Source organism: Scyliorhinus canicula, chromosome 17 (assembly GCF_902713615.1).
Source record: "Scyliorhinus canicula chromosome 17, sScyCan1.1, whole genome shotgun sequence".
NCBI lineage: Eukaryota > Metazoa > Chordata > Chondrichthyes > Carcharhiniformes > Scyliorhinidae > Scyliorhinus > Scyliorhinus canicula.
In genome coordinates, this window is record NC_052162.1 from 112,715,327 (window position 1) to 112,840,940 (window position 125,614).

General features: G+C 47.4%; 3 protein-coding genes and 1 long non-coding RNA gene across 7 annotated transcripts in view; 2 read left to right on the plus strand and 2 right to left on the minus strand.

Moving 5' to 3' along the window:
- Positions 1-8,514: 8,514 nt before the first annotated feature.
- LOC119952239 (zinc finger protein 208-like) lies at positions 8,515-88,705 on the minus strand. The gene is made up of 4 exons (XM_038775892.1): positions 88,628-88,705; positions 86,582-88,085; positions 72,124-72,795; positions 8,515-12,393 (listed from the first exon to the last, which is right to left on the minus strand). The coding sequence occupies exons 2-4, from the start codon at positions 87,763-87,765 to the stop codon at positions 11,139-11,141; spliced, it is 3,111 nt and encodes a 1,036-aa protein (XP_038631820.1). The 5' UTR covers positions 87,766-88,085; positions 88,628-88,705; the 3' UTR covers positions 8,515-11,138.
- On the plus strand, positions 17,257-25,202 carry LOC119952274. Its single transcript, XR_005457813.1, has 2 exons — positions 17,257-17,477; positions 25,038-25,202. It is a non-coding gene; the product is annotated as an uncharacterized LOC119952274 (long non-coding RNA).
- On the minus strand, positions 47,617-53,572 carry LOC119952172. Of its 4 annotated transcripts, none has more exons than XM_038775770.1 (5): positions 53,425-53,572; positions 51,652-51,812; positions 50,835-51,090; positions 48,969-49,119; positions 47,617-48,881 (listed from the first exon to the last, which is right to left on the minus strand). In XM_038775770.1, exons 3-5 carry the CDS (start codon positions 51,081-51,083, stop codon positions 48,112-48,114), a joined length of 1,170 nt encoding a protein of 389 aa, XP_038631698.1. In that variant the 5' UTR covers positions 51,084-51,090; positions 51,652-51,812; positions 53,425-53,572; the 3' UTR covers positions 47,617-48,111. The 4 variants fall into 4 exon arrangements, with proteins under 4 accessions (XP_038631698.1, XP_038631699.1, XP_038631696.1 ...); XM_038775771.1 differs by lacking the exon at positions 53,425-53,572 and adding an exon at positions 52,229-52,581; XM_038775768.1 differs by lacking the exon at positions 51,652-51,812 and having other exon boundaries at positions 53,425-53,570.
- A 12,663-nt stretch (positions 88,706-101,368) lies between the features above and the next one.
- Positions 101,369-125,614, plus strand: part of LOC119951527 (oocyte zinc finger protein XlCOF6-like) — a 94,426-nt gene continuing 70,180 nt past the window's right edge. The window contains exon 1 of the mRNA XM_038774727.1: positions 101,369-103,573. Coding sequence (XP_038630655.1) covers positions 102,479-103,573 — 1,095 coding nt within the window. The 5' untranslated portion in view covers positions 101,369-102,478. The remainder of the gene's footprint in view (positions 103,574-125,614) is intronic.

Below are 125,614 nucleotides of genomic sequence, written 5' to 3' on the forward strand. Positions count from 1 at the left end.
GGACAGATCATGTATCCTGAAGAGGATTGGGTTCCCGGTGATTCTTCCCTGCAGTTGGCGCCTCTGGAGTTGCTGGAGTCGGGGGAAATGTGTAATGACGCACGCCTGGGTGTGGTCGGTTAATCCTTGTTCAACTTGTCATCTTCAATATTCTCTTGGCTGCCTGGGCAGTGGCAGTGGTCACTTGATCGGGGAGGGCAGGGCAGGAGTAACTGTGTTTCTCTGGGTCGGGCGGAGGGTCTGTTGGGTGGTGGAGTGAGTCTCCCTTCCCCGAGTTGTCCCCTGTTGGGGGCTCCTGGTCTGCTCCCCCCTCTCGGGATAGGGTTCCTCTGGGGAGGGAGTAGCTGTGGGTTGGAGGGTTTGAGTGAGTTTGTGTTGTGGATCAATGATGGAGACCTTCTTCTGTCAGAGGGTGAGGCTGAGAGGGGGGGGAATAGACGTCCTCCTCCAACTGGTCTTGTATATAGTGACTTCCTGAATGCCGTCCTTGTTGAAGCCGGGCTCCCCTGGGGAGGTAGTGTTTAGTCTCCGATGGGGCTATGCTGCCCTGCCCCGAGTATCCTTTTTGTGATGGTGCACGGTGCTGGTCCTTATCTGGCATCATTTGGATAATCCTGGCTTTCCTCTCTTTTGGGGGTAGCGTGCTGATGTTTCCTTTACCGTATCTGGGGGGGGGGGGGGGGAAGGATCGTACCCCTCCCGAGATGCCGAGTTGTTGGGCGCCTTGACGAGTTTTCCTCTCCTTGTGGGTGGGGTCTCCTTGGTGGAGGACGGCGTGAATCTTGTGTTGACGGGGACGGTGCGCTGCCCTCGAATGTGGTGAGAGAGGAATAAGGTTGGGTGTGGAGTGAATCCTGGCACGGTGTGGCTATCCTTGCTTTCCTGACTCCTGTGTACGAGGGTGTACAGGGCCGGAGCAGGTCTTGTACTGTGGTCGCTTTCCTGTTGCCCCCTTTTGCTTGGGAGCTTCCCTCTGAGCCGGGGTGTCCTGAGAGGCTGAGTGAGATTTTCGAATGAGCAGCTTTTCCCTTGTTGCCTTGTGGTGAGGGGCGTGCGCCAGGGGACATGTGCTCAGGGCTGTATCTTGGTCCCCGTTATCCTGCGACCCTCTGCTTTAGATCGTACTTTTTAAATCCTCTTAGTCTGTTGGGAGGCGTCAATTAGAAACTGAACCAATTGTGTGAATATTTGCTGCTCTTCTCTGTGCAGTTGTGCTGAGTGATGATTGTTCTGTCCTGTGCCGGAGTTGGGGGATTTGTTGCACCTGGTGGTTTATTGAATAAATCCTTTTTAGGACGAGCGTCGTCGCTGATTTTTTTCTGAGATTTATGTGTCTCTGTTATTTTGCGGTTGAAGAATCGTTGACTGGTTCCTGCAAAAGTACAGACAGGCCTTGTACCCGAGATGGGGACATAAGGATGTTGTTCTCCAGTATATCCATTGGTACGTACGGACACACCAAGCTTAATGATTATACTGACCCATCTGTATTGTCGCCCTCCTGTCCTCTCCTGTGTTTCTGTATTGCTGAGACATTTCTGCTGTGCTGTACCAATCCTGAGCTTTTGTTGGCTATTTGTTAAAATGGAAAAACATCACTAAAAATATAAATTAAAAAAAACCTGCAAAGTGCTGAAACATTGGAACTTGTGCCTCCCAGACTGACTCACTCTCCGTGTCTTCCCCCATTGTGGAAGTCTCGCTGCTGGAAAGATGGATCTCCCGCAACAGTAAACCTCCCTCTGAAGGAACATTCCATTAGACTGGATTCTGGGCTCTGGACACATGGAAAACCATAACTTGTATTTTATTGTGCTCATTCTCGGTGTCATGTGAGAGTACCTTTAAGAAACCTGTGTTTATCGACTAGCTGTAGTAGGCGTACCTTTAAGAAATGGGTGTTTGTCAAATAGCTGCAGTGATGTCAGAGTGTGGGTGACGCTGGGCTGTCTGCTTCACTTCTGCTTTGGGCTATCAGCTACATGGCGTGCTTGGTTTTGGTTTGTAGATTGGGAGCTGCAGCCAGCAAAACCAGGTGTAGTTCTGATTTATTTCTGCATGAAAGGAATGTCTTCAAATCACTTGCTAGTTTAAAAGTGATAGCACAGTGGGCTACACAGCTGTCTTGTAATGCAGAACAAGGCCGGCAGCGCGGGTTCAATTCCCGTACCAGCCTCCCCGAACAGGCACCGGAATGTGGCGACTTGGGGCTTTTCACAGTAATTTCATTGAAGCCTACTTGTGACAATAAGCGATTATTAATATTATTATTATAATTGCGACCCTTGTAAAAGGTTCCTCAAATGCTGGAATGGGGATTAAGGGCGCTGGTTTTATCGCTGCTTGAGATTTCCTATCACTTGACATGTGTGACATGATCGACAAAATTGAACTACACCTTTTATATAGTCCAGGCCAATAAAAATGTTTTTGGACTTTAGGTTATTCAAAGAAGTTATAGATAGTTTCAGAATAATACAATTTAAATCAACTGCGTACCATCCAGAATCGCAGGGAGCATTAGAAAGGTGGCATCGGACATTAAAGACAATGTTGAGGGCTTATTGCCATGATTATCCAGAGGATTGGGATAAAGGAATTCCATTCGTACTGTTTGCAATGAGGGATGCACCTAATGAGTCAACCAAATTCAGTCTGTTGGAACTAATTTTTGGCCGAGGTAAGAGGACCACTTAAATTGATTAAGGAAAAATTGGAGAGTGAGAAATCGGAACTTACATTATTGGATTATGTGTCAAATTTTAGGGAACGATTAAATAGAGCAGGTGAATTGGCTAGACAGCATTTAAAAGGTGCACAACATGTGATGAAATGGGTAGCGGACAAGAAATCCAAAGTTTGTAGTTTTGCCAGTGAAGATAAAGTTTAATATTGTTACCAGTGGTAGGAGGACGTTTAAAAGCAAGGTTTTGTGGTCTTTATCAGATTGAAAAGAAATTAAGTGAGGTGAATTATGTGGTAAGAACGCCAGATAGAGGGAAAACTCACTGCGTGTGTCATGTGAATATATTTAAAAGGTACTTAGAAAGGGAAGGAGAGAAAAAGGAGGAGGTTTTAATAATTCTAACTGTGATGAACCGAATCCAGATGATTTTGAATTTGACATACCTCAAATTAAATTGGAAAACGAGGATGTTCTTAAAAATTGGGATAAATTGTTGAGTTACCTTCCAGAGGAAAAACATACTGACCTGAAAGAGTTATTGATATCACATGGGCAAGTTTGTGGAGAATTGGGAAGTACTAAAATGGTTATACATGATGTAGATGTGGGAAATGCTGTTCCAATTAAACATCGATATAGACTTAACCCTTTAAAATTGGCACAGGTTAGCAAAGAAATTGAGAGTATGCTTAAAAATGGCATAATTGAAGTGGGTTGCAGCCAATCGAGCTCACCCATAGTGATGGTACCTAAACCAGACGGTACTCAACGGTTGTGAGTGGACTATTGAAGGGTTAATACAGTTACAAGAACAGACTATTATCCTATCCCACGCTTGGAGGATTGCATTGAGAAAGTGGGACAATCAGCTTTTATTTCCAACCTGGATTTACTTGAAGGTTACTGGCAGTTACCTTTATCCGAAAGGGCAAAGGAGATTTCAGCTTTTGTGATTCTAGATGGTATATACCAATTCATAGTTATGCCATTTGACATGAAAAATGCCCCAGCCACATTTCAAAGGTTAACTAACAAAGTTCTTTCAGGATTACCCAATTGTGCGGTATACATCAGCGATTTGGTAATTTTCAGCCAGACGTGGAAAGAACATTTAAAACATCTGATGGAATTATTTGATCGACTTCAGGAGGCGGGTTTGGTGATAAACCTTGCCAAAAGTGAATTTGGAAAAGCCCAAGTCATTTTCCTTGGCCATACAATCGGACAGGGTCGAATGGTCCCACGGGATGTGAAAACAAAAGTTATTGGAGAGTTTCCACTACCATCGACACAAAGGGAAATAATGTTATTTCTTGGCATGATGGATTTCATTGAACATTTGTGCCACATTTTTGCAGCGTGGTTGCTCCACTGATGGACTTGCTGAAGAAACGTCAACAATTTCAGTGGACAGCGGAGTTTCAACAGGCATTTGACTGCCTGAAAGCTGTGATAACCAATGCTCCTGTGTTGGAGAATTACAAAGGACTCTGTGATCAGATTGAACTAAAGTATGTGAGTTTAAAGAGAAATGCCGAGACGCAGAGAAATGGATGGATCGTGCAGAGACCTTCTTGTCCAAAGAGACTGTCAACCAAGAAGGATTCCAGTTTCATGAAGAAGAACTAAAATGGACTTTGTTATTATTAAATGTTTGCGTGTTTTATTTTGTTAAAAAAACGTATATTCACTGTCCATATTTCTTAAAGGAATGTTAAAAGGTGAAAAATGAAACCATTTTGAAGTTGATGGGTTTTTTTTCTTGGGGGAGGGGGGAGTTTCAGTTGCGAGTACCTTTAAGAATGGGTGTTTATCGAATAGTTGTGGTGGGTCTACCTTTAAGAATGGGTGTTTGTCAGCTGCAGTGATGTCAGAGAGTGGGTGGAGCTGGACTGTCTGTCTTTCACTTTCGTTTTTGAGCAGGCAGCTACAGGGTGTGTTTTAGTTTCTTTTTGAGAGCTGGATAGCTGAAGGAAAAGCAAGCAGCTCCATATGGATCTCTCTGCAATCTAAAGACTGTCTCCAGATCAAAGTGATAACTTGTCTCAGTAGGGAATTTAAACCTGATCTCTGTGTTAAAAAGGGTCTTCTGGATGTTGTAAGGAAAGATTAAGGGTTACTTCTAGAGTACTGTATTCTTTTGGTGGGGGGGGTATTTTAGTAGATGGTTGCTAAGATGTTCACTGTGTGTTTAAAAATGTTAATGGGACTCGTAGAATAAACATTGTTCTTGTTTAAAAATACCCTTAGTTCTCTGTTGCACCACACCTGTAAAGTGGGCCCTTGTGCTCCCCATAACCACACTCTGTTAAAAGTTGTGGGTCAGGTGAACTCCATGATACACTTTGGGGTTCTCTAAACCTTGACCCATTACAGTTGGCTGAGGCCCGCCCCCTGATGCTCCACTCCCGACTGGCCGAGTTTCCGATGGCATGGGGCATGTCTGCTCTTTTTCATCGGGAACTCAGCGTGACGACTGCGGACTCGGCGGCGGGGGGGGGGGGGGGGGGGGGTCTACAGGGAGGACAGTATATGTTAGGCTGGACCCGTGAGCAGCCGCCGCCATGCGCATGCAAGGCCAAGGATCCGGCAGACTGAAGTCACATCGGCAGCATGAGCTGGGAGCTTTCCACTGCCTGGCTGCTAGCCACGCCCCCCCCCCCCCCCCCCCCCCCCCCCCCCCCTCCCCAGAACGGAGAATCGATGGTTGTTCACAATGATTTTCCTGTTTTGAAACGCCACCGTTTTCATGCCAGTGTGTGGACTTAGTCTCCAGCACGGAGAATCTAGCCCCCTGTCCCTGCAACACAACATAACTCTGGTGCGGCCGCACCTGGAGTACTGCGTGCAGTTCTGGTCACCACATTATAGGAAGGATGTGGAAGCTTTGGAAAGGGTTCAGAGGAGATTTACTAGGATGTTGCCTGGTATGGAGGGAAGGTCTTACGAGGAAAGGCTCAGGGAATTGAGGTTGTTTTCGTTAGAGAGGAGAAGGCTGAGAGGTGACTTAATAGAGACATATAAGATAGTCAGAGGGTTAGATAGGGTGGACAGTGAGAGTCTTTTTCCTCGGATGGTGATGACCAACACGAGGGGACATAGCTTTAAATTGAGGGGTGATAGATATAGGACAGATGTCAGAGGCAGTTTCTTTACGCAGAGAGTAGTAGGGGTGTGGAACGCCCTGCCTGCAACAGTAGTAGACTCGCCAACTTTAAGGGCATTTAAGTGGTCACTGGATAGACATATGGATGAAAATGGAATAGTGTAGGTCAGATAGGCTTCAGATGGTTTCACAGGTCGGCGCAACATCGAGGGCCGAAGGGCCCGTACTGCGCTGTAATGTTCTATATTCTATGTTCTATAAATCCTGTCCCTTTAATCAGAGAAAGAGCCTGTTCCTGAGGCCCTCCCCCCGATGCTCTGCCCCCGACGGCGTCGGCCGTGTGTGGTATTTATTTTTGGGAACTCTGATCTGTGGGCAGGGGGAGCTTTGGCGGGAGGGGGGGGGCACTGGTGGGGGGGGGGGGGGGGGGGTGGTTCAGGGGATGGTGAGCTTGACCAAAAGGGGTCACTATTTGGTAGGCCGGGTCTGCGCGCAGCGGACGCCATGTTGCAAGGCGCGGTCACTGCAGGCCGCCGCCATGCACGGCCAAGGACCCGGCAATTCACTGGCCGTATCCGCAGCTAGAACCGGATGCTCTACGCTGCGTGTCAGCTAGCCCCCCCCCCCCCCCACCAGACGGAGAATCGGTGGCCGTTTTTTCGGTCGTACAACGCCGCCTTTCCCACAAACACGTCAGCACTTAGTCTCAGAATCGGGGGATCTCTTTTGTGTGTCTAGCTCCGCGGTCGGAGTCTGCCATGGAGCATAGCGCGGCCGCTGGAGGCCACCGCCTTGCGCATGTGCGGCCTCTGACCCGGAAGTGCAGGGGCACGTATCTGCAGCAAAAGCTGCGAGATCTAGGCCAGGTCCCTGCTAGCCCCTGCAGGGCTGGGAATTCGTGTCCCTTTGATGCCAGATTTTCAGGCGTAAAACTCTACCGTTTTGAAGCCGGTGTGGGGACATAGTCCCAATAATGGAGAATCCAGCTCCCTGTTCCTATAATCAGAGAGACCCCGTCTCTGGAAGAGAGCTGAGATCCTGTCCCTTTAATCAGGGAGAAATCCTGCTCCTTTAATCAGACTTCGGTCCTGTCCATTTGATCGAAGAGAGAGATCCTGCCCCTGGAACAGAAAGAGATCGAGACCCTTTAATAGAGAGAGGCCATATCCCTTTAATCAGAGAGAGACACTGTCCCTGGAACAGAACAGAGACCCTGTCCCTTTAATAGAGAGAGGCCCTGTCCTTTTAATCAGACTCGGGTCCTGTCCCTGGAACAGAAGAGATCCTGTCCCTTTAATAGAGAGAGACCCTGTCCCTTTAATCAGAGAGACCCTGTCCCTGGAACAGAACAGAGATCCTGTCCCTTTAATAGAGAGAGGCCATGTCCCTTTAATCAGACTCGTGTCCTGTCCCTTTAATCAGAGAGACCCTGTCCCTTTAATCAGAGAGACCCTGTCCCTGGAACAGAAGAGATCCTGTCCCTTTAATAGAGAGAGGCCATGTCCCTTTAATCAGACTCGGGTCCTGTCCCTTTAATCAGAGAGACCCTGTCCCTTTAATCAGAGAGACCCTGTCCCTGGAACAGAAGAGATCCTGTCCCTTTAATAGAGAGAGATCCTGTCCCTTTAATAGAGAGAGGCCATGTCCCTTTAATCAGACTTGTGTCCTGTCCCTTTAATCAGAGAGACCCTGTCCCTTTAATCAGAGAGACCCTGTCCCTGGAACAGAAGAGATCCTGTCCCTTTAATAGAGAGAGGCCATGTCCCTTTAATCAGACTCGGGTCCTGTCCCTTTAATCAGAGAGACCCTGTCCCTTTAATCAGAGAGACCCTGTCCCTGGAACAGAAGAGATCCTGTCCCTTTAATAGAGAGAGATCCTGTCCCTTTAATAGAGAGAGGCCATGTCCCTTTAATCAGACTCGTGTCCTGTCCCTTTAATCAGAGAGACCCTGTCCATGGAACAAAACACAGATAGAACATAGAACAGTACAGCACAGAACAGGCCCTTCGGCCCTCGATGTTGTGCCGAGCAATGATCACCCTACTCAAACCCACGTATCCACCCTATACCCGTAACCCAACAACCCCCCCCCCCCCCCCCCCCCCCCCCTCCCCCTAACCTTACTTTTTAGGACACTACGGGCAATTTAGCATGGCCAATCCACCTAACCCGCACATCTTTGGACTGTGGGAGGAAACCGGAGCACCCAGAGGAAACCCACACACACACGGGAGGATGTGCAGACTCCACACAGACAGTGACCCAGCCGGGAATCGAACCTGGGACCCTGGAGCTGTGAAGCATTTATGCTAACCACCATGCTACCGTGCTGCCCTGTCCCTTTAATCAGAGAGACCCTGTACCTTTAATCAGAGAGATTCTGCGATCAGAGACTGAGAGACCATCTTTCCCTCCCAGAAAAGTCTCAGTGATGGTCAAAGTCATTCTGAAATTCCAACCCGTCTATAACTTCACAGCGAATCCTGTTCCTGCGCCCAGAAACTCCACCTCCGGCACTCAATTAGTCGAGGATTCACAAATCCCTCTGAAATTCCAGGCTTTCTGATCCTGCGAAGAGCTTTCACATTGTTACAATCCCAGCTGATGTAATTACTGGACAAGTCAGATCCTAGAATGGAACCTGGATTGAACGATCACTATTTTTATGTTGTTTAGAAACGTGGTGAGTATTTACGGAACAGATGCACAGGGGTCTGCAGGTAATATTTAAACAAAAGGATGAAACATTTATTGAACAAGGAACAATAACTACACTACACTAGATAACAAACACATTGGAAAGATTTTAAATTCAGACATAAGGAGAATAAATAATTCAGTCTCCCTCTTCCTGTTTGCTTCAACAGTAATCTTTTCAGATCCAATTCCACTGAAGCTGGGTCACTATTCCCACACCGAGGGAACAGCTGATTCAGTTGCAACAAGTTTCCCCAGCAGTCTGCTGCAAAATTGGTGTCAACCGGAGATCCAGAACCCTCACTCTGAATTCACTGTTACTGTAACTTCAGAGCAACACACATAAGATCCGTGATCTTATTCCCTCAGCAATTGGATAACATTTGGAAAAAAATAAATTTAGAGTACCCAATTATCTCTTTTTCCAATTAAGGGGCAATTTAGCGTGACCAATCCACCTAACTACATCTTTTGGGTTGTGGGGATGAAACCCACACCGACACAATGAGAATGTGCAAACTCCTAATGGACAGTGACCCGGATCGAACCCGGGTCTTCAGCCCTGTAGGCAGCATTGCTAACGACTGTGACACCATGCCACCCTGCAATTGGATAACATGTCCAGCTAGAGAGAGCGATTTAGACTGAGGTGTCTTCACCCTGTCTCTCGTACCAACTGAACTCAAACTGCCTTTCTATTTCTCCCGACATGGCTGTGGGCCTCTTGTTGATAGGCAACAGTAGTTTCTTTATCTATTTTGTTTTCACTTCTGTAAGCTACTCACCCCCTTGATAACCCAGCTCTTCAATTCAAGAGTCAGAAAACCTCATTCAGATTCTGTGAACAAAATCCCAGACACGCTGGACCCAACTATAAAGAGAAACCAAAATTCACCTTTCCGAACGCACACAATATAAGAAATAAATTCTTCTTAAAGCTTCAGCTTATTCCCAATAAACACACATTTAACTTACTGAAAACTATCTGCAATTCTGAATATCTCCACAAGAATCCCCTTTCTTAGGAACTTTTGGAGGTTCATTCACTTTCTTTTGGGACCAACCCAAGTGTATGCCACAGTCCTCTGGAATTCACATTGATTTCTCCCCAGGTTCGCAGTCTGGCACTTTGACTTCCAGAGGTTTTTTTTTTCTCCGTGAATGTTCCGCTGCCTTCTCCAGCTGACTTTGGACAGGCCCATTGCTTTTCCGCGGTCGGCTCCCACAGCTCCTTCCAAGCTCACTGTTCAAGCTGACTGTTTTCAGCCACAAGGCTAACTGCCTTCTACTGTGGGGACCCCAAGAAATTCATTCCTCTAGCTTCAAACTGGCCTCGGTGCTTTTCCAGTCACACTGATGCTTAAAAGCTTCTGAAGCAGACAAAACTGACAAATATTCTTCCTTGTAGCTTCAAAGACCGACGATATTTAGGTTCGAATGAATTGAGTGAGTCCACCAGAATAGACGTGATGTTTGATTACAGATTTCTTTTTCTGTCGCGAAACTGGAGTAAATTGTAGCCGACTGATAGAAACTTACTTTTCGGGAAGAAATGATTTAGTGATGTTATACTATTAAAAATCATATGTTAGCCATGACAGCAGAAAATGCTGAGAGCATGGGACTGGATCAGATAAGGAAGTCGGTATTCAAACTGACTATCTACATTGCAGAATAGACTCATTGTTATTATTACTGGGCAAACATCCCAGTTTTAGAAAATATGGGAGGAAATAGGTGGCCCAATCACACCATATTATGGAAATATAGAGAGGTTTTCCCGTGCCATATTATCTCTCAAAAGTTAATAGACAAACATTTCGATCAATTAGATAAATTATAATTATTTTAACCCAATCACAGTCAGAAAGGGGACAGAGCCTCAAGAGATTATGATTTCCTTAAGTGTCTGGGAGAAAACCTTTGCTCGCTCTCTCTGAATTCACCTTTAACCAAAGCTTTGAACCCTATTCCTACTTTGCTTTACAAACAACTATTTCCTTTTGTTTCATTTTTGTAATGTGCATTTTGATCTGAAGAAATTACCGCAAACTGAATTGTATTTTGAATTCAACTCGACCATCTGTATTTGCGTTGGACAAACAACTTTGTAGATTCTGTATTCGCTTAAAATTTGACTTGATCAGTAGACTTTAAAACTGACATAAATAAATCTATACTTGACTTCACCCAAGAAGCTCAGTCTCGAGTTCTGTAAGATTAATATATAGAGTGGCGACACATAAATATATTAACAAAGTCCAGATCCATCACTGACCAAAGACCAAATCTGTAACTCTGTTCTGTGAAAAACACGCAGATAAATTTAAGAAATGAACATTCTATCCCCCTGCAAACCATAACCATGGCAATGTGGCATGTCTTTGGAGGTTCTAAACAGAAATGTAAACAAAATGTAATTAACCTTAATACCATCTTTTGATGTTATGATCCATATCAAATATTAAACAATATGTTTTGCAACAAGATACAAAGAGCATCAGCCCACTGGAAGCAAAGTCATGAGACCGGCCAGTCCAGCAGAAAGAAACCCTCCGACCCTCCCACTTCACCAAGTGTCAGAATGAACACGGTCCACATCTGGATGTGATTAACAGCAGCAAAGCAGCAGAATCGAACCCTTGTAATCAATTGTGGACTCGTTGGTGTCTCCGCAAGTGGGATGAATGAGCGAATCCCTTCCCACACAGGGAACAGATGAATGGCCTATCCCCAGTGTGAATTCGCTGGTGTGTCAACAGATTGGAGAGAGCACTGAATCCCTTCCTACAGTCAGAGCAGGTGAATGGTCTCTCCCCGGTGTGAATTCGCTGGTGTGTCTGCAGGGTGGATAAATGAGTGAAGCTCTTCCCACAGTCAGAGCATGTGAACGGCTTCTCCCCAGTGTGAATTCGCTGGTGTGTCCGCAGGTTTGATGGATCTTTGAATCTCTTCCCACACTCGTTGCAGGTGAATGGCCTTTCCCCAGTGTGAGCTCGCTGGTGTTTCATCAGGGTGGATGAATCCTTAAAACTCTTCCCACACTGAGAGCAGGTAAATGGCCTCTCTGCACTGTGAACCCGCTGGTGAGCCAGCAGGCTTGATGAGGAACTAAATCGCTTTCCACATTTGGAGCAGCTGAACGGCCTCTCCCCGGTGTGAACTTGCTGGTGTGTTGTCAGATGGGATGAATTACTGAAATCTTTCCCACACTCCGAGCAGGTAAATGGTCGCTCCCCAGTATGAACTCTCTGGTGTATCTGGAGGTGGCTCAAACGGCTGAATGTTTTCCCACACTCGGAGCAGGTGTATGGCCTCTCCTTGGTGTGAACTTGCTTGTGTGTCCGCAGGTTGGACGAGTGAGTGAATCCCTTCCCACAGTCAGAGCAGGTGAACGGTCTCTCCCCTGTGTGAATTCGCTGGTGTGACTGCAGTCTGCAAAACTCAGTGAATCCCTTTCCACACTCAGAGCAGGTGAACGGTCTCTCCTCGGTGTGAACTCGTTGATGTGTCATCAGGCTGGACGAACGAGTGAATCCCTTCCCGCACTGAGAACAGGTAAATGGCCTCTCCCCAGTGTGAACTCGCTGGTGTGTCTGTAGGTTGGATAGATCATTGAATCCCTTCCCACACTGAGAGCAGGTAAATAGCCTCACCCTGGTGTGAACCTGCTGGTGTTTGAGCAGGTTACATGATTGAATGAATCCCTTCCCACACACGGAGCAGGTGAATGGCCTCTCCCCAGTGTGAACTCGCTGGTGATTCCGCAGGGTGGATGAATCAGTAAATCCCTTCCCACACACATAGCAGCTAAATGGCCTCTCACCGGTGTGAATACGCTGGTGGGTTAGCAGATTAGATGTATGTCTGAATCCCTTCCCACACACAGAACAGGGAAACGGCCTCGCCCCGGTGTGAACGCGCCAATGTGAATCCAGATGAGATGAATCATTGAATCCTTTCCCACAAATAGAGCAGCTGAACGGCTTCTCCGTGGCATGAACCCGCTGGTGTGCTTGCAGCTGGGATGAACCGCTGAATCCCTTCCCACACTCGGAGCAGGCGAACGGCCTCTCTCCAGTGTGACTGCGTCGATGAGCTTCCAGTTGTGATGGGGCTTTGAATCCCTTCCCACAGTCCCCACATTTCCACGGTTTCTCCATGCTGCTGGTGCCCTTGTGTCCCTCCAGGTTAGACAATTAATTGGAGCTTAGTCCACATAGAGATCACATGTACAGTATCTCTCTGCTGCGAATGGTGCGGTGTTTTTTCAGGCTGCGTAAGTGGTTAAAGTTCTTTTCACAGTCAATGCGCTGAACACTCTTACCCAGTTGTGTGTGTCTCGGTGCTTTTCCAGTCACACGGATGCTTAAAAGCTTCTGAGAAGCAGACAAAACTGACAAATATTCTTCATTGTAGCTTCAAAGACCGGTGATATTTAGGCTCGAATGAGTCGAGTGAGTCTGCCAGAATAGACGTGATGTTTGATTACAGCTTTCTATCTGTAAATAATCTTCTTACATCCTGTACAAACAAAAGTCATCCCTGTCAGTACAGGATAGAAATTCAGAACAGACAATTCTCACTCTGCTGTATCTAATATTCACCCTCCTAATTCTTAGAAGGTGCTGATTCACGGTGATCAATAAATGCCTCACTTTTCCTGACGGGTCATGGGTCTGAAAATCTCCATGCGGTTGTGAGCGATATGTGTGTCTGTATTACTGGACTAAAACTGTGTGCAATACACAGAACTGCATCCCTTTGATGAGAGATACAGGGGATTTGGGAAGGGCTTTTCTTGGGCAGCAACTGATCGTGACCTTGAACTTTCTGTCTGGGAAGCCAACCCAATCAGAGATGATCAGTAATTTCAGACTGAAATTGAATGCACACTTGGAGCTAGCCTTCTTGAACCTGGTTTATGCCATTTGGTCGATTAAACATTTTTGCAAAGTCCCCTCCTGCATTTGCTCAGCTGGTAGCCCAGAACGCAACTGCAGAAAGGATACTGAATACAATATTAAAAATAATAATGAATGCAATTTATCAGAGAATCATAAATATCTAATATGCACCACATAAAACAACACATCCCCAGACCTTCCTGCCTTGTCCACTTAAATGTCAGTCATCCCCTGGGAAACAACACAGCTTCGATGGTGAGAGAGATAACTGGGCTCCCCCTCCCCCACACCTCCTGGAGACAAGGTTTCCAGGCAACCGGCTGACGGCTCGCGCTCAGTGATCTCCCCTCCGCCCCCGGCCCGGGACTGCGCATGTCCCAGGGAGAGGGGCGGTTGCGCATGTGCGGGTGTTGCCCCGCCCCACCTCCATTGTCCAGCTGAGATGACTCGTCCTCCAGCCAATCAGAGCGCGGGCTTTGTGTGAATGAAGATTGAGCTTCACCCAGACTGAACCTTCCTCCTGTCTCCAACATCTGTGAGTAAAACACTTTCTTTTCTCCCCCTTTCCTTTTCTTTTCTCATTCTCACCTTCATTTGGTCACTTGCAGAAACTGAAGGGAAAGGAAGTGAATCCAGGGAGGGTGCAGACTCTGCAAAGCTAGGGGACAGTAAATTAGATCAGAGAATTTACAGTGCAGAAGGAGGCCAATCGGCCCATCAAGTCTGCACCGGCCCTTGGAAAGAGCACCCTACTTAAGCCAGTAACCCCACCTAACCTTTTTTGGACACTAAATGCAATTTAGCGTGGCCAATCCACCTAACCCGCACATCTTTGGACTGTGGGAGGAAACTGGAGCACCCGGAGGAAACCCACGCAGACACAGGGAGAATGTGCAGATTCTGCACAGACAGTGACCCAAGCCGGAATCGAACCTGGGACCCTGGAGCTATGAAGCAATTGTGCTATCCACAATGCTACCATGCTGCCCTTAAGAACAAATTAATCTACACTCCATTATTCTACCATAATCCATGTACCTATCCAATAGCCGCTTGAAGGTCCCTAACGTTTCCGACTCAACTACTTCCACAGGCAGTGCATTCCATGCCCCCACTATCTGGGCAAAGAACCTACCTCTGACATCCCCCCTATATCTTCCACCATTTACCTTAAATTTATGTCCCCTTGTAATGGTTTGTTCCACCCGGGGAAAAAGTCTCTGACTGTCTGCTCTATCTATTCCCCTGATCATCTTATCACCCTCTATCAAGTCGCCGCTCATCCTTCTCCGTTCTAATGAGAAAAGGCCTCCCACCCTCAACCTTTCCTCGTAAGATCTACTCTCCATTCCAGGCAACATCCTGGTAAATCTCCTTTGCACCTTTTCCAAAGCTTCCACATCCTTCCTAAAATGAGGTGACCAGAACTGCACACAGTACTCCAAATGTGGTCTTACCAAGGTTTTGTACAGCTGTATCATCACGTCACGGCTCTTAAATTCAATCCCTCTGCTAATGAACGCTAGCACACCATAGGCCTCCTTCACAGCTCTATCCACTTGAGTGGCAACTTTCAAAGATCTATGAACATAGACCCCAAGATCTCTCTGCTCCTCTACATTGCCAAGAACCCTACCGTTAACCCTGTATTCCACATTCATATTTGTCCTTCCAAAATGGACAACCTCACACTTGCCAGGGTTAAACTCCATCTGCCGCTTCTCAGCCCAGCTCTGCATCCTATCTATGTCTCTTTGCAGCCAACAACAGCCCTCCTCACTATCCACAACTCCACCAATCTTCGTATCATCTGGAAATTTACTGACGCACCCTTCAACTCCCTCATCCAAGTCATTAATGAAAATCACAAACAGCAGAGGACCCAGAACTGATCCCTGCGGTACGCCACTGGTAACTGGGCTCCAGGCTGAATATTTGCCATCCACCACCACTCTCTGACTTCTATCGGTTAGGCAGTTTGTTATCCAACTGGTCAAATTTCCCACTATCCCATGCCTCCTTGCTTTCTGCATAAGCCTACCGTGGGGAACCTCCTCAAAGAAGTCAATAAGACTTGTAAGGCAAGACCTACCCCTCACAAATCCGTGCTGACTATCCCTAATCAAGCAGTGTATTTCCAGATGCTCAGAAATCCTATCCCTCAGTACCCTTTCCATTACTTTGTCTACCACCGAAGTAAGACTAACTGGCCTGTAATTCCCAGGGTTATCCCTATTCCCTTTTTTGAACAGGGGCACGACATTCGCCACTCTCCAATCCCCTGGTACCACCCCTGTTGACAGTGAGGACGAAAAGATCATTGCCAACGGCTCTGCAATTTCATTTCTTGCTTCCCATATAATCCTTGGCTATATCCTGTCAGGCCCGGGGGACTTGTCTATCCTCAAGTTTTTCAAAACGCCCAACAGATCTTCCTTCCTAACAAGTATCTCCTCGAGCTTACCAGTCTGTTTCACACTGTCCTCTCCAACAATATGGCCACTCTCGTTTGTAAATACTGAAGAAAAATACTTGTTCAAGACCTCTCCTATCTCTTCAGACTCAATACTCAATCTCCCGCTACTGTCCTTGATCGGACCTAACCTCACTCTAGTCATTCTCAGATTTTTCACATATGTGTAAAAGGCCTTGGGGTTTTGCTTGATCCTACCTGCCAAAGATTTTTCATGCCCTCTCTTCGCTCTCCTAATCCCTTTCTTCAGTTCCCTACTGGCTATCTTGTATCTCTCCAGCACCCTGTCTGAACCTTGTTTCCTCAGCCTTACATAAGTCTCCTTCTTCCTCCTTCTTCCTCTTAACAAGACATTCAACCTCTCTTGTCAACCATGGTTCCCTCACTCGACCATCTCTTCCCTGCCTGACAGGGACATACATATCAAAGACACATAGTACCTGTTCCTTGAACAAATTCCACATTTCACTTGTGTCCTTCCCTGACAGCCTATGTTCCCAACTTATGCACTTCAATTCCTGTCTGACAGCATTGTATTTACCCTTCCCCCAATTGTAAACCTTGCCCTGTTGCACGCACCTATCCCTCTCCATTACTAAAGCGATCTTCATCTTTCTGTGAGGCCCCGGCCCCATTGACTGTGACAGGGTTCATACTGTCTCTGTGAGATTGTTGATGTAAAGTCACATCAGACCCACACTGCCCGATTTCCAATCCAATTTATTTCAAGGTTCCAGAAATCTGACTCCAAACCTTAAATGTTGTTCTGATCCAAGGGTGGCCCAGTGGTTCGCACTGCTGACTACGGCGCTGAGGACCTGGGTTCAATGCCGGTCCAGGGTCACTGTCTGTGTGGAGTTTGCACATTCTTCCCGTGTCTGTGTGGGTTTCACCTCCACAACCCAAAAGATGCCCCCAAAAGGGGCAGCACGGTAGCATGGTGGTTAGCATAAATGCTTAACAGCTCCAGGGTCCCAGGTTCGGTTCCCGGCTGGGTCACTGTCTGTGCGGAGTCTGCACGTCCTCCCCGTGTGTGCGTGGGTTACCTCCGGGTGCTCCGGTTTCCTCCCACAGTCCAAAGATGTGCGGGTTAGGTGGATTGGCCATGCTAAATTGCCCGTAGTGTCCTAATAGTAAGGTTGAAGGGGGGGGTTGTTGGGTTACGGGTATAGGGTGGATACGTGGGTTTGAGTAGAGTGCTCATTTGCTCGGCACAACATCGAGGGCCGAAGGGCCTGTTCAGTGCTGTACTGTTCTATGTTCTATGTTCTATGTACAGGTTAGGTGGATTGCCCCTTAACTGGGAAAAAATAATTGGGGACTCTAATTTAAAAAATGTGATCCTGTTCCTGTCAGTAACATTGTTTTGGAACTCACTAGGACCACCACATAGGCTGTCATCAACATGCATCATAAAGATGGCCGAGAGTTTCCTGCCATGGTACCAATAAAGCACGGCAGCTTCTGCCTTCAGGTGGAGACAGTCCGACTTTAACAAAACTGATCGAACTGAGAAGTGCCATACACTCTGAAACATCGTTCAAAACATCGACAAACGTATTCCAAAGTCTTCTTTCTACATCCGGCACCTTCTTAGGAGGTTGCAGGTGCAGTAATGCAGTTTTTTTAATCTATTGACTTACATTCGCAAGAAAACATCACAAAAAGGAATGATAAAAGAATCAAAATGACCTTTCCCGCTTGGGTGAGGCCACTCTGACCTCTTTACATCCTAAGGGGTCTTCAAATCCCCGAGCCACTAACCTCATTACATCATCCTCATCCCAATCAAATCCCATAATGGGCGACACGGTAGCACAGTGGTTAGCACCGTTGTTTCACAGCGCCAGGGTCCCAGGTTGGATTCCTGGCTGGGCTCACTGTGTGGAGTCTGCATATTCTCCCAGTGTCTGCGTGGATTTCCTCCGGGTGCTCCGGTTTCCCCCCCACAAGTCCCGAAAGACGTGCTTGTTAGGTAAATTGGGCATTCTGAATTCTCCCTCTGTGTACCCAAACAGGTGCCGGAATGTGGCGACTAGGGGCTTTTCATAGTAACTTCATTGTAGTGAAAAATGAAATGAAATGAAATGAAAATGAATGAAATGAAAAATGAAAATGGCTTATTGTCACGCGTAGGCTTCAATGAAGTTACTGTGAAAAGCCCCTAGTCGCCACATTCTGGCGCCTGTCCGGGGAGGCTGGAACCGTGCTGCTGGCCTGCTTGGTCTGCTTTAAAAGCCAGCGATTTAGCCTGGTGAGCTAAACCAATGTAAGCCTACTTGTGACACTAATAAATATGATTATTATTATCTTATTATTTAAGTTTAACACAATCAGACAGATTCTCCGTTCCTGAGACTAAGTGTTGACGCCTGGACAGTATTAGTGGAGATCTACTGTTAGCTGGGAAAGAATCCTGGAAAAATCACTCCACACTTGGGTTTGTTCCAAAAGTCAAAAAGGTTTATTGATTACTCCAGCGGAGAGTAAACCTTCGGTCAAAGCCAAGCTTCTCTCTGCAGAACAGAAAAAAATATCACTCTTTGTACATTTTCAAATACTTAACAGCCCATCTCGGCTGGACATGATCTAATCATTGTGATTATAGATTACATACATTGACTATTAGATCCAATGAAATTTGTTATTGGGCAACATGGGACTGCGTGATCAGCTCTTGGACAGTTGGGAACTTGTGGATGGTCTTCTGATGTTTTCCAGGCACCCTTTATCTTTGTCCTTGTTTCTTTGTACATACAATTATAATAATAATAATAATCGCTTATTGTCACAAGTGGGCTTCAATGAAGTTACTGTGAAAAGCTCCAAGTCGCAACATTCAGTCGCCTGTTCGTGGAGGCCCGGTACGGGAATTGAACCCGCGCTGCTGGCATTGTTCTGCATTACAAGCCAGTTGTTTAGCCCACTGTGCTAAACCAGCCCCTACAATCCCCCATCTTAACCTTGTTCCTGACTGGAACCATTGTCCGTATTCATAACTGCTGTCTGAAAACTACTGATAAAGAGTGTTTCGGTGTGAATCATTCTTCCCAAAGAATGTGGCCAAGTTAGCTGGCTACATCCCATTCCGCCTCACGATAATTTCACTGTTGACAAAGATTTGGACGCTATCTTACTGGTATGCTTTAAGAATACTGTTAGTACTTGCTGCCGCTACTATTATGCTTTAAAAATACATGCTGAATTGTTAGTACTTGCTGCAGGTGTTTCTGCCCAGGGAATACACTTCAACAATCCTCTCTTTCGTTAAACTGAACTGAGTACTCACTCAACCAACACCAACTGTAATTGATAGCTCGAGTTTTAATTGTTTTTCCCTGCCACCCGCTATTCCTTGCCTCAATCGTGCTGGCCAGTCACGTGATTTCAGGAATTTCGGTCATTTATATTAAATTGATATATTCCAATTTAACCCATCCCTCGAGTACGTAAACCTACTTACTGCTTCTCAACTGGCTTCTATTACCTTTCATCGCACATGCTGCCAACATGATCGGCAGGCCGTTATACCCCATGATAGTGCTAAGATCGGTTGTACCAGTAGATGTGATATCATCCGAATCCAAGGGTGGATTTTCACATTCATCCCCCAGTTCCAGACCCTCTCCCACCAATTCTGGTTTCATAGTTTCCTGTCGATGTGCGTGGCAGAGTAGAACAGACTGACCAACCCAAAGTCTTAATTCGCTTAAAACATCAGCTAAATGGGGGATGGGGGCCTGTTCTGGCTCCTCATAATCTGGTCGGTGGTCACGGAGCTGATCAGTGGCGTTTGCATGGATTGCCTCACGGGGCATTTCAATTCCTCGGACTGGGTGGAGGTCTTTCTGGGGCATGGTATCAAAGGGGGGAGGGAAGCAAATGTATAAAGATAATGCAGCCGCTCCTACGTTCTCATAATAACTGCGTATCCCCATCCTTTTTTTAAGTGGGACTGTTGTTTGGGGTCCAACAGATTATCCCAAAGGTAGATCTATCTAGTATTTTCGGGGCTGTTTAGCACTGTCTGGCTTTGAAAGAAGACCAAGCAGGCCAGCAGCACGGTTCGATTCCCGTAACAGCCTCCCTGAACTGGCGCCGGAATGTGGCAACTAGGGGCTTTTCACAGTAACTTCATTGAAGTCTACTCGTGACAATAAGCGATTTTCATTTCATTTCATTTATTTCTGATGGACACAGCTAATCCTTGCATCAGTCAAACACCCGACACACACCCACACTGTTTTTTCCCGAATGTACTTGTAGTCATGCATTAGAATAAGTCCTGTCTTTGTTCCAATTTTTGGTAGCTTGGATATAGATCTCGTCAGTAAAATGATATAAAGCCCCCATAGTTCATATCGTTCCATTCTTCCTGCGTTTGTTGCAAATCCAGTGGCAGATCTGCATTCTTGGGTATCAGTAGCTGTTCAGGGCTCCGATAGCCACTGTGCTCCCTTCATTGGGGTAGATTGTCATCTGAAAATCTTAAGAAAAGGGTCCCGGTTTTGTCCGTTTAACACTCCTCCTGTATGTGCCGAACACATCCTGTTATTCAGGTGTTAGTAGTTCTCATATTTTACAACCTTATCATTTCTATTTCCTCCGGGTTGTGGGCCTGACTCTGTCGTACATAAACCCAGACCAGATGTGCTTTTGCCTGTTTAATTATACACCTTAATATTTTTTTATATATAAATTTAGTGTGGCCAATCCACCTACCCTGCACATCTTTGGGTTGTGGGGGCGAAACCCACACAATCCCGGGGAGAATGTGCAAACTCCACACAGACAGTGACCCAGGGCCGGGATCGAACCTGGGACCTCGGCGCCATGAGGCAGCACGTGCCACTGTGCTGCATAGAACATAGAACATAGAACGATACAGCGCAGTACAGGCCCTTCGGCCCTCGATGTTGCACCGACATGGAAAAAATCTAAAGGCCATCTAACCTACACTATGCCCTTATCATCCATATGCTTATCCAATAAATTTTTAAATGCCCTCAATGTTGGCGTGTTCACTACTGTTGCAGGTAGGGCATTCCACGGCCTCACCACTCTTTGCGTAAAAAACCCACCTCTGATCTCTGTCCTATATCTATTACCCCTCAATTTAAGGCTATGTCCCCTCGTGCTAGCCACCTCCATCCGCGGGAGAAGGCTCTCGCTGTCCACCCTATCTAACCCTCTGATCATTTTGTATGCCTCTATTAAGTCACCTCTTAACCTTCTTCTCTCTAACGAAAACAACCTCAAGTCCATCAGCATTTCCTCATAATATTTTCCCTCCATACCAGGCAACATCCTGGTAAATCTCCTCTGCACCCGTTCCAAAGCTTCCACGTCCTTCCTATAATGAGGCGACCAGAACTGTACGCAATACTCCAAATGCGGCCTTACTAGAGTTTTGTACAACTGCAACATGACCTCATGGCTCCGGAACTCAATCCCTCTACCAATAAAGGCCAACACACCATAGGCCTTCTTCACAACCCTATCAACCTGGGTGGCAACTTTCAGGGATCTATGTACATGGACACCGAGATCCCTCTGCTCATCCACACTACCAAGAATTTTACCATTAGCCAAATATTCCGCATTTCTGTTATTCTTTCCAAAGTGAATCACCTCACACTTCTCCACATTAAACTCCATTTGCCACCTCTCAGCCCAGCTCTGCAGCTTATCTATGTCCCTCTTAACCTGCAACATCCTTCCGCACTGTCTACAACTCCACCGACTTTAGTGTCGTCTGCAAATTTACTCACCCATCCTTCTGCGCCCTCCTCTAGGTCATTTATAAAAATGACAAACAGCAACGGCCCCAGAACAGATCCTTGTGGTACGCCACTCATAACTGAACTCCATTCTGAACATTTCCCATCAACTACCACTCTCTGTCTTCTTTCAACTAGCCAATTTCTGATCCACATCTCTAAATCACCCTCAATCCCCAGCCTCCGTATTTTCTGCAATAGCCGACCGTGGGGAACCTTATCAAAACGCTTTACTGAAATCCATATACACCACATCAACTGCTCTACCCTCGTCTACCTGTTCAGTCACCTTCTCAAAGAACTCGATAAGGTTTGTGAGGCATGACCTACCCTTCACAAAACCATGCTGACTGTCCCTAATCATATTATTCCTATCTAGATGATTATAAATCGTATCTTTTATAATCCTCTCCAAGACTTTACCCACCACAGACGTTAGGCTCACCGGCCTATAGTTACCGGGGTTATCTCTACTCCCCTTCTTGAACAAAGGGACCACATTTGCTATCCTCCAGTCCTCTGGCACTATTCCTGTAGCCAATGATGACCTAAAAATCAAAGCCAAAGGCTCAGCAATCTCTTCCCTGGCTTCCCAGAGAATCCTAGGATAAATCCCATCCGGCCCCGGGGATTTATCTATTTTCACCTTGTCCAGAATTGCCAACACTTCTTCCCTACGCACCTCAATGCCATCTATTCTAATAGCCTGGGTCTCAGCATTCTCCTCCACAATATTATCTTTTTCTTGAGTGAATACTGACGAAAAGTATTCATTTAGTATCTCGCTTATCTCCTCAGCCTCCACACACAACTTCCCACCACTGTCCTTGACTGGCCCTACTCTTACCCTAGTCATTCTTTTATTCCTGACATACCTATAGAAAGCTTTTGGGTTTTCCTTGATCCTACCTGCCAAAGACTTCTCATGTCCCCTCCTTGCTCGTCTCAGCTCTCTCTTTAGATCCTTCCTCGCTTCCTTGTAACTATCAAGCGCCCCAACTGAAACTTCACGCCTCATCTTCACATAGGCCTCCTTCTTCCTCTTAACAAGAGATTCCACTTCTTTGGTAAACCATGGTTCCCTCGCTCGACCCCTTCCTCCCTGCCTGACTGGTACGTACTTATCAAGAACATGCAATAGCTGTTCCTTGAACAAGCTCCACATATCCAGTGTGCCCAACCCTTGCAGCCTACTTCTCCAACCAACACATCCTAGAATTTGACCAGATACTATGTTATTAATTTCTTGTCTCTTATCGTCTATCCTCAGTTACTTAATCATACCCCAAATGTGAGCCATGGAGAATTTTTGCAGTCCAATGGGATACCTTCATATCATCTTTTAAACATAAATCAAATATTTCTATTTGATTCCAGGCAGTAACATTTTGATTGCTTGTTGGAGTAAAAGACTATGGGCGAAATTCTCCCCTACCCGGCGGGGCGGGGGGTCCCAGCGTAGCGGAGTGGCGTAGCGCACCTTTAGGGGCTAGGCCCGCGCCCGCGCCCGCTCTCCGCTCCGGCGACTGGCACCAAAACTGGCGCTAACTGCCTTTGGCGCCACACCACCCAGCGTTGGGGCTGGCCGAAAGGCCTTCGCCGGTCGGCGTGAGTCCGCGCATGCGCCGGAGTGTCAGCGGCTGCTGACGTCATCACCGGCACATGCGCGGTAGGGGGTTCTCTTCCGCCTCCGCCATGGTGGAGGCCGTGGCGGCGGTGGAAGAAAAAGAGTGTCCCCATGGCACTGGCCCGCCGGCCGATCGGTGGGCCCCAGTCACGGGCCAGGCCACCGTGGGGGCACCCCCCCGGGGTCCGATCGCCCCGCACTCCCCCTCAGGACCTCGGGGGCCCGCTCGCGCCGCCAATCCCGCCAGCACAGAGGTGGTTTAAACCACGTTGGCAGGAGAGGCCTGACAGCGGTGGGACTTCGTCCCATCGCGGGCCAGAGAATCACCCCGGGGGGCCCGCTGATCGGCGGGGCGCGATTCCCGCTCCCGCTGATTCCCGGGTGGCAGAGAATTCCGGCCACGGTGGGGGCAGGATTTACGCCGGCCCCGGGCGATTCCCCGACCCTGCGGGGGGGTTGGAGAATTCCGCCAAATAAATCACTTATAATCTCTATATTGTTGGGTCAGTACAGCAGTGCAGTAATTCCCATTGTTATCACTGTATATGTGGCAAGTTAATCAGGCAATCCTAATGCCGGCGCTGTTGTGAGGATTTGTTTCAGACTGGTGGATGCAACCTCGCACTGCTCCATCTATTCTGTCTTTTGTAACTTCTCACTAGATGCCACCCACATCACTAAACTTTCAATCGGGCGGCTGACTTTAAAAAAAAAAAATTTAGAGTATCCAATTCATTTTTCCAATTAAGGGGCAATTTAGCGTGGCCAATTCACCTACTCTGCACATCTTTGGGTTGTGGAGGCGAAACCCATGCAAACGGGGGAGAATGTGCAAACTCCACACAGACAGTGGCCCAGAGCCGGGATCAAACCTGGGACCTCGGCGCCGTGAGGCAGCAGGGCTAACCCACTGCGCCACCTTGCTGCCCTAATCGGGCTGACTCTTGCTGTAAAATTGAAAGTCTACAAATAAATTCTTGAAGCGACTGCACATCTAGTTCCACTTGCAGTTACTTCCAAATCAAAACACAAAATATCCATTCTGCTTCAGGCAAAGTGGATTAATTAATCCGAACATACCTGATAATTCAAAACTTAAAAATTTGTAATCCCCAATTCCTTAATTTGGGGCAGCACAGTAGCATAGTGGTTAGCATAAATGCTTCACAGCTCCAGGGTCCCAGGTTCGGTTCCCGGCTGGGTCACTGTCTGTGCGGAGTCTGCACGTCCTCCCCGTGTGTGCGTGGGTTTCCTCCGGGTGCTCCGGTTTCCTCCCACAGTCCAAAGATGTGCGGGTTAGGTGGATTGGCCATGCTAAATTGCCCGTAGTGTCCTAAAAAGTAAGGTTAAGGGGGAAGTTGTTGGGCTACGGGTATAGGGTGGATACGTGGGTTTGAGTAGGGTGATCATGGCTCGGCACAACATCGAGGGCCGGAGGGCCTGTTAGTGCTGTACTGTTCTATGTTCTATGTCCTGTAAAAATATAAATACACCTTCAGCTGTTAACAGACAAGGGTTAATTCTGTGCTTGTTTGAAAAAGGGTGGGATAAGAATTCTCAACCAGGCATTATTACTTCGTCACCCTGTGATGTCCTTGGGTTTCTGAATGAGGATAGCTTCGAATTGTAGTGTCTCACAAAGAACATCAAGCTAAGTTTTGAACAAAGTTAATTTATTTACACTACAACGAGATAGATTTGACTTGCTTGCTAAGATATAAAAGATAACAGATTCACTAAAACTATGATTCTAATTACAGAGCTCTTGACTATTCCCTATCTCGCCTAACAACCTTCTCACCGAATCAGGAGTATCACATGATCCACGTGTATGTGCTTGATCGCCATCTAGTGGTTGGATGCAGTTACAGTGAATTGTTAACACTTCATTATTCTTACAATATACGTATTGTCACATCCCCCTTTCTTTGAAGTTGTTTGGATATGCATTCAAACATATTTACAGTACATGATGCTTGTTTCACCGTTATTGTCTGTCAGTTAACAATTTTTCATTTTCACAAATTACATGTTTTTTTTGTGATGTTGTAGGACGATGTCGTTGTGTTCGCTGCTGGAACGACATCTTCCTACATACTGTTGGAGTTGCTTTGAGTAACTCTGTATCTATTGTGATGCTTGGAAATGTGGTTTGAGTCATTGTCACCTTAAGAAGTCCTCCGCGGTTCCTCCTTAAGATTGAACCCTCTTCCATTACTACTACATAATGTGGAGCTGCCTGGCCTATTACTTGTGCCATGTTCGACCATCCATTCGGAAGTTGTACTCTGACAGTATCACCTTGTTCTAGCGGTGAAAGTTTTTTTGCTGTTCTATCATAATACTGTACTGTCCGTGTGGGGTTTGCACATTCTCCCCGTGTTTGCATAGGTTTCACCCCCACAACCCAAAGAAAGATGTGCAGAGTAGGTGGATTGGCCATGCTAATCCCCTGGGCAGCATGGTAGCATAGTGGTTAGCACAATTGCTTCACAGCTCCAGGGTCCCAGGTTCGATTCCCGGCTTGGGTCACTGTCTGTGCGGAGTCTGCACGTTCTCCCCGTGTGTGCGTGGGTTTCCTCCGGGTCCTCCCACAGTGCAAAGATGTGCAGGTTAGGTGGATTGGTCATGCTAAATTGCCCTTAGTGTCCAAAATTGCCCTTAGTGTTGGGTGGAGTTACTGGGTTATAGGGATAGGGTTGGGGTATGGGCTTGGGTAGGGTGCTCTTTCCAAGAACCGGTGCAGACTCGATGGGCTGAATGGCCCCCTTCTGCACTGTAAATTCTATATGCTAAATAATTGGAAAAAATGAATTGGGTACTCTAAATTTTTTTTTAAAGCAGTGTGAATGGATTCCTGCTCAGGCAAATTGTATCGTAATACCGACTTCTTTATGACAAATGATCCTCAGGAAAGTGTATGAAGGCCATCTGGGGATGGAAAAATGTAAAAGAAGAGCTTGTGAGTCCGTGTATTGGCCAGGAATCAACAATGGCATTAGCAACCTAGTCGCACAATGTGAAACGTATCAGAAGAACCAGTTCCATCAACAGAAGGAAGCACTTACTATGCACAAAATCGTCCCAACTCCATGGCCGAAAGTAGGCATTGATTTTGTTTTATTTGATCATTCTTTTTGACACGTCGCTTTTATCTCAACGCTGATTAAAGATCTAAACATTGTGCAAATTCGGGGTGTCCCCCTTGCAGGAAACCTCACCACTCAGTAACGTTCAAATCGGACTTCACCATCTTATCGATGAGCTTTGGTTCTGGTTGCCAACTGGCACATTTGGAACCACTCCTGTCGCCATTTGAGCCCTGCTTTTTTTTTCACTGGCCAGGCTTGGGTAGGGTCGAAACCGTGAGAAATCTACTCTCAGAGGTCCGCTTTTATTCCAGCGGTACTTGTAGCAGACACGTCTCTTGGCCAACTGTCGGGTCACAAGTCGGTCATTAGTACTTACAACAAAACTTATGATAGAATCTCTTAAGTACTTTAAAATCCCCAAATACTTTAAACAATGCCCGACAGTGCCTGTGTTTCTTAACAAACTAGCTACCAGTGTTTCACTATTGGTCATACCCCGTTCACAGGTTTTTATAATTCGCCAGTCGCTGAGCACTACCTGGTCCCGAGATAAGTTTCATCGAACTTATTTATAAGTGAAGATACTTACCCAGTACTCCTGATGGCATCAAAAGACCGCCGAATCCTGCCAACTACGCCAAACAGTTAGTGGGGAAAGAATCTTGGAAGAATCACTCCACACTCGAGTATGTTCCAAAAGTCAAAAGGTTTATTGATTACGCCAGCAGAACAAAAGAAAGTATCATCCGTTATACATTTTCAAACAGTTAACAGCCCATTTCGGCCGGACGTGATCCAATCATTGTGATTATAGATTACATACATTGACTATTCAATGATCCAATGAAAGTTGTTACTAGGCAGCATGGGACTGCGTGATCATAGAATCATAGAATTTACAGTGCAGAAGGAGACCATTTGGCCCATCGAGTCTGCGCCCTACTTCAGCTGGGAACTCTTGTATGGTCTTCTGTCACAACCTCCTTATCTGCTATCCCTGTTTCTTTGTATACAATCACCCCATCGTACCCTTGTTCCTGGAACCATTGTCCATATTCATAACGGCTGTCTGGGGAATGCTAATAAGGAGTGTTACTGTGTGAATCTGCTTTCCTGAAGAATGTGGCCAAGTTAGTTGGCTACGTCCCATTGTGCCTCATGAACATTTCACTGTTAACAATGATTTGTATGCAACATTACTGTTATGCTTACAGAATTCTGTAAGCACTTGCTGCAGGTCCCTCTGCCCAGGGAATATTTAACAGATTGGAATGTTCCCCTAAAAGATATCCCTGGATTTCATAACCTGATCAGGATCTGAGAGAGGGCGAGAGGAAGCTGAGAGAGGGCGAAAGTTTCTATTATTCATCATGCAGGACTGTGGGTGGGGCCACACACACTCAATTGAAAAGGCTTAATTCATGAGGATTTAATGCAAGGCTGGAAGATTTGCCTAGCTTCAGTGGGAGGGAGATGTCCCAGGAGAACCTTCAGGGGCACTATTAACTCTGCTGTTCTCGCCAGCCAGGTACTCCACAAGCTCGGTAGTAGTGGCAGCCCTGATGGTGTGGGGAAGATGGCGACAGCACATGGGATTGGAGGGGGCGTGATATGGGCACCAATGTGGGGTAATCACCGGTTCGTTCTGGGGGCTGGGGTTGGATGGTGGGTTCCGGGGGTGGCAGTGTGCGGGGATCGAGCGGTTTGGGGATTTGTTTATTGATGGTGGCTTTCCATGTTTGGAAGAGTTGGAGGAGGAGTTTGAGCTGCCCGATGGGAATGGGTTCCGCTACCTGCAGGTGAGGGACTGTGTGTGGAGGCTGGTACCGACTTTCCTAAACCTACCGCCCCAGGTGCTACAGGATAAGGTGGTGTCGAAAACGGGAGTGGGGCAGGGGAAGGTATCGGAGATTTATAAGGAGCTGATGTAATGGGAGGGAGCCCTGATAGGGGAGGTGAAGAGAAAGTGGGAAGAAGAGCTGGGTGGGAGCTGAAGGCGGGGTTGTGGGAGGATGCCCTGAGGTGAGTCAATGCATCCTAGTCGTGTGCCAGGCTTAGCCTAATACAACTGAAGTGGTCCGCAGGACACATGTGACTGTAGCCCGTGTGAGCAGGTTATTTGAAGGGGCGAAGGATGGGTGGGCGGTTTGCGGTGGGCCTGCGAATCATGTCCATATGTTTTGGGGATTCTGGCACAGGTGTTTGCTGATGTCATGTCGGAGGTACTGAGGGTAAGGGTGGTTCCGAGTCCAGAGCTGCCGATCTTTGGTGTGTCAGAAGATCCCGGGGGGGGGGGGGGGGGGGGGGGTGTGTGTGGACGACCTGGTAGCCTGGAGATGGATTTTATTGTCATGGAGGGACTTGGAGCCGCCAAAATCGTGGGTGTAGGTCAATGACATGGCTGGGTTTATCTGGCTGAAGAAGATTAAGTTCGCCCTGAGGGGATCGATGCTAGGGTTTGCCTGCAGATGGCAGCCGTTTATCGACTTCTTTGGGGGAAAATTAAGCTGTCGGCAGTGGGGGGGGGGGGGGGGGGGGGGGGGGGGGGGGGGGAGTTAAAAAGGTGAGGCATAGGGAGTTGGGTAAGGTGGGCAAAGGCTAGTGGGGAATTGGGATTGGGGCGTTGCTTATGTAAGCCATGTTGGCTGGGTCTTGTTGTTGGTTGGGTGTGTGGTTGTTTATTTTGTTATTAAGCTATCCTGTTAAAATTATAATATAAATGCCTTAACAAAATACTTTTCAAAAAAGAAAATTGGCAGTCTGACCCTCAGGAGGTGTCTCGACCCCGCGCTGTCTCTCGGAGGCGGTGAAAATGCTGACTGCCGACATTCTCCATGTTATTGACCAGAGGCTGAGTGAGCCGACTCAATATCTGTGAGTTCATGAGGCCGAGCTGTAAAACACCATGAAGAGGCTCGCTGATCCGGAGGAGAGAATCCTGAACGTTGAGCAAGATGCCTCCTCGGCAGAGGCAAGAATTCAATCCTTGGAAAACCGGCTGAGTGGCCTGGGGAAGGCCCTGGAGGTCTTGGAGAACCGAGAGTCAGAGAAAGAACATCCGAATCGTCGGCCTGCCAGAAGGTGTGGAGGGTGAGGCTCCCGTTAGGTTCTTCGTGGATCGGCTGCCACGTTTTCTCCAGCTGGATGTGAAGCCTGGGTGTTTCCAATCAGAAAGGGCATCGGATCCTGTCTTTGAGGCCGAGGGATAGTTTTCCTCCCAGGCCTGGAATTATTCACTTCCACAACTTGAAAGATCACCAGAGGGTCCTGGAGACGGGTAAGGTGAGGTGGGACCTGGCTCCATGAGGGAGTGAGGATTTCCTTCTTCCAGGACTTTTCGGCAGCCACACAAACGAAGCATCGAGGCTTCGATGAAGTTCGAAGGGTTTGTTGTCAGATCTGTTGGTGGGTATGTATGGTTACTCTCTTGACTCGGGGATGCTGCCACCGACTCTTCGTGAGGCTAATCTCTCTTTGATTCTGAAGGTGGACAAGTACCCAGAGGAGTGGGTCCCTCATCGCCCAATCTCTCTTTTGAATGTTGACTTGAAACTGCGATCTTATGTTTTGGCGATGAGGCTGGAGGACATCCTTCCGACAATCGTGCGGGAGGACCAGACTGGGTTTATACGGGAAAGGTTTTCCAGTAACAATGTTGGAAGGTTGCTGAATGTGATTCAGGCTTTTCAGAAATATCCATTGGATGGGCTGCTGATCTCCTTCGATGCAGAGAAAGCTTTTGCTCGAGTTGAGTGGAATTATCTGGTGTATCCGCTGCGAGGCTTCGGGTTGGGTGAGGATTATATTGAGTGGATTCAATTGTTATATCACAGACCAGCAGCGGCGGTGATCACCAATGGTTTAAGGGTGTTGATGTTTGAGCTTCAGAGAGGGACGAGGCAGGGCTGCCCTCTGTCCCCCTGGCTGTATGCGTTGGCCACTGAGCCCTTGCCGGAGGATATCAGATCGGATCCTCTGATATCGGGACTGGGGGGTGGGGTGAGGCAGCACAAGATCACTCTGAGTGTCGATGACGGGCTGCAGTTTGTATTGAATCCGTGTTTCAATCCCGTCCATTATTGGAGCAGTGGATAGATTAAGTGCCTTCTCTGGTTATAAGATGAATTTTACTGAGTCAGAGGCCATGCTGGTGGGGGGAGGGGGGTGTGGTGTTGAAGGGTAAGCCCCCTCCTCTTGGTAAGTTTTCAATCAGATGCTCCCCCCTCAGGATTTAAATATCTGGGAATGTCAATGGCCCCCCTTTCAGACAGCTATATGGGGCCAACTTTCCACAGCTGATGGCGACTATTAGGTGTGACCTTGCCCGGTGGTCGGCTCTTCCGATTTCATGGCGAGGGAGGATCGCCTTCATAGAATGTCAGAGAGATCTGGGCGTGGCTGTCCACAGAACTTTGAAGGTGGCAACACAAGTGGACAAGGTAGTCAAGAAAGCAGACGGAATGCTTGCCTTCATTGGATGGAGCATCGAGTATAAAACCTGGTAAGTCATGCTAAAGTTGTATAGAACCTTGGTAAGGCCGCACAAGTCTGGTCCCACACTACCAGAAGGATGTGGAGGCTTTGGAGAGGGTGCAGAGGAGGTTTACCAGGATGTTGCCTGGTCTGGAGGATGTTAGCAATGTGGAGGGGCTGAATAGGCTCGGACTGTTTTCATTAGAAAGACGGAGGTTGAGGGGTGACCTGATAGAGGTCGACAAGATTATGAGGGGCATGGATAGAGTGGATGGGCAGGCACTCTTTCCCAGGTTGGAGGGGTCAGTCACCATGGGGCATAGGTTTAAGGTCCTGGGGCAAGGTTTAGAGGAGATGTGCGAGGCAGGTTTTTTACGCAGAGGGTGGTGAGTGCCTGGCACACGTTGCCAGGGGAGATTGTGGAAGCAGATACATTAACAGCGTTCAAAAGGCATCTTGTGTCTGCGTGGGTTTCATCCCCACAACCCAAAGATATGTAAGTTAGGTGGATTGGTCAAGTTAAATTGCCCCTTAATTGGGGGAAAAAATAATTGGGTACTCTAAATTTAAAAAAAAAGGCATCTTGACAAACACATGGATAGGATGGTTATCGAGGGATATGGCACAAGGAACTGCTGAGGTTTTGGCAAAGGTTGGTATCATGACCGGTACAGGCTTGGAGGGCCGAAGGGCCTGTTCCTGTGCTGTATTGTTCTTTGAAATGAATGTGTTGCCCAGATTGTTGTACCCTCTGCAGGTGCTGCCTATACTGCTGTCGACCAGCGTCATTAAGGAAATGAATGGAATGATTATTACGTTTATTTGGAACAAAAAGAAACCTCACCTCAAGTTTTTTTAGCTCCAATTACCAGGAGTTAAGGGAGGGTTGCGTCTCCTGAATATCAGGCTCTGTCAATTGGCTGCTCGTCGAAGGTTCATGAGGGATTGGGTTAGGATGGACCCAACATCCATCTGACTCAATGTAGAAACGGGCCAGTCAGTTCTAACTCTATCCAAAACTGGCACAGGCGGATTACGGAATGTATCCCCATGGAATTATTTGTTTGTTAAATATTTTATTCAGGCATTTTCATAAAAAAACAAACTGAAGCAGAAGCAAAGTTATACAACATCATAAATAACCAACACCCACTCTCCTGCTCCCCACTCTCACCCTCTTGTCCCATCCTACCTTCCCCATTTTAACCCCTTATCCCCAATTTCCCTTTTGCTGATTCCTTAATCCTCCTTAAAGAAGTCAATGAATGGCTTCCACCTCCGAGTGAATTCATCAATCCCCCACCTCAGGACAAACGTGACCTTCTCCGACCTCAGGAATTCCACCAGGTCACTCACCCACACCCTCGCTTTCATTGGCTCAGAGTCCCTCCATCCGAGCAGGATCCGTCTCCGGCCTATCAGGGAGACAAAGGCCAAGGCATCAGCCTCTCACACCCCTGTGGACTCCCGGGTCTTCCGACACCACAAATATCGCGACCCCTGGATTGGGGGTCACCTTCACCCCCAGCACCTCGGTGCTTAATTGCCGCCTCCTGCTTCCTCAGCTGGTGGGCCAGCATCCAACTCGCCTTCTCACCGTACTCAAATACTGCGATTGTGGCCCTGTGCAGCTGCCCCATCGCCTTCACCGTGGACACTAACCGTGAACTCCATCTGGAGTCTTCTGTCCACCCTCCGAATCTCTTCCACCAGCCTTGCCACCTCTGCCTGTTCTGCCTTCTCCCTATAATCTAACCCCCCCCCCCCGAATCACCGCCTTGAGTGCCTCCCTCAGCTTGGCGGCTGTGCCCTCCATGTGTCATTGTGCCTCACATACCCCCCGAATGCAGCCCTCACCCACCCGCACACCTCCTCTTCCCCCAACAGCCCCACATCCAGCTTCCTCTGTGGGTACTGAGCCCCTCTCTCCTCCGCACCCCACATCCCGATCCACTCGTACATTCACCCAGCACGATCGCCGAATGCTCCGAATCGACCACAATGTCCTGCCCACCAGAAAAAAGCCAATCCAGGAGTACACCCGGTGCACATGGGAAAAATTCCTTGGCCTCCCAAACCTCCAAAGGTAAACCCCCCCCCCCCCCTCCCCCCAATCCCACATGTTCCATAAACACTTTAGCTCCTTAGCCATTGCCGACACCTTCCCAACCTCGGGGTCGATCGGTCCAAGCTTGGCTTTGTAACCGTATTAAAATCCGCCCCCCCCATGATAAGCCGGTGTGAGTCCAGGTCAGGAATCTTCCCTGGAAGACGTCTCATCAAATCTACATCATCCCAATTTGGAGCAATTTACCAAGACCACCGTTATCCCCTCTAGCTTCCCACTCACCATCACGGACCGCACCCCCCCCCCCCCTCCTGAACCGCACCCCCCCTCCCGAAATGCCATAATGCTCCCCACCTCGAATGCCACCCGCTTATTCACCAGCACCGCCATCCCCCTCATCTTCATGTCCAGTCCCGAGTGGAACAACTGCCCCACCCATCCTTCCCTCAACCTTGTCTGATCCCATATCTTTAAGTGCATCTCCTGCAAAAAGGCCACGTCCGCATTCCGACTCCTCAGGTGCGCGAACACACGTGACTGTTTGACGAGTCCATTCAATCCCTCATGTTCCACATGACCAGCCTGGTCAGGGGGCTCCCCCCCCCCCCCCCCCCCCCCCCCACACTCAATCAACCACATCCTTTTTGGGCCAGCCGTCACCCTCCCGGCCCACCCTTGGGTGTCCACTGCCATTGATCCTTCTCCAGCTTCCGCACAACAACCGAGCCTTTGTCAGCAACCCTTCCCCGCTCTCCCATCACTCTCCCCTACCTAATCTTGGGGCTTTCCACAGTATTCGTGTCACGAGTAGGCTTACATGAACACTGCAATGAAGTTACTGTGGAAAGCCCCAAGTCGCCACATTCCAGCACAATCCTCAAATTGTGCCTTCTGGAGCAGTTCTCCAGATCCTCCACCTTCTCCTTCAGCTTCTTCTGAGTCTCCTGCATCGCCCCCACCTCGGCCACCAACGAGGCCTGCTGCTCCTCATGCTGTCCCATCGCCTCCTCCACTTTCTGGATGGCCCAGCCCTGGGATTTCAGCCTTTGCTCCACTCTCTCAATACCTGCTTTAACCGGCTCCACCACTTTGGTCAGGTCCTCCGGGGCCTCTTTCCTCTGCTGCAAGAACTTAGCAAGAAAATTCCACCAACTGCTCCGTTGACCACTGGGCGGGCAGAACAGGCCCTTTGCCCTCTGCCATTTTTAACTGTGGCGCACCACGAAGCCGCTCCTGTTCCAACAGCTCCTTTCTTCTCGTCCCACTCCTCGTTCGCAGATCCATCCACCAGCCACAGCAGAGGAGTTACACCTTCTCCAGGTACTCCAACATCTCTTTCCATCAAAACTTCGCCCTTCGGGTGGGGACAGGACCAAAATAATACCTCCTTGAGCGGGAGCCACCAAATGTATGACTGCTCACCCCATGGCTGCCACCAGAAATCCCTGTGGAATTGTTAATGTATGTACTTCATTTTAAGTCTGATGCATTCAGTCAAGTATGGGACCCCTATCTCAAATACATAGATTCCAATTTGCCTGGCTTGCTCTTCCTGGGCTTTCCATGAGTGAATTCAATTTAACTTAGGCTGGGAGTAGGGCACAGTGGTTAGCACTGCTGCCTCACTGCTCCAGGGACCCAGGTTCGATTGCAGCCTTCGGTGGCTGTCTCTGCGTGGAGTTTGCACACTCTTCCTGGGTCTTTGTGTGTTTCCTCTGGATGCACAGGTTTCTTCCCACAGTCCAAAGATGTCCAGTGAAAGTGGATTAGTCACGCTAATTTGCCCCTTAGTGTCCAAAAGATTAGGTCGCATTATGGGGATAGGGTGGAGGTGTGGGCTTATGTAGGGAGCACTTTCCAAGGGCCAGTGCAGATGTGATGGACCGAATGGCCTCCTTCTGCACTATAGGAATTCTATGTCATCTATGTTATGTTATTAATTATAATTAGACTATGCTGTTAAGTGTTTTGTAATTTCTTTTGTGGGGGGGGGGGGGGGGGTGACCTGCATTGTTATCCTTCTGTTTTTATAGATTCTTACCCACTTTCCCCACTCGCTATTTTATCCTGTTAACAGGTTGTTCAATTGATCTGGATTTCATCTGGAGGCTCTGGTCCCTCAAATGTGAAAAATGAAATGAAAATGAAAATTGCTTATTGTCACAAGTAGGCTTCAAATGAAGTTACTGTAAAAAGCCTATAGTCGCCACATTTCGACGCCTGTTTGGGGAGGCTGGTACGGGAATTGAACCGTGCTGCTGGCCTGCCTTGGTCTGCTTTCAAATCCAGCGATTTAGCCCAGTGTGCTAAACCAGCCCCTGTCCTGCTCTAAATTAATTCTGCAATGTGTTGCTTGGATTTATGTTGGCAATATCTCTTGTTCTGCTCTGTACCATGTTCCACCAATTTTTCTGTTACTCTGTTGCATTCATTGTTTTAAAAAATGGTTTAAAAAAATAACAAAAATGAAAAAAAAGTAACACAAAAATTTATTACTAATCTGTCTAACTCATCCGTGAATATATTCAATGACCCCCCCGCCCCGCCCCGCCCCGGCCTCCACTGGTCCCTGTGGAAGAGAAATCCAGAGACTAACAATCCTCTGAGGGAAGAGATGACTGGAAATATATAAGGTAGCCACAGCACAATATTACACAGCTGGAAATAATCATAAATGTACTTTATTACAGAACCATCAATAATATATCTAATCTGCACCATATAACAACACTGGACATCTCTGTGATATTAATTTACTGTCCCTTAAATGTCAGCCATTTCCTGGGGAAACCAGCCCTTTAATTGTGAACTTTGGGAAAGAGAAAGTTTCAGTCTGTGTGAAGCACAATCTTCAGTCACACACAGCCCGAGCTCTGATTGGCCGGAGGTCGAGTACTTCCGGTTCTACGTCTCTTCTCATTGGCCAACAACCTTCTGGTGCATGTGGTGTCGTCTCGGGGAATCCGCCAATAGGAATCAATCTGTTCCGTCCTGGTGTTCCCGGTTTCCAACCCCCAGGCCCGTCGCGCAGACTCGATGGCTCCGCCCCCACCCATTGTTCCTCTTCCCCCTCCACCTCCTCGAGACAAGGTTTCCAGGCAATCGGCTGACGGCTCCGGCCAGAGCAAGAAACCGCTTTCTCTCTTCCCCCCAGACCCGGCACTGCGCATGTCCAAGGATTAGGGAAAATGCGCATGTGCGGAGATAGCCTACCCTCTGACCTTTTTCTGAGGTATTGACCAATGGGAAGAGGTGGAGGACCGGAAGGACTCTGGTCCTCCAGCAAATCAGAGCGCGGGCTTTGTGTGAAACCAGCGAAATTAAAACCTCTTCCTGTCTCTAACATCTGTGAGTAAAACACTTTCTTTTTTCTCCCTTTACATTTCTTTTCTCATTCTCACCTTCAATTGGTCACTTGCAGCAACTGAAGGGAAAGGAAGTGAATCCAGGGAGGGTGCAGACTCTGGAAAGCTTGGCCCAGGTCTCTCTCTCTCTTAAAGACATTGACATCCTTTGCTCCCTCAGCTTGACACATTTATTTGGCTAAAAGGATGGTCTCTTTCCCAATGTTCACAATTAAAGGGCTGGTTTCCCCAGGAGATGGCTGACATTTAAGGGTATAGTAAATTAACATCAGACAGAGATATGTCTCGTGTTGCTCTCTGGTATGTAATAAATACATTATTTATGGTTCTGTAATAAAATGAAATTATTATTTCTAGTTTTATAATATGGCCCTGTATCTACGTTAGAGTCATTGATACACAAAAAGAGTCCATTGGACAATTCGACTTGATGCTGACTCTGTCGAGCAATTCAGTTTTGAGTGGGTCCCATTCTGTAACCCTGCAGCGTCCATCCAATTTCAGTTTAAAATATTGATTATCTCTGCTTGAGTACCTTCGTGGGCAGCAGGTTCATTGTCCGTCATAACCTCGTGTTATCTTAACCAATTGAAACAATCCTATCTATTAAGCACATTTTGAGTCCAGTAATATGGATATATTTCTGTTAGGCTGTCAGCCTGCATGAAGATTTTCAGGTCTCTGTGTCCAGGACAGGAAGCAGTGAGCATGGATCTGTGTCCAGGACAGGAAGCAGTGAGCATGAATCTGTCAATCAGCCTGAATCAGCACCTTCAGGAGAATTGGGAGGGTGAATATTAGATACAGCAGAGTGAGAATGTAGGGAGAGTGTGTGGGATGGAGATTTACAGCTTTTGGGCAACGAGAGAATTCTAAATTTCTATCCTGTGCTGGCAGTGAATTTTGCAAATTGGTTTTACAGAATATCGGAAGGTGAGGATTTGAAGACTGAAATATCAATGCCACATCAACATCTGATAGCGTCGATCAGTTTACCGGGACGAGAATATTATTGCCTTTAAATCTAGAAGAGGAAATGTTTCTCTCTTCTGTCTGCTTTGGAAGTCTTTAAACATCCGTGTAACTAGAAAAGCACCGAGACGCACACACCCGAGTGTGTGTTACTCAGCCTGAAAAAACATTGCACCATTCACAGCGGGGAGAGATCGTACACGTGTTCTCTGTGTGGACGAGGTTTCAGCCTATTGTCTAACTTGGATAAACACAAGGCTATCAGCACATGGAGAAACCGTGGAAATGTGAGGACTGTGGGAAGGGATTCAGATGGCCATCTCAGCTGGAGATTCATCGACGCATTCACACTGGGGAGAGGCCATTTATCTGCTCAGTGTGTGGGAAGGGATTCAGTGATTCATCCCAACTGCGGACACACGAGCTAGTTCATACCAGAGAGAGGCCGTTCTCATGCTCTCAGTGTGGGAAGGGCTTCACTCAGTTATCTAAGCTGCGAACACACCAGCGAGTTCACACTGGGGAGAGACCATTCACCTGCACTGAGTGTGGGAAGGGATTTGCTCGGTTATCCAACCTGCTGAGCCATAATCTTACTCACACCAATGAGAGACCCTTTAAATGCCCTGACTGTGGGAAAGGCTTCAAAAGCTCTCGAGAACTGATGGACCACCAGCGCACTCACACAGAGGAGAGACCGTTCAGCTGCTCTCACTGCACAAAGAGGTTTATAACGTCATCCAACCTGCGGAAACACCAGCGAGTTCACACTGGAGAGAGACCATTCAGCTGCTTGCACTGCACAAAGAGGTTTCGAACGTCATCTGCACTGCACGTACACCAGCGAGTTCACACTGGGGAGAGGCCGTTCACCTGCAATGTGTGTGGGAAGGCATTCACTCGGTCATCCCACCTGTCGAGACATCAGCAAGTTCACACTGGGGAGAAGCCATTCACCTGCACTGAGTGTGGGATGGGTTTCATTGATTCATCCATCCTGCTGCAACACCAGCGAGTTCACAAGGAATTCCAGGGGTTGGATTCTGCTGTTATTGCTGCTGTTAATCACATCCAGGACTGAACCATGTTCATTCTGACACTTGGTGAAGTGGGAGGGTCGGAGGGTTTCTTTCTGCTGGACTGGCCGGTCACATGACTTTGCTTCCAGTGGGCTGATGCTCTTTGAGCCTGGGAGAGCACATTTCCACTGAAATGATCCACATTTATTTTATCCTAGATAGTAAATAATATATTTCCTGCCACTCACTGCAGGTAGATCTAAAATAAATACAGAAAGAAGTGGAAAAACACAGGTCGGTGGAGAGAGAAACGAGAGTTAATGTTTCATGTCCAATGTAACTCTGCTTCAGAACTAAAGAGAGGGAGAAATGTGATGGGTTTGATGCTGGTGAGAAAGGGGGAGGGTCAGACAGAACAAAAGGGAAAGTCAGGGATTGGTTAGAGGGTGGGTGAGATTAAATTACAAAAATGTCCTGAAACAAAAGGCAAAGGGAGAGGTAATGGTTGTGGTAAAGAAACAAAGCATTTGTCCAGAGTAAGTGTTAATGGCAGAATAAAGGACAGCTCTGTCTGGAAGCAAAACACATGAAAACAAGATGCAGACTGGCACTCGGCAAAAAAACAAATCAAAATGGAGGAGAGAGTTCAGGGTGTGAAGTTGTTGAACTCAATGTTGAGCCCAGAAGGCTGTAAAGTGCCTCATGGGAAGATGAGGGGCTGTTTGTCCAGCTTGTGTTGGGCTTCTCCGGAACATTGCAGCAGGCCGAGGACAGAAATGTGAGCCTGAGAGCAAGGTGGTGAATTCTAATGGCAGCAAGCGGAAGGTCAGGGTCAAGCTTGTGGACTGAGCGGAGGAGTTCCACAAAGAGGGCAGGGGACAGGCTACAGATGAATTAAAGAGAAACCATTTGGGTCCAGAACATTGTGAACATCCTTTTACTCTGGTTGTCATTGATCCTCAAGTCATTTTCTATTTTTATAACCATGTACTGTTTCATTGATAAACCTTTATCAGTAAAAACATTTGATTTTTCAGGACTTTTCATGATTAGATTGATGCACTTTAGGGAAAGTGGGTGAGAGGGGTTGACAGGCTCTTTAACAGAAAGTGAGTCCCTCTAAGGGAATTGGCAAAGCGGCCAGAGGGGGAGATGAGATTTTATGTTAATTTTTGACATAGCGAGTTGAACTGATCTGCCTGAAACCAGATTCAATGGTATCTTTCCAAAGGTTAAATACTCGAAAGAGAAGAATTTCTAGGCTGTGGGAAAAGGGCAGAGCAGTTGGATGAATCCGAGAGTCCTTTCAAAGAGATAGTAGGGGCACGATGGGCCGAATGAACCTACAACCTGTGAATCTGAGCCTCCTGCTTTTGTGCAGGTTAAAAGGGACAGATTTGATTGCAGCCTCTTCCCTGTATATGTATTTAAAGAGACGGGTTTCTCTTTAGCTCTGAGTGACCGATATAACAATTGGCTGGAGGCCCATTTCCCAGTCAGTCCTCCAGCACCTTCCTGTCTCTCTATTAGTGCGAAGCCCATGGCAGTTTCCCAACTGGGGCACAGGCTCTGTTATTCTCAGCTAAATTCAGCCTCAGCTCTGTCTCCTGGCTGTCACTGACACCAACAACAGAGACAGAAAGGTGCCCGAGGCTCAAATGGGAAGTCGAAATTTGTGGCTCTACACCAAGACTCCAGCATTTGTCAGAATGGCCCAGCTGAATTAGGCCTTCTTTCAAACAAAATACTGGTTGTGATAACTGTTGATTGAAGGCTTGAGACCAGGCTAACTAAGTACAATCATCACAGGATTGTCAAGGCAACTGGACTGTTCCGCATTTGTAACCAACAGGAGAAACAATTAACAGAGGACTGTGGTGCATGGTGGTACAGTAGTTAGCACTGCTGCCTACTGCGACAAGGACCCGGGTTCGATCCCGGCCCTGGGTCACTGTCTGTGTGGAGTTTTCACATTTTTCCCGTGACTTTGTGGGTTTCACCCCTACAATCCAAAGATGTGCAGGGTAGGTGGATTGGCCACACTAAATTGCCCCTTTATTGGAAAAAAATAATTGGGCACTCTAAATTTATTTTTAAATAGTGTTACAAAGAAATTATTACATTTAACTTTGTATTGAACTGAACTTTGTCACAGAATGTGATTAATTTGAAATAATACAAGTTTTTAGATTTAAAAAAAAAATTCATTTACATGAGTGGGCATCGCTGGTTCGGTCAGCATTTATTGCTCACCTCTGGTTGCCCTTCAGAAGATGCTGGTGAGTTGCCTTCTTGAACCGCTGCAGTCCCTGGGGTGTATGTACACCCTCTGTGCTGTTAGGGAGGGAGTTCCAGGATTTTGCCCCAGCGACAGTGAAGGAACAGCGATATATTTCCAAGTCAGGATGGTGAGTGAGGCTCCACGTGGTGGGGTTCCCAGATATTTGCTGCTCTTGTCCTTTGAGATGGTAGTGGCCGTGGGTTTGGAAGATGCTGACTAAGGAACCTTGGTGAGTTCCTGCAGTGCATCTTGTAGATGGTACACATGGCTGCCACTGTTCTTCGGTGATGACGGCTTGAATGTTTGTGGAAGGGGGAACAATCAAACAGGCCTGGATGGTGCGGAGCTTCTTGAGTGTTGTTGGAACTGCACTTATCCAAGGCAAGTGGAGAGTATTCCATTACACTCCCAATTTGTGCCTTGTAGATGGTGGACAGACTGTGGGGTGTCAGGACGTGAGTTACTCACCGTGGGATTCCTAGTCTTTGACCTGCCCTGGTAGCCACAGTATTAATATAGCTAGTCCAGTTCAGTTTCTGATCAATGGTAACTCCCAGGATGTTGATTATGGGGGATTCAGCGATAGTAATGCCATTGCATGTCAAGGGGCGATGGTCAGATCCTCTCTTGTAGGAGATAGTTATTGTTTGACACTTGTGTGGCGTGAACATAACTTGCCACTTGTCAGCCCAAACCTGGATATTGTCCAGGTCTTGCATTTGGACATGGACTGCTTCATTATCTCCGAATGGTTCTGAACATTGTGCAGTCATCCATGAACATTTTCACTTCTGACCTTATGATGGAAGGGAGGTCACTGATGAAGCAGCTGAAGATGGCTGGGCCGAAGACACTATCCTGAGGAACTCCTGCAGTGATGTCCTGGAGCCGAGATGTATGTTCTCCAGCCACCACAACCATCTTCCTTTGTGCCAGGTATGACTCCAGCCCTGATTCTCCTTGACCCCAGTTTAGCTAGGTCTCCTTGATGTCATACTCTCGTCAAATGCTGCCTTTGTTATTATTCAACACAATGTATTGACTAAAGATATATGGAGAGTGGTGTAGAATGTCACATAATAAACTGTGACTCATGCCATCCACTTACATTGTGCATTCACTCTGTATAACCTTTATAAATTGTGATTATGGCTACGCACTTGTATTAAGAACTCACTTTGTATAACCTCAAATATAATTTGTATTGTAATCTTTATGTAAATTAGGAGCCGTTACTATATTATCCTTTGTACGAAAAGTGAAATGGTCCAGAGTAGCTCTTAAGACCCCAGTTAAAGTTACCTGGGGCCTCTTGGCTGAGTGGTTGAAAAAGACTGGGGCTGCGTTTCTTCAGGAATCTAAGCCGCCGGCATCAGCTGTTATCGGAGGGAAGCAATTGGCAGCCATAAATTCCTTCTCAAAAGGATGAAGGCGTCTCAGTCTTGAGACGTGACCTGTTGTCAATTCTAAAGGTCACAGGAGACACCTCGAACATTTGGGATAATAGCGTCACCCTGTAAACCTTTTAGGGTCTTGAATAAACCACTTGTTTGGAAAAGGCCAGGATACAGAATAGTGGGAAGAGTAAAGAAGGCTTAAAATGTATATAACCTCTGCTCTCGTGCCTGTAAGGGAGATGGGTTTGACTGACTCCTTGCGTGAAGGATAGGCAAGCTTTTCCTCCCGGCCGTTTGAAGATCTTCAATAAAGCCTATATATGAACAGAACCTGCCACGCTTGATCCTTGTCTACTTTTTCATGCTTAACAAATATTTCAGGGAGCTACTAAAATCACAATATTCCGCCAATCTCCTAAAACCGCAGCAGGTTGCCCTCTCCATTGAATTGAACTTTTTAAATCGCTGAAGGATGATAATTTTATTTTTTTTTAAATTTAGAGTACCCAATTATTTTTTCCAATTAAGGGGCAATTTAGCGTGGCCAATCTACCTACCCTGCACATCTTTGGGTTGTGGGGGTGAAACCCACGCAGACACGGGGAGAATGTGCAAACTCCACACGGACAGTGACCCAGGGCTGAATAATGACCTCTAACGAATTCCATGAAGTGATTTGGAATCAGGGCCCTCAGGGTTGTATCGCATTGTTGGTCTGGGTGCCACAGGCTGTGAGCAATATAATATTTTTCCTTTCCTCCCCTGCTACACCATATGCTCTGAAAAAGTAAAACACGCTCTACATTTTGCACCCAATCTTCATCATCCCACATTGAAAGGCTGAAGCTTCCCAAAAAGTGGAATGATGTTGCTCCTTGTGCTGGGCAGTGAGAATGACTAGAAATAATAATAATCTATATTGTCACAAGTAGGCTTACATTAACACTGAAATGAAGTTACTGTGAAAATCCCCTAGTTGCCACATTCCGGCGCCTGTTTGGGTACACAGAGGGAGAATTCAGAATGTCCAAGTCACCTAACAGCACATCGTTTGGGACTTGTGGGAGGAAACCGGAGCACCCGGAGGAAACCCACGCAGTTTTGGGAAGAACGTGCAGACTCCGCACAGACAGTGACCCAAGCCGGGAATCGAACCTGGGACCCTGGCGCTCTGTAGCAATGGTGCTAACCACTGTGCTACCAACTCGGCCTGGAAAAGCTTCGGCGCTCATCCCACAATGGGGTCCCCTACCTCGTCGCCAATGTAGTAACAGGAATCCTGGCCGACCATCAGCAGATAACAGCAACAGGCAGTGTATTTGACGGAAAGACCATTTACCAAGGCTGTGACTTCCTTTTGGATCCCTAACCTAAATTGCTGGTACGCCGCACATACGCGGCGCGATGACCCGGAACTGCGGATACACAATGCACGCTAGAAGCGCACGGCATTCAAACTCCCAGCCTGATCTTTTTGACAGATTGAGTGATGCACTGAACCGGCTAAATGCAAATTAAAGGGACAGCGCTAACTTGGTCGACTTGCCCTGATGTTAGGTATGTTTTTCACCTTTTTATTTGCACTTTTATTTCTTGGTCCAGGATCAGCGAGCAGAGGCTGGAGGCATCGGAAGCCATTTGAACATTAGAATTCTTACAATGCAGAAGGCCATTCAGCCCATCGAGTATTCTGATTCTCAAAGAGCACCTCATCTAGGCCCAACTCCCTGCCCTACCCTACCTAACCTACACACCTTTAAAATCATAGGATTTACAGTGCAGAAGGAGGCCATTCGGCCCATCGAGTCTGCACCGGCTCTTGGAAAGAGCACCCTACCCAAGCCCACACCCCCACCCTATCCCCATAACCCAGCAACCCCACCCAACACTAAGGGCAATTTTGGACACTTAAGGGCAATTTATCATGGCCAATCCACCTAACCTGCACATCTTTGGACTCTGGGAGGAAACCGGAGCACCCGGAGGAAACCCACGCACACGGGGAGAACGTGCAGACTCCGCACAGACAGTGACCCAAGCCGGATATCGAACCTGAGGTCCTGGAGCTGTGAAGCAATTGTGCTAACCTCTATGCGGCCATGCAGCCCACCCACTATGCTATCGTGCTCAGGGACACTAAGGGACAATTTAGCAGAGCCAATCCTCCTAACCTGCAGGTCTTTGGACTGTGGGAGGAAACCCAGCCAGACATGGGGAGAACGTGCAGACTCCATAATGTTTTCTATTATAAGTGTTTAGTGTTTATAAACATGTTAAAAATGCAACTAAAGTGAAGGGAATAATTTTTTTAAACTTTGGTTTGCAATGAGGCTGTTAATTCCACGAAAAAAATACCTTACTGTGTAAAGTGAATTTGGAGTCACAGAAAGTGAAAGATTTTTTTTAACTTCCGTGTTCTCATTGGTTGTGACCCGTACTCCTGGCACTGAAAAACCGTTTAGTTCCATTGCGGAGATGCTTTGTCAACCCCCAGTCTCGCCTCTCTTGTTGCTGGCTGCCTTGGTTTGTCAAGAGGATGTTAATTCCATTAAAGGATCTGTAATGGATAGAATGGTTTTGCAGTGTGTGTATGTAATCTTTCGCGATCACTCGCTAACGGGTATGCTCGATCCACCTAAGATACTGCAGGTTACTGGCCACGGGTTCTGTGGGTCCTTGTGTGGCTGCTGAGCCCGATCCTGGAGCTGCATCTTCAATCATTCACTTGGCAGGTGTTTCCAAAAGATGGGATCGGTCCTTGGATGCTTGGGCGCGGGTATTCCTTTCTCAGCCTCCTTTTCCTCTTGTCTTCAGCTGTCCTCGAAACATTACGTCCCTTAAAACAGGAGGTTCCTCCAAGCTGGTCTCTTCTGAGCAAAGGTCTCCCAGACATTGACATCTATGTTCCACTTCTTGAGGTAAGTCTTCAAGGTGTCTTTCGGGGCTGGTTTAGCTCACTTGGCTAAATCGCTGGCTTTTAAAGCAGGTTCGATTCCCGTACCAGCCTCCCCGGACAGGCGCCGGAATGTGGCGACTAGGGGCTTGTCACAGTAACTTCATTGAAGCCTACTCGTGACAATAAGCGATTTTCATTTCATTTCAAGAGCTTTCTTTGGGCTCTTCTGGTTTGGGATCCTTCCTTGAGTTGGGTGAAGATGATTTGCTTTGGCAGTCAGGACTCATTCTGAGCTGATGTGCGGCCCAGTGGAGTTAGTTTTGGATGATCACCTCCTTGATACTGGCGCTACTGACTCCTTCAAGGACACTAATGTTAGCTGAATCAGAGCTAAAGTATAGTTGAACTTTGCAAAGTATTTTAAGTCGTGTTGTTTTAAAGTCCCCTGATGTAATGTTCATCAGACACCTCAGTGATTACTTCAAATTCTTTAACAAAGTTTAATGATTTAGTTGACGTATGCAGAGATGTGAACTATCTCTCTGACAGGTATTGCAGAATCCAGTGCAGATTCAAAATCTGTAGTCATGTTTCACCTCCGCTGGGTCGCCACACTAGTAACTTAGCTTCTTAAAATCCTTGAAGTTTCTTTGAGGCTTCGACCTAGGCGCAGGGATCTTGACAGGCATCATCTCCGCCTGCCGAGGAAGTGAATCGATTACCCACCCCTAAGAGGGGCTGCACGGTGATGCTATGGTTAGCATTGCTGCCTCACGGCACCGAGGGCCCGGGTTTGATTCCGGTCCCGGGTCACTGTCCGTGTAGAGTTTGCACATTCTCCCTGTGTCTGGGTGGGTCTCACAACACAAAAAGATGTGTAGGGTGGGTGAATTAGCCTCGCTAAATTGCCCCTTAATTGGGAAGAAAAAAGAACTGGGGACTCTGAATTTCTTTTTTTGTTAAATACCCACCCCTAAGAGTATACAGGCAAAGGACATCATGCAATGATGTCACAGGAGATGTGTGCTAGGACACTGCACTTCAGCAGCTGCTGCTTTCAGACTTTGAGCTTGTAAAATTAACAATTGATATGTCTGAACTCTCTCTCCCTCGTCATCTCACCCCACCATATTTAACAAGTGTTTTAAAGGTAGGTAGAAGTTTTTTTTAAACAGTTTTTTTCTGCTCTTTACTTATATAGGCATTGTTGTGTTATTGGTCTTCCAAAGTATTTTTTTAAAAATTGATGAATAACGGTAATTATTTTAAAAATAAATTTAGAGTATCCAATTTTTTTTCCCCCATTGAGAGGCAATTTAGCGTGGCCAATTCGCCTAGTCTGCACATCTTTTGGGTTGTGGAGGTGTGACCCACGCAGACACGGGGAGAATGTGCAAACTCCACACAAACAGTGAGCCGAGACCAGGATCAAACCCAGGTCCTCAGCGCCATAGGCAGCAGTGCTAACAAACTGCTGCACCACTGTGATGCCCCGTAATTATTTATAAGGGAACATTGATTTTGGTATTTATTTTAAATCTGTGAACTATTTGAATCTGCACTATATTATGATATAACTTTACATGTGGCGTGCTTAAAAGTGCATGTTTTCATTTAGATTATGGTCAGAAGTTTGTAAAAGCACCCCAGGGCTTTTTGCTGTCACTGTCCTTGTAACATCTGAGATTTCTTTGATTTATGATTATGGGACCATAGAATCACTGCAGTGCAGAAGAAAGCCATTTGGCCCATCGACTCTGCACCAAAGCTCCAAAAGAGCACCCCACCCAGGCCCAAGCCCCCGCCCTATGTCCATAACCCCCACCTAACCATTGGACACGAAGGGGAAATTTAGCGAGGCCAATCCATCCAACCTCCACAACTTTGGACTGTGGGAGGGCACAGGGCAGAGATGTGGGCCTGGGTAGGGTGCTCTTTTCAGAGTGTCGGTGCAGACTCGATGGGCCGAATGGCTTTCTTCCGCACTGCAGTGATTCTAATGATTCTATAATCACATCAAAAAAATATCAGGGGCGAGATTCTCCCATCGGGAGACTAAGTCCCGACGCCGCAGTGACAACTGGAGTGTTTCACTCCGGCGTCGGAGGCCGCTCCTCGCCCCCTATTCTCCTGCCACGGGGGGGGGGGGGGGGGGGGCTAGGAGCGGCGTTGCGTCATTTACGCGTGTCGGGCCTTGGTGCCACGTAAAAGCGGCGCCACGTAAATTACCCGGCCGGCGCCGTGTAAATGACATAACCCGCGCATGCGCGGTTGCCATCCTCCCCGCAGGCACCCCTCAAGAAATGTCGGAGTGATCTTGCGGGGCGGCGGAGGAAAGGAGGTCCTCCTTCAGAGAGGCCGGCCCGCCGATCGGTGGGCACCGATCACGGGCCAGACCCCATTTGAGCCCCCCCCCACCCCCCTCAGCGTTCCCGCGCTGTTCCCGCCGGCAGTGACCAGGTGTGGACGGCGCCGGCGGGAACACGTCGTATTGGGCAGGCCGCTCGGCCCATCCGGGTCGGAGAATTGCGCACCCAGATGTCACAAGGACAGTGATAGCAAAAAGCCCTGGGGTGCTTTCAAAATCTGGTGACCATAATCTAAATGAAAACATACAAACACTCTTAAGCATGCCACATGTAAAGTTAATAATATAGTACAGATTTTAATAGTTTCACAGATTTAAAACAAATAACAAAATCTATGTTCACTTATAAATAATCACAAAAAAATTAAAAATTACTTGCAATGAACCAATTACAACAGCAATGCCTGTATAAAAGAGCAAAAAAAAAAGTTTTAAAAACTTCTACATACCTTTAAAACACTGGTTAAATATGTTGCCTGTTGTCTTCAATATAAACCTGCTGTTTAAATGCCTGCCCTTAATGGGCCTTCCCAAGTTGGCACCGCCATAAGGGGGACAGGGCTGAACCCCTGCACCGCGCTGGAGCCTGTGCACTCCCTCTGGAGGCCACAGGCTGCCACTACGGCCGGAAGGTTCATCGCGTTTCATGCGGTCAGGTTCGTCACGCTTCATGAAGGCAGGTAAGTGCGCACATCTTCATTTCACAATCGGTGGCCCGTGGCTTCCAGCCGCGAGACGGACGTTACGGGCCATTAATGATAAAACACAAATAAAAACAAAAATCAGATATTACAAAACACACATCAAGACAGTGGCCAACGGCACAGAACAATGAAAAAAAAATGAGCATGCATAAGTTGAGGAGGGTGTTGGGATAGAATGAGTGTTGGAGGAAAAGGGACCCTAATTTCTCGCACGTCGCCCTCGGGCCCTTCCCCGTCCACGTGACTTAACCTCCTGCATCCCTGACCTTGACGGCACTGTATCTTTCCCAGCAGCAACTGACTCTGAGCGGGGGGGCTCCAGACCCGAGGGGGCAGCAGCGGGTGTCACCACTTTATTAAGAATTTGCTGCAGATACTCATTTTGCTGCCTCAGCAGCTCATTTTTCTGCAACGAAACATCTTTTTGCTGCACTGAAATGTGGTTCTGCTGCCTGAGCAGCTCATTCTGCTGTCTCACCAGCTCATGCACTTGCTGAGAAATCTGCATGTGCTCAGCATTGACTTCAGCTACTCTTTGGAGCTGCTGGGAGACTTTATTTAAAGATTCCTCTTGGGTCCTAGCACTGGCTTCAAAACCTCCAGCCACCGCCGTTACAACGTCACAAATTTGCTGAATGCGCAAATCATCAGTGATGTCTGTACGATTTTCAAATGAATGTTCAGTCGGTGCCACTGATGTCGATGGCTCCTCACCTCCTGATGGCTCCGAGTTCTCTTCCTCCAACATAGCAGTCAAGTTATCGGAGGCTTCGCCCTTCTCCAGCCCACTATCTCCCCGAACATCACGGTCAGTGTCTGAAATTTCGGCCGGCTGCAAGGCTGCGCCCTCCTCTGCTGCAGTCTCAGCACTGCACTGCTGCGATGTACTCACTTCCATCAAATCTCTTTCAGGTATCTCTGCTGCTTCCCGAGACTCGCTTACATCCTGCTCTGCTGTCACCACGTCACCTGCAAAGGTGAAACAAAAAACACAATTACTTTTGCACCAGATTGAGTGTCATCGTGATGTTTTTGACAACTAACTTTTCTTCTGACCTTGACTCATCCCTAAATCTCCATCACTCGTTTCTAAGGGCTTTATGAGACCCAACAATAGCCAGGCGTGGTCCTCCTGTGGGGTGAGATCCTTCAAGTACGGAAATCCATCTCCAGTTGAATGCTCCCGGGCATTATGTGCGTGTTTTGCCTGCAGAAAAGAAGCAGAACATTTATTTAAAGGAGGTTCCAATATCCTGAAGCTCAATCACAGCTGAGAGTTTGTGCCTTGGGGTGTTGGGTTCGGGAGAGGGGGGGGGGGGGGGGGGGGGGTCTACTTCCACTCTAACACTTAGAACCAGGTCAGAATCTTCTCCAAGGTTGCAGCATTTTATATTTATTTCATATTTGTTAAGATTATGAAGGAGGCAGTCTTATTTACATTGCATGTCCCCTAATTAATTTAAGCATTGTGAGTAAATGTTATGGCTGGTATCTAACCCCTCTGCAGGTGATGAAGGAGACATCATCTCATTGGCACCACAGGAAACCTGTGACTGCTTTTCTTCTTTTTTAACTTTTACATACAGATTTAAGTTTTAACAATATTTTTAAAGTTAAGACATATACATACTCCGGGGGGGGGGGGCGCAGGCGGGCCCCAGTTCCCGCCATTACCTCCGGAGTCGGGGCCTCGCTGCTGGGGGATTGTGAGCGGTAACTGGGACTGAGAACAGCAAGGAATGCTACCACAGGCTGGAGAGATTCACTTTTTGTGGGAGATTTCTTCCGGTGAAGTTGAGAAAGGAAGTGCATTGAGAACATTTGGCAGGTTAACTGGTTATGATGCCAAGATCTCTGAGACAATTTTCTCTGTGCATCACAACTTGATCGATTACCAGCTTCTGGTCCGGACGTTACTAGTGGAACCATTTGAAGCTTGCATTGGATTTGAGTACATGGTACTTGGAGGAATGGAAACCGCAGCAGACAATATTCCTGTGATCCAGGCTCGGCTGCTTATGGAAGTGGATGGAGTTAACTTACCATTACTGGAGCGTGCTGTACAGGAACAGAGAAAGTACTTCCAACAAAGAAATTAAGTTGAGGTAAAAAACAAAATGAATGTGTGAACAAGTACGGTAGCACAAGTGGATAGCACTGTGGCTTCACAGCGCCAGGGTCCCAGGTTCGATTCCCCGCTGGGTCACTGTGCGGAGTCTGCACGTTCTCCCCGTGTGTGCGTGGGTTTCCTCCGGGTGCTCCGGTTTCCTCCCACAGTCCAAAGACGTACAGGTTAGGTGGATTGGCCATGATAAACTGCCTGGATCGGGTAGAAGTGTGGGCTGAAGTGGGTCGGTGCAGACTCGATGGGCCGAATGGCCTCCTTCTGCACTGTATGTTCTATGAAAGTACGCAAAAACTCTCATCGGACTCTCGGCCACCAGTGGTGCCTGTCGGGTGCGGCAGCTGTTTTGCATTTACTGTGAAAATCGATCTGTCCAACTCTGCTCTGTTTTGGACTGATGCCGAACAGCTAACTGATTCCTGCACATCATCACCCATCTCACCATTCCAACCCCAAGCAATTTTGCTTTTCAAAAATGTTTGGTAACTTCAGGTGAAAGTAAGCTCCTGTTTGTTGACTGTTGCTTTTGTGTTTAATTATAGTTGCAGTTGCAATTATTTTCTGAAATGATTGTGCACTTTTGGAATTCCTTGTGAGTTCTCAGTTATAACCCACGTGGTTCAACGATGTACCCAGCATTGATGAAAGAAGGGAGATTCAATTGTTGGCATGTCAATATTTTTTCAGTGTTACTCATTTTCTTTTATAATGTGGAAGATTGAAGCCTGGAAGGTTTTTTTTATTGCTATCTTTATGAAATAAATCCTCAAAGTGCAAAAAAAGAGACATATACATACTCTGGCTGAACGCATTAAATCACATAGTTTCTTCCTGCACTGCTCAGGAGTCCTCGGTATTTCACTGCTCGCTGACAGTTTCTCTGCTACTTGCTTCCAAGCCACTGATTGAATTTTCCTCGGTGCCTTCGTTTTTCCACGGCCCAATATCTGAGTTTTCCTTTTCTCCACCTCATGTAGTAAAGTATTCAGGTCACCATGTGTGAAGTTCTGAGTTCTCTTCTTCGCAGCTAAATTTTCAGATGCCATATTCTGACTAAAAACATGAGAACAAAATTAAGCCAGCCACACAAAGTTATAGTGCAGAGTTATGTAGTAGTTTCACAAATGTAAAACAAATGACAAAAAAAAGATTTTAAAAAAGCTTCAATATACATTCATGGGGCCACACAGTGGTGCAGTGGCTAGCACTGCTGCCCCATGGTGCATGGTTCTCGGGTTCGATCCCAGCCCCAGGTCACTCTGTGTGGAGTTTGCACATTCTCCCCGTGTCTGTGTGGGTCTCACCCCCACAATCCAAAGATGTGCAGGGTAGGTGGATTGGCCATGCTAAATTGTCCCCTAATTGGAAAAAAAAAAAGAATTGGGTACTTTAAATTTAAAAAAAGATGATCAATGTGTTCCTATCTATGAGGTCGTCTCTGTGTACGCAACCTTCAGTGAACCAGAATCGAAGTTCAGCAACTTGCTTGTCACGGAGGAGATACATGAACAGTCTGCATATTCGAAAATATTGAGATAAAAAACAGTCCCGTGTAGCAATGTGCAATAAAATAGTTTATATATAATTAAACAAATAAGTTTTTAAAAAACATACATTCATAAGAGCAGGGAATCCTGTGGCTATCTCTGCCTTCGCTCTGAAACTGCTTTTCACAGCCAGTCCTCAATCTGGCCCCATCATCTGGGCAGCACTCTATCCGTGCCATGCTGAAACCTGCACAGACATTCCACCGGAGGCCCGAGGCTGTAGCCCATCTGGGAATTCCATCACAATTTTTCCGTGGAGGTAAGTCGCGACAAAACATTCCATGAGTAACAACACTAGACATATTTCTGCCCGATAATAACTTTATTATTGTCACAAGTAGGCTTACATTAACACTGCAATGAATTTACTGTGAAAATCCCCCAGTTGCTACATTCCGACGCCTGTCGGGTACACAGAGGGTGAATTCAGAATGGCCAATTCACCTAACCAGCACGTCTTTCGGGACTTGTGGGAGAAAACCGAAGCACTCGGAGGAAACCCACGGAGTCATGGGGAGAATGTGTAGATTCCGCACAGACAGTGACTCAAGCCGGGAATCAAGCCCGGATCTCTGGCACTGTGAAGCAACAGTGCTACCACTGTGCTACCATGCTGCCCCAATTTACTTAATGTCATGACTTACCTTTGATTATCACTCCACTCACACTGTTTGTTCCTGTTTACCTGTAAAGACTCACATTCCAATCTGTAATTATCTTGCAATTGAGCCTCTCCTTTTTATGCTGTGATGTTAATCTGCCTCCACTTCACCTGATGGAGCCGTGCTCCGAAAGCTTGCGATTTCAAATAAATTTTTTGGACTTTAACCTGGTGTTTTGAGACTGCTTACGGTGCCCTTAAATGTCAGCAATCTCCTGGGGAAACCAGCCCTTTAATTGTGAACATCAGGAAAAAGACCATCCTTTTAGCCAGACACATAAACGTGTCAAACTGAGGGAGCAAAGGATGTCAATGTCTTTAAGAGAGTGAGTGAGTGAGACCTGGGCCAAGCTTTCCACAGTCTGCACCCTCCTTGGATTCACTTGAAAATGAAATGAAAATCGCTTATTGTCACGAGTAGGCTTCAATGAAGTTACTGTGAAAAGCCCCTAGTCGCCACATTCCGGCGCCTGTCCGGGGAGGCTGGTACGGGAATCGAACCGTGCTGCTGGCCTGCTTGGTCTGCTTTAAAAGCCAGCGATTTAGCCTTGTGAGCTAAACTAGCCCCGTTCCTTTCCCTTCAGTTGCTGCAAGTCACCAATTGAAGGCCAGAATGAGAAAAGAAATGTAAAGGGGGAGAAAAGGAACTGTTTTACTCTGAATGTGAAGATGCCAGCGTTGGACTGGGGTGAGCACAGTAAGAAGTCTTACAACACCAGGTTAAAGTCCAACAGGTTTGTTGCAAACACCAGCTTCCGAAAGCTAGTGTTTGTAACAAACCTGTTGGACTTTAACCTGGTGTTGTAAGACTTCTCACTGTTACTCTCAGAAGTTAGCGACAGAAGGAAGTTTCAATCTGTGTGAAGCTGTGTAATTCACCCAAAGCCTGCGCTCTGATTGGCAGGACGACCAGAGTTCTTCCGGTCCTCCGACTCTTCCCATTGGTCAACACCTCAGCAACAAGGTCAGAGGGTGGGTTCTCTTATGCACATGCGCAACTTTTCTACTCTTAGACATGCGCAGACCTGGGCAGGAGCGGGGTAGGGGGGAGACCACCGAGCGGCCTCTCGCTCTGGCCTGGGCCGTCAGCCGGTTGCCTGGAAACCTTGGCCCGTAACCCCTTTGCTTGCGGCGGGAAGGACCGGCCGCCGATTTTGAAACAGAAATGTGCGCACTTACCTGCGCTCCGATTGTGCGATGAACCTTCCTTTCCCTTCGGCAGCGTCGGGCCTCCAGCGCCCTGTTCGACGCAAGTTCCGGCGTGGGAGCAGTGCAGCACCGCCCCCTCATGACACGGCCTGTTTGCGCATGCCCATTGAGGGCAGGCCTGTTTGGGAACGCCCATTGAGGACAGGCCAGTTTGGGAACGCCCATTGAGGGCAGGCATTTAAACTACAGATAGAAAACAAGAGTGTTTTAACGACAGCAGTCTGCAGACGTTTTTTAAAACAGTTTTATTGCTCTGTCTTCCAAACAGGCATTACTGTTGTTGATTCTTTTGAAGTAATTTTTAATTTTTTTATGATGAAGGGTGATTATTTGCAAGTTTGCTTATTTGTTTTAAATCTGTGTAATTATTTAAATCTGAACGATATTATGCTATAATTTTACGTGCTTAAAAATGTTTTTATGCTTTAACTTAAATTCTGGTCACAAGATTTTCAAAGCACCCCAGGGCTTTTTGCTGTCACTGTCCTTGTAACATCTGATGTTTTTCGATTAGTGTTTGTGGAACCACTGCAGTGCAGAAGAAAGCCATTCAAGTCAACACTGAAAATGAAAAAATGAAATGAAAATCGCTTATTGTCACGAGTAGGCTTCAATGAAGTTACTGTGAAAAGGCCCTAGTCGTCACATTCCGGCGCCTGTCCGGGGAGGCTGGTACGGGAAACGAACCGTGCTGCTGGCCTGCTTGAAAAGCCAGCGATTTAGCCCAGTGAGCTAAACCAGCCCCACTGATACTCCAAAGCGTATCCGATTTAGGCACATGCCCCCGCTCTATCCCCATAACACCACCCCAACTTTGCACACTAAGGGGCAATTTAGCAAGGCTAATCCACCTAACCTGCTTTGGACTGTGGGAGGAAACCGAAGCACCCGGAGGAAATGGCGGTGGCACAGAGGCACAGTGGTTCGCACTGCTGCCCTCACAGCACCAGGGACCATGTGTCTGCATGGATTTCCTCTGGGTGCTCTGGTTTCCTCCCATCGTCCAAAGATGTGAAGGTTAGGTGGATTGGCCATGCTAATTGTCCCTTAGTGTCCAGGGATGTGCACGTTAGGTTCCAGGGGTAGGGTGGGGGAGTGATCCCAGGTCGGGTACTCTTTTAGAGGGTCGGTGCAGACTTGATGGGCTGAATGGCCTCCTTCTGCACTGTAGAAATTCTATGGTTCTATTCCATGGTTCTAGGAAACCCATGCAGTCACTGGGAGAATGTACAAAACCAACACACTCACTCAAGGTCCCTGGTGTTGTGAGGCAGCAGTGCTAACTAGTGTGCCATCATGTTGAATAAATAAAAATTGCTTATTGTCACAAGTAGGCTTCAAATGAAGTTAATGTGAAAAGCCCCTAGTGGCCACATTCCGGCGCCTGTTCGGGGAGGCTGGTATGGGAATTGAACCGTGCTGCTGGCCTGCTTGGTCTGCTTTCAAAGCCAGCGATTTAGCCCTGTGCTAAACCAGCCCCTGTTACCCATGTTAAATGTGTTTATGCCCTGTTTACTTCAATTATCTTATTCATTTATAATTATCTCAATTGACTGAAACATTAACTCACCAAAAAAAATGTCTCCGGATGCCTTCTGCATCTGCTACACCAAAAAATCTGTGTAAATAAAAAGGTGTAAAAACTCACCAAACATCTGGGTAAGTGGTCCAGATTAGCACTGCAGCTGGATTTTTCATTCGGCTGCACCCACGCAGCGCAGGGCTTCAAGCTGTCAAACACAAACGTCCAGGGGTTTGAACGCTGCATGCCTGAACACCCGCACCTCTGGGTCGTCACCAACGACTTAAGTTGCAAATCATGTAGGAAGTTACGGGCCCATACCCCTTTGAGTTGAAAGTGGAGACTTCAATGTATCACCCTCATTATCCGCCTCTGCATCTTTCTGACTGTGTGCTTAGATGATTTGTCTCTGGTCTGTGTTTGACTTCACTTCTGCCCTGTCTCCACAATGCAGCACGGTAGCACAGTGGTTAGCACTGTTGCTTCACAGCTCCAATGTCCCAGTTTCAATTCCCAGCTTGGGTCACTGACTGTGCGGAGTCTGCACGTTCTCCCCGTGTCTGCGTGGGTTTCCTCGGGGTGCTCCGGTTTCCTCCCACTGTTCCAAGATGTGCAGGTTAGGTGGATTGGCTATGCTAAATTGTCCTTCGTGTCCAAAATGGTTAGGTGGGGTTACTGGGTTTAGGGGATAGGGTGGAGGCATGGGCTTGGGTAGGGTGCCCTTTCCAAGGGCCAGTGCAGACTCGATGGGCCGAATGGCTTCCTTCTGCACTGTAAATTCTATGAACCTTCTTGTAAGTTGCGTCCCTCTCTCTCTCACAGCCCTCCCTCTATCTTCCTCCTCACACTGTATGTGAAAGTGACTCATCTGTAACACTTGCATTTCATTCCTCTGTTTAGTTTCTAAGGCTCTAACAGCCCACGTGTCAGTTTCCCATTTTGCAGCACTCAACTGCTGTTATAACCAGGACTGAACCATGTTCATTCTGACACTTTGTGAAGTGGGAGGGTTGGAGGGTTTCTTTCTGCTGGACTGGCCGGTCTCACGACTTTGCTTCCAGTGGGCTGCTGCTCTTTGAGCCTGGGAGAGCACATTTCCCTGAAATGATCCACAAAGGCTGAGGAAGGACATTTATTTTAGCCTAGATAGTAAATAGAGTTTTTCCTGCACTACAGACAGATAGAAGGATAAAACTGTTACAGCGCAGGAGTCCATTCAGCCCAACTTGTCCATTACAGACCGAAGACACGCAGGTGCCTTTTCAAACCCCACCTTTCTGCACCAGATCCATATCCCGTATCTTAAGGTGCAGGTATAGGTACTTTTCAAAAGCGTTTTGGGGTTTCCGCCAACTCAGGCAGCGAATTCCAGATTTCCACTTTTATATGTGTAAAAGGTTCTTCCTCATGCCTCCTCTATACCTTCTGCTAGTTATCTAACCTAAATACAGAAAGACCTGGAAAAACACAGCCGGTCTGGCAGCATCTGTGGAGAGAGAAACCGAGTTAACGTTTCACGTCCAATGTAACTCTGCTTCAGAACTAAAGAGAGGGAGAAATGTGATGGGTTTGATGCTGGTGAGAAAGGGGGAGGGTCAGACAGAACAAAAGGGAAAGTCAGGGATTGGTTAGAGGGTGGGTGAGATTAAATGACAACGATGTCCCCGAACAAAAGGCAAAGGGAGAAGTAATGGTGGTAAACGTATTGTACTAACCATTCACCACTGTATTATACTGCATCACACTGTTGCCCATGAGGGCTCCACCTATGGACTATTGTAAGATATTACCTGGAATGTATCATGTTGGTGCCTTTGTGGGCTCCGCCCCAGGCTCCTCCCCTTGAGGGAAGGAATAAAGAGCAGCTGCCCTGTAGGCAGCTCTCAGTAGCAGAGCAGTTACAGGCAGGCACTGTTCTAGTCGATTAAAGCCACAGTTTACATCTACTCTCTGTTTCGCGTGAATTGATGGTTGCATCAGGTTGTAGTAAAGAAACAAAGCATTGGTCCAGAGTAAGTATTAATGGCAGAATAAAGGACAGCTCTGTCTGGACGCAAAAAATCATGAAAACAAGATGCAAACTGGCACTCGGCAAAAAAAAAAAATCAAAATGGAGGAGAGAGTTCAGGGTGTGAAGTTGTTGAACTCAATGTTGAGCCCAGAAGGCTTTCTATAGGTATATCAGGAACAAAAGAATGACTAGAGTAAGATTAGGGCCAATCAAGGATAGTAGTGGAAAGTTGTGTGTGGAATCAGAGGAGATAGGGGAAGCGTTAAATGGATATTTTTCGTCAGTGTTTACACTGGAGAAAGACAATGTTGTCGAGGAGAACACTCAGGTTCAGTCGACCAGGCTAGATGGGATTGAGGTTCAAAAGGAGGAGGTGTTAGCAATTCTGGAAAATGTCAAAATAGATAAGTCCCCTGGGCCAGATGGGATTTATCCTTCTATGTTCTATGATTCTCTGGGAAGCCAGGGAGGAGATTGCAGAGCCTTTGTCCTTGATCTTTATGTCGTCTTTGTCGACAGGAATAGTGCCGGAAGACTGGAGGATAGCAAATGTTGTCCCCTTGTTCAAGAAGGGGAGTAGAGACAACCCTGGTAATTATAGACCTGTGAGCCTTACTTCGGTTGTGGGTAAAATGTTGGAAAAGGTTATAAGAGATAGGGTTTATAATCATCTTGAAAAGAACAAGTTGATTAGCGATAGTCAACACGGTTTTGTGAAGGGTAGGTCATGCCTCACAAACCTTATTGAGTTTTTTGAGAAGGTGACCAAACAGGTGGATCAGGGTAAAGCTGTTGATGTGGTGTATATGGATTTCAGTAAGGCGTTTGATAAAGTTCCCCACGGTAGGCTATTGCAGAAAATAAGGAAGTATGGAATTGAAGGTGATTTAGCGGTTTGGATCAGTAATTGGCTAGCTGAAAGAAGACAGAGGGTGGTGGTTGATGGCAAATGTTCATCCTGGAGTTCAGTTACTAGTGGTGTACCGCAAGGATCTGTTTTGGGGCCACTGCTGTTTGTCATTTTTATAAATGACCTGGAAGAGGGTGTAGAAGGATGGGTTAGTAAATTTGCAGATGACACGAAGGTCAGTGGAGTTGTGGATAGTGCTGAAGGATGTTATAGGATACAGAGGGACATAGATAAGCTGCAGAGCTGGGCTGAGAGGTGGCAGATGGAGTTTAATGCGGAAAAGTGTGAGGTGGTTCACTTTGGAAGGAGTAACAGGAATGCAGAGTACTGGGCTAATGGCAAGATTCTTGGTAGTGTAGATGAACAGAGAGATCTCGGCATCCAGGTACATAAATCCCTGAAAGTTGCCACCCAGGTTAATAGGGCTGTTAAGAAGGCATATGGTGTGCTAGCCTTTAGATAGGGTGGACAGTGAGAGTCTTTTTCCTCGGATGGTGATGACCAACACGAGGGGACATAGCTTTAAATTGAGGGGTGATAGATATAGGACAGATGTCAGAGGCAGTTTCTTTACGCAGAGAGTAGTAGGGGTGTGGAACGCCCTGCCTGCAACAGTAGTAGACTCACCAACTTTAAGGGCATTTAAGTGGTCACTGGATAGACATATGGATGAAAAGGGAATAGTGTAGGTCAGATAGGGTTCAGATGGTTTCACAGGTCGGCGCAACATCGAGGGCCGAAGGGCCCGTACTGCGCTGTAATGTTCTATGTTCTATAAGGCTGTAAAGTGCCTCATGGGAAGATGAGGGGCTGTTGGTCCAGCTTGTGTTGGGCTTCTCCGGAACATTGCAGCAGGCCAAGGACAGGAATGTGAGCCTGAGAGCAAGGTGGTGAATTCTAATGGCAGCAAGCGGAAGGTCAGGGTCAGGCTTGTGGACTGAGCGGAGGTGTTCCACAAAGAGGGCAGGGAACAGGCTACAGATGAATTAAAGAGAAACCATTTGGGTCCAGAACGTTGTGAACATCATTTTACTCTGGTTGTCTTTGATCCTCAAATCATTTTCTGTATTTTTAAACCATGTTCGGTTTCATTAATAAATGTTAATCAGTAAAAATATTTCATTTTTATGGACTTCTCGTGAAAGGGGTTGGCAGACTCTTTAACAGAAAGTGAGTCCCTCTGAGGTAGTTGGCAAAAGAGCCAGAGGGGAAGATGAGATTTTATGTTATTTTTTGACACAGCAAGTTGTTCTGAAATGCCTGAAAGCAGATTCAATAGTATCTTTCCAGGGAAAGGGTTTGCAGGGCTGTGGGGAAAGGGCAGAGCAGGTGGATGAATTGGAGTCCTTTCAAAGTGATAACAGGGGAGACAACAGTCTGTGAATCTGAGCCTCCTGCTTTTGTGCAGGTTAAAAGGGACAGATTTAATTGCAGCCTCTTCCCTGTGTATGTATTTAAAGAGACGGGTTTCTCTTTAGCTCTGAGTGACCAATATAACAATTGGTTGGAACCCATTTCCCAGTCAGTCCTCCAGCACCTTCCTGTCTCTCTGTTAGTGCGACGCCCATGGCAGTTTCCCAACTGGGGCACAGGCCCCGTTATTCTCAGCTAAATTCAGCCTCAGCTCCGTCATCTGCCTGTCAGTGACACGAGCAATAGACAGAAAGGTTCCCGAGGCTCCTTTTCTAACTTTCTATTGTCTATAGTATCAGCCGTGGCTCAGTGGGCAGCTCTCTCACCTCTGGGTCAGAAGGTTGTTGGTTCAAATCCCAGTCCAGGGACCTGAAGACAAAGATCACATCCAACATTCCTGGTCCCAGCATTGAGGGAGTGCTGCACTGTCAGAACAGCCTTCTTTCAAATAAGATGTTAAACTAAGGGCCTGTCTGCCCCTCTCAGGTGGGTGTAAAAGTTCCCACAGCCACTATTTTGAAGAAGAGCAGGGGAGTTATCCCCGGTGTCCTGGTCAATATTTATCCCTCAATCAACATCACTAAAAACAGATCATCTGCTCATTATCACATTGCTGTGTGTGGGATCTTGCTGTGTGTAAATTGGCTGCTGCATTTCCTACATTACAACAGAGACTGTGCTTCAAAGTACTTAATTGGCTGTAGAACACTTTGTGACGTCCTGTGGGTGTAAAAGGCGCTATAGAAATGCAAGTTCTTACATTGAAGATTTATGTTATCTCATCTTGTTAGAGCTACCCGCAACTTACCATTTAATAAATTCACTTTGGTTCAGACAAGACTTTAACCAATTAAGACAAAGGCAGAATTCTCTGGATAGGAAATTTAAAATGCAGTTTATTAAATGAAAAAGATTGACTGAACAACTTTAAGACATTGACTTTTCCAATTTCATGTGGGTGATCAGTCTGCAGCAGCGTAATCCTCTCTGGCTCCTTCTTTGACAGTAATTCTTGTGGAATTCAGCCTCGGGAGTCTGGCTCCTTCTTTGACAGTAATTTCCTTGGAACTCGGCCTCGGGAATCTTCAGTACTTGGCCAGCAAGGAAGACCTTCAGAACCTCGTCTTTTATCCCCAAAGTGACCAATACCTCACATCAGAGTTGGGCCTGTTGTAACATGACCATTGGGTCAATTTGGTCACTGGATTAATTTACTTGGATCCCAATTACTGACACGACCTTCTCTCATTATCTCAGACAGGAATACAATAGAACTGTTTCATACTATCCCTTTATCTGATTCAAACAATCCCTTATTCAGACAGTTCCAAATGTTGAGGCTAGTCAGAGTTTGAAGGTCTCTCTTGCCAGTACATTTATCCTCATTGCACATTCTTTACATACACAGCAATTAAGTGTTTTGCAGCTAATAAAACTCAGTCTTTCACTATAACTACCGATTCATTATTGATTCATCAACTGTAACAATTCAGGCTCATTATTCAATCACATGGAGCAATCTTTAATTAATACATTTGGTTAATATAAGATACACTGGTTCAGAGAGACAGTTCTGTGGAAGACAATCACTTTCTTACGGACCTTGATTGGATTGAACAATGAGTCTGAGGGCGCGATTCTCCCCAAACATTGCGAAGTTAATTTATGGTGGCTTTTTCAGGGAGTTTCCCGCTGGCTCTGACGGAGAGTTCCCTCTGCGATTCAATGACACTTTTTTTGGGCCCTTGGAGTTTTCTCCCGGTTTAGCCCACATTTAGAATTTGTTTTAACACTGGGGAGCTGAATTCAAGATCAGGCCGCCATTTTGAAAGGGTGCCCTGATCTCTAAGTGAGCTCCCTTACAGCACTCCCTCCCTTCCAGGACCCCCACCCATCACGCCTCCAACCTCCCAGAGGCCCCTTCGTACCTGCCTTGCATTCCCCCACTGTGATGAATGGTATCGGTATAACTGCTGTAACTTGCCTTTAATACGATGGCCCCTTTAAGACCGGGCTTGGAACCCTGGGGGACTCCGCCTCTGGCTCCGCCCCCAGGAAACTATATAAGGGGATGCTTAGTGGGCAGCGTGCTGTGAGCACACTTCTCGGCAGCTGTCTGGTTCTACTGTAATTAAAGCCTTTGAATTACAAATCTGCTCTCCTGTGCCGTAATTGAGGGTATCTCACCCACCCTTCAAACTTCCCCTCCACCCTCATTTCATGGGCATAGCCCCACCTGACCCTTGGCAGTGCCACCCTGGCACCCTTACACTGGCACCCGGGCAGTACTCCTGCTGGCTTGGCAGTGCCACGGTGCCCACATTCCAGGGGGAGCACCAGGGAGCCACCCTGCACTTACCCTGACCACTCAGGGGTCTCCGATGGCCCAGGAGACCCCCCCCCCCCTGCTGCGTGCCGTTCCGCCTAATCCACGTTTGCGTGGGCCAGCACTAATCGGTGCCCGGCTGCAGCCTCCCGGGGGAGGCAGAAGAATCGAGGGAGACCAGTCGATCCTGGGCATGGAGGTTGTAAATAGGTTTATGACCTACTGCCGGGAGCGGTGTTTGATCACGACCATTGAGGGCGGAGTTCTAACTCCGACATCTCGCGGGACATTGGTGAATCCCACGAGGTACAGAGGCTGTCAGGCGGCTCGCTGCAGGCTTCTCCCAGTATTCTCCAGTCGCATTGCGCTCAAGCAATAGCACAACACGGCCCTTAGGCTTGAACCAGACTTTGGCAGTACACAACGCCTTGTAGCTGTACAAAATTCGGGAACAATTTGTGACTTTAAACAATTTCTGCTATTTCAGCAGTTTCTGGAGACATTTATGCTGTGTTAATTTTTAAAATAAAGCTCCAGTCACATATTCAAGTTTAACATGTTTCCTTGACCTTTTTATATACAACTGTGAAGACGGACAAGTGATTGATTTTAAAAACTCAATATTATAACTGAGGCATTCCGACAGTTTCTGACAGTACAACAATGACCACATTTCAAAAGCACTTCATTGGCTGTAAAAAGCGCTGAGATCCTGTGGGCACGAAAGATGCTGTAGAAATGTTGTTTAATTTTAGGACGAGTCCCGAAACTGGGTATTTAACACTTGACCCACTCATGAAGATCACTAATAAAGACTGATTTTGTGCAACAACCAAGAGCGGAATTCTCCGTTGGTTGATGCCAAAATTGTGAAACACGATTGGGCGGAGAATAGGTTCCAAGGCTAAAATCACAGCGGGCGCCGATTTGACGCCAAATCGCTATTCTCCGTCACCTTGACAGCAGCGTCAATGTGGTCCAGAATGTACATACGGTAGACACTTTTTGCATATCATCAGTGGGCCTGACCAGTATTCTCCAGCGTCTAACAATTGCACACAGAAACACGAAACGGTACAAAAGAGGCTTTATTACCGTGAGATGTTATTACCTCAAGTGGAGCTGTAAAATGGCAGCTCAAGACACCTCATGGATATTTATACTGCTCCTGTGGGCAGAGCTAGCCGGCAGGGGCTTACCGACAAACTATGCAGGGGCTTACCAACAAACCTGTAATAGCCGGTACTATTGTACATCCCCTAATAGAGGCACACACACATATATATATATATACAGTGGTATTACCACACCTCCCAAGTGTCAATCACGGACACGGAGAATCCCGCATCATTTTTCATTGGAGTTGATTGTGTTCCGCAAGGTGCCGGTGCTAGCTCCTCCACAGTCGCTGAATTGGTCCCAGTTCGACACCCGTTTTGCTGTCGTGAAACTCCACGATTCTGCGTCGGTGTCAACACTTCGTCTCAGAAATGGAGAACCTTGCCCCATGTCTTTCACTCCATTTCAAATACCGTGTGAAAATCCAAACACAGCATACTGTGTTAGCACGGTAGCATTGTGGATAGCACAATCGCTTCACAGTTCCAGGGTCCCAGGTTCGATTCCGGCTTGGGTCACTGTCTGTGCGGAGTCTGCACATCCTCCCCGTGTGTGCGTGGATTTCCTCCGGGTGCTCCGGTTTCCTCCCACAGTCCAAAGATGTGCGGGTTAGATGGATTGGCCATGATAAGAAAATTGCCCTTAGTGTCCAAAATTGCCCTTAGTGTTGGGTGGGGTTACTGAGTTATGGGATAGGGTGGATGTGTTGACCTTGGGTAGGGTGCTCTTTCCAAGAGCAGGCTCGATGGGCCGAATGGCCTCCTTTTGCACTGTAAATTCTATGTAAATCTATACTGTATTTATTACTGGAATTATTAGATTTAAAACAGAGCGAGTTGTTGTGATTTGGGATTCACTGCCTGACAAAGGTACAGGAAGTAAATTCTACTGTAACTTTCAAAAGGGAACTGGACAGATTCTGCAGGAAAAGAAACTTGCAGGGTGGTGGGACCAATTAGATAGTTGATTCAAAGAGCCAAGAACAATGGGCCGGGTGGCCTCCTTCTGTGCTTTCTGAGCCTTGTTTACACTGGAGGAAAGTGGGAAATGCCTGGAACCCACTTCCTATGAGTGGGGTAGAAGCAGAGATGTTGGAATGTTTCCAAAAGGGAATTGGATGGATGTTTGAGAGAAATAAACCAACAGGGAAACAGGGATAGGACGGGTATATTGAATGGTGGAGTAGGCACGATGGGCTGAATGGCCAACTCCTGCTCCTATGTTCCAATAATACAAAGACAGGGAGGAAAATAAATTGTGAAGAGGACATAAGGAGACTACAAAGTGACATGATAGGGTAAGTGAATGGGAAAAGATCTGCTAAATGGAGGATAATGTGGGAACATGTGAAGTTGTCCATTTTGGCAGGATTAATTAAATAGTGTGATTGCAGAGGTCTGAGATTCAGAGGGATCTGGGTGTCCAAGAGCATGAATCACAAAAGGCGAGTATACAGGTACAGCAAGTAATTAGGAAAGCTAATAGAATGTTATTGTTTATTGTGGGGGAATTGAATACAAAAGTAGGGAGGTTATGCTTCAGTTATACAGGACATTGGTGAGACCACATCTGGAGCACTGTGTACAGTATTGCTCTCATTTAAGGAATGGTGTCAATATGTTGTTGGTATGCCTGTAATTAAAAAGGAAAATAGAATTTTATTGTTTATTGCAAAATGACTGAAGTATAAAAGTAGAGAGGTGTTGTTGCAATTGTATAGGGTGTTGGTGAGACCACATCTGGAGTATTGTGCCCAGCTTTGGTCTCCTTATTTGAGGAAGGATGTGGTGGCATTGGAGGCAGTTCAGAGGAGGTTCACCAGATTGATTCTGGGGATGAAAGGGTTGACGTATGAGGAGAGGATAAACAGATTGGCCTGATACACTCTGGAGTTTAGAAGGATGAGAGGGAATCTGAACGAGGTGTATAAAAACCTAAAAGAGATTGAGAAAGTGAACTTAGACCAAATGTTCCCCCTTGTGAGGCTTGAAGGGGAGGGGGGGGGGGGGGGGGGGGGGGGTTCTGAGACAAGACCCTGATAGAAATCAGATTTTGTGGTTAGCTATAGATGAGGTAGATAGGGGGTTTAAATAAGAAATCATTGGGAGTAATTGACTGAATCACACTAACCATGAGAGCAAGAGAAGCTGACTAACTGGGAATTAATCAGATAAGACTTAAAATGTTCATATTTTGCAAGTTGTTCGAGACTGGCCAGAATCCAAGGCCAGTAACAAAAGACTTCATTGTCTTTTCAGCTGTCTTCCCAGGTCTGGACAGATCCGTTTCCATGCCAACAGTCAGTCGGGGTCATAACAACTTTTTGAAAACTGTGTTAATCTAATTAATGTTAGAGGCATAATTGGCAAGCCAGGGTATTGAAAATTACAAAATCACACTCAAATCATTTATCTCTTAAATTGACGGACAGACAGTTCGGCCGAATTGAGTGAATTGTAAATTAGTTAAAGCCAATCACAGCTCGAACGAGAGAGAAACTTTAAGATAACGATCTCCTTAAAAGATCAGTTGCCGGGATGAGAAAACTCATTCTGGAATCAATCTATCTTGCTGCTGCCTTTGCTGTTTGCCATTTTACTTCTGTTTATATCACTCAGTCATTTTGTGCTGTGCATCTCTATTTGAAGAAATTACCAAGAAATATTATGGTATTTCGAATCCAACCACGGTATTTGCGAAAGACAGTCGATCTGACTAGCTTGCTGCAAGGCTAGTTGGAACTTTCTCTTAGTTTTGTACTGAAATTAGGAACGGGAAAAGGGCTGGATCGGGTGGAGGGGGGCATGGAGCACCAGGTCTCGCTTTAGGCAGATGACCAGCTCTTGTATATTTCAGACCCGTTGGGAGGGGATGGGGAAGTTATGCGGATCCTAGGGGAATTTGCTAATTTTTCGGAGTATAAATTGAACATGGGGAAAAGCGGGATGTTTGTGATCCAGGCAAGAGGGCAGGAGAAGAGACTGGGAGAGCTGCCGTTTAGAACAGTAGGAAGGAGCTTTCGGTCCCTGGGAATCCAGGTGGCCCGGGAATGGGAGACACTGCACAGGTTAAACCTATCCCGGCTGGTAGAACAAATACAAGAGGACTTTAAGAGATGGGATATGCTCTCGTTATCACTGGCGGGGAGGGTACAGACCGTGAAAATGACGGTCCTCCCCAGATTTTTTTGTCTTTCAGTGCCTCCCCATCTTCATCCCGAGGGCCTTTTTCAAGCGGGTGAATAAGGTTATTTCAGGCTTTGTGTGGGCGGGTAAAACCCCGCGAGTGAATAAAGTGTTGCTGGAGCGCAGTCGGGGGAGGGTGGGTTGGCGCAGCCGAACTTTTACTACTAGTGGCTAATATAGCCATGATTAGGAAGTGGGTAATGGGGGGGGGGGGGGGGGGGGGGGGGGTCGGTGTGGGAGCGGATGGAGGCGGCGTCATGTAAAGACACAAGTTCGGGAGCATTGATAACGGCACCTCTGCCTTTCTCACTGGCCCGATACTCCACAAGTCCGGTGGTGGTAGCGGCCCTGAGAATCTGGGGGCAGTGGAGGAGATATAAGAGAGTGGAGGGAGCATCGGTTCAGACCCCGATTTATAATAACCATTGGTTTGTACCGGGTAGGCTGGACGGTGGGTTCCAGAGATGGCAAAGGGCAGGAATAAGGAGGATGGGGAATCTATTTATAGACAGGAGCTTCCCCAGCTTGAAAGCCTTGGAGGATAAATTTGAATTGCCAGCAGGGAATGGGTATCGATATCTGCAGGTACGGGACTTCTTGAGAAGGCAGGTTCCGGCCTTCCCGCTGCTGCCGCCATGGGAGGTACAGGACAGAGTGGTCTCCAGTACCTGGATGGGAGAGGGGAAGGTATCAGCTATCATAGAATTTACAGTGCAGAAGGAGGCCATTCGGCCCATCGAGTCTGCACCGGCTCTTGGAAAGAGCACCCTACCCAAGCCCACACCTCCACCCCATCCTCATAACCCAGTAACCCCACCCAACACTAAGGGAAATTTTGGACACTAAGAGCAATTTATCATGGCCAATCCACCTAACCTGCACATCTTTGGACTGTGGGAGGAAACCGGAGCACCCGAAGGAAACCCACGCACACACGGGGAGGATGTGCAGACTCAACACAGACAGTGACCCAAGCCGGAATCGAACCTGGGACCCTGGAGCTGTGAAGCAATTGTGCTATCCACAAGGCTACCGTGCTGCCTATCTACCAGGAACTTTTGGAATCGGAGGAAACTCTGGTGGTGGAGCTCAAGGGCAACTGGGAGGACGGGCTAGGAGGAGAGATAGAGGCGGGTCTGTGGGCGGACGCCCTAAGCAGAGTTAATACCTCCTCATCATGCACCAGGCTTAGCCTGATACAGTTTAAGGTAGTCCACCGGACACACATGACAGCAGCTGGGATGAGCAAGTTTTTCAGGGTAGAGGACAGGTGTGCGAGGTGCGCGGGAAGCCCAGCAAATCATGTCTACATGTTTTGGGCATGCCCGAAGCTGAGAAGGTTTTGGCAGGGTGATGTCCAGGTACTCAAAACACGGGTGGTGCCGAGTCCAGAGGTTGCGATCTTTGGAGTGTTGGAAGAGACAGAATTCCAAAGGTGGCGGGGGAGGGGGACGACTGTTGTTTTATGGTTGGGGTGTGTGAAGATTATGATGGGGGTGGAAATGTTTATTGCACCATGTTCATGTCACTGTTATCGTTATTATTATAAAAATTGCAAATACCCCAATGAAAATATATATTTTTTTTAAATAAAAAAGTTTCAAAGAACTTTGCCAAAAAAGTAGTCTGGAATCTCTTATTTGGGAACTAAGAAGGGATAACATATCCAGGGTTCCGAATAGACACAGAGATCCATCAATTGGTGAGCCAGCCAGCCAATCTCTCAATCTACCAACCCCATAAAACCGGATATCTAGGATAACATTAGGATAGCTCTAAATAAGTCAGTTTATTGAGGATTGAGACTGATCATAAAGTACACACAGTCATCATTATTAACCAATAAACATGTATTCTGAGAACATAGCAGTGACCATGCATTTAAACTCTTACTAAAAACAGTGGCCACAGTGTATGAGGGATTTAAGCTGGCTAACTTGCCCATATTCTGAAGACAAATGGAATCAGACAGAAATGATGTGGTCAGCAATAATATATAGCTCGCTCAATAAGCAGTTCTTGTCAGTAGCTCCAACATCCTGTGCTCAGACAAACCATGGTACAAAGAGGAACCAGCTTCAACATCCTGCGCTCGGACAAACAATGATACAGGCAGGAACTGGCTGAGATAAGGGAAAATGGGAGTAGGGGAGAACAATGAATAGCAGATACAAGAATCCTGGAAAACAACGGATGGCCAGGAACAGGATGGGTTTAAATCAAGTGCTGTCCACACAGTTACCATGCTCCCCAAAGTAAAATTCCTTGGGCGAGGTAAAATGGACAGCGACAAGGATTGGATCGAGTCCAACTGGGGTGGGGACATATTTTTGGAAATTGTATAATTGTTGGACCTAAAGCAATGGAAAGCAGAGTGGTTTTGGCGCTTATCCAAATCACTCTCCCTTGTACGTTGACCAAGCTTGGAAAATAAAGCCGTCTTAACCAAAGTTGTTGTCTCCGCGGGTCTTGGTGTTCAGCTGGGCCGTAACTAAGAGGGAGGATCCCCCACGTAAAAGTCAGTTCAATAGTCAGTCCCTGATAATGCTCCGACAGGGCTGTCTCGAACGAGTCGTCATAGATATAGGTTAAGAGGTGGTCGATTAGAACTAAGATGAGGAGGAACTACTTCTCGCAGAGGGTGGTAAATTTGTGGAACTCGCTGCCCCATAGTGCGGTAAAATTTGAGTCTTTAAATGGTTTCAAGAAGGAGATAGCTGTGTTATAGATAGATATATATATATTTTTAAAAATTGGTTAAAGGGATGTGGGGAACAGGTAGGGGGTGAATTTGAGACCAAGAAGAGATAATAATAATCTTTATTAGTGTCACAAGCAGGTTTACATTAACACTGCGGTGAAGTTACTGTGAAAATCCCCTAGTCCCCACATTCCGGCACCTGTTTGGGTTCACTGAGGGAGAATTAAGAATGTCCAATTCACCCAACAAGCACGTCGTTCGGGACTTGTGGGTGGAAACCGGAGCACCCGGAGGAAACCCACGCCAACATGGAGAACGTGCAGACTCCGCACAGACAGTGACCCAAACCGGGGATCGAACCCGGGTCTCTGGCGCTGTGAAGCAACAGTGCTAACCACTGTGCTACCTTGCCTCGACGGAGCAGACTAGAAGGGTTGAATTGCCCACTTCTGCTCCTAATTCCTATGTTGGAAGCAGATCAGAGAAGGTTTACTGGACTCATACCTGGAATTGGAGGCTGGTCTTATGAGGAATGATTGGACAGGCTGGGCTTGTGTCCGATGGAGTTTAGGTGACTTGATTGAACTGTATAAGATCCTGAGGGGCCTCGACAGGGTGGATGTGGAAAGGATGTTTCCTCTTGTGGGAGAATCCAGATATTGGAGTCACTTTAAAAGTAATAACTTGCCCATTTAAGACAGGGGAGACCTTTTTTCTCTCAGAGGGCTCTGAGTCTCAAGGGCAGTGGAAACAGAGTCTTTGAATATTTTGATGGCAGAGTTGGATAGATTCTTGTGAAGCAAGGGGGTGAAAGGTTATCGGGGAGTCAGTGGGAATGTGGAGTTGAGGTTACAATCAGATCAGCCGAGAACTTATTGAATGGTGGGGCAGGCTCGAGGGGCCGAGTGGCCGACTCCTGCTCCTAATTCATATGTTATCACATCCTTTGTAATGGATTGTAGCATTTTCCCTCCTCCTGATGTCAGGTTAATGGGTCTGTGGTTCCCTGTTTTCTCTCTCCCTCCTTAAATAGTGGGGTTACATTTCCCACCTTCCAATCTGCAGGAACCATTCCAGAATCTATAGAATTTTGAAGATGATCACCAATGTATCCACAATCTCTACAGCCGCCTCTTTCAACTCTCTGGGATGTAGAGCATCAGCTTTTGGGGATTTATTAACTTTCAACCACATTAATTTCTCCAGTACTACTTTTTCGCTGATACTAATCTCTTTCAGTTCCTCGTACTCACTGGTCCCTTGGATCTCTAGTGTTTTGGGGATGATTTCTTATCATTTTTCTCCATTGAAGGGGCAATTTAGTGTGGTCAATCCACCAACCCGGGCGAGAATGTGCAAACACTTCACGGTCAGTGACCCAGGGCTGAGGTCGAACGCGGGTCCTCGCCGCCGTGGGGCAGCAGTGCTACCACCGTGACACTACCTTCCTCCGTGAAGACAGACACACATTGTTTAGTTTCTCTGCCATTTCCTTATTCCCCATTATAAACTCTCCTGTCTCTGTCTGGAATGGACCCACATTGGTCTTTGCTAATCTTTTCCTTTTCACATTCCGATAGGAGCTTTTGCAGTCGGTTTTTATGTTTCTCCCCAGTTTGCTCTCATATTTTAAAAAATTTAGACCACCCAATTAACCTGGGACCTTGGCGCGGTAGGCAGCAATGCTAACCACTGTGCCAGTGCCACCCAGCTTCTTCTCGTATTCTATTTTCTCTTGATAAAAGCAAATTGCTGCGGATGCTGGAATCTGAAATAGATAGATAGATAGAAGATAGAACAGTACAGCACAGAACAGGCCCTTCGGCCCTCGATGTTGTGCCGAGCAATGATCACCCTACTTAAACCCACGTAACCCGTATACCCGTAACCCAACAATCCCCCCATTAACCTTACACTACGGGCAATTTATCATGGCCAATCCACCTAACCCGCACATCTTTGGACTGTGGGAGGAAACCGGAGCACCCGGAGGAAACCCACGCACACACGGGGAGGACGTGCAGACTCCGCACAGACAGTGACCCAGCCGGGAATCGAACCTGGGACCCTGGAGCTGTGAAGCATTGATGCTAACCACCATGCTACCGTGAGGCCCCATGAAATGAAAGGGAAAATCTCAGCAGCATCTGTAGGGAGAGAAAAGAGCTAACGTTTCGAGTCCGATGACTCTTTGTCAAAGCTAACAGACAGAGAGAGTGGGAAATATTCATACGGTGGAGTGAGAATGAAAGATGAGTCACAGCCACAGAAAGGCCCATGCTGCCAGACTTGCTGAGATTTTCCAGCATTTCCCCTTCTATTTTCTCTTCATCAGTTTCTTGGTCCTCCTTTGCTGAACTCTAAACAAGTTCCCAATCCTCAAGCTCACTACTATTTTGGCCACTTTATGAGCCTCTTCCTTTAATACAATGGAATCTGATGAAACTTTTCTTGTTAGCAATGGTTGCATCAGTTCTCCTTTTGGATTTTGATTCCTTAAAAGAATCTATCTTTGTTGTATATGTGTGAAATCAGAGTCCCAGAGGGCCATAGGCAGCTCTGCCCTTTGAGAGAGAGAGATGACTAGTGTGGACTTAACTTGAAGGTCACAACATCTCAGGCGAGGGACAATGTTAGAAAGGCAGGGCCTGGGCAGCACAGTGGCGCAATGGTTAGCACTGCTGCCTCACGGCGCCGAGGTCCCAGGTTCGATCCCGGTTCTGGGTCACTGTCCGTGTGGAGTTTGCACATTCTCCCCGTGTCTGAGTAGGTTTCGACACCACAACCCAAAGATGTGGAGGCTAGGCGGATTGGCCACGCTAGATTGGCCACGCTAAATTGCCCCTTAATTGGAAAAAATGAATTGGGTATTCTAAATTTATAAGAAAAAGGAAGGCGAGGCCTTCGTGGATAACGTCAGCCGGTACGGGAGTTGGACCCATGCTGTTGGTGTCGCTCTGCACCATGAACCAGCCATGCAGTCAACTGAGCTAAACCATCCCCTTAAATATTAGCTATTGCCTGTCTCCCACCATACCATTTAATGTAGTTTCCCTGTCCACCTCAGACAACCTGCCCCGTAGTTTTCTTTTGTGAGAATCACGCAGATAAATTAAACAAAAGTACCATGTAACCACCATAGCCCATCTTCATGGCAACGTGGCATAATTCTGCGTGTTCCAAACAGAAATGGGGACAAAATACTTTCCAACTTCCAAATGCATTTGAAACCAGGTATTTGCAACAAGGCTCAGAGAACAGCAGCCCACAGGAGGCAAAGTCGTGAGACCGGCCAGTCCAGCTGAAAGAAATCCTCTGACCATCCCCATTGACAGAATGAACAAAAGGCAGTCCTGGATGTCATTGGGAGCAGAAACAATAAGGGCAGAATCCAGCCCCTTAATCAATTGTGAACTTGTTGGTGTCTCAGCAGGCGTGATGAAACACTGAATCCCTTCCCACACTGGGAGCAGATGAATGGCTTCTCCCCAGTGTGAATTCGCTGGTGTATCTGCAGGGTGGAAGAATATCTGAATCTCTTTCCACACTGAGAGCAGGTGAACGGCATCTCCCCAGAGTGAACTTGCTGGTGTATCTGCAGGGCAGATGAATGTCTGAATCCCTTATCACACTGAGAGCAGGTGAATGGCCTCTCCCCAGTATGAATTCGCTGGTGTGTCTGCAGGTTGCATAACTGAGTGAATCCCTTCCCACACTGAGGGCAGGTAAATGGCTTCTCCCCAGTGTGAACTCGCTGGTGTGTCTGCAGACTAGATAAGCGAGTGAATTCCTCCCCACACTGAGAGCAGTTGAACGGCCTCTCCCCAGTGTGAACTCGCTGATGTGTCTGCAGGTTGCATAACTGAGTGAATCCCTTCTCACACTGAGAGCAGGTGAATGGCTTCACCCCAGTGTGAACTCGCTGGTGTGTCTGCAGGATGGATAACCGAGAGAATCCCTTCTCACACTGAGAGCAGGTGAACGGCCTCTCCCCAGTGTGAATTCGCTGATGTTTCCGCAGGGTGGATGAATGACTGAATCCCTTCTCACACACAGTGCAGGTGAATGGCCTCACCCCAGTGTGAACTCGCTGGTGTGTCTGCAGGGTGGATGAATCACTGAACGTCTTCTCACACTGAGAGCAGGCGAACGGCCTCTCCCCAGTGTGAATGCGTCGATGAGCTTCCAGCGCAGATGGAAATTTGAATCCCTTCCCACAGTCCCCACATTTCCACGGTTTCTCCATGTTTTGGGTCTCCTCGTGTCTCTCCAGGTCAGACAATCAGTTGAAGTCTCGCCCACACACAGAACCCGTGTCTGGTCTCTCCCCACTGTGAATGTTGTGATGTTTTTAAAGGCTGTGTAACTGGTTAAAGCTCTTTCCACAGTCGGTGCTCTGGAACACTCTCACTCGGGTGTGTGTGTCTCGGTGCTTTTCCAATCACACTGATGTTTAAAATATTTTGAAGCCGACAGAACAGACAAACATTTCTCCTTCCCGTACCAGCCTCCCCGGACAGGCGCCGGAATGTGGCGACTAGGGGCTTTTCACAGTAACTTCATTGAAGCCTACTCGTGACAATAAGCGATTTTCATTTCATTTTTTCATTTTTCCAGATTCAAACTCCGGTGATATTCAGTTCCAAGGAATTGAGAGACTCAGTCAGATTGAGACGTGACGTTTGAGATTTCTGTCTGTAATTCCTCCTCTTCTAACATCCTGTAAAAACAATATGCAAAAGACATCACTGTCAGTACAGGATAGAAATTCAGAACAGACAATTGCAGTTTCTCTGGAACATTCTTTCCTCTCTCATTCCCCAAAAGGTGTAAATCTCCGTCCCACACACTCTCCCTCCATTCTCTCTCTGCTGTATCTAATATTCACCCTCCCAATTCTCCTGAAGGTGCTGATTCAGGCTGGTTGACAGATCCCTGCTCACTGCTTCCTGCCCTGGACAGAGACCATAACAAATACGAGCTGCAGTCGTCCATTCGGCCCATCGGGCCTGCTCAACCTTCCAAAGAAATTATTGGCTGATCTACCTCAGCACCATTTTCCCGCACTATCCCCCATACCCCTCGATATCTTCAATATCTAGAAACCTGTCAATCTCGGTCTTGAAAATACTTGATGACTGAGGTCCCACAAACCTCTGGGGTAGAGAATTCCAAAGCTTTACCACATCCTTGAGTGAAGAAATCCCTCCTTATCTCAGCTTTTTCTCCATTTTCCTGCCCGTTCACCACAACTCTCGACTCCTTCGTCAATCAGAAATCTGTCTGGGGGGGGCGGGGGCCACATGATGCGGACGCGGGAGTAGCTGCATTTCCGCAGGCCCTGGCACAAATCGATTAAAGTCCAACATTTATCCTGATTTCCCGGCACTCATCTTCCTAATCCTTGAATTAATATTTGTTGTCATGTCCCTGGAAGACTTCAGAATTATATTTGGTAAGATTATGCCTGAAAACGTCTGGAAATCCATTGATAAACGAGCACAGGTGGATTCAGCGGGGGTAAAGCCACCTTTTCAACATGGTTCTTCGAGGACCGGCTGCCACATTTTCTCAAGCTGGATGTTTCAAATCAGAAAGGGCATCGGATCCTGTCTTTGAGGCCGAGGGATAGTTTTCATCCCAGGCCTGGAATCATTCACTTCCACAACTTGAAAGATCACCAGAGGGTCCTGGAAACGGGTACGGTGAGGTGGGACCTGGCTCCATGAGGGAATGAGGATTTCCTTCTTCCAGGACATTTCGGCAGCCACACAAACGAAGCATCTAGGCTTCAATGAAGTTTGAAGAGAACTCAAGGCTGTGGGAGTGAATTATGTCATGGCATCTGCCTGTCCCAAGACCATAAGAAACTACAGAGAGTCGTGAACACAGTGCAGTCCATCACGCGAACCCGCTTCCCATCCACTGACTCTGTCTCCAACTCCCTCTGCCTTGGGAAAGCGGGCAGCGTAATCAAAGATCCCTCCCACTGTGGTAATTCTCTCTTCCGACCTCTTCCATCGGGCGGTAGATAGAAAAGTCTGAGAACACGCTCGAAGAGATTCAAAAACAGCCTCTTCCCCGCTGATACCGGACTCCTGAATGATTCTCTTATGGACTGAACTGATCTCTCACACATCTTCTCTACCGAGTAGTACGACACTCCATATGCTTCACCCGATGTCAATGCCTATGTATTTACATTGTGTATCTATCATCTGTTCTTTTTAAGTATGGAATGATGTGTCTGGACTGTACGCAGTACAACACCTTTCACTGTACCTCATACACATGACAATAAACTTAAATTCAAAATCCAAATGTGCGTGTGGGTCTGGAACATTTCTCTTCCCTGAAGCACCCGGAGGCCTCAGAAAGTCAACATGAGGCTCTTAATTCTCCCCTTTCTAGGGCAGCGGTGTCAAAGGCCATGAAGGAGCTGCAGCCGGGAAGGAGCTGCAGCTGGGTAAAGCCCCGGGACCGGATGGCTGTGGCTGTGAGTTTTATCAGGGGTTGAGGATTTGTTGTTGGACCCGTTGGTAGATCTGTATTGTCACTCTTTTGACTCTGGGATGCTGCCACCTACTCTCCGTGAGGCTAATATCTCTTTGATTCTGAAGGTGGACAAGGACCCAGAGGAGTGGGCCTCTTATCACCCAATCTCTCTTTTGAATGTGGACTTGAAACTGCGATCTTATATTTTGGCGATAAGGCTGGAGGACATCCTTCCGACAATCGTGCGGGAGGACCAGACTGGGTTTATACGGGGAAGATTTTCCAGTAACAATGTTGGAAGGTTGCTGAATGTGATTCAGGCTTTTCAGAAATATCCATTGGATGTGCTGCTGATCTCCTTCGATGCAGAGAAAGCTTTTGCTCGAGTTGAGTGGAATTATCTGGTGTATCCGCTGCGAGGCTTCGGGTTGGGTGAGGATTATATTGAGTGGATTCAATTGTTATATCACAGACCGGCAGCGTTGAGGGGTAAGCCCCCTCCTCTTGCTAAGTTCCCCTTCAGATGCTCCCCCCTTGGGATTTAAATATCTGGGAATGTCAATGTCCCCCTCTTTCAGACAGCTATATGGGGCCAACTTTCCACAGCTGATGGTGACTATTAGGTGGGACCTTGCCCAGTGGTCGGCTCTTCCGATTTCATGGTGAGGGAGGATCGCCTTCATTAAAATTAATGTGTTGCCCCAACTATTGTACCCTCTGCAGATGCTGCCTATACTGCTGTCAACCAGAGTCATTAAGGAAATGAATGGAATGATTAGTACATTTATCTGGAATAAAAAGAAACCACGCCTCAAGTTGTTCAGCTCCAATCACCAGGAGCTAAGGAAGGGTATGGTCTCCCGAATATCAGGCTCTATCAATTGGCCTCTCATCTAAGGTTCATAAGGGATTGGATTAGGATGGACCCAACATCCATCAGGCCCGATACAGAAGCAGACAAGTCAGGTCTCCCTCTATCCAAAACTCGCATAGGCTGATTACAGAATGCATCTCCATGGAATTTTTAATGTCTGTACTTCATTCTAAGTATGAACTAAATTATGAGACCCCCGTCTCAAATACATAGGCTCCAATTTGGCTGGCTTGCTCCTCCTGGGCTTTCCATGAGTGAATTAAATTCAACTGAGGTCAGTGGGGCACAGTGGGTAGAAATGCTGTATCACAGTGCCAGGGACCAGGTTGAATTCCAGCCTTGGGGGGTTCTGTGAGTGGAGTTTGCATATTCTCCCTGTATCTTTGTGTTTCCTTGTATTCCTCCTACAGACCAAAGATGCGCAGCTAAAGTGGATTGGTGACGCTAAATTGTGGGCAACACGGTAGCACAAGTGGATAGCACTGTGACTTCACAGCGCCAGGGTCCCAGGTTCGATTCTCCGCTGGGTCACTGTCTGTGCGGAGTCTGCACGTTCTCCCCGTGTCTGCGTGGGTTTCCTCCGGGTGCTCCAGTTTCCTCCTACAGTCCAATAACGTGCAGGTTAGGTGGATTGGCCATGCTAAATTGCCCTTAGTATCCAAAAAGGTTTGGAGGAGTTATTGGGTTACGGGTGGAAGTGAGGGCTTAAGTGGGGCGGTGCAGACTCGATGGGCTGAATGGCCTCCTTCTGCACTGTATGTTCTAAATTGACCCTTAGTGTCCAAACGTGTTCGGTTTGGTGTGTTGACCATGATTGATGCATGGGGTTACGGGGATAGGGCAGGGAGTGGGCAGTCTGATTTGTAATATTTTGGGGTGTGCACCTGCATTGTTATCCTTCTGTTTTCTACAGTCTTACCCTCCTTCCCCACTCACTATGTTAACCTGTTAACTAGTTGTTCAATTGATCTGGCATTTCATCTCGAGGCTCTGGCCCCTCAAATATCCTGCCACAAATTAATTCTGTGATCTGTTGCTTATATTTATGTTAGCAATATTTCTTGTTCTGCTCCGTACAAGTTTTTCTGTTACTCTGTCACATTCATTGTTTACAAAATGGCAAAAAACGTAACAAAAATATTAAAAATCTGACTGACATATTCAATGACCCTCGGCCTCCACTGGTCCCTGTGGAAGAGAAATCCAGAGACCAACAACCCTCTGAAGGAAGAGATGACTGGAAATATATAACATAGCTACAGTACAATATTACACAACTAGAAATAATAATAAATGTACTTCATTACAGAATCGTAAATAACATAGCTAATATGCACCATTGAAGTATCGCTGTCCGATATTAATTTACTATCCCTTTAAATAGATAGATAGAATTTACAGTGCAGGAGGAGGCCATTCGGCCCATCGAGTCTGCACCGGCTCTTGGAAAAAGCACCCTACCCAAGGTCCACACCTCCACCCTATCCCCATAACACAGTAACCCCACCCAACACTAAGGGCAATTTTGGACACAAAGGGCAATTTATCATGGTCAATCCACCTAACCTGCACATCTTTGTGACTGTGGGAGGAAACCGGAGCACCCGGAGGAAACCCACGCACACACGGGGAGAACGTGCAGACTCCGCACAGACAGTGACCCAAGCCGGAATCGAACCTGGGACCCTGGAGCTGTGAAGCGATTGTGCTATCCACAATGCTACCGTGCTGCCCAAATGTCAGCCATCTCCAAGGGAAATCAGCCCTTTAATTCACAGAATCATAGAATTTACAGTGCAGAAGGCCATTTGGTCCATAAAGTCTACCCCCTCCTCCCTCCCTTGGAAAGAGCACCGTACTTAAGCCCACACGTCCACTCTATCCCTCCAACCCAGTAACCCCAACTAACCTTTTGGACACCCAGATAAATGAAACAAAAGAACCATGTAACCATCGCAGCCCATCTTCAATTGTGACCATGAAGAGAGACCATCCTTTTAGCCAGACTAATAAATATGTCAAGCTGAGGGAACAAAGGATGTCAATGTCTTTAAGAGAGAGAGAGAGACCTGGGCCAACCTTTGCAGAGTCTGCACCCTCCCTGGATTCACTTCCTTTCCCTTCAGTTGCTGGAAGTCACCAATTGAAGGTCAGAATGAGAATAGAAATGGAAAGGGGGAAGAAAACAAAGTATTTGACTCACAAATGTTGGAGACAGGAGGACGTTTCAGTCTGTGTGAAGCTCAATGAGACAGAGGAGCAGCAGCAGCTTTGCTGGGCAGGAATGAGGTCAACAAGCTCATTGTCCAACTTCCGCAGTCAGACAATGGGGAGCTCTGATTGGCTGGAGGAGCATAGTGCATCCGGTCCTCCCAGTTTCCCATTGGTCAATCCGCCGCTGACAGACAATGAGGGGCGGAACCCTACGTGGGGGTGGGAGAGACTTTTCCCTCCAGCCGCGCTGAGCTGGTGTCCAATGGGAAAGGCTGGAAGACCCGGACACCCAATGGTCAGGGCGCCGCTTTGTCCCGGTCCCCGCCTCACACCCGCACATGCGCACTCCTCCCCGAATACCCGCACACGCGCAGTTTTGATTCATAGCCTCTCTCCGACCCTGGAATAACGCGCGAGGACCAGAAGGACTCTGGCCCTCCAGCCAATCAGAGCGCGGTCTTCGTTGTCTTTGATCATCAAGTTATTTTTTAAGCTCTGTTCTGCTTCATTAATAAACTTTTATCAGTAAAAATATTTGATTTTTCTGGACTTTGCATGATTAGATTGATGCACTTTAGGGAAAGTGGGTGAGAGGGGTTGACAGGCTCTTAAACAGACAGTGAGTCCCTCTAAGGTAATTAGCAAAGGAGCCAGAGGGGGAGATGAGATTTTATTTTATTTTTTGACACTAAGTTGTTCTATCTGTCCGAAAGCAGATTCAATAGTATCTTTCCAAATACTTGAAAGGGAAGAATTTGCAGGGCTAAGGAGAAAGAGCAGAGCAGTTGAATGAATCAGAGACCTTTCAAAGAGATAGCAGGGACACAATGGGCTGAATGGACTCCTGCAGTGTGTGAATCTGAGCCTCCTGCTTTTGTGCAGATTAAAAGGGACAGCTTTCATTGCTGCCTCTTCCCTGTATATGTATTTAAAGAAACGGCTTACTCTAAGTGACCAACACAACGATTGGTTGGAGGCCCATTTCTAGCACCTTCCTGTCTCTCTATTAGTGCGACACCCATGGCAGTTTCCCAACTGGGGCACTAACCCATTATTCTCAGCTAAATTCAGCCCTCAGCTCCGTTGCCTGGCTGTCATTGACACGACCAATAGAGACAGAAAGGTGCCCGAGGCTCAAATGGGAAGTCGAGACTTGTGTCTCTGAACCAATACTTCAACATTTGTCAGTCAAATCCATGTTATTTATACTGGGGTTTTAATATTAGATTTAGGCAATGGAGGCAAAGTGGGGTGTCATTTTAGAGTAACTTTCCCTTTAACTTTGAATTGTCTAGTGTAAGGTGTGGCTCAGTCGGCAGTTCTCTCATCTCCGAGTCAGGAGGTTCTGGGTTTGAATCCCACCCCAGGCCCGAGGACAAAATCCAACGTTTCTTGTCCCAGGATTCAAGGAGTGTTGCACTGTCAGAACAGCCGCCTTTCAAATAAGATGTTCAACTGAGGCCTGGTCTATCCCTTTCAGGTGGATCTTTGAATAAGGACAGGGGACGTGTCCCCGGTGGCCTTGTCAATATTTATCCCTCAATCAACATCACTAAAAACAGATCATCTGCTCATCACATTGATGTGTGCGGGATCCTGTGTGTAAATTGGCTGCTGCATTTCCTACAACAGTAACTACACTTCAAAATTATTTCATTGGCTGTAAAGCAATGGGAGCATCTTGTGGTTGTGAAAGGTGCTATAAATGCAAATTTTTAAATCAAAGGTTTATGTTATCTGATCGTTGTCTGGAACTTAATGATTTCAGCCACCCCCAACTTACCATTCATTAAAATAACCAATTAAGGCAAAATCTGGATTTAAGAAGTTTATTCAATAAAAAATGGTTCACTGAACAACTGTAAGATATTGACTTTTACAACTTCATGTGGGTGATCAGTCTGCAGCAGCGTAACCCTCTCTGGCTCCTTTGACAGTAATTCTTATGGAATTCAGCCTCGGGAGTCTGGCTCCTTCTTTGACAGTAATTTCCTTGGAACTCGGCCTCTGGAGTCGTCAGTACTTGGCCAGCAAGGAAGACCTTCAGAACCTCTACTTTTATCCCCAAAGTGCCCATTACCTCACGTCAGAGTTGGGCCTGTTGTAACATGACAATTGGTCACTTTGGTTACTTGATTAATTTAATTGGATCCCCAATTACTGACACCACCTTCTCTCATTATCTTAGACAGGAATACAACAGAACTGTTTCATACTATCCCTTTATCTGATTCTATACAATCCTTTATTCATACAGTTTTGAATGTTGAGGCTAATCAGAGCTTGAAGGTCTCTCTTGCCAGTACATTTATCCTCATTGCACGTTCTTTACATACATAGCAATTAAGCTTTTACATTTAACAGCAAATACAATTCAGTCTTTTATTATAACTATTGATTCATTAACTGTAACTCAATTAAGGCTCATTACTTATTCTAGAACATAGAACATAGAACACTACAGCGCAGTACGGGCCCTTCGGCCCTCGATGTTGCGCCGACCTGTAAAACCATCTGAAGCCTGTCTGACCTACACTATTCCATTTTCATCCATATGTCTATCCAGTGACCACTTAAATGCCCTTAAAGTTGGCGAGTCTACTACTATTGCAGACAGGTCGTTCCACACCCCTCCTACTCTCTGAGTAAAGAAACTGCCTCTGACATCTGTCCTATATCTACCACCCCTCAATTTAAAGCTATGTCCCCTCGTGTTGGTCATCACCATCCGAGGAAAAAGACTCTCACTGTCCACCCTATCTAACCCTCTGACTATCTTATATGTCTCTATTAAGTCACCTCTCAGCCTTCTCCTCTCTAACGAAAACAACCTCGATTCCCTGAGCCTTTCCTCGTAAGACCTTCCCTCCATACCAGGCAACATTCTATCATCTGTTGTTAACTGGTAGCTAATTAATACAGTAATCTTTAATAGAATTGATTAATACAAGATACATTGGTTCAAAGAGACAGTTTTGTGAAAAGCAATCACTTTCTTTCTTTTTAACTTTGACAGGATTGAATAATGAGTCTTGAGCCAGACTTTGGCAGTCTATGATGCCCTCTAGCTTTAAAAAAATCTGGAACAATTTGTTAGTTTAAACATTTTCCATTAGTTCAGCTGTTTCTGGAAACATTTTGGTTTAAACAGTATTATTTTTCAAATAAAGGTCCAGTCACATGTTTAACATGGCTTCCTGATTCTATACAATCCCTTAGAAGATTTCAAATGTTGACGCGAATCAGAGTTTGAAGGTCTCTCTTGCCAGTACATTTATCCTCATTGCATTCTTTATACACAGCAATTAAGCTTCTACATTTTTACAGTAAATAAAACTCAGTCTTTCACTATCACTACTGATTCATTATTGATTCATAATTAAGGCTCATTACTTATTCAGTCATCTGTTACTGACTGGTAGCTAATTAGAAAACAATAATTTTGAATGAATATATTTGGTTAATACAAGATACACTGTGGAAGACACTGGTCTGGATTCTCCATTTGGGTGACTAAGTCCCCATGCCGGAGTGAAAACGGTGGTGTTTTACGCCCAGGAAATCTGGCGCAAAATGGGCACTGATTTGCCGTTTTGCTGGGGACTACCAGGGAGGCAGCCTAGAGCTCCCAGCTCCAGCTGCTGATAAGGCCCTGAACATTTCCAGGTCCGTCGTCACGCATCCTATAGCGGCCACGCCGTGCTTCATGGCAGACTCAGCCTGCGGACCCGGACCGCAAAAATAGCACCCCTTTTTGGCCGTTCACGCGCCCAGGACCGCACCCACAGTGGCCCCAGCCTCAAATGAAGCCCCCCCTACCCGCGGATCGGCCCTCCCCCCCCCCCGGCTGTGGCGGCACCGGACTGAGTCCACAGCCGCCATGCTGAATTCACGACGGGCGGGACCATGAGAGTCCCACGCCGTCCCAGTCGCGGATGGAGCATCGCGGGGCCGGCTTCAGGCCTGAGACCATGGAAACGTAGCGTGGCAAACTCCTAGAGTACCCCGCTTTTCAGGGGGTGGAGCATCGCAAAAGCGGTGCAGCCCCCGAATTTGGCGTGATCGGGGATTCTCCACCGCCTCACGATTTTTGCGTGGGGAACCCAGCCCACCATCTTTCTTTCTTCCTAACCTTGATTGGATTGAACAATGAGTCTGAGACTTGGCAGGATATGATGCCCTGTAGCTTTACAAAATTCTGGAACAATCTGTTACTTTACATCATTTCTGCTTTTTCAGCAGTTTCTGGAAACATTTTGGTTTGTACAGTCTTAATTTTTAAAATAATGGTTCAGTCACATGTTAGAGTTTAACAGGCCCTCCTTGACCTTGTTACTTATAACAGTGAAGATGGACGAGTGATTGATTTAAAAACTAAATATTATGGCGCCGGAATATGGCGACTAGGGGCTTTTCACAGTAACTTCATTTGAAGCCTACTTGTGACAATAAGCCATTTTCATTTCATTTCATTTCACATACCCAGAATTTCCAACATTGCAGTAGTGGCTATGTTTCAAAAGTATTTCATTGGCTGTTAAACCCTTCAGGAGATACTGTGGTCATGAAAGGTGCTATAGAAATGCAATTTATATTTAGAACTAGTCCCCAAGCTTGGGTATATCACACTCAGCCCACTCACAAAGATCATTCATAAACGCTGAATCTTGATTTTGTGTAACAACCATTCCTTTCACTCCATTTGAAAGCTGCTGTAAAAATTCAAACACAGCATAATGTGAAATTATTAGATTCAAAACAGAATGCGTTGTTGTGATTTGGGATTTCCTGCCTGACAAAGGTGCAGGAAATAAATGTAACTGTAACTTTCAAAAGGGAACTGGACAGATTCTGCAGGTAAAGAAACTTGCAGGGTGATGGGACTAATAGATAGTTAACTCAAAGAGCTAGCATGGGGACGATGAGTGAAATGACCTCCTTGTTTGCCCTCTGAGCCTCAATTGCATTTGAAGAAAGTGGTAACTACCTGGAACCCATTCCCTATGAAGGGGGTATAAACAGAGATTTTGTTTTACATATAGAAATTTACAGTGCACACTTCTTTTTTTTCTCCAATTAAGTCGCAATTTAGCTTGGCCAATTCACCTGCCGTGCGCCCCTGGGAAGAAGCAGAGATGATGGAATGTTTCCAAAAGGAATTTGGATGGGCCCTTGAGGGAAATAACACGAAAGAGAAACGGGGATAGAACTGGGAAATGATTTGATCTACAAGTTGTGAATCTTTAGAATTCTCTACCCCAGAGGGCTGTGGGAGCTCAATCACTGAGTATGTTTAAAGCAGAGACTGACAGATTTCTAAATCCCAATAACACAAAGGGATATGGGGATAGTGTGGGGGGAAAAGGCATTGAAGGGGATGATCGGCCATGATCATATTGAATGGTGGAGCAGGCTCGACGGGCTGAATGGCCAACTCCTGTTCCTATGTTCCAATGTTACAAAGATAGGTAGGAAAGTAAATTGTGAAGAGTACATAAGGAGGTTACAAAGGTATATGTTAAATCAGTGGGATAAGACCTGGGAAATGCAGTATAATGTGGAAAAATGTGAAATTACCCATTGTGGCAGGAAGAAAAAAAAATAAGTTTATTATCTAAATGGTGAGAGATTGCAGAGCTCTGAGACTCAGAGGGATCTGGGTGTCCAAGAGCATGAATCACAAAAGGCAAGTATACAGGTACAGCAAGTAATTAGGAAAGCTAATAGAATGTTATTGTTTATTGTGAGGGGAATTGAATACAAAAGTAGGGAGGTTATGCTTCAGTTATACAGGACATTGGTGAGACCACATCTGGAGCACTGTGTACAGTATTGCTCTCATTTAAGGAATGATGTCAATGTGTTGGAAGCAGTTCAGAGAAGGTTTACTGGACTCATACCTGGAATTGGAGGCTGGTCTTATGAGGAATGATTGGACAGGCTGGGCTTGTGTCAAATGGAGTTTAGGTGACTTGATTGAACCGTATAAGATCCTGAGGGGCCTTGACAGGGTGGATGCGGAAAGGATGTTTCCTCTTGTAGGAGAATCTAGAAATTAGAGAACCTTTAAAAGTAATAACTTGCTCATTTAAGGCAGAGGAGAACTTTTTTTTCTCAGACGATTGTGAGTCTTTGGAACTCTCTTCCTCAAAGGGCAGTGGAAGCAGAGTCTTTAAATATTTTGAAGGCAGGCTGGATAGATTCTTGTTAAGCAAGGGGGTGAAAAGGTATCGGGAGGGTAGGTGGGGATAAGACCAGAATAATACGGTGCAGACTCGATGGGCCGAATGGCCTCTTCTGCACTGTAAATTCTATGTAAATGAGGGGAAACATCCTCTCAGCATTTACCCTGTGAAGCTCCTTAAGAATCCTGTCTGTTTCAATGAGATCACCTCTCATTCTTCTAAATTCCAATGAGTAGAGTCCCAACCTGTTTCACCTTTGCTCCTAAGACAAATAAGATTATTATTATCCCTCCATTCCAGGGATCATCCTGTTGAACCTTCTCTAAACAGACTCCAATCTTTCCTTAAATAAGGGGACCAAAACTGCTCTCAGTTCTCCAGATGTGGTGTCACCAGCACCTTGTCCAGCTGCAGCAAGACTTCCCGATTCTTATACTCCAACCCCCTTGGAATCAGGGCCAACATTCCATTAGCTTCCTGATTACCTGCTGCACCTGGCTGCCAGCTTCCTGTGTTTCCTGCACGAGTTCCCCCGAGTCCCTTTGTGTTGCAGCTTTCTGCAGTTTTTCTCCATTTAAATAATACTGTTCTTTTGTTCTCCCTTCCAAAATGAACTTCATGTTTTCCCACATTATGCTCCATGTGGCAACTTTTTGTCCACGTACTTAATCTCTCAATATCTCTTTGCAAGTGTTAAATGCCCCTTGCAATTTGCCTTTCCACCTGTTTTGTGTTGTCTGCAAATTTGGCTACAGTACGTTCGCTTCCTTCCTCCAAGTCATTAATATAAATTGTACACAGTTGCAATCCCAGCACTGACCCCTGTGGAACCCCACTGGTTACAGGTCTCCAACCTGAAAAAGAAACCCCTTATCCCCACTCGCTGTTTCCTGCTCATGCAATTCTCTATCCATGTCAATATACCACCTCCAACTCCATCGGCTGTTAAGTTCAGATGTAACTTTTTGTGAGATATCTTGTTGAATGTCTTCTTGAAGTCCAAACACAACACATCTCTTGGTTCCTCTCTATTCACTCTGGTTTAGACTTTGTTGAAAAACTCTGATAAATTAGTCAGACACGGTTTCCCTTTCATAAAGCCATGGGAACCACCAAAGGCCATTTTCATGGCAAACTGGCATGCATTAGGGTGTTCCAAACAGAAAGGGGTACTAAATATTTTCCAACTCCCAAACACCCTTTGACTCTGTGATCCTCATGAAATATGAAACCAGGTGATTGATAAAGAACATCAGCCCACTGGAGACAAAGTCGTGAGACCAGCCAGTCCAGCGAAAATAAACTTTCCCACCCTCCCCATTGACCGACTGTCAGACAGAATAAAACGCAGTCCTGGATGTAATTGGGAGCGGAAACAATAACAGCAGAATCCAACTCCTGTAATCACTTGTGAACTTGTTGGTGTCTCAGCAGGTGCACTCCAGAAGGAGGCCATTTAGCCCATCAAGTGTGCACCGACCCTCCTACCCAGGCCCATACCCCCAAGCTATCCCTATAACCCAGTAATCCACCTAAGCTTTTGGACACTAAGAGGCAATTTAGAATGGCCAATTCACCTAACATGCACATCTTTGGACAGTGAGAGGAAACCAGAGCATCCGGAGGAAACCCACACAGACACAGGGAGATGTGCAGACTCCGCAGTCACCCAAGGTCGGAATTGGACCCAGTTTCCTGGCGCTGTGAGGAAACAGTGATAACCACTGTGCCACCATAGCCCACACTCATTGCAAATTGGCACATATTGCGGTGTTCCCAAAAGAATCGGGAGCTAAATGTCTTTTAACTGCCAAACAGCCTTTTACTCTGTGGTCCTCATGAAATCTGAAACCACGTATTCTCAACAAGACTCAGAGAGCATCAGCCCACTGAAGATAAAGTCGTGAGAGTGGCCAGTCCAGCAGAAAGAAACCCTCCGACCATCATCATTGACCAACTGACAGCATGAAGTAAATGGAGTCCTAGATGGGATTGAGAGCAAAAGCAATCACAGTAGAAGCTAATCCCTGTTTCAGCAGGCGTGATGAAACACAAAATCTGCTCCCACACTGACAGCAAATGAATGGCATCTCCCCAGTTTGAACTCGCCAGTGGATCCGCAGGTGGGATGGATCACTGAATGCCTTCCCCTAATCAGAGCAGGTGAATGGCCTCTCCCCAGTGTGAATTTGCTGATGTTTCTGCATTGTGGATGAATGCCTGAATCCCTTCCCACACTGAGAGCAGGTGAACGGCCTCTCCACAGTGTGAACTCTCTGGTGTGTTTGCAAGGTGGATAACTGAGTGAATCCCTTCCCACACTGAGAGCAGGTGAACGGCCTCTCCCCAGTGTGAACTCGCTGGTGTGTCTTCAGGTTTGATTGGTGAGTGAATCCCTTCCCACACTGAGAGCAGGTGAACGGCCTCTCCCCTGTGTGAACTCGCTGGTGCGTCTGCAAAATGTCTAACCTATTGAATCCCTTCCCACACTGAAAGCAGATGAATGGCCTCTCCCCAGTGTGAACGCGCTGGTGTGACCTCAGGCTGGATAACTCAGTGAATCCCTTCTCACACTGAGAGCAGATGAACGGCTTCTCCCCAGTGTGAACTCGCTGGTGTGTCCGCAGACTGCTTAACCGAGAGAATCCTTTTCCACACTGAGAGCAGGTGAATGGCCTCTCCCCGGAGTGAATTCGATGATGTCTCTGCAAGGTGGAAGAATCACTGAATCCTTTCCCACATTGAGAGCAGGTGAACGGCTTCTCACCAGTGTGGACTCGCTGGTGTGACTTCAGGCTGGATAACTCAGTGAATCTCTTCCCACATTGAGAGCAGATGAATGGCCTCTCCCCAGTGTGAACCCGCTGGTGTCTCTGCAGGGTGGATGAACAACTGAATTCTTTCCCACACTGAGAGCAGGTGAACAGCCTTTCCCCAGTGTGAACTCGCCGATGTGACTTCAGGTGGGATTGCTGAGTGAATCCTTTCCCACACTGAGAACAAATGAACGGCCTCTCCCCAGTGTGAACTCGCTGATGTTTCCGCAGGGTGGATGAATCACTGAATCCCTTCCCACACTGAGAACAGGTAAACGGCCTTTCCCCAGTGTGAATTCGCTGGTGTGATTGCAAGGTGGATGAATGTCTGAATCCCTTCCCACACTGACAGCAGGTGAACGGCCTCTCCCCAGTGTGAACTCTCTGGTGTGACTGCAGGCTAGATAACTGAGTGAATCCCTTCTCACACTGTGAGCAGATGAACGGCCTCGCCCCAGTGTGAATGTGTCGATGAATCTCCAGCTTAGATGGGGCTCTGAATCCCTTCCCACAGTCTGCACATTTCCATGGTTTCTCCATGGTGCTGGTATTCTTGTGTCTCTCCAGGCTGGATAATCAGTTGAAGCCTGATTCACACACAGAACCCGTGTACAGTCTCTGCCCGCTGTGAATAGTGCAATGATTTTTTCAGGCTGTGTAACTGGTTAAAGCTCTTTCCACAGTCAGTGCTCTGGAACATTCGAGTGTGCGTCGGTGCTTTTCCAGGCACACTGATGTTCAGGCAAACATTTATCCTTCAAGATTCAAAGGCCGATGATATTCTGGTCCCAATTAATTGAGAGACTGTCAGGGATGTGACGTTTGAGATTTCTGTCTGTAATTCCTCCTCTTCTGATAACCTGTAAAACAATTTACAAAGTCATCAGGATAGAAATTCAGAACAGATATTTTTAATTGCCCTGGAACATTCTTTCCTCTCTCATTCCCCAAAAGTTGTAAATCTCCATCCCACACACTCTCCCTCCATTCTCACTCTGCTGTATCTAATATTCACCCTCCCAATTCTCCTGAAGGTGCTGATTCAGGGTGATTGACAGATCCCTGCTCACTGCTTCCTGTCCTGGACAGAGAGACCTGAAAATCTTGATGCAGGCTGCCAGACAAATATGTTTATATATGACTATATTACTGGACAAAAATGTATAATATCCAGACTGGATTCATTTCCATTCCCTTCCTTTTAGCCAGACAAATAAATGTATCAAGCTGATCAAGCAAAGGATGTCAATGTCTTTAAGAGAGAGAGACCTGGGCCAAGTTTTCCAGAGTCTGCACCCTCCCTGGATTCACTTCCTTTCCCTTCAGTTGCTGCAAGTCACCAATTGAAGGTGAGAATGAGAAAAGAAATGGAAAGGGGGAGAAAAGAAAGTGTTTTACTCACAGATGTTGGACACAGGAAGAGGTTTCAGTTTGCGTCAGCGCCATCGTCATTCTCACGAAGCCCGCGCCCTGATTGGCTGGAGGAACAGAGTCCTTCCGGTCCTCCCACTCATCCTATTGGTCAACCCGTTGGCGTGAAGGTCAGGGGGCGGGCAGACAGCCGCACATGCGCGGTTGCCCCTCTCCCCTTGGACATGCGCAGTCCCGGGCCGGCAGCGCAGCCTCACGGGAGACCCCCAGGATCTGCAGTAAGGGCTGACATTGTGTTTCTGTCCCTCTCCAAGTCAGGGCAGCCTTTTGATCTTATTACTGCAAACTGTATCAGTCAGAACCCCCCCTGCAGACAAATTGATCATGACTGACTTCTTGGATGGTCTACATATCCCAACTGTTGAAGTGGGCAAGAACTTTGAATAGGATTCCCCATTACACCTGGACGAGATTTTAAAATGTATTGGCCTGATGCAATCTGGTGAGGACCTGGTGGCTTCCCGCTCGAATTTTACAAAATATTCTCAGAACAGCTCATACCTTAAATATTGGATATGTATAACGACTCACTGTCCCAGGGCTCATGGTCTCCGACCCTCACAGAAGCCTCAAATTTATTTGCTCCTTAACGGGGACAAGGATGACATTTCGTAGAATTTATAGTGCAGAAGGAGGCCATTCGGCCCATCGAGTCTGCACCGGCTCTTGGAACGAGCACCCCAACCAAGCCCACACCTCCATCCTTTCCCCATAATCCAGTAACCCCACTCAACACTTAAGGGCAATTTTGGACAATTAAGGGCAATTGTTCATGGCCAATCCACCTAACCAGCACGTCTTTGGACTGTGGGAGGAAACCGGAGCACCCGGAGGAAACCCACGCACACATGGGGAGAACGTGCAAACTCCGCACAGACAGTGACCCAAGCCGGGAATTGAACCTGGGAACCTGGAGCTGTGAAGCAATTGTGCTAACCACAATGCTACCGTGCTGCCCTACAAAGGGGAAGACATTGATTTGCTCCCAGATGTTGCCCAGAGGAGGAAGTTTCAGTCTAAAATCCATTGTGCAACCTCCACATTGTGACGTCACAATAAAGCCCTGCCTAATCAGCCAATAGGATTCACTCTGCTCCGCGGTGATGTCTCCGGGCTCCAGTGCGCAGGTCTGGCGCGGAGACAAGGGAGTTCCACCCCCACCCACTGTTCCCCCTCCCCCTCCACGTCCTCTGGACAAGGTTTCCAGGCAACCGGCTGACGACTCCGGCCAGAGCGAGAAGATTTTGACCAATGGGAAATTGAGAGGACCGGAAGGACTTTTCTCCGTCAGCCAATCAGAGCTCCCCCATTGTCTGTCTGTGGAAATTAGACAATGAGCTTGTTGACCTCATTCCTGCCCAGAAAAGCTGCTCCTCTGTCTGAATGAGCTTCACACAGACTGAAACTTCCTCCTGTCTCCAACCTCTGTGAGTAAAACACTTTCTTTTCTTCCCCCTTTCCATTTCTATTCTCATTCTGACCTTCAATTGGTCACTTGCAGCAACTGAAGGGAAAGGAAGTCAATCCAGGGAGAGTGCAGACTCTGCAAAGCTAGGCCCAGGTCTCTCTCTCTCTCTTTCTTAAAGACATTGACATCCTTTGCTCCCTCAGCTTGACACATTTATTTGTCTGGCTAAAAGGATGGCCTCTTTCCTAATGTTCACAATTAAAGGACTGGTTTCCCCAGGAGATGGCTGACGTTTAAGGGGACAGTAAATTAATATCGGTAGCATAGTGGTTAGCATCAATGCTTCACAGCTCCAGGGTCCCAGGTTCGGTTCCCGGCTGGGTCACTGTCTGTGCGGAGTCTGCACGTCCTCCCCGTGTGTGCGTGGGTTTCCTCCGGGTGCTCCGGTTTCCTCCCACAGTCCAAAGATGTGCGGGTTAGGTGGATTGGCCATGCTAAATTGCCCGTAGTGTCCTAAAAAGTAAGGTTAAGGGGGAGTTGTTGGGTTACGGGTATATGGTGGATATGTGAGTTTGAGTAGGGTGATCATTGCTCGGCACAACATTGAGGGCCGAAGGGCCTGTTCTGTGCTGTACTGTTCTAAATATGTCTAGTGTTATATGGTACAGATCAGATTTATTATTTATGGTTCTGTAATAAAGTACATTTATTATTATTTCTAGTCTTGCAATAATGTACTGTTAGTACGTTATATATTTCTAATCATCTCTTCCCGCAGAGGTTTTTTTAGCCCTTATACCATTTGTGAGCATTGTTGCTGCAAATCTGAGATATAACAATTGAATCCATTCGATATAATCCTCACCCAACCCGAAGCCTCACAGCGGATACACCAGATAATTCCACTCAACTCGAGCAGAAGCTTTCTCTGCATCGAAGGAGATCAGCAACCCATCCAATGGATATTTCTGAAAAGCCTGAATCACCTTCCAGCGTTGTTACTGGAAACTCTTCCCTTATAAACCCAGTCTGGTCCTCCCGCGAGATTGTCGGAAGGATGTCCTCCAGCCTTCCCGCCAAAACTTTGGACAGCGGTTTCAGGTCCACATTCAAAAGAATGATTGGGTGATAAGAGGCCCACTCCTCTGGGTCCTTTCCCGCCTTGAGAATCAAAGCGATATTAGTCTCACAAAGTGTCAGTGGCAGCATCTCCGAGTTAAAAGAGTGACGGTACACACAGCAACGTGTTCATCAACAAATTCCCTACAAAACTCACACCCACAGCCATCCGGTCCCGGGGCTTTACCCGGCTCCTTTGACACCTCTTTCCTAGAAAGGGGAGGATTAAGAGCCTCGCGGTGGCTTTCTGAGGCCTCCGGAAGCTTCAAAGATGAGTCAACTTGCTCCACATCCATCAACTTATTACCAGACTGCTCGAATCTATAGAATCCTGCATTGAATCCTCGAAGTCCCTGTTTTCCTCCTCCGTCTTCATGACCCTTTTCCCTCCCCCAGGCCGCACAGAGGGAATCGCTCTAAAGTCGGCCTTTTTCTTTGTCAAACAGGCCAGGTATTTATTCGCAAACTCGTACAACTTCTGCCTCGCAAACGTTAAAATTTCCGCGACCTGCTGAGTCAATAGGGAGTCATCGGAACACCAGTAGGCCATTCGGCCCCTCCAGCCTGTCCTGCTATTCAATGAGATCATGGCTGATCTGTGACCAAACTCCATATACCTGCCTTTGGCCCATATCCCTTAACATCCTCGCTTAACAAAAACCTCTTTATCTCAGATTTAAAATGAACAACTGATCTAACTTCAGCTGCTGTTTGTGGGAGAGAGTGCCAAACCTCTGCACACTTTAAGTGAAGAAGTTCTTCCGAACATCTCCCCTGAACGGTTTAGTCTATGCCCCCTAGTTTTAGAATTTCCTACCAGAGCAAATAGTTTATCATCTACCCTGTCTTTCCCTGTTAATATCTTGAATATTTCAATCAGATCACCCCTTAATCTTCTAAATTCTGCAAAAAAAGGTCTAATTTGAGTAATCTCTCCTCGTAATTCAATCCCTGTAATCCAGGTATCATTTCTGTAAACCTACGTTGCCCTCCCTCCAAGGCCAAAATATCCTTCCTAAGGTGTGGTGCCCAGAACTGCTCACAGTCTCCAAGTGGGGTCTAACCAGGGTTTGTATCCCTGCAGCATAACCCCTGTATACTACAAACCTCTAGATATAAATGCTAGCATTGCATTAGCCTTTTCATTATTTACTGCACTTGTTCCAGGTACCCCCCAGTCTCTTTGGACATCCACTGTACCTATTTCCATTTAGAAAGTACCCTGGTCTCTCCTTTTTTTGGTCCAAAATGGATACCCTCACAATCGCTTACATTAAATTCCATCTGTAATGAACTCCAATTGGCTTTATTGGTTGGCCAATTGGAGTATGAGCTCCCTCAATGATAGCTCATTGAGGGGGCCCATATAATCACCTGTCTAGGCTTTGTGAGCAGTCTTAAGTTGACTGGACTGCTAGCAGCACTGTTTGTAGCTGCTCCTGTAATATCGTTATTGTAAATAAATATTGGTGTGGTGACGGAACTCCTGCCCCCCCGTGGATTACTACAGTGGCGACGAGGTAAACTACGAATTTTGTGGAGACCAGCTGCCGCACTCGAAGGGTAAGCCTTGCCATTTTAAAAATGCCGTTTTTTGGGAGGTTAGAGGCATTCGAGCCGGCTATTGAGGACGGGTCCCAGTATGTGGAGAGAATGTGTTACTTCTTCCGGGCAAATGATATACTGACGGACGAAAGGAGACGGCTTATCCTGCTGTCGGCGTGCGGACCCTCCGCTTTCGCTATTATACGTAGTCTGACTTATCCCGATGCGCCGGACACAAAAACTTTCCAAGAAGTAACGGAATTGGTGAAAGAGCACTACGACCCAAAACCACCCCTCATTTTGCGTAGGTACAGATTCTACACAGCGAAGCGGGAAGACAGGGAGTCAGTCACGAATTTCTTGACCCGCCTGAGAAGGCTGGCGGAAAAATGTGAGTTCGGCCCGACGCTAAATGAAATGCTTCGGGACCGGTTAGTGTGTGGTATAAACGACCTCTCAATACAGAAACGCCTGTTGGTGGAAATGGAGCTAGACTGCAGGCAGGCGTTACAGCTCGCACTGGCCCTAGAAAAGGCAGCAAGTGGGGCGCAGGAACTACAGGGCACACCAATGGAGGTAGATACCTGTGAGAGGGACTACCACAACGGGTCCTGCTACCAGATAGCCGCTCTCAGGAAAAACCTGAGGAATAGAGGGAAAAAGGAAAACCCCAGAACTGCCCCCAAGTCTGCCAGGACTAACTGGAGACGGAGGGAAGTACCGGCTGAGGCTCCCCCAACAGAGAAGGACCGTTTCTGGCACCAGACAGAGTGGGGTAACAACGACAGAAACCCTAGAAGGAGGTGGCAAAAGAGGAATAGCAGGTGGGGACGCAGGGAAGTACACAACCTAGACGCCCCATCCTCCTCCGAAGGGGAACAATTATATAATATTACAACGAAGAAAGCAGAACCCATTACGATTACCCCACGGGTGAACGGGCGGCCGACAATAATGGAAATAGACACTGGTGCGGCCATATCAGTAATGGGAGTGGCAGCATTTAGAAAAATCAAAGATGGACTCCAGCCACTAACCCTAACAAAAATATCGACGAAACTTAAAACCTACACGGGGGAACCCCTGGAAGTTCTAGGCATGACTCATGTACCTGTGGAATATGAGAAACAATTGCTCAGATTACCGTTGACGATAGTAGAGGGTTCCGGACCGAGCTTAATTGGACGGATCTGGCTGAAAGACCTAAAATTAGATTGGATGAAAATTTTCCAGAGTGGAAGCGGGTAGTTGAGTGGAGTACTCCAAAAATACCCGGAGGTCTTCCAGGAAGGTTTGGGGGAAATCATAGGCGCCAAAGCAACTTTGCACGTGGACCCAGAAGCCCTTCCGAAATTTTGTAAGGCCAGGGCGGCACCTTTCACGTTAAGGAAGAAAGTAGAGGTCGAAATCGAAAGGTTGCGGCGCGACGGCATTATCAGACCAGTACAGTTTGCGGAATGGGCAACGCCGGTGGTACCAATTTTGAAGCCAGACAGCTCGATACGTCTCTGTTGAGATTTCAAATAGACAGTAAACAAATACTCACTGCTGGACAAATACCCAATCCCAAAAATAGATGACCTATATGCCAAATTGGCAGGTGGGCTTTTGTTCACGAAACTAGACATGAGCCACGCCTACCTGCAGTTAAAACTGGACAAGGGCTCCCAGAAGTTCGCTACGATCAACACCCTGAAGGGCCTTTTTCGTTATACTAGGCTACCTTTTAGAGTGTCATCAGCCTGCTCTATATTCCAGCGTACGATGGAATATATTCTGCAGGGACTACCGCAGGTGGCGATTTATTTGGACGATGTCTTAATCACGGGTAGGACAAACAGGGAACACTTAAGGAACCTGGAGGAAGTGCTCAGGCGTTTTGCAAAGGCAGGCGTACGGCTAAAAAGGGAAAAATGTGTTTTTCTGGCCCCACAAGTGACGTACCTGGGATATAAAGTAGACGAGTCAGGCTTACATCCATTAGAAGACAGAGTAAGGGCAATAAAAGAAGCCCCAGCTCCCACCACGGTCCAGGAGTTACGATCATTTCTAGGGTTCGTAACCTATTACGGAAAATTTATTGAAAATAGGGCATCCATCCTAGAACCCCTCCACCAGCTACTAAAAAAGGGGCAAGAATAGAAATGGTCCACCCGCCAAAACTGAGCATTTAGGGACATTAAGGAACAGCTGTCATCTGAAAATATCCTAGAGCATTATGACCCAAGGAAGGAGTTGGTGGTCACTTGTGATGGATCCCCCTATGGGGTAGGAGCCGTCTTAGCCCATAGAGGAAGGAATTGGGAAGAACGGCCAATAGCCTATGCTTCGAGGACCTTGGCGATGGCTGAGAGGAAGTATGCCCAAATCGAGAAGGAAGGACTGGCAGTGATATTCGCAGTAAAGAAATTTCACCAGTATCTGTACGGGCAGAAATTCACGATAGTGACGGACCATAAGCCGTTATTAGGGTTATTAAAAGAAGACAAGTCAATACCCCCGATTGCATCAGCTAGAATCCAACGCTGGGCGTTGCTAATGGCGTGTATAGATACTTTCTGGAGCACAGACCGGGAACGCGAGTAGCAAATGCAGATGCTTTGAGCAGACTTCCCCTCCCGGACACTCCGCCGCAAATACCAAAAGTAGAGGAGACAGTAATGACTCTCAATTTTTTAGACACCCTACCAGTAGACGCACAACATATTCGGTTGTGGATGAAAAAAGACCCAGTTTTAGCCAAGTTGAAGCATTTACTGCTAACAGGGGAACTGATAAGACCAGTGGAGCCCCACATGCACCCATACTGGAGCAGAAGGGACCAAATAACTGTAGAAGATGGTATCCTATTATGGGAATGGACCAACGTGGGTCAAAGGCACGGTAGAGTCCCAAACGGGGCCCATATCCTATGAGGTTTCAATAGGAGGTAAGGTGCTGAAGAAACACCTAGACCCAATAAGGGCAGCGGAACCACACCTGGAGGCAGGCGAAGCAGGATCGCCTCAAGCTGGGATAGCCCAGACGGAAAGGATACCCACACCCCAGCCCCGAGCAATTTCTCCAGACCCCGTCATCCAGTCATCAGAGTCGGAGATGGACACACTCGACGAGGCCGCCGCGACACCTCTCCCCGAGGAGGAGGAAGAACAACTTCCAAGGAGGTCGTCAAGGAAAAGACGGGCACCTATAAGGTACACCCCGCCCACTTCGGAGAACGACCCGGCGGACGACACAGAGGTGACAGACCCAGACATGAGGAGCAGGAAGAAGCTCAGAGGAATGCCAGCTGGCAGGAATTCCTCGGACCTTGGGGGGGAGGGGTGTAATGAACTCCAATTGGCTTTATTGGTTGGCCAATTGGAGTATGAGCTCCCTCAATGATAGCTCATTGAGGGGGCCCATATAATCACCTGTGTAGGCTTTGTGAGCCAGTCTTAAGTTGACTGGACTGCTAGCAGCACTGTTTGTAGCTGCTCCTGTAATATCGTTATTGTAAATAAATATTGGTGTGGTGACAGAACTCCTGCCCCCCCGTGGATTACTACACCATCTGTGATAATTTTGCCCATTCACCTGGTCTGTCAATATCTCCTGGCAATTTTCTGCTATTATCCACTGTCTACAATGTCACCTAACTTTGTATCATCCACAAATCTGGATCTATGACTTTCTATGCCATCATCCAAGTCAATAATGAATAGTGTGAATAATAGAGGCTCCAACTCAGATCCCTGTGGTACACCACTACTCACCTCTTGCCAATTGGAGTAATTACCCTCCCGGATGTGCCACAGTGTCCGAAGCTCAGACTCCAGCTCATCAACCCTGAACCAAACGTGTGCCAGCCAGCCTGCAGCTGTGGGTGGTGCTGCTGATCGCCAGCCGAGCAGGAGTCTTCGACGGGCGATTAGCGAAGCGAGGGCATTGCCCCTCCTCCCCATGAATAGTTCTGGCTGGTCCGATACCCCGAAGACTGCCACCCTCACCCCCACAACCTTGGGCATTGCCTTGGAGAAGGTGTACTCTGGTACCACTTTCAGCTGCATTAGGCTTAGCCTTGTACATGAGGAGGTGGAGTTGGCCCTGTTCAGTGCTTCGCTCCAGAGTCCCCACCCTATTTAAAACCGAGCACGTCCTCCCATTTTTCTTATGTCTTGTCCAGTGGGGAGCATGCTTTATCCCACCAGTCACCCATACAAGTTCCCACATTCCTCCCCCCCCCCCCCCTCACCCCCGCGTTGCCCGTGTCTAACTGTTCTTCTCAGAGTGATTGTCCTGCGGAAATGTCCTCACTTCCCTGTGGAGGGCGTTTTTGACTTGCATGTATCGTTACCCCTCCTGGTCAGTTGGAGCCTCTCCGTCAGTTCTTTTAGCGTTGTCAGTCTGTTGTCCGTGTAGAAGTCACGGACTGTCAGTGCCGCCCCCCCCCCCCCCCCCGTCCTGTCTCCACCTTTTTGGCTGCCGCGAATGCCAAAATCATTTTTTCTACCATGTTGAAATGAAAAATGAAAAATCGCTTATTGTCACGAGTAGGCTTCAAATGAAGTTACTGCGAAAAGCCCCCTAGTCGCCACATTCCGGCGCCTGTTCGGGGAGGCTGTTACGGGAATCGAACCGTGCTGCTGGTCTGCTTTCAAAGCCAGTGATTTTAGCTGTGTGCTAAACAGCCCATCAGAAGGCCTTGGGGATGTTACAAGGCCTTGGGGATGTAGATGGGTATGGATCTGAACAGGAAGAGGAACCTGGGCAGTACGTTCATCATGATCGTCTGCACTCTCCCCGTCAGGGAGAGTGGGAGTGTATCCCACCTCTGCAGGTCCTTTTTTACTTCCTCCAGCCAGTTTCCAGTCTGTGTGGAGTCTGCCCGTCCTCCCCGTGTGTGCGTGGGTTTCCTCCGGGTGCTCCGGTTTCCTCCCACAGTCCAAAGATGTGCAGGTTAGGTGGATTGGCCATGCTAAATTGCCCATAGTGCAAGGTTAATGGGGGGATTATTGGGTTACGGGTATACGGGTTACGTGGGTTTAAGTAGGGTGATCATTGCTCGGCACAACATCGAGGGCCGAAGGGCCTGTTCTGTGCTGTACTGTTCTATGCTCTATGCTCTATTTGTAGATCCGTGTCCAGTCATAAATAATTTGGATCCCCAGGCACTGGGATTTGTTTTGGGCTTGTTTAAACAGCAGTCCCTCCAGCTCTGCCCCGCTACCTTGGGCTGTTCACCGGGAAGATCTTACTTTTGCTCAGTTTGAGTTTCTATCCCGAGAAACGCTCCAAACTCTCTCAAGAGCGCCATGATTCCCTCCATGCTGCTTTGTGGGTCTGCAACATAGAGGAGCAGGTCATCCACATAGAGGGGCAGCAGGGTAGCATGGTGGTTAGCATAAATGCTTCACAGCTCCAGAGTCCCAGGTTCGATTCCCGGCTGGGTCACTGTCTGTGTGGAGTCTGCACGTCCTCCCCCTGTGTGCGTGGGTTTCCTCCGGGTGCTCCGGTTTCCTCCCACAGTCCAAAGATGTGCGGGTTAGGTGGATTGGCCATGCTAAATTGCCCGTAGTGTCCTAATTAAAAGTAAGGTTAAGGGGGGGGGGGTTGTTGGGTTACGGGTATAGGGTGGATACGTGGGTTTGAGTAGGGTGATCATGGCTCGGCACAACATTGAGGGCCGAAGGGCCTGTTCTGTGCTGTACTGTTCTATGTTCTAGGAGCAGGTCATCCACATAGCGGAGCAGGTCATCCACATAGAGGAGCAGGTCATCCACATAGCGGAGCAGGTCATCCACATAGCGGAGCAGGTCATCCACATAGCGGAGCGGGTCATCCACATAGAGGAGCAGGTCATCCACATAGAGCGAGACTCTGTGATATCTGTCTCCTGTCCGGATCCCCTTCCAGTTTTATGCCTCTTTGAACGCGATCGCTAGAGGTTCGATTGCCAGGGCAAACAGCAGCGGGGACAACAGGCATGTCCCGGCCTTGTCCCTCTGTGCAGCTGGAAGTACCTAGAGCTGCTGGTGTTGTGAACCCTGCTCCAAACCGAAACCCCTCCAGTATCTCTATGAGGTACTTCCACTCGACTCTGTCGACGGCCTTTTCTGCGTCAAGAGAGATGATCACCTCTTATGTTCTCTCCCTGGGTGGGGTCATTATCATGTCATGCAGACGCCTGATGTTCAATGTTGACAAAGTCTGTCTGGTCTTCTGCCACCACCTCTGGTACGCAGTTGTCCAGTCACCTGGCTAGGACTTTATCCAGTATTTTCACAGCTACGTTAAGTAAGAGGGAGCACTCTTTTACAGCCCCTGCAGAAGGGGACGGGTTCGTCCAAAAGAATGGGCTGGAGTAGCAGCAGCAGGAACAGAGGTGAGGATATCACTCTGAGTGATTGAAAGGCATTTAACACGGGACTGTACCCCCTAGCTCTGAGACCGAACGCTAAGGCATAGAAAGGAGGGGGTGAGGGCAGCGAGGCGCGGGAGGAAGAGGAGAGAGGCAAGGGAAACAGCGGGCAAAGGAAAGGCTCAGACGCCCGGGAGAGGCCAGCACACGGCGGGAAAGCGAGCACCAGGAGGTACCAGTGAGGAAGGGGGAGGACGCGGTGCATCTCCCGTGGGGGAGAGAGCGTCTGCCCACCAGGGTGGGGTGGGGGGATAAACATCACAAGAGGGGTAGAAATGGGGGAGGCCGAGAGGGGGGGTGGGGTGGGTCACTGGTAGGATTGGGGGGAGGAAGATGCAGATCGAGAGGGGGAACAAAGGGAGAGGGGGGGAAGGGCTCTAGGCTGGCTACAACAGGCCTCACATGGCAACGGAACAAGATGGCGCCGCAACCAGCCACGATGGAGGGTCCCCAAACAAAGCGAGACCCCGGAGTGCAGGGGCTCACCCACATCGCCTGCACATAGTTGGGTGGGCCCTGGACAAAGGGAAAACCCAGACCGCAGAGGACCGGCCTCATGGTGAGGAAGGTCGAACTCCAAAACAGAGAAGGCCTCCAGCATGGCAAAAGAACTCAGCAAATGTATGGAGCACTGGACCCATGGAGGTTCACGCACCCAAGGGAGAAGGAGATCTCCTTCTTCTCCCAAGTATATAAGGTGTACACACGCATTGATTTCTTTGTTCTGGGGAAAGTGGTGCTTCCAGGGGTACTGAGAGCGGAAAACTCCATGATCGTGATTTCCGACACTACATGGACGTGAGGTTCGAGACGGACTGTGCCCAACACCCCCCCCATGGGTGATGGATACGGACCTCTTGCCGACAGGGCTTTCCGCAAGAAAATATCACAGGCCAATGTGCTGAATGTAACTCCGTAATTCACACTATTGTATATACATGAGACCATGCATTTGTAAGCGCAGTTGCGTTGCCCGACCACTAGGGGGAGTAGCGCTGGGAATGCTTAGGAGTTTGTACAGGGCTCCACCCTTGGCTCCGCCCACAACTCCTCCATCTGGACTGCTGTATAAATACCAATGCTCAGGGCCGGTCGTTCAGTTCATCGAGAGGTCAACGCAGAACAGGCTGGCTCTGTTGTAAGTAGATTAAAACCACTGTTCATATCTTAAAGCACGTGTCTAGTGAATTGATGGTTCCATCAATCAACAACCAGAATGGGGAGGTCTCACCCTCCACGTTCTGGGAGGCGCTGAAGGCTGTGATCAGGGGTGAGATTATTGCCTATAAAGCACATAGAAACAATTCTGAGGTTCTGGCATCTCGACTGGTTCTCATGGTCCTTGGCCTTCCCTTTACGGTTTCCCTGGTGCGGCACCAACCTTGCTACTACTGCCTCGAGGCCGACGTTCCAGGCTCTCTTGTTCGTGGAGGCCATTTCCAGCTCCCTGATTGGGCTCCCCTGGGCCTCTAATTGCCTCTCTGCTTTGCCGAGGGCCACCCGCATGGCGGCCAGCGCTTCTGTGACCTCCACTTTGACCGCTACCTGGATTCCCAGCCGTGTGTCCTCCTTTAGCTCTCTGGTGAGGAACCTCCTCCAGCTGCCGTCCGGCAAGGGGGCGTTCCTTGCATGGCTTGTTAGTCCCTCTCCTTCAGGTGCTGCCAGAGTTTCCTCGCCTCGCGGGTCCGCCGTCTCGCTCACCCCGTTTCTCCAGGCTCCCGTTGCCTCTCGCTTCCTTGCAGCCTCTGGTGCAGCTGTTGTTCGACATTTTGTTAAATATATTTTGTCTTCTTTTGTCGGCTGGAGGGGATATCTTTTTTTTCCTCAGTTCCATTTTGGATAAAATAGCCTAAATTCGATGCACGGAACGACCTTCCGCGCATCCGTTCAGCACATCCTCGCAGTGACTAGGCCGCGAATCCCCGAGGTAAAGTTTTAATACTCACAGCTCCCATACTCGCCCCTCTGAGCCCACTCCCCGGAGACAGGGGCAGCAGGGTAGCATGGTGGTTAGCATAAATGCTTCACAGCTCCAGGGTCCCAGGTTCGATTCCCGGCTGGGTCACTGTCTGTGTGGAGTCTGCACGTCCTCCCCCTGTGTGCGTGGGTTTCCTCCGGGTGCTCCGGTTTCCTCCCACAGTCCAAAGATGTGCGGGTTAGGTGGATTGGCCATGCTAAATTGCCCGTAGTGTCCTAATAAAAGTAAGGTTAAGGGGGGGTTGTTGGGTTACGGGTATAGGGTGAGTTTGAGTAGGGTGATCATGGCTCGGCACAACATTGAGGGCCGAAGGGCCTGTTCTGTGCTGTACTGTTCTATGTTCTATGTAAGGTTTTTATACTCACAGCTCCGATACTCCACCCCTCTGAGCCCACTCCCCGGAGACTAGGCCGCGAATCCCCGAGGTAAGGGTTTTATACTATCAGCACTGATATTCCGCCTCTCCGCGGCGTCTCCCTGGAGACTAGGCCGTGAATCCCCGAGATAAGGTTTTTATACTCACAGCACTGATATTCCGCCTCTCCGCAGCGTCTCCCTGGAGACTAGACTTCGAAACCCCGAGGTAAGGTTTTTAAAACTCTCAGCTCCCATACCCGCCCCTCCGAGTCCTCTCCCTGGAGACTAGGCCGTGAATCCCCGAGGTAAGATTTTAACACTCACAGCTCCGACAGACTTGGGGCTTTTCCCAGTAACTTCATACTTGTGACAATAAAAGGTTTATTATTATTATTTTTATTATTATTATTATGCCCCTTCGAGGCTGCTTCCTGGAGACTAGGCCGTGAATACCCGAGGTAAGGTTTTAATACTCACAGCAACCGATTCTCCGCCCCTCCTCGTCCGCTCCCTGGAGATGAGGTATAGGGAATAGGTATTGAAGACTAGGTATTGGGGAATGAGAGAGGAAAGAATGTTCCATAGAAAATCGAATTGTCTGTTCTGAATTTCTATCCTGTGCTGACTGTGATGATTTTTGTAAGTTGTTTTTCCAGAATGTTAGAAGAGGAGGGATTAAAGACGGAAATCTCAATCCTCACCTCTCAGTCTTCCAGAGCCACTCGATTCATCGGGGCCTGAATATCATCAGCCTTTGGTCCAGAAGGAGGAATGTTTGCCCGATCTGCGAACATCAAACAATTTTAAACATCAGTGTGACTGGAAAAGCACCGAGACACACAGACCCGAGTGAGAGTGTTCCAGAGCACTGACTGTGGAAAGAGCTTTAACCAGTTACACAGCCTGAAAAAAACATCACCCCATTCACAGCGGGGAGAGACCGGACACGTGTTCTGTGTGTGGACGAGGCTTCAACTGATTGTCCGACCTGGAGAGACAAGAGGAGACCCAAAGCATGGAGAAACGGTGGAAATGTGGGGATTGTGGGAAGGGATACAGAGCCCCATCTGAGCTGGAGATTCATCGACGCATTCACACTGGGGAGAGGCCATTCACCTGCTCTGTGTGTGGGAAGGGATTTGCTGTGTTTTCCACCCTGAAGTCACACCAGCGAGTTCACACTGGGGAGAGGCCATTCACCTGCCCTCAGTGTGGGATCGGATTCAGTAAATCATCCGTTCTGCGGGCACATCAACAGGTCCACACTGGAGAGAAGCCATTCACCTGCTCTCAGTGTGGGAAGGGATTCAGTTATTCAACCAACCTGAAGATACACCAGAGGGTTCACACTGGGGAGAGGCCGTTCAGCTGCTCTCAGTGTGGGAAGGGATTCACTCAATTATCCAGCCTGCGGATTCACCAGCGAGTTCACACTGGAGAGAGGCCGTTCACCTGCTCTCTGTGTGGGAAGGGATTTGCTGTGTTATCCACCCTGAAGTCACACCAGCGGGTTCACACTGGGGAGTGGCCATTCACCTGCCCTCAGTGTGGGATGGGATTCAGTAAACCATCCACCCTGCGGACACACCAGCGAGTTCACACTGGGGAGAAGCCATTCACCTGCTCCCAGTGTGGAAAGGGTTTCAGTAATTCATCCCACGTGCGGACACACCAGCGAGTTCACACTGGGGAAAGGCCGTTCATCTGCTCTCAGTGTGGGAAAGGATTCACTGAGTTATCCAGCCTGCGGAGACACCAACGAATTCATACTGGGGAGAGGTCGTTCACCTGCTCCCAGTGTGGGAAGGGATTCAGATATTCATCCACCCTGCGGAGACACCAACGAATTCACACTGGGGAGAGGCTGTACACCTGCTCCCAGTGTGGGAAGGGTTTCCATGTTTCATCTAAACTAGTGAAACACCAGCGAATTCACACTGAGGAGCGACCATTCACCTGCTCTGTATGCGGGAAGGGATTCACTGAGCAATCCATACTGAAGAGCCACCAGCGAGTTCACACTGGGGAGAGGCCATACACCTGCTCTGAGTGTGGGAAGGGATTCACTGAGTTATCCATTCTAAAGAAACATCAGCGAGTTCACACTGGGGAAAAGCTTTCACCTGCTCTGAGTGTGGGAAGGGATTTGCTCGGTTATACAAGCTGAAGTCACACCAGCGAGTTCACAATGGATGGGGGCCGTTCACCTGCTCTCAGTGTGGGAAGGGATTTTGTGATTCATTGCACCTGCTGACACACCAGCGAGTTCACAAGTGATGTCAGGGGTTGGATTCTGCTGTTATTGCTGCTGTTAATCACTTCCAGGACTGAACCATGTTCATTCTGACACTTGGTGAAGTGGGAGGGTTGGACTTTCTGTTGGACTGGTCAGTCTCACAACTTTGTCTCCAGTGGGCTGATGCTGTTTGAGCTTTGTTGCAAATACCTGGTTCTAAATTTCGCAAGAATCACAGATTGAAAGAGTATTTGGAAGTTTGAAGATATTTAGTTCCCATTTCTGTTTGCAACTCCCAAAGCATGCCACATTGCCATGGAGATGGGCCCTGGTGGTTACATGTTTTATTTTGTTTAATTTATTTGGGTGTTCCTCACAGTAGAAAACTATCAGGGTGTGAGGGGCAAGTTGTCTAAGGTGGACTGGAAACTGATGGAAAACAGGGAATAGCTAATATTTAAGTAATTATTGCATATTTTCAAGGGAATCGGTTCACTTGGTTGGCTGGTTCATGATGTGGAACAACGGCAACAACATGGGTTCAACTCCCGTACCGGCTGAGGTTATCCATGAAAGCCCCACCTCCTCAATATTGCCCCTCGCCTGAGGTGTGGTGACCCTCAGGTTAAATCACCACCAGTCAGCTCTCTCTCTCTCTCAAAGAGGAAAGCAGCCTATGGTCCTCTGGGACTTCGGCGACTTTCACATAATTACAACAAATATAGATTAAGGAACAAAATTACAGCACGAAAAATGCAACCATGGCTAACCAGAAAAGTTAAAGATTCCATTAGATCAAAGGAAGAGGCTCTTAAAGTGGCCAAAATAGCAGTAAACCTGAGGATTGGGAACTTGTTTTAGAATTCAGCAAAGGAGGACCAAGAAACTGATGAAGAGAAAATAGAATATGAGAGCAAACTGGGGAGAAACATAAAAACCGACTGGAAAAGCTCCTATAGGTTTGTGAAAAGGAAAAGATTAGCAAAGACCAATGTGGGTCCATTCCAGGCAGAGACAGGAGAGTTTATAATGGGGAATATGGAAATGGCAGAGAAACTAAACAATGTGTGTCTGTCTTCACAGAGGAAGATGTAGAAATTATCTCAAACACCCACGGGTACCAAGGCACAAGCGAACACTAGTGAAATAGATTAGTATTAGTGAAAATGCAGTACTGGAGAAATTAATGTGGTTGAAAGTTAATAAATCCCCAGAAGCTGATGCTCTACATCCCAGAGTGTTGAAAGAGGCGGCTGTAGAGATAGTGGATACATTGGTGATCATCTTTCAAAATTCTATAGATTCTGGAATGTTTCCTGCAGATTGGAAGGTGGTAAATGTAACCCCACTATTTAAGGAGGGAGAGAGAAAACAGGGAACCACAGACCCATTAGTCTGACATCAGTAGGAGGGAAAATGCTACAATCTATTATAAAGGATGTGATAACATACGGATTGGGAGCAGGAGTAGGCCACTCGGCCCCTCGAGCCTGCTCCACCATTCAATAAATTCACGGCTGATCTGATTGTAACCTCAACTCCACATTCCCGCTGACCCCCGATAACCTTTCACCCCTTGCTTATCAAGAATCGATCCAGCTCTGCCTTCAAAATATTCAAAGACTCTGCTTCCACTGCCCTTTGAGGAAGAGAGTTCCAAAGACTAACAACCCTCAGAGAGAAAAAAGTTCTCCTCTGTCTTAAATGGACAAGTTGTTACTGTTAAAGTGACTCCAATTTCCAGATTCTCCCACAAGAGGAAACATCCTTTCCACATCGACCCTGTTGAGGCCCCTCAGCATCTTATACGGTTCAATCAAGTCACCAAAACTCCATCGGACACAAGCCCAGCCTGTCCAATCATTCCTCATAAGACCAGCCTCCAATTCCAGGTATGAGTCCAGTAAACCTTCTCTGAACTGCTTCCAACACATTGACATCATTCCTTAAATGAGAGCAATACTGTACACAGTGCTCCAGATGTGGTCTCACCAATGTCCTGTATAACTGAAGCATAACCTCCCTACTTTTGTATTCAATTCCCCCACAATAAACAATAACATTCTATTAGCTTTCCTTTTTAGTTTAAATGTTTTTATTGGGTTTCATTCATGATATACTTACAAATGTACGCACTGAGAAAAAAACAGCAAGTAAAAAAAAAGAATAATTTCATAACATAGCAGAAAAGGGGGTCTTTTCTCTCCCTCCCCCATCTCTCTTTTTTAATAAATTTAGAGTACCCAATTATTATTTTTTTCCAATTAAGGGGCAATTTAGCGTCTTCAATCCACCTACCCTGCAAATCTTTGGGTTGTGGGGGCGAAACGCGCGCAAACACAGAGAGAATGTGCAAACTCCACACAGTGACCCAGGCTGGGATTGAACCCGGGTCCTCGGCGCCGCAGTCCCAGTGCTACCCATCTCTTTTTTTTAGACAAAACAAGCAAAACAAAACCGGGTGGAAGGGGCACCTGGGCGGTGCCCCTGATATCACTTGCATCTCTTGGTCGTTTTTGTTTTTTGTTTTTGTCCGTTTGCCTCAGCTTCGTCCGCCTGTCGTTCCTTCTTCCTGTTCCTTCTTTCTCTCTTTCGCCTTGCAGTGCTTGTTGTGGTCGTTGTCGTTTCCTGCGCTCTCTCCCCAGTTTGTGTTCCCTCCTCTTTCCTATCTTCTTGCTCCCCTCTGTTGATCTCCTCTCAACCTCCCTCCCTCCCCTCCCCTCCCCTCCCCCACCTCCCAACCCCTTCTTCTTGGCTACTCCCCTTTCTTTCCTGTTGTGTTTGGCTACTCCTTCCCTCTCTTCTATCATGTCCTGGCTATTTTCCCTGGCTCTTGGCTACCTGTTTATTTGTTTGTTGGCTACACAAAAATCTTGGAACAGTCGGGTGAATGGTTTCCACGTTTTGAGGAAGCCCTCTTCCGACCCACGGATGGCGAATTTGATTTTCTCCAGTCGGAGAAATTCTAGTAGGTTCGGACCGCCAGTCTGCAGCTTTGGGTGGTGCTGCTGACCGCCAGCCGAGCAGGATTCTCCGGCGAGCAATTAGAGAGGCAAAGGCATCCGCCCTCCTCCCCGTGAAGAGATCTGGCTGGTCTGAAACCCCGAAGACCACCACTTTCGGGCATGGCTCCATCCTCATCCCCACCACTTTGGACATTACCTCAAAGAAGGCTGTCCAGTACCCAGCAAGCCTGGGACAAGACCAGAAGATGTAGGCCTGGTTGGCCGGGCCTCCTTGGCACCGTTCACATCTGTCCTCCACCTCCGGGAAGAACCAACTCATTCAGGTTCTTGGTAAGTGGGATTGATGTACCACTTTTAGTTGCATTGGGGTCTATTAGCTTTCCTAATTACTTGCTGTTCCTGTATACTCGCCTTTTGTGATTCATGCTCTTGGACATCCAGATCCCTCTGAATCTCACCATTTAGATAATACGCTTTTTAAATTCTTTCTACCAAAACGGACAATTTCACATTTTCCCACGTTATACTCCACATGGTAGATTTTTTCCCACTCACTTAACCTATCTATATCACTTTGTTGTCTTATGTCCTCTTCACAATTTACTTTCCGACCTATCTTTGTATCATTGGAACTTGGGGCAGGAGTTGGCCATTCAGCCCGTCGAGCCTGCTCCACCATTCAATACGACCATGGCTGATCACCCACTTCAATGCCTTTTCCCCCACACTATAAAGAAACATAAAGAAATGTCTCCTCCGAGACCCGTCCTAAGTGGCTTCCCTCTTATTTTGAAATTGTGTCTCCTGGTTCTAGACTCCCCAACCCGGGGAAACATCTCACCTGCACCTCCCCAACATCCACAAATCAAACCTCCACCCCGGCCTCTGCTCTCGTCCAAAACTCCAATCAGTGGGGCGCATGGTCTGAAATAACGATCCCCACATACTCTGCCCCCTTCACCCCAACCAAAATCCCTTCACTCACTACAAAATAATCAATCCTTGAATACATCTTCCCCCTGGGTTATGAAAGTATCATGGATCCACCATTCCCATCCTCTCCATAAACCCCCCCAGCTCCCTTGTCATTCGTACTCTACCCATCGACCTGGGGCCCGACCTATCCACCCTCGGCTCCAAGACACTGTTAAAATTTCCTCCCATGGTCAACTGGTACGTGGCCAAATCCGGGATTGCTGCCAGCAACCCCCTCATAAAACCCACATCATCCCAATTTGGGGCATACACATTAACCAACACTACCGGTGCCCCTTCCAATACCCCACTCACAATCACATATCTCCCACCTGGATCCCTTACCTCCTTTGCACTCACAAATCCCATTTTTTTTTGCCACTCCCCTCGATTTCGAATCAAACCCTGAGTGAAAAACCTGCCCGACCCACCCCTTACTTAACCTAACCTGGTCCTTCACCTGGAGGTGTGTCTCCTGCAGAAAGGCCATCCCCGCTTTCAAGCTCCTGGGGTGCGCGAACACATGCGACCTTTTAACCGGGCCCATTCGGTCCCCGGACGTTCCACGATACCAGCCTTACCGGAGGCTTGCGCCTCCAATCCCCTCGACCGTCCGTCATCTTCCCCACTTAACTCCCAACCACTTAATTTCACCCGACACTTAGCCCATCCCAAATGGCCCCCTTCTCCGCCCCTGACCATGTCATCCCTCACCCCCTGCCACGTCACAACAACTTCCTCCGCCTCCCCCTCTCGGCCTTCTCCCCCGCCACCTCACTTCCGTACACCAGCATCATCTGCTCGTGTGACAGCCCCTGCCCAAAGGCAGACCCCCCCTCCCACTCCTCAGCTCAAGGAAGAAGGCTCCCTATTAATCTTGAGCTCCCCCACCCAAACAAACACTCTTCCTGAACTCCAGGCCGCCCCCCCCAAAAGCAAACAAACAAATGCCGAACACAAACAATCCCGTAAAACAGGGGGGGAGGGTTGGGAACATCCATCCCCACATAAACCTTTCACCCCTTACAATCCCAACAGTAAACAACAAACCTCAAAAAGGACCCCCTCCAAATCGGAGGGGACGAAAATCCCCCAATCCGGACCCCCATTTCAGACATGCTCCTAACTATTATGAAGTGCCAGCGCCTCGTTCCCAAACATTGTCTGCTGAGTTCTCCCCCGGTTTATGGTCCTTAATGAAATCTGCAGCCGCTTCTGGGTTTTGAAATAATACTCCCGGCCTCCGAACGTCACCCATAATTTCACCAGGTAGAGCATCCCAAACGTGAACTGCCACAGGTACAGCACCGCCTTGGCCTTGTTTAACCCTGCCCGCCGCTTTGCCAACTCGGCTCTGATGTCCTGATAAATATGGACCTTATTCCCCTCCCAGTCGCAGGTATGCTTCCCCCTGGCCCAACACAAAATCTTCTTTCTCCACAAATTTGTGGAGTCTCGCGATCACCGTCCGCAGTGGCTCCCCAGCTCAAGGCTTCTGCCTCAGGCAGCACGGTGGCACAGTGAATAGCATTGTGGCTTCACAGCTCCAGAGTCCCAGGTTCGATTCCGGCTTGGGTCACTGCCTGTGCGGAGTCTGCACGTTCTCCCCGTGTGTGCGTGGGTTTCCTCCGGGTGCTCCGGTTTCCTCCCACAGTCCAAAGACGTGCAAGTTAGGTGGATTGGCCATGATCAATTGCCCTTAGTGTCTAAAACGTTGAGGAGGGGTTATTGGGTTATGGGGATAGGGTGGAAGTGAGGGCATAAGTGGGTCGGTGCAGACTCGATGGGCCAAATGGCCTCCTTCTGCACTGTATGTTCTATGTAATCTATATAACTGATGCGCTTGGTCCACTTCAAGCACCTTACCCGGCACCCCTTCTCCCACCAGCATCTCTGAGACGTACCTCGTGGCACTCACACCTTCCACTCCTTCAGGCAGGCCCACTATTCGCAGGTTCTGCCTTCTCAAGGTATTCTCCTGCTCCTCCACCTTTGCCCTCAACATTTTACACAGGTCCCCAAGGAGTCGCACCTCCATCTCCAGAGCCACATGATCGCTGTGGTCCAAGATCACTCCTTCGATCTCCCGAATGTTCGACCCCTGTGATGCGCAATCAATAACGACTGAAACGAAGGAGTAGTCCGAATTGAAGGCTTTAATCAACAAGATGTTTCCCCAGCATCTCGAGTACAGAAAGAAGGATGGCTGCTGGGGAACACGGGTTCTTATACCCTGCCTCATTGGGCGGAGCTACCTTACATCTCGACCAATGAAATGCAAACACTTGGGCCAATGAGCAGCGCGCCTTCTCCACCAATGGTAGCGCACACTCCTAGGTACGTAGTACCTCTAGTCATACTACCACACCCTGCACTTCCCAATACCCCTCCACTCGTTCCATCAAACTCTTCAGGGGTGCCACAGCTCCTTTGATGGCCTTTGAGTGATCCTCCCACATTTCATTCCTCTGCTCCCGGAATTCCTCCTTAATAAAAGCCATCAACTGCTCCACCTGGGGCCTTTCACCTCACAGTAGCCCTTCCCCCGCAGCTATCCTTACACTGACTGTTGCAGCACAGGTTTCCTCTAACTCTTTGGCCAAGTCTTTCACCGTCTTCTGCCAGGTTTGGTAACCAGCGCACAAACTACTCCTCCAACCTTCACCTACGCCTTTTCATCAAAATTCCACCCAATATCTGTCATGATATGCAAACACGCAACCAATGAACACTCAGAAAGGACACAACCAATGGGCAGTCAGGACACTCAGAGGTGGCATCACTACAAGGGGGCATGACATAAACACTATAAAAGGGATGAGGCACTCATACCTTGCCTCTTTCCACAGACAGACATCTAGAGAGTTAGACAGGGTTGATCAGCAGTATCACACCCCAGCACGTGGCTTAGAGCAAGCTGGTACAGTTAGACTGAGTTACTACAGTTAGATTAGCAGAGAGTCGAACTCATTTGAGAACTGCGTTAATAATTCAATAAACACGTTGAACTCATTTCAGAGTCTGGAGCATCCTTTAGTTAAGACTGCATCAAGTAGCAGCCTGTGTTATCTGAAGCAGCCTAACACAACATGATACCAGGAGTGACTGTTCAATCTATTTAGTTCAACTCAGCAAGATCTGTGACAACCAGCACCTGAATACAAGCACAACGGACAAGATTCAGGCTCCTCATCAGCTCAGGACCACCGGCAATCTTAGTGCCAACTGGCGATCATTCAAGCAGAAATTTCAACTATACGTGGAAGCATCCGACCTCAGTGGCGCGACTGATGCTCGGAAGATTTTGGAGTCCACTCTGATCCTCTGTGAGAGCAATTGTTGAAAATCAAGCACATGACCCTGCCAGTTGCGATTGAAACGTGTACTGTGCATGAGCACTCTAAAAATCGCTATTCACAGTACAAAGCAGCAGAAAGTGAAAAACAAGCCTCACGGTAGCATGGTGGTTAGCATCAATGCTTCACAGCTCCAGGGTCTCAGGTTCGATTCCCGGCTGGGTCACTGTCTGTGTGGAGTCTGCACGTCCTCCCTGTGTGTGCGTGGGTTTCCTCTGGGTGCTCCGGTTTCCTCCCACAGTCCAAAGATGTGCGGGTTAGGTGGATTGGCCATGATAAATTGCCCTTAGTCCAAAATTTCCCTTAGGGTTACGGGTATACGGGTTACGTTGGTTTAATTAGGGTGATCATTGCTCGGCACAACATCGAGGGCCGAAGGGCCTGTTCTGTGCTGTACTGTTCTATGTTCTAAGCCTCCCACGAGGTGGAGAGTGTTCAGGCCATCTCCCGGATGCACATTGACGAAAGCCGCCATTTTGCGTGCTCTTCCTGGGGCCCGACGCATGCGCAATGCGATCGGAAACACAAAGTGGCCGGGAACCGCACTGCGCAGGTGCAAACGTCCGAGAACCGCACCGCGCATGCGCAGCGATGCACTGAGCGTCATGATGCCGATGTCATGACGTGAGCAAACTGCGGCACCCCCATTTTTTAAAAAACCTGCCCTACAAGAGGCAAACGCTATTTAAACTGTGGTAAACCAAACCACTATGCAGCCCTGTGCTGATTTGCACCACCAGACAGGAGCCAGCGCTCCCAATTCCGACAGCAGCACATCAGAAATGTGCAACACCGAATGCATGACTCTGATCCAGGCAGTGCGACGGATCCAGATGATGACTACCTGGACAACACTTACCGCGTGGGCATTATTGCAAAGTACGAATACGCCATACCGGACACATCGCGAGTCCAATCAATCCTGGCCGTGGATTCCGAGGACGAAAGACATGCAGTGATGAAGGTCAACCATTACCCCATCCAGTTCAAACTGGACACAGGTGCCTCCGCCAACCTGATTTTGCAGGTGGACTTCAAGAGAATCAAGAAGCCCTCCACAATCCTTCCAGCTGCCTGCAAACACCTGGACTACAATGAAAACGCAATCAAGGCACTGGGGTCCTGCCATCTGCAGGTGTTTAGCCGACACACACACACAAGCTTACGCTTCGAGATTGTTAAACCAGACAGGACGTCCCTGCTAGGTGCGCACCCCTGCAAGCAACTGAACCTCATTCAAAGGGTCTGCACCACAACGCTGTCCCATTCGGATCTTCAGGCCAGCATCGACGACATCCTAACCCAGTACCCAGATGTATTTAGTGGGATGGGCACGCTGCCGTACGAGTACAAGATTCCACTGTGGCCTGATGCCAAGCCAGTGGTCCACGCACCACGATGTGTCCCTGCTCCACTGAGAGAGCGCCTGAAGTCAGAGCTCACGAGTCTTCAACAAAATGGCATCATCTCCAAGGTCACTGAACCAACCGACTGGGTCAGCTCGATGGTGTGCGTAAAGAAGCCTTTGGGGGACCTACGCATCTGCATTGACCCCAAAGATCTAAACAAAAACATTATGCGGGAACATTATCCCATCCCGAAGAGGGAAGAAATCATGAGTGAGATGGCACACGCGCGCTTCTTCACAAAATTGTACGCATCCCAAGGATTTTGGCAAATCCAACTTGAAGAATCCAGCAGAAGGCTCTGCACCTTCAACATGCCTTTTGGCAGATTCTGCTACAACCGAATGCCACTTGGCATCATTTCGGCATCAGAGATTTTCCATCGCATTATGGAACAGATGATGGAGGGAATAGAAGGGGTTCGTGTCTATGTTGACGATATCAGAGGGACATGTGTCGCGACTCAAGAAAGTATTCCGACGCATACATGAACATGGCCTCAAGCTAAACAGGTCCAAGTGCTGTTTTGGGACATCCACGCTGAAGTTCCTGGGCGATCAGATTTCGCAACACTGTGTGCGCCCGGACACAGACAAAATTAAAGCCATCGAGGCAATGAAAGTCCCCGAGGACAAGAAGGCAGTACTGTGCTCCCTGGGAATGGTCAATTTCCTTGGCAAGTTCATCCCGAATTTGGCCACACGCACCACGGCCCAACACAACCTGGTGAAAAAATCAACCGCCTTTGAGTGGAAGGCGGAACACCGAACAGAGTGGCTGGAGCTGAAAGCCAAGCTCACCACTTCACCAGTCCTGGCATTCTTTGACCCAGACCTAGAGACCAAGATATCTACAGATGCGAGTCAGAAGTGGGGCAGTGTTGCTTCAAAGAGACGACACTTCATCTTAGGTACCAGTAGCATACGCGTCACGGGCAATGACACCCACTGAGACCAGATATGCGCAGATTGAGAAGGAGTGTTTAGGTCTTCTCACCGGCATCCTCAAATTTCATGATTATGTCTACGGCTTGCCAACCTTTACTGTTGAGACGGATCATAGGCCTCTGGCCCACATCATCCCAAAAGGACCTGAACGACATGACGCCTCGTTTGCAGAGAATTCTGCTCAAACTCCGGAGGTAAGATTTCAATCTGGTGTACATACCTGGCAAGGAGTTCATCATCGCCGATGCATTGTCCCGCTCCGTCAACTCACCCAGTGAACCACTGGAGATCATCCAGCATATTGAATTGCAGGTACAACTGTGTGCAAGCACTCTCCCGGCAACAGATGAGAAGATCGTTCTCATCCGAGAAGAGACGGCCAAAGAACCCCCTGTTGCAGCGAGTCATCCGCAACCTCAGCAATGGCTGGCAGAAAGGGCAAGGGTGACCTTGTGAATTGCGCTTTCACGTATCTGATCGTCAGTCCAGAAGTAAAACACTCGAACACGTCAGTAACGAATATTCGTTTATTTACGGCCGGGACAAATCTCTAAGCAGTCGGGTAACCACCTTCGAGAAGTGCCAAAGTCCAAAATATGGACTGTCTCTTTATACAATCACAGCTTAGAGGTGGTCCCTTTAAATTCCTAGATACACCTATGATTTGGCAAGGATCCAGAACATGTACATATATGGAATTATTCTTCGAGGTCGGGAGGTTATTTTTGACATAATCATTAGCACAAGTCACTATCAATATTAATACAAAGGTTTTTGTATCCCATGGCCATATGGCTCAACTCACTCCAAAGACAGTCCCCCTTACATTTCAATGTTTATTTGTTCCAACTGGTCAAACGAGCTTAATTATGTTATCTCTGCAATAAAGTAACGGTTCCCATTCATTCCATTCTTTGCCTTTTTGACCTCTCTGCTTTTACAGATACGGGTCAGAACATTAATTAGTACCAATGCCACACTCCCTATATTCCATCCCATAACCTTCTGACATCTTTGCTTTTACAGATACGGTCAGACACACTCCCTTTATTTCATCCCTTGACCTGTTGACATCTCGTTCACAGAGCTTTTCAGAACTGTTATATTAACCCTATCAGCGAAGTTCCAAATGAAATCCACTTCTACATTCCCCCCTTTGATCATTCCTTGATCACATAACACTCAGGATACTTTAGATGGAAATGAGAGCGAGGCGGAGGTACTCCTCCTCTACTAGGCTCCGGCAGGATGCCACTTCCTCATATAGGTCAGGGGTAGGTGGAACCAGTGTTTCTTTTTCGTCTAGGGTGGATCTCTGAAGCATCTGTGGTAATGCAGTGGCACCCAAACGGTTGCATAGGCATTTCACACCAGTAGCTATGATACAGAGCAACAAACAGATGGTAACGAAGATAATGAGCCCATGGAATAGGTAAGTGGCCCAAGAATTGGACCACATCCAGCTCCACCAGTCAGCCTGACCGGCGAGTCGCAAGCGCTGTACTCCATCTCTGATATGGGTTACCAGACGCGTGATATTCTCTGAACTGTCTGGAATATAACCCATGCAGCCGTCTGTTCGATCGAGAAAGGAACAGAGATCAAGGGAACGCCTCCATGGGCATGGGTCGGGACCTGTGTACATACCCAGCAAGAGGAGACACCCACTTTCTTAGCATAGACATAGGACATAAACAGAAATGAATTCGCCGTTACATGGTGCGTTGCCCGCTTCCTTCTGGAAGGCGAGTAGGGGTGAGTAGTCCTTGATGGTAAAATTTGTACCCTGTCCTTATCAATGCACCGGTGGTTCCACCTGCATGTGCGGCGATCGTAGATCAGAACCATGTACGTAGTCAGGAATCGGGGCTTCTGGTCGTCGGGATGAACGGTGGTCGGGCAGTTTTTGATAGCGGTGGTGATCCATCGGAGATCTGTCGTTGTTCCACATCGTGGGGTTCCTTCTCGGCACAGGGGTGGACGTCGGCTTCCATACGGGCATCTCCTTCTTCCGGATGCAGCGAGAGAGAGCAGGGTGGCGAGTATTTTGACGGTGAAGAGGGACTTCATCCTGGTACTCGTGTTCCTATGACTTAAAGGAAAAGTTTAGAACATCATGGATACTTAATTAACTTACAATGGTGCATATGTACCCATGCGTTCCGGCCCTCCACTTTTACTGCAGTGGGGGTAGTGAGTAGAACCTGTAGGGGACCCTCCCATCGAGGTTCCAAACCCTTACGTGTCCAATTTCGAATTAGGACATAATCCCCAGGGTTGATGGAGACGTCATGAGTAATGGAGGGGACTTCTTCCTGGGTGGCACGAACTCGGGAGTGTAATCCTTTCAAAATTCTAGTTAGTGTTAATATATAATTAGCCATCTCGGTAGTCATGTAATGGAATTGAACATTCCGTGGAACACTGCTGTCCCAAGGCGTTCGAAAGGGTCTGCCATATAGTATTTCTGCTGGGCTTAGGCGAGTTTTTCCTGCGGGAGTGGCACGTAGCTGGAAGAGTGCTAAAGGCAGGAGTTTGAGCCAAGTGGCCCCAGTGTCTGCTTGTAGTTTAGCGAGTTTAGTCTTTAGAGTCTGATTAGCCCTTTCCACCACTCCAGCGGCTTGTGGTCTGTAGGCACAATGAAACTGTTGCTTTATTCCTAGCAGAGCACAGAATTCCTTATTGATTTGACCTATGAAGTGGGGACCATTGTCAGAGCTCAGCCGGGCTGGAATTCCAAATCGCGGAACAATTTCTCGCATTAACACCTTAACTACTGTCGAGGCCTTGTTATCCGTAGTCGGGTAGGCCTCGATCCATTTGCTAAAAGTGTCCACAATGACTAACACATATTTATAGCATTGACATCTTTCCAACTCAATGTAATCCATTTGCAGGGTCTCAAATGGACCCTCAGGTAAGGGGGTTGTGCCAGGATCACAGGGGACGGCCTTACCGGGGTTGTGCTGTTGACAGATTAGGCACCGACTGCTAATTTGTTGGGCCATTTCTTGCAGTCGTGGGTGCCACCAGCTTTTTAACAATATGTCCCCTGTGGCACGAGCTCCACAGTGAGTTGCAAAGTGTACACATTCGGTCACCCAGGCTGCTAATGCATCGGTCATACATGTTTGTCCTACCGGGGTGACCCACAGCTTATTTTCGATATCATATATACATCCTAAGTTTTTCCACATATTTACAGCAGTTGCAGGAGCGTCCTCCTGCATTTGGATTATGTCAGCAATGGTTGGCATAGGTTTTTCAGAGGGGGACTTTCCCGAGGGGGTTTTAGTCTGCCTCATCATTCTAGGCACCATTAGTTTGCCAGATTTAGAAATTTCTTTTGCCTTCTCGTCCGCTCTCCTGTTGCCCGTTTCCACCAGTCCTGTGCCTTTTGTATGCGCTGCGCATTTTATCACCGCTATCTTGTCTGGGAGCATAAGGGCCTGCAATAACTGGGTTACTAACTGCTGGTGTGAGATGGGTGTACCAGCGGAGGTTAGAAATCCTCTGTTTTTCCATAATTGCCCGAAATCATGTACTACCCCGAAGGCGTATCGGGAATCTGTATAAATATTAACCTTCCTCCCCTGTGCCAATATGCATGCTCGTATTAACGCAAACAATTCTGCCTGTTGGGCAGAAAAGGGAACTTCAAATGCTGCTGCTTCTACTACGTCACCGTCTTGATCGATGATTGCATAGCCAGATTGTCTATCCCCCCCTTTCGCCGACGGAAGAACTTCCATCGGTGAAAAAGGAACAATCTGCACTTGGGAGGGGTATATCGGAGAGGTCGTCTCGAACCGAGGAGACTTCCTGCAACAGTTGCAGACAGTCATGAGTTGGGTCGAGCATGTCTGTGGGAGGATGCGTCAAAAAGTTAGCAGGGTTGATAGTGGTGCAGTGGGCAAACTGGACCTTTGGGTTATTAAGGAGAGCAATCTCATATCTATTCTGACGAGCCATCGTGAGATGCTGAGTCTGTAGCTGTCCCAAAAGGGCCGTAACAGAATGGGAACTATAGACAGTGATATCTTGTTGGAGGGTAATATTAGCAGCCGATTGCAGGCTGTTGTAGATAGCTGCAAGAGTTTGGGTACAGATAGGATAGCCAAGGGCCACCGGATCGAGTTTAGAGGAGTAGTATGCAACCGGGCGACAGCGGTCGCCGTGGCGTTGGGTCAGGACAGCTGTGGCGCAGTCGGCAAGGACTGTGCAATAGAGCTGAAAAGGGCGATCATATAAGGGTCGACCAAGGGCAGGGGCCTGGAGGAGTGCCTCCTTGAGGCGGTTCTGCTAGTGACTGTTTGTGATCAGCGGGCACTAGGACCCTGCGGAGCCATGCAGTGTCAATTTCAACGCAGCAGTTTCGAAACTGCCCAGCACAAATTCTTTATCTGTTTATTCTGAGACCAATGTAGTTCTGAACATACTGAGTTACTCATAATACTGATCACATTCCAGGGGCGGTGGCGGAGGTGGCTGTGGGGGCTGTGGAGGCTGTGGAGGCTGTGGGGGCTTCTGACGTCCCCTGCAATTGAACAGATGTTCCTCATCCCCATCGTCCCCCTCCTCCCAACCTTGCTTCGCATTGCTGACCGGCGCCGGGGTAGGAGTAGCATTCTTACGTTCTTTATATTCTTTACATTCCCTTTCTAAGACCTCTACTGTTTTAACAATTCCCCCTTCAGTGAGGCCAATACCCAATTTTGAGGCATTTTCCTGCCAGCTAGCCAGTATAGATGCATCTTTCACTGACTGACAGTATTCCCTCCACAAGGCAATTAATTTCTTTGCGGTGGGTTCTTGATAATACAGAAAAATGTGTCATTTGAAACATGAAAGTCTGGCAATATCTGGTTTGAGAGGGTACAGGGAAAGATCCCACAAAAGGTTAATAGCAGCTGCAAAGAGCAGGGTTATAAAATGCAGATTCTTGCTCACAATCAGGTCTCAGCAGAAACAATGGCTCACACCTTCATGGAATGTAACTATCTCAGAAAGCATCTGAAAAAGCATGGATGAGAGTTTCAATTGCATTAAGTGATGAATGTTTAAAACAGGCAAGTCTTTCAAGTCACAACCAAGTTAAATTTTAGCATACAGCTAAGGGCAAAGTTTCACACCTTAATTGAAATAAACTCTCTTAGTAAACAGCTGGAAAGAATGGAAGATGCTCAGTCGAATTTAGTGTCAATTTCAGGGGTAAAATTCTACGAACATCAAGTTAATTAAAAGAAAATTGGAGATGACCTGGCTACGAGAAACATCATTTAAGTCAAAATCAAAGGCAAAGTTATGAACTGGGGACAATTGGAAAATTAAACGATTTGAAACCACAGAAATAAAAGTTAACTATTGAAACAAAAGCATTTTTTAAATCAAATCTGAGAGGAGACGATATGCCTGAAATGAATAATTAGTTGTAGTAAGATGTTTACATCAAAGATACTTTTAAACTATCAAAGTGAAACAAGCCCATATACAATACAGTCGTTAAAACTTAATAACTCTTCGAAAGAGAATATAAACCCAGGGAGCAGAAGCACCAGCACTCTGCAACAGCAACAGGAGAGAGAGAGAGAGAGAGAGAGAGACAGCCTGCTGGAGAAAGACAAGGAAAGCAGCCGAGTTTAAACAGCTAATTCAACTCAAGAAGACCAGATTTTAAGTGGTTATTAGCTTACTTTACTTCCTTAATAACACAGGACCCAGGACACCAATGCTATTAAGGGGTAAGTAGGTAAAATTCTTCAGTGAAGGTATGGGTTACACCGGGGGATAGGCTCCGAGAACCCCGCCCGTAACTTCCAGAGAACGCTGCCTGGAATCACGGCGGCAGTCCCGTCCGGAGCCCACAGCCCGTTAACCGTCCCCTAGCAATCCTGAGAACCCCGCCCGTAACTCCAGCGAACGCTGCCTGGAATCACGGCGGCTCCTCAGGCTGCCTCTAGCAGTCCTGGCAACCCCGCCCGTAACTCCAGCGAACGCTGCCTGGAATCACGGCGGCAGTCCCAGGCTGCCCACAGCCCGTTAACCGTCCCCTAGCAATCCTGAGAACCCCGCCCGTAACTCCAGCGAACGCTGCCTGGAATCACGGCGGCTCCTCAGGCTGCCCCTAGCAGTCCTGGCGCTGATCGACGGCATCCTGCTCAGGCTGGACAGGATAGTCACCCCGCTACGTCTCCAGAGCATAGTTTCTGTCTTTTATTTCTTCTGAACATGCCATTTATGAATAGAAAATGGAATGTTGTAATGTGTATCTTGCTACTTGAACTTTAGCACACCAATCACCTTTATGGATTTATTTTCTGTGTTCAGTAGGAATTGCTGTATTAGTTTAAGTTTGTGTATCTCCTATACTTTCAGTTATTTGTATTTAAGTAACTTGCTTCAGGCATCAGCAGTCACCAAGAAGTTACACATAACACTTGAGATGTATTAGTTAGGACGATGAGCCTGACGAACATCAATCATGAGGAAATGACACCACATATCCTCTTATTACAAGTGCGTAGACACACTGTATCCAAACAGGCACCATAGTATGACGACTAGGGGATTTTCACAGTAACTTCATTGCAGTGTTAATGTAAGCCTGCTTATGACACTAAAAAGACTTATTATTACCTTGTGTTGCCTTGCTATATTAGTGCAGAAGCTAGAAACATAATACAACAGCAGGAAATAGCAATCGCTTCTCAGCCTTTTGGCTAAGATGAAGAAATGATTCAACTCAAGGTGAGATGCAATGCCTTTTCTTGTCAGCTTGGATCTTGTATATCTCTCTTCTGGAGACCATGAAATGGATTCAATTTGAATTGTTTTTTGGAGCAAGCATTGAGATGGATTAGGGGCTTGCCCTGTCCACATTACATTGGCTTTGTAACTTTTAAGGATGGGAGTTAAAAAAAAAATTAAAAATAAACAAACTGATGTGACTGAAATCCTGGGCAACTAATTAGGAGGTCATGGGAAGTGACATCAACAAGATGCCCATGTTAATGGGAAGTGACATCAGCAAATTGACCAAAATCCTTCATTGACCAATCAGACATTGATTCTGCACCATTTAACTAATTAGGGACTGATCATTTGCTGCTTGGGCCAATCAGAACTGCAAGATACGACCAATGCACAGAGGTAGTTGCTAGAAAGGGTTAATGAGCTACAATTCTCTGGAGCTCGGTGCACAACACAACATGAATTAAGAGGATAGACTTCAGTCCACAGAACAAGAGACATCGCCACAGTCACCCAGAAGTCGAGAGCTGGTGATCCAGAGTGAAAGGACTGATCCACTGCCTTGGTTGAGTATTGTGATTTTGTAGTTATAAATTAATTTAATAAATTCCGTGACAACATTCTTGTACCCGGAATGGTCTGTAATTAGTCAGGAGCTGCAGGTTCCTTTTAAGTAACTTTTACAACACATTCTGACGTGTAATTGATTTGAGTATTATAATTGAGATTGGAGCCAAACCCAGATCTTACAATAGGATCGAATTTCACATTCCGTTTGTGTAACCTGCACTAACAGTGATGGCTTTTTTAAACTCCGTTTGCAGGATATTAGAAGGGGAGGATTTACATACAGAAATTTCACACCACACATCACATCTGACAGAGTCACTTGATTCATGGGAGCTGAATATCATTGACCTTTGAATCCAGAAGGAGAAATGTTTGTTCTTCTGCTGAAAGAGATGTTTAAACATCACTGAGTGTACAGACACGGAGACATGTTCATGCGAGGCATCCCAACAAACAATCTATTTTGTATTCTTGAGCTCACCCAAAGATGGAAATTTCAGCACACATTTCTCCACCTTGTATGTTTTAAATGTTTTGTTCAAAGATGTGTGGGTTAGGTGGATTGGCCATGTTAACTTGCCCTTAGTGTCCAAAAAAGGTTAGATGGGATTACTGGGTTACGGGGATAGGGTGGAGGTGTGGGCTTAAGTTGGGTGCTCTTTCCAAGGGTCGGTGCAGCCTCGATGGGCCGAATAGCCTCCTTCTGCACTGTGAATTCTATGATTCACTTGTTAAATGTCCTCGATCTTTGGACATTTCATTACAGAACTCAGCTCGAAGACATCAAAACCTGTATCCGGCCCTGTCTGTGTGCCCAGCCAATCCAATTGGCCAATTCAACTTTGCAGCTGCTCAGTCCCAGCTTTGGAAACATCTTCATTTTTCTGTGAGGCCCCGACCCCATTGACTGTGACAAGGTTCATACCGTCTCCCTGAGATTGTTGATGTAAAGTCATGTCAGACCCACACTGCCCGATTTCCAATCCAATTTATTTAAAGGTCTGAGAAGTCTGACTCCAACCTTAAATGTTGTTCTGATCCTGTCAGTAACATTGTTTTGGAACTCACTAGTACCACCACATAGGCAGCCATCAACATGCATCATAAAGATGCCCGAGAGTTTCCTGCCATGGTACCAATAAAGCACGGCAGCTTCTGCCTTCAGGTGGAGACAACCCAACTTTAACAAAACTGATCTAACTGAGAAGTACCATACACTCTGAAACATCGTTCAAAACGTAGACAAACTTATTTAACTTCTAAAGTCTTCCGTCGACATTTGGCATCTTCTTAGGAGGCTGCATAAACACTGCCCCCTGGAGGTGATCCCCCCCGGGACAATCGCAGCTTTTATGCAGGTACATTAGCAACATTTAAGAGGCATCTGGATGGGTACATGAATCGGGAGGAAATAGAGGGATGTGGACCGAGTACGGGCAGAAGATTTTGTTTTAGTTATGGCATCATGATCGGCACAGGCTGGGAGGGCTGAAGGGCCTGTTCCTGTGCTGTACTTCTCTTTGTTCTTTGGTAAAATCTTTCCTAAAGTGTGGGGCCCATATATCGGGTTCCGGCCCAGAGGGGTAGAATTGAAAAGCAAGGAGGCTATGTTCAGCTTGTTTAGAGCCAGGGTTAGACTACACTGGGAGCACTGTCAACATTCGTCATCTCCATTTAGAAAAAGGAAATAGAGGCACTGGAGAAGGTGCAACAAAGATTCATAATATACAGAACTGAGAGCATTTCACCCTCAGGAAAGGCTGGGGCTGCTTTTCTCTAGAAAAGAGAAGACTGAAGGATGACCTGATGGAAATCTTTAAGACGATGAAGGGGTTCAATAATCCAATCGGAATTTGATGAGAAACCTCTTTACCCAGCGAGTGGTGAGAATGTGGAACTCACTCCCACAGTGAGTGGTTGAGGTGAACAGCATGAATACATTGAAGGGGAAGCTAGAAACAGACATGAGGGAGAAAGGAATAGAAGGAGATGCTGATGGGCGGAGATGAAGAGGGGTGGGTGGAGGCTCATGTGGAGCATCAATACTGACAGAGACCAATTGAGCCGACTGGCCTGGCCGTGTGCTGTAGACTCAATGGAACAGAGACAAATGTATTTAATTTAGATTTACCTGTAGTGGAGGGAAAACACTACTCTACAGGATAAAATAAATGTCCTTCATTAGCTTTTGTGGATCATTTCAGTGGAAATGTGCTCTCTCAGGCTCAAAGAGCATCAGCCCACTGGAAGCAAAGTCACGAGGCCGGCCAGAATATACCCATTGTATAGAACCTTGGTTAGACCGCAGCTGGAGTAATGTGTGCAGTTTTATTGTCCTTACCTGAGGGAAGATATTATTACGAGAGAGGGGGTGCAATCAAGGTTCACCAGACCTCTTCCAGGGATGGCAGGACTGTCTTATAAAAAGAGAGATTGGGAAACTGCGTCTCTATTCACGGAAATGTGGTTGAAGGAGGGACAGGTTTGGCAACTCAGCAACCCAGGATATATAATCTTCAGGCAAGACAGAGTTGGGAATAAAAGAGGAGGAGGCATGGCGTTATTAGTTAAGGAGTCAGTTATTGCAGTAAGGAGAGATGATATCTTGGAGGAGGCATCAAATGAAGCTTTGTTGGTAGAGCGAAGGAACAAAAGATGGAAGCCACATTGCTGGGTGTTTATTATAGTCCCCTAGATAGTCAGCGGGAAATTGAGGAGCAAATATGTGCGCATTTCGCAGAGCTGACTACAAATAACAATAGGGTAATTATATTAGGTGATTTCAACTTTCCCAACATTAACTGGGATAGTCACAATGTTAAGGGCTGACATGGAATGGAGTTCTTAAAACGTATACAGGAGAACCATTTAGCTCAATATGTATAGGGTCCAACAAGGGATGGTGCAGTGCTGGACCTAATTCTGGGGAATGAAACCGGACAGGTGAAATGAAATGAAATGAAAATTGCTTATTGTCACAAGTAGGCTTCGATGAGTTACTGTGAAAAGCCCCTAGTCGCCACATTCCAGCAGCTGTTCGAGGAGGCTGGTACGGGAATTGAACCGTGCTGCTGGCCTGCTTTAAAAGCCAGCAATTTAGTCCAGTGCGCTAAACCAGCTCCTTAGGTTGATGGGGGAGCATTTTGGTGATAGCGACCACAACACGGTGCAATTTAAGTTTGTTATGGACAAAGAAATGGACAAGTTGCAAAAAGAGGTTGTGGATTGGGGGCGGGCGGATTTTCGTAAAATAAGGCAGGATCTGGTCAAGGTAGACTGGGAAGGGTTATTGGTGGGAACATCTGCTGAAGAGCAGTGGGGGACGTTCAAAAAGGAAATGGAGAGGGTACAGGTTGAACATGTTCTCTCTGGAGTAATAGGAATGAGTAACAATCCCAGAGAACCATGGATGACCACAGATATTCAGAATATGCTGAGAAGGACAAGAGAGTATTTTAGCAAGTACAAAGAGAGCAACTCAGCGAAGGCAGTAGTGGAGCACAGAAAGTTCAGGGTGGAGTTTAAGAAAGCAATTAGGAGAACAAAGAGGGGATATGAGAAAGCTCTGGCTGGTAAAAGTAAGGAAAAACCCAAAGACATTCTATCAGTATATCAATGGAAAGAGGAAAACCGGGGAAACAGTAGGGTCCATTTGGGATCAGCAGGGAAATCTGTGGGTGGAGCTAGAGGACATTGGTAGGGTGTTGAACAAATTCTTCACATCTGTCTTCACCCAAAGGAATGAGGAGGTAGATATGGAACTCGGGGAGAGATTGTGAGATTCTTGAGGTATTGTCACAGGCTGTGACAAGGTATTGGAGATGTTGGCAGGCTTAAAAGTGGACAAACCTCGAGGTCGGGATGAATTGTGTCCCAGAATGCCGTGAGAAGTGAAGTAGGAGATTGCAGGGTTTCTGACCCAAATGTTTAATTCCTCTCTTGCCTCGGGCCAGAGAACTGTTAGGTGGATTGGCCATGCTAAATTGCCCGTAGTGTAAGGTTAATGGAGGGATTGTTGGTATACGGGTTACGTGGGTTTAAGTAGGGTGATCATTGCTCGGCACAACATCGAGGGCCGAAGGGCCTGTTCTGTGCTGTACTGTTCTATGTTCTAACTGGAGAGCAGCTAATGTGGTCCCACTATTTAAGAAAGGTTGTCGAGGCAGCATGGTGGAGCAGTGGTTAGCATTGCTGCCTCACTGCGCTAAGGACCCAGGTTCGCTCCCGGTTCTGACACGTTTTCCCCGTGTTTGCGTGGGTTCCACCCCACAACCCAAAGATGTGCAGCGTGGGTGGATTGGCCATGCTAAATTGCCCCTTAATTGGAAAAAAATGAATAGGGGTACTCTAAATATTAAAAAAAAGAAAGGTTGTAGAGATAAGATAAGCAGGGAACTACAGACCAGTGAGTCTCACATCAGTGGTAGGGAAACTATTGGAGAAAATTATGAAGGAGTATATCTATCTCCACTTGGAGAAGTAAGGTTTGATCAGGAATAGTCAGCATGGCTTTGTCAGAGGGAGGTCATGCCGAACAAATTTGATTGAATTCTTTTGAGCATGTGACTAGTTGTGTAGATGAGGGTAGTGCAGTTGATGTAGTTTACATGGATGTAGTAGGGGCAGCACGGTAGCATTGTGGATAGCACAATCGCTTCGCAGCTCCAGGGTCCCAGGTTCGATTCCGGCTTGGGTCACTGTCTGTGCGGAGTCTGCACATCCTCCCCGTGTGTGCGTGGGTTTCCTCCGGGTGCTCCGGTTTCCTCCCACAGTCCAAAGATGTGCAGGTTAGGTGGATTGGCCATGATAAATTGCCCTTTGTGTCCAAAATTGCCCTTAATGTTGGGTGGGGTTCTGGGTTATGGGGATAGGGTGGAGTTATTGACCTGGGTAGGGTGCTCTTTCCAAGAGCTGGTGCAGACTCGATGGGCTGAATGGCCTTCTC

Bases quoted from the DNA above. Each gene is read 5' to 3' on its own strand.
- LOC119952239 (XM_038775892.1), bottom strand. From the start codon at position 87,765: ATGGAGAAACCATGGAAATGTGCAGACTGTGGGAAGGGATTCAGAGCC. The intron at 72,796-86,581 runs GCCATTCACCTG...CACTGGGGAGAG, and splicing joins CAAATTCACACTGGGGAGAG to GCCGTTCGCCTGCTCTCAGT. The intron at 12,394-72,123 runs GCCATTCATCTG...CACCGGGGCGAG, and splicing joins CGAATTCACACTGGGGAGAA to GCCGTTTCCCTGTTCTGTGT.
- LOC119952172 (XM_038775770.1), bottom strand. From the start codon at position 51,083: ATGGCATCTGAAAATTTAGCTGCGAAGAAGAGAACTCAGAACTTCACA. The intron at 49,120-50,834 runs GTATGTATATGT...TCTTTTCTGCAG, and splicing joins ATTTAATGCGTTCAGCCAGA to GCAAAACACGCACATAATGC. The intron at 48,882-48,968 runs GTCAGAAGAAAA...TCACCTTTGCAG, and splicing joins AGATTTAGGGATGAGTCAAG to GTGACGTGGTGACAGCAGAG.